The sequence below is a fragment of the Phyllobates terribilis genome, unplaced genomic scaffold (assembly GCF_046119375.1).
Source record: "Phyllobates terribilis strain yellow unplaced genomic scaffold, ASM4611937v1 Scaffold_4__5_contigs__length_816908805, whole genome shotgun sequence".
NCBI lineage: Eukaryota > Metazoa > Chordata > Amphibia > Anura > Dendrobatidae > Phyllobates > Phyllobates terribilis.
The window spans coordinates 816,088,922-816,227,017 of record NW_027362764.1 but is presented as its reverse complement, the minus strand read 5'-3'; the positions used below and the strand labels follow the sequence as shown (position 1 = coordinate 816,227,017).

General features: G+C 53.3%; 3 protein-coding genes across 4 annotated transcripts in view; all 3 read right to left on the bottom strand.

Moving 5' to 3' along the window:
• Positions 1 to 18,032: 18,032 nt before the first annotated feature.
• On the bottom strand, positions 18,033 to 106,163 carry LOC141264748 (nuclear receptor-binding protein 2-like). Its single transcript, XM_073677010.1, has 8 exons — positions 105,848 to 106,163; positions 96,132 to 96,227; positions 27,127 to 27,249; positions 22,504 to 22,605; positions 21,238 to 21,327; positions 21,123 to 21,163; positions 19,332 to 19,426; positions 18,033 to 18,079 (listed from the first exon to the last, which is right to left on the bottom strand). The coding sequence occupies exons 1-8, from the start codon at positions 105,878 to 105,880 to the stop codon at positions 18,033 to 18,035; spliced, it is 627 nt and encodes a 208-aa protein (XP_073533111.1). The 5' UTR covers positions 105,881 to 106,163.
• On the bottom strand, positions 18,089 to 19,312 carry LOC141264131 (uncharacterized). The gene is made up of 2 exons (XM_073676441.1): positions 19,272 to 19,312; positions 18,089 to 19,197 (listed from the first exon to the last, which is right to left on the bottom strand). The coding sequence occupies exons 1-2, from the start codon at positions 19,310 to 19,312 to the stop codon at positions 18,096 to 18,098; spliced, it is 1,143 nt and encodes a 380-aa protein (XP_073532542.1). The 3' UTR covers positions 18,089 to 18,095.
• A 20,079-nt stretch (positions 106,164 to 126,242) lies between the features above and the next one.
• The window catches only part of EPPK1 (epiplakin 1), a 61,404-nt gene continuing 49,550 nt past the window's right edge, over positions 126,243 to 138,096 (bottom strand). For both annotated transcript variants that reach the window (XM_073680141.1, XM_073680142.1), the window contains exon 3: positions 126,243 to 138,096. This exon is cut by the window's right edge and continues 5,195 nt beyond it. In XM_073680141.1, the coding sequence (XP_073536242.1) occupies positions 126,900 to 138,096 (11,197 nt within the window). In that variant the 3' untranslated portion in view covers positions 126,243 to 126,899.

Genomic DNA, 138,096 nt, shown 5'->3' with positions numbered 1-138,096 from the left:
CCAATTTTGTTTGGGGTAATCCCCCTGGCCAAATTCGATGCCAAGAACTTTTGCAGAGACTTTGGGTTCTGGAAGGGTGTACGGGAGATCAAAACCAGGATCTCCTCCTCCCAGCCAGAGACTCTCACACTTATCCCGGTTGATCTTAGACCCGGATGCCTCCGAGTAGCGATTTACCTCTGACATCAGCCATTCTGCCTCCCCATCAGAGGAAACAAAAACGGTGACGTCATCGGCATACGCCACCACTCTCAGAGTGGCTTCCGGTGCTGCCCGGTCCATCCCGATCCCAGCTAACGGTCCACGCTCCACCCTCCTAAGAAGTGGGTCAATCGAAAACGCGTACAGTAGCGGGCTCAAGGGACAACCCTGGCGAACACCACACCCAACCTCAAAAGAGCTGCCAATCCAACCGTTCACAAGCGGGAAACTCTCTGCCCCAGAGTACAAGGTCTTAAGCCAATCAACAAACCCCCCCGGCAGGCCATACCTCAGAAGGACAGACCAGAGGTACTCATGATTAACCCGATCAAACGCTTTTGCCTGGTCCAATGACAGCATGTACCCCTTCCAGTGGCCAGCCCTACCCTGCTCCACCGCCTCTCGGACACAGAGTACAGCACTAATTGTACTGCGGCCCGGAACAGAGCAATGCTGGGCCCCCGAAAGGAGCTGGGGTGCAAATTTCACCAGCCGATTAAACAGCACCTTTGCCAAAACCTTCCTGCCTGCATTGAGAAGCGCTATGGGACGCCAATTCTCAATGCAAGATCGGTCCTTACCCTTTGACAAGATGATCAGGGCAGACCTCCTCATTGACTTTGGCAGAGTGCCCGAGGAAAGACACTCATTGAATACCTCAGTCAAGAGGGGAACCAAGGCGTCCTTAAAGGTCTTATAGAATTCAGATGTTAAGCCATCCGGACCGGGAGATTTCTTCAGAGCAAGCCCTTCAATCGCCAACTTAACTTCCTCTTCCCTGATCATCTCTGTCAAAACGCCAAGAGAGGGGTCTACCCCTGGTTCGGGGACGGCTTCAGACAGAAAAGCCGACATCTCATCCCAATCCAGATCCCTCTTCCCCAAGAGGTGCGAGTAGAAGGATCTGACGACCTCCAGGATCCCCGATCTGGATCTTTTCAGGGACCCCGCAGTGTCAAACAGTCCTGTAACAACTTTACTATTCACTGACATCTTGCAGTTTCTGTAAGGGTCGGGCGAGCGGTACTTCCCGTAATCCCTCTCAAAAACCAAAGATGCGTGTCTATCATACTGACACCTCATTAGCAAAGATTTCACTCTGAAGATCTCCTCGCGGCTACCTCCAGTTGAGACAAGATGCTCGAGTTTCCTCCTCAGGCCCTGATACAGGCGATACCTGTCCAGGCTCCTGAGGCTCGAGAGCTGGCGGAAGAATCTCGCCACCCTTTTCTTGAACATCTCCCACCACTCTGACTTACTACTACAAAGATCCAGTAAGGGTACCTGGCTCTGAAGAAAATCCTCAAAGGACTGTCTTATCTCCGCTTCTTCCAAGAGAGACGAATTGAGCCTCCAAAAGCCTCTTCCCATCCGGGGGGTCTCTGTAACATTCAGGGAAAACAAAATCAAACAGTGATCGGAGAACTCCACCTCAACAACAGACACTGCTGAAGAGACGGCTTCCTCCTTTAAATAAAACCTGTCTATCCTGGACCTACAGTTACCTCTATGATAGGTGAACCCCTCGTGGCCTGGGGTGTGCCGGATGTGGACATCCACCAGGCGAGCCTCACTAGCTATACTATTAAGGGCGACGCTATCATAAGTCAGCTTGTCTCTGGAACCTCCTCTATCCCGGGGCCTCGTGACAGTGTTGAAGTCCCCTCCAAAGACGACCTGCCGACTCGTAAAAAGGTAGGGCTTGATCCTCATAAAGAGACACTTCCGGTCCCATTTAGATTGGGGACCATAAATGTTAATGAGCCGAAGCTCCTGTCCCTTCATGAGGACATCTAATATCAGGCACCTCCCCATTTCTAACTCAATAACCCGTCGGCATTCTACTGGGGCGGTAAAAAGGACCGGCACTCCGCTATACGGCTCGGCCGCAAGAGACCAATAGGAGGGCCCGAGTCTCCACTCCCTCTTAGCTATAAACACCTCTGCCATATTTGGCAGCCTGGTCTCTTGCAAAAAGAAAATGTCAGCTTCAACCCGGCTGAGAAAATCAAAGGCCGCAAATCTAGCCATATTTGACTTAATGCTGGCGACATTAATGGAAGCCAGCGTCAACGGAGTGGGTACCGCCATCATTGGTGATTGAGTTAGATGGCTTTCTTCTTCCCACTCCCCTTACCCTCTGCCTCAGAGGAGGAATCCTTCCCCCTCTTTAATGACACAGAGGTGTCCATTCCCACATTTTTCCTTCTTTTTTCGTCCTCGTCTCCGGACTCTGGGCCAGTCCCTCCCCCCAAGGACCCTGCATCCCCAGGAGAAGGAGACTCGGCGCCCCCTGTAAGCTCCGCTGAAGCCGGAACCTCACCCTCGGCCTCCTCCTCAGAGGAAGAGATGTTATCAAGGGCTTGGAACCGGTTAGAAAGACCAACTAGAGGGGAGTCGGTTTTACCTTCCTTAGGTACCTTGGTCAGAGCGGGAGAAGATGTTTTATCTCCCTTCTTTTTCTTCTTTTTGGTGCCGAGCTTACGCTTGTTCTCTAGCCACCGCTTATTATCCTCATCCATACTTTCATAATGGGAGGATTCTGAGGCAGAGGCGGTTTCCTCCCTGTGGATCCTCCTGACCTCCTCATCCAACTTATCATCCCTCGGGGCCTCAGCAGCAAGACTGGCATCCAGGACAGGGGCTGCCCCGGTAGTCTGGGGCTCGCCCCGCTCCCTCTCCTGTCTGCGCTTGTCTAGACGCCTCAGCTGGGCAGGCGTCTTTTTATTGCTTTTCTTCCCTGGCCCCTCGGCTCCCCCACCCCTGCTAGTCCCCTCCCCAGCAGAATCGGCCTCACGGCTTACTCCCACCGGGGTCTCGACTGCATTAGCGAAGGAGCGAGGACAACGGCTGAATGGGTGACCTAACTCACCACACAGGTGGCACCTAATCTCCACACAAGAGGCAGCAAGATGGCCGACACCCCCACACAACGCACATTTCTGCACGGTGCAGTTTGCACTGAAGTGTGTGGGGTCGCCGCACCTGTGACAGAGCTTCGGTTGCCCCTGGTAGAAGACCAGGATACGATCCCTACCCAGGAAGGCAGACGATGGAATGTGGGCAACCGTACCACCTGAACGCTTAAGTTTTACCATAAACGTCCAGGCCCCTGACCAGATACCAAACTCGTCGCGGTTTTTCTTTGGCATCTCCACCACCTCTCCATACCGACCAAGCCACGTCATGATGTCATAGCAAGAAAGCGACTCGTTACGAGTCATCACGGTCACTTTCTTGATCTGGTTTTGGCGAGACACTGCCTGAACGGCAAAGTCTCGCCAGCCGGGCTCATTTTTTGCCAACTCATAATTCGCCCAGAAGAGCTCAAGCCCCTCCGACCGAACAAAGCTGACATCAAACTCAGGCGTGGAATAGGGATGTATCAAGGCGTAGATGTCAATCGCCTTGAAGCCCATCCTCAGCAGGAGCTCCACAACTTTAGACCTTGGAGGACATGCATCACTGCCCCTCCACCGAAGACGGACCACATTCCTATGCACACTGCCTGGCCCGGCTGTTGGGAAGGACCACACTGTATCCCCCCCTTTTTGCTCTCGGAAGGCCCCGAGGCCATGCCTCTCTATCCAGAAGGATAGATCAACCTCTCGACCCTCTACCATTAGTGATCTCTCCCCCTTCTTTAGAGCCTCCAGAAGGCGCCGTTGCAACATGCCGTCCCCAAAGCCCGGAGACAAGGAGGATGCCCTATTTGCCCCGGAGGTGACACTGGCATAACTCTGGACAGGTGTTGCCACCCCCGGGGGGGCAACCGGACCAGTGACCACATCAGCCCGAACAGCAACACCATTACCCACCTCCATCTCACCCTCCACCAAACCAGCAACCACACCACTAGACAATGAATTAGCCTCATTCACCCCCACCACCACATTCATTCCTGCTGGACCAGTAACAATGGTGGATGACCTTTTGACCTCTGCATCAGGCACAAGGGGCTCAGTCACCTCCATAGAACTGGAGGCGACCTCACCCCCGGTCTTATGTGTGCCCTCCACATCATCGGTCGGTAATTTCTGCTGTTTGGCATTCGGTATAATGTGCCGCTGATCTCTAGCTGCTGTTAGGCGCCGCTGATCATTAGCATCAGGATCTTACGGACCAGCGACGCCAACACAAAATAGCACTTTCGTGGGAGGACCGGAACGCTCAGCCCCGACAGCCCCCTCACACTGCCGCCGCTTCTCAACTAAGTGATCAGCGGCAACAGCATTCAGAGGCGCCGAGGCTACCGGAGCTGCCCCCGACACCGGGCTGCTCCCCCCTCCCACTGAGGAGCGCACCACAGCATCGTGGCCTGATGGAACGCCCGCCGCCGGGCCGCCCTCACTGTCCAGCCTCTCGGCTGATGCACCTCCTGCTGCGTCCCCACTACTACAAGCAGAGACGGAGCTCTGCGCCTCACTACCGCGCTCTGTAATCTCCCCGCGCCTTTGCACCGGATCCACAGCAGAACCCGGGCTGGGCTGGGCAACGGGGCTTATACAGCGAGCTGAGCCTGCCGCCGACTCAGGGGGTACAGGGAGGGGGGCATATACGTATCTTACCGCCTCCTGCAGCTTTGGCTTGGTCTTCTTTGCCTTTTTGTGGCCCCCAGGTGCCTCTTCTGGTAGATCGTCACCAAGATGGAAGTTTTGGAGGCACACTGGGGACTCCAGGAGCTTAATCTCCGCCATTAGCGCCCCTCCCTGGCCGCTGCTGTCACTGTCCTCCCCGGAGCCGGCAGAACTGCGACCGGATGTCACTGTCGCCTGTCCTGCAGGGAGCTCGCTGCACGTGGCCTGCGGGTGACTTTGCAGGCTGCCAGGTGGGGCTTCCTGCTGGTCATCATCACTCTCATCATCCACCTGGCTCTCAGGCTGCAGCCCCATCTGCCTTTGCTCTCTGGTATCAGCCATTTCTCTAAAGCGGTCTTCATTTATTAGTTTTTCTTTGAAATGACCACTCTGCTCCCTGATGTCAGCTTTCCTCAGTTCCAGCAGGTGAATCTCGCTGGTCAGTCTTTTTACCTCGGCTTGGAGCTTGGCCTTCCTTGGTTTGGAGGCCCCCGCAGCTTTGGCGCTTGTGCAGCGCAGCTCCTCCCGGAGCCTCCTGATGAGTTTACTGGCATCTTCATACTCACGGAGGCGGATCATGACCCGGGAGGCATAGGTGGACACAGACTCCCGGGGTCCCTGCAGCACCCACCCCCCCTCAGGGAGGTCGGCCTCACCTCCGTGAGCACTCAGCTTTCCTCCGGAAGGAGCGCCATCTTGCACGCCGCTGTCAGGCTTCACCTCCATGCTGGAAGCCTTGCGGCTTCTAGGGGTCTCCACAATCCCGGGAGGAGTAGGAGCCACATTGCTGCGACTCCTGGTGCAGCATCTCACCCCCGAGTCCTCTGATGTTCAGGCCGGTTGCTGGTTTCTTCTGCCCCCCGCCGGCCTGGTTCGGGAAGCAGAAGCCTGGGACTTGGCTCCTTCACTCATCCCAGAAACCAGCTCTCCCTCCGGGAAAGAGAGAGAGCAGGTCCCCAGGTGGAGAGGAGTTGGTTCTCAGAGATCAGGAGCTCACAGCAGGATCTGCAGCCACCACACCCGCAATCAGCACACTGAGCAGCAGCTGATCCAGAGCTGCACTCACTATTCTGCTGGTGCAGTCACTGTGTACATACATTACATTACTGATCCTGGGTTACATCCTGTATTATACTCTAGAGCTGCACTCACTATTCTGCTGGTGCAGTCACTGTGTACATACATTACATTACTGATCCGGAGTTACATCCTGTATTATACTCCAGAGCTGCACTCACTATTCTGCTGGTGCAGTCACTGTGTACATACATTACATTACTGATCCTGAGTTACCTCCTGTATTATACTCCAGAGCTGCACTCACTATTCTGCTGGTGCAGTCACTGTGCACATACATTACATTAGTGATCCCGAGTTACCTCCTGTATTATACTTCAGAGCTGCACTCACTATTCTGCTGGTGCAGTCACTGTGTACATACATTACATTAGTGATCCTGAGTTACATCCTGTATTATACTCCAGAGCTGCACTCACTATGCTGCTGGTGCGGTCACTGTGTACATACATTACATTAGTGATCCTGAGTTACATCCTGTATTATACTCCAGAGCTGCACTCACTATGCTGCTGGTGCAGTCACTGTGTACACACATTACATTACTGATCCTGAGTTACATCCTGTATTATACTCCAGAGCTGCACTCACTATTCTGCTGGTGGAGTCACTGTGTACATACATTACATTACTGATCCTGAGTTACATCCTGTATTATACTCCAGAGCTGCACTCACTATTCTGCTGGTGCAGTCACTGTGTACATACATTACTGATCCTGTACTGATCCTGAGTTACCTCCTGCATTATACTCCAGAGCTGCACTCACTATTCTGCTGGTGCAGTCACTGTGTACATACATTACATTACTGATCCTGAGTTACCTCCTGTATTATACTCCAGAGCTGCACTCTCTATTCTGCTGGTGCAGTCACTGTGTACATACATTACATTACTGATCCTGAGTTACCTCCTGTATTATACTCCAGAGCTGCACTCACTATTCTGCTGGTGTAGTCACTGTGTACATACATTACATTACTGATCCTGAGTTACCTCCTGTATTATACTCCAGAGCCACACTCACTATTCTGCTGGTGCAGTCACTGTGTACATACATTACATTACTGATCCTGAGTTACATCCTGTATTATATTCCAGAGCTGCACTCACTATTCTGCTCGTGCAGTCACTGTGCACATACATTACATTACTGATCCTGAGTTACATCCTGTATTATGCTCCAGAGCTGAACTCACTATTCTGCTGGTGCAGTCACTGTGTACATACATTACATTACTGATCCTGAGTTACATCCTGTATTATGCTCCAGAGCTGCACTCACTATTCTGCTGGTGCAGTCACTGTGTACATACATTACATTACTGATCCTGAGTTACATCCTGTATTATACTCCAGAGCTGCACTCACTATTCTGCTGGTGCAGTCACTGTGTACATACATTACATTACTGATCCTGAGTTACATCCTGTATTATACTCCAGAGCTGCACTCACTATTCTGCTGGTGCAGTCACTGTGTACATACATTACATTACTGATCCTGAGTTACATCCTGTATTATACTCCAGAGCTGCACTCACTATGCTGCTGGTGCGGTCACTGTGTACATACATTACATTAGTGATCCTGAGTTACATCCTGTATTATACTCCAGAGCTGCACTCACTATGCTGCTGGTGCAGTCACTGTGTACATACATTACATTACTGATCCTGAGTTACATCCTGTATTATACTCCAGAGCTGCACTCACTATTCTGCTGGTGGAGTCACTGTGTACATACATTACATTACTGATCCTGAGTTACATCCTGTATTATACTCCAGAGCTGCACTCACTATTCTGCTGGTGCAGTCACTGTGTACATACATTACTGATCCTGAGTTACATCCTGTATTATACTCCAGAGCTGCACTCACTATTCTGCTGGTGCAGTCACTGTGTACATACATTACATTACTGATCCTGAGTTACCTCCTGTATTATACTCCAGAGCCGCACTCACTATTCTGCTGGTGCAGTCATTGTGTACATACATTACATTACTGATCCTGAGTTACCTCCTGTATTATACTCCAGAGCTGCACTCACTATTCTGCTGGTGCAGTCACTGTGTACATACATTACATTACTGATCCTGAGTTACCTCCTGTATTATACTCCAGAGCTGCACTCACTATTCTGCTGGTGCAGTCACTGTGTACATACATTACATTACTGAACCTGAGTTACATCCTGTATTATGCTCCAGAGCTGCACTCACTATTCTGCTGGTGCAGTCACTGTGTACATACATTACATTACTGATCCTGAGTTACCTCCTGTATTATACTCCAGAGCTGCACTCACTATTCTGCTGGTGCAGTCACTGTGTACATACATTACATTACTGATCCTGAGTTACATCCTGTATTATATTCCAGAGCTGCACTCACTATTCTGCTGGTGCAGTCACTGTGCGCATACATTACATTACTCATCCTGAGTTACATCCTGTATTATACTCCAGAGCTGCACTCACTATTCTGCTGGTGCAGTCACTGTGTACATACATTACATTACTGATCCTGAGTTACATCCTGTATTATACTCCAGAGCTGCACTCACTATTCTGCTGGTGCAGTCACTGTGAACATACATTACATTACTGATCCTGAGTTACCTCCTGTATTATACACCAGAGCTGCACTCACTATTCTGCTCGTGCAGTCACTGTGCACATACATTACATTACTGATCCTGAGTTACCTCCTGTATTATACTCCAGAGCTGCACTCACTATTCTGCTGGTGCAGTCACTGTGTACATACATTACATTACTGAACCTGAGTTACATCCTGTATTATACTCCAGAGCTGCACTCACTATTCTGCTGGTGCAGTCACTGTATATATACATTACATTACTGATCCTGAGTTACATCCTGTATTATACTCCAGAGCCGCACTCACTATTCTGCTGGTGCAGTCACGGTGTACATACATTACATTACTGATCCTGAGTTACATCCTGTATTATGCTCCAGAGCTGCACTCACTATTCTGCTGGTGCAGTCACTGTGTACATACATTACATTACTGATCCTGAGTTACATCCTGTATTATGCTCCAGAGCTGCACTCACTATTCTGCTGGTGCAGTCACTGTGTACATACATTACATTACTGATCCTGAGTTACATCCTGTATTATACTCCAGAGCTGCACTCACTATTCTGCTGGTGCAGTCACTGTGTACATACATTACATTACTGATCCTGAGTTACCTCCTGTATTATACTCCAGAGCTGCGCTCACTATTCTGCTGGTGCAGTCACTGTGTACATACATTATATAACACCAAGCTGTTATTCTCTCTGAATGAAGACTAGAGGGGTCCGGCTGCCGTACATTACGTCCCCCTCAGACCATAATCCTGGGAGTAGGACCGGTGTGGACATGTGGTCTACAAAATGATCTGCGGCTGTTATTATATCCAGTACAAAAGCAGAAGTCGCCACTGCAGAGGACAGACCTCCACTCCAGCCTCCAGTCCAGCCTCCACTACTGAGGTCAGTGGACACTGGTATCCGGACGTCTGACTCAGCCCAGTGTGGAGCAGATGCCCCTCCTCCCCCGCTGGAGGTCCAGAAGCCCCCCCCATTCCACCGCTGGAGGTCCAGACGCCCCCCCCTCCCCTGCTGGAGGTCCAGACGCCCCCCCCCTCCCCTGCTGGAGGTGCAGACGCCCCCCCCTCCCCTGCTGGAGGTGCAGACGCCCCCCTTCCCCCGCTGGAGGTGCAGACGCCCTCCCCCCCTTGAGGTGCAGACGCCCCCCCATTCCCCCCCTTGAGGTGCAGACGCCCCCCTCACAAGCTGGAGGTGCAGACGCCCCCCCCCCCCCCTGGAGGTGCAGACGCCCCCCCCCCTTCCTGGAGGTGCAGACGCCCCCCCTCCCCTGCTGGAGGTGCAGACGCCCCCCCTCCCCTGCTGGAGGTGCAGACGCCCCCCCCCCCCCGCTGGAGGTGCAGACACCCCCTTGTACGACAGCCAGACCCCTCTACTCCTCATTGTAGATGCACTAACAGCTCGGCGTTACATTGATTTAGTGGTGGAGCCAGAGGTGCGGCCATTTCTCCAACACAGGACGCATGTTCCTCGCACTACTGTGAGCGCCTGCGTGGCCTAAACCTGCACCCCTGGCTGCAGCCTCTCCGGACTTGTCTCCATCCAGCTCATCAGGGACGTGATTGGTCGGTGATTACACAACAATGGAGGAGCAGAGCGATCACCGCAGAACAATGGAGGAGCAGAGCGATCACCGCAGAACAATGGAGGAGCAGAGCGATCACCGCAGAACAATGGAGGAGCAGAGAGATCAGCGCAGAACAATGGAGGAGCAGAGCGATCACCGCAGAACAATGGAGGAGCAGAGCGATCACCGCAGAACAATGGAGGAGCAGAGCGATCACCGCAGAACAATGGAGGAGCAGAGCGATCACCGCAGAACAATGGAGGAGCAGAGCGATCACCGCAGAACAATGGAGGAGCAGAGCGATCACCGCAGAACAATGGAGGAGCAGAGCGATCACCGCAGAACAAGGGAGGAGCAGAGCGATCACCGCAGAACAAGGGAGGAGCAGAGCGATCACCGCAGAACAATGGAGGAGCAGAGCGATCACCGCAGAACAATGGAGGAGCAGAGCGATCACCGCAGAACAATGGAGGAGCAGAGAGATCACCGCAGAACAATGGAGGAGCAGAGCGATCACCGCAGAACAATGGAGGAGCAGAGCGATCACCGCAGAACAATGGAGGAGCAGAGCGATCACCGCAGAACAAGGGAGGAGCAGAGAGATCACCGCAGAACAATGGAGGAGCAGAGCGATCACCGCAGAACAATGGAGGAGCAGAGCGATCACCGCAGAACAATGGAGGAGCAGAGCGATCACCGCAGAACAATGGAGGAGCAGAGGGATCACCGCAGAACAATGGAGGAGCAGAGGGATCAGAACAGAACAATGGAGGAGCAGAGGGATCACCGCAGAACAATGGAGGAGCAGAGGGATCACCGCAGAACAATGGAGGAGCAGAGCGATCACCGCAGAACAATGGAGGAGCAGAGCGATCACCGCAGAACAATGAAGGAGCAGAGCGATCACCGCAGAACAATGGAGGAGCAGAGCGATCACCGCAGAACAATGGAGGAGCAGAGGGATCACCGCAGAACAATGGAGGAGCAGAGCGATCACCGCAGAACAATGGAGGAGCAGAGGGATCACCGCAGAACAATGGAGGAGCAGAGCGATCAGCGCAGAACAATGGAGGAGCAGAGCGATCACCGCAGAACAATGGAGGAGCAGAGCGATCACCGCAGAACAATGGAGGAGCAGAGCGATCACCGCAGAACAATGGAGGAGCAGAGCGATCACCGCAGAACAATGGAGGAGCAGAGCGATCACCGCAGAACAATGGAGGAGCAGAGAGATCACCGCAGAACAATGGAGGAGCAGAGGGATCACCGCAGAACAATGGAGGAGCAGAGGGATCACCGCAGAACAATGGAGGAGCAGAGGGATCAGAACAGAACAATGGAGGAGCAGAGGGATCACCGCAGAACAATGGAGGAGCAGAGCGATCACCGCAGAACAATGGAGGAGCAGAGAGATCAGCGCAGAACAATGGAGGAGCAGAGCGATCACCGCAGAACAATGGAGGAGCAGAGCGATCACCGCAGAACAATGGAGGAGCAGAGCGATCACCGCAGAACAATGGAGGAGCAGAGCGATCACCGCAGAACAATGGAGGAGCAGAGCGATCACCGCAGAACAATGGAGGAGCAGAGCGATCACCGCAGAACAATGGAGGAGCAGAGCGATCACCGCAGAACAAGGGAGGAGCAGAGCGATCACCGCAGAACAAGGGAGGAGCAGAGCGATCACCGCAGAACAATGGAGGAGCAGAGCGATCACCGCAGAACAATGGAGGAGCAGAGCGATCACCGCAGAACAATGGAGGAGCAGAGCGATCACCGCAGAACAATGGAGGAGCAGAGAGATCACCGCAGAACAATGGAGGAGCAGAGCGATCACCGCAGAACAATGGAGGAGCAGAGCGATCACCGCAGAACAATGGAGGAGCAGAGCGATCACCGCAGAACAAGGGAGGAGCAGAGAGATCACCGCAGAACAATGGAGGAGCAGAGCGATCACCGCAGAACAATGGAGGAGCAGAGCGATCACCGCAGAACAATGGAGGAGCAGAGCGATCACCGCAGAACAATGGAGGAGCAGAGGGATCACCGCAGAACAATGGAGGAGCAGAGGGATCAGAACAGAACAATGGAGGAGCAGAGGGATCACCGCAGAACAATGGAGGAGCAGAGGGATCACCGCAGAACAATGGAGGAGCAGAGCGATCACCGCAGAACAATGGAGGAGCAGAGCGATCACCGCAGAACAATGAAGGAGCAGAGCGATCACCGCAGAACAATGGAGGAGCAGAGCGATCACCGCAGAACAATGGAGGAGCAGAGGGATCACCGCAGAACAATGGAGGAGCAGAGCGATCACCGCAGAACAATGGAGGAGCAGAGGGATCACCGCAGAACAATGGAGGAGCAGAGCGATCAGCGCAGAACAATGGAGGAGCAGAGCGATCACCGCAGAACAATGGAGGAGCAGAGCGATCACCGCAGAACAATGGAGGAGCAGAGCGATCACCGCAGAACAATGGAGGAGCAGAGCGATCACCGCAGAACAATGGAGGAGCAGAGCGATCACCGCAGAACAATGGAGGAGCAGAGAGATCACCGCAGAACAATGGAGGAGCAGAGGGATCACCGCAGAACAATGGAGGAGCAGAGGGATCACCGCAGAACAATGGAGGAGCAGAGGGATCAGAACAGAACAATGGAGGAGCAGAGGGATCACCGCAGAACAATGGAGGAGCAGAGCGATCACCGCAGAACAATGGAGGAGCAGAGAGATCACCGCAGAACAATGGAGGAGCAGAGCGATCACCGCAGAACAATGGAGGAGCAGAGCGATCACCGCAGAACAATGGAGGAGCAGAGCGATCACCGCAGAACAATGAAGGAGCAGAGCGATCACCGCAGAACAATGGAGGAGCAGAGCGATCACCGCAGAACAATGGAGGAGCAGAGGGATCACCGCAGAACAATGGAGGAGCAGAGCGATCACCGCAGAACAATGGAGGAGCAGAGGGATCACCGCAGAACAATGGAGGAGCAGAGCGATCAGCGCAGAACAATGGAGGAGCAGAGCGATCACCGCAGAACAATGGAGGAGCAGAGCGATCACCGCAGAACAATGGAGGAGCAGAGCGATCACCGCAGAACAATGGAGGAGCAGAGCGATCACCGCAGAACAATGGAGGAGCAGAGCGATCACCGCAGAACAATGGAGGAGCAGAGAGATCACCGCAGAACAATGGAGGAGCAGAGCGATCACCGCAGAACAATGGAGGAGCAGAGCGATCACCGCAGAACAATGGAGGAGCAGAGAGATCACCGCAGAACAAGGGAGGAGCAGAGCGATCACCGCAGAACAATGGAGGAGCAGAGCGATCACCGCAGAACAATGGAGGAGCAGAGCGATCACCGCAGAACAATGGAGGAGCAGAGAGATCACCGCAGAACAAGGGAGGAGCAGAGCGATCACCGCAGAACAATGGAGGAGCAGAGCGATCACCGCAGAACAATGGAGGAGCAGAGCGATCACCGCAGAACAATGGAGGAGCAGAGCGATCACCGCAGAACAATGGAGGAGCAGAGCGATCACCGCAGAACAATGGAGGAGCAGAGGGATCACCGCAGAACAATGGAGGAGCAGAGGGATCACCGCAGAACAATGGAGGAGCAGAGCGATCAGCGCAGAACAATGGAGGAGCAGAGCGATCACCGCAGAACAATGGAGGAGCAGAGCGATCACCGCAGAACAATGGAGGAGCAGAGCGATCACCGCAGAACAATGGAGGAGCAGAGCGATCACCGCAGAACAATGGAGGAGCAGAGGGATTACCGCAGAACAATGGAGGAGCAGAGCGATCACCGCAGAACAATGGAGGAGCAGAGCGATCACCGCAGAACAATGGAGGAGCAGAGCGATCACCGCAGAACAATGGAGGAGCAGAGCGATCACCGCAGAACAATGGAGGAGCAGAGCGATCACCGCAGAACAATGGAGGAGCAGAGCGATCACCGCAGAACAATGGAGGAGCAGAGCGATCACCGCAGAACAATGGAGGAGCAGAGCGATCGCCGCAGAACAATGGAGGAGCAGAGAGATCGCCGCAGAACAATGGAGGAGCAGAGAGATCGCCGCAGAACAATGGAGGAGCAGAGGGATCGCCACAGAACAATGGAGGAGCAGAGCGATCACCGCAGAACAATGGAGGAGCAGAGGGATCACCGCAGAACAATGGAGGAGCAGAGGGATCACCGCAGAACAATGGAGGAGCAGAGGGATCAGAACAGAACAATGGAGGAGCAGAGGGATCACCGCAGAACAATGGAGGAGCAGAGCGATCACCGCAGAACAATGGAGGAGCAGAGCGATCAGCGCAGAACAATGGAGGAGCAGAGCGATCACCGCAGAACAATGGAGGAGCAGAGCGATCACCGCAGAACAATGGAGGAGCAGAGCGATCACCGCAGAACAATGGAGGAGCAGAGCGATCAGCGCAGAACAATGGAGGAGCAGAGCGATCAGCGCAGAACAATGGAGGAGCAGAGCGATCACCGCAGAACAATGGAGGAGCAGAGCGATCAGCGCAGAACAATGGAGGAGCAGAGCGATCAGCGCAGAACAATGGAGGAGCAGAGCGATCACCGCAGAACAATGGAGGAGCAGAGCGATCACCGCAGAACAATGGAGGAGCAGAGAGATCACCGCAGAACAATGGAGGAGCAGAGCGATCACCGCAGAACAATGGAGGAGCAGAGCGATCAGCGCAGAACAATGGAGGAGCAGAGAGATCACCGCAGAACAATGGAGGAGCAGAGACATCACCGCAGAACAATGGAGGAGCAGAGCGATCACCGCAGAACAATGGAGGAGCAGAGCGATCACCGCAGAACAATGGAGGAGCAGAGCGATCACCGCAGAACAATGGAGGAGCAGAGAGAGCACCGCAGAACAATGGAGGAGCAGAGAGATCACCGCAGAACAATGGAGGAGCAGAGAGATCACCGCAGAACAATGGAGGAGCAGAGAGATCACCGCAGAACAATGGAGGAGCAGAGCGATCACCGCAGAACAATGGAGGAGCAGAGCGATCAGCGCAGAACAATGGAGGAGCAGAGCGATCAGCGCAGAACAATGGAGGAGCAGAGCGATCAGCGCAGAACAATGGAGGAGCAGAGCGATCAGCGCAGAACAATGGAGGAGCAGAGCGATCAGCGCAGAACAATGGAGGAGCAGAGCGATCAGCGCAGAACAATGGAGGAGCAGAGCGATCAGCGCAGAACAATGGAGGAGCAGAGCGATCACCGCAGAACAACGGAGGAGCAGAGCGATCACCGCAGAACAACGGAGGAGCAGAGCGAACACCGCAGAACAACGGAGGAGCAGAGCGATCAGCGCAGAACAACGGAGGAGCAGAGCGATCAGCGCAGAACAACGGAGGAGCCGAGGGATCACCGCAGAGCAATGAAGGACCAGAGCGATCACCGCAGAACAATGGAGGAGCAGAGCGATCACCGCAGAACAATGGAGGAGCAGAGCGATCACCGCAGAACAATGGAGGAGCAGAGCGATCACCGCAGAACAATGGAGGAGCAGAGCGATCACCGCAGAACAATGGAGGAGCAGAGCGATCACCGCAGAACAATGGAGGAGCAGAGCGATCACCGCAGAACAATGGAGGAGCAGAGAGATCACCGCAGAACAATGGAGGAGCAGAGCGATCACCGCAGAGCAATGGAGGAGCAGAGCGATCACCGCAGAGCAATGGAGGAGCAGAGCGATCACCGCAGAGCAATGGAGGAGCAGAGCGATCACCGCAGAACAATGGAGGAGCAGAGCGATCACCGCAGAACAATGGAGGAGCAGAGAGATCACCGCAGAACAATGGAGGAGCAGAGCGATCACCGCAGAACAATGGAGGAGCAGAGAGATCACCGCAGAACAATGGAGGAGCAGAGCGATCACCGCAGAGCAATGGAGGAGCAGAGCGATCACCGCAGAACAATGGAGGAGCAGAGCGATCAACGCAGAGCAATGGAGGAGCAGAGCGATCACCGCAGAACAATGGAGGAGCAGAGCGATCACCGCAGAACAATGGAGGAGCAGAGCGATCACCGCAGAGCAATGGAGGAGCAGAGCGATCACCGCAGAACAATGGAGGAGCAGAGCGATCACCGCAGAGCAATGGAGGAGCAGAGCGATCACCGCAGAACAATGGAGGAGCAGAGAGATCACCGCAGAACAATGGAGGAGCAGAGCGATCACCGCAGAACAATGGAGGAGCAGAGCGATCACCGCAGAACAATGGAGGAGCAGAGGGATCACCGCAGAACAATGGAGGAGCAGAGCGATCACCGCAGAACAATGGAGGAGCAGAGGGATCACCGCAGAGCAATGAAGGAGCAGAGCGATCACCGCAGAACAATGGAGGAGCAGAGGGATCACCGTAGAACAATGGAGGAGCAGAGGGATCACCGCAGAACAATGGAGGAGCAGAGCGATCACCGCAGAACAATGGAGGAGCAGAGCGATCACCGCAGAACAATGGAGGAGCAGAGGGATCACCGCAGAGCAATGAAGGAGCAGAGCGATCACCGCAGAACAATGGAGGAGCAGAGGGATCACCGTAGAACAATGGAGGAGCAGAGGGATCACCGCAGAACAATGGAGGAGCAGAGGGATCAGCGCAGAACAATGGAGGAGCAGAGCGATCACCGCAGAACAATGGAGGAGCAGAGCGATCACCGCAGAACAATGGAGGAGCAGAGCGATCACCGCAGAGCAATGGAGGAGCAGAGCGATCACCGCAGAACAATGGAGGAGCAGAGAGATCACCGCAGAACAATGGAGGAGCAGAGCGATCACCGCAGAACAATGGAGGAGCAGAGCGATCACCGCAGAACAATGGAGGAGCAGAGGGATCACCGCAGAGCAATGAAGGAGCAGAGCGATCACCGCAGAACAATGGAGGAGCAGAGCGATCACCGCAGAACAATGGAGGAGCAGAGCGATCACCGCAGAACAATGGAGGAGCAGAGCGATCACCGCAGAACAATGGAGGAGCAGAGCGATCACCGCAGAACAATGGAGGAGCAGAGGGATCACCGCAGAACAATGGAGGAGCAGAGGGATCACCGCAGAACAATGGAGGAGCAGAGGGATCAGCGCAGAACAATGGAGGAGCAGAGCGATCACCGCAGAACAATGGAGGAGCAGAGGGATCACCGCAGAACAATGGAGGAGCAGAGCGATCACCGCAGAACAATGGAGGAGCAGAGCGATCACCGCAGAGCAATGAAGGAGCAGAGCGATCACCGCAGAACAATGGAGGAGCAGAGGGATCACCGTAGAACAATGGAGGAGCAGAGGGATCACCGCAGAACAATGGAGGAGCAGAGGGATCAGCGCAGAACAATGGAGGAGCAGAGCGATCACCGCAGAACAATGGAGGAGCAGAGCGATCACCGCAGAACAATGGAGGAGCAGAGCGATCACCGCAGAGCAATGGAGGAGCAGAGCGATCACCGCAGAACAATGGAGGAGCAGAGCGATCACCGCAGAACAATGGAGGAGCAGAGAGATCACCGCAGAACAATGGAGGAGCAGAGCGATCACCGCAGAACAATGGAGGAGCAGAGCGATCACCGCAGAACAATGGAGGAGCAGAGGGATCACCGCAGAGCAATGAAGGAGCAGAGCGATCACCGCAGAACAATGGAGGAGCAGAGCGATCACCGCAGAACAATGGAGGAGCAGAGCGATCACCGCAGAACAATGGAGGAGCAGAGCGATCACCGCAGAACAATGGAGGAGCAGAGCGATCACCGCAGAACAATGGAGGAGCAGAGGGATCACCGCAGAACAATGGAGGAGCAGAGGGATCACCGCAGAACAATGGAGGAGCAGAGGGATCAGCGCAGAACAATGGAGGAGCAGAGCGATCACCGCAGAACAATGGAGGAGCAGAGGGATCACCGCAGAACAATGGAGGAGCAGAGCGATCACCGCAGAACAATGGAGGAGCAGAGCGATCACCGCAGAACAATGAACTTACCGTTGACAAATACCCGATGCCAAACTAAGGAATGCAGTGGTCACCATCCACGGGGGAAACATGGAAGAGAAAGGAGAATGGAGGATGACACACACTGTGGATTCTCTACTGTAAGAGGCTCACTCTCTATCCCCCTCTCCAACTCGCTCTCTAGCCCCCTCTCCAGCTCGCTCTCTCGCCCCCTCTCCAGCTCGCTCTCTCGCCCCCTCTCCAGCTCGCTCTCCAGCCCCCTCTCCAGCTCGCTCTCCAGCCCCCTCTCCAGCCCGCTCTCCAGCTCGCTCTCTAGCCCGCTCTCCAGCTCGCTCTCTAGCCCGCTCTCCAGCTCGCTCTCTAGCCCGTTCTCTAGCTCACTCTCCAGCTCACTCTCCAGCTCGCTCTCTAGCCCGTTCTCTAGCTCGCTCTCTAGCCCGCTCTCCAGCTCGCTCTCTAGCCCGTTCTCTAGCTCACTCTCCAGCTCACTCTCCAGCTCGCTCTCTAGCCCGTTCTCTAGCTCACTCTCCAGCTCGCTCTCCAGCTCACTCTCCAGCTTGCTCTCTTGCCCCCTCTCCAGCTCACTCTCCAGCCCGCTCTCCAGCCCGCTCTCCAGCTCACTCTGTATCCCGCTCTCCAGCTCCCTCTCCAGCTCGCTCTCTAGCCCGCTCTCCAGCTCGCTCTCTAGCTTGCTCTCCAGCTCGCTCTCTAGCTCGCTCTCCAGCCCGCTCTCCAGCTCGCTCTCTAGCCCGCTCTCCAGCTCGCTCTCTAGCCCGCTCTCCAGCTCGCTCTCTAGCCTGCTCTCCAGCTCGCTCTCTAGCTCGCTCTCCAGCTCGCTCTCTAGCCCGCTCTCTAGCCTGCTCTCTAGCTCGCTCTCCAGCTCGCTCTCTAGCCCGCTCTCCAGCTCGCTCTCTAGCCCGCTCTCCAGCTCGCTCTCTAGCCCGCTCTCCAGCTCGCTCTCTAGCCCGCTCTCCAGCTCCCTCTCCAGCTCGCTCTCTAGCCCGCTCTCCAGCTCCCTCTCCAGCTCGCTCTCTAGCCCGCTCTCCAGCTCCCTCTCCAGCTCCCTCTCCAGCTCCCTCTCCAGCTCGCTCTCCAGCTCGCTCTCTAGCCCGCTCTCCAGCTCGCTCTCCAGCTCGCTCTCTAGCCCGCTCTCTAGCCAGCTCTCCAGCACACTCAGCAGACACCGTGTTCAGGCTGGTAACATATGCCGGAGCGCACTGCCATACACGGTCTGCACATACGATACATATTATTACTTGTTAAGAGATGGGCGAGCGGCTGATACATTGTAACAAAGAGGATTCACCGGATCCAATCTTGATGAGGCCATTGTGCTGGATGAAGATCGTGTCGTTAGTCAGGTTCCCATGTATAATGACCGGGTCACAAGAGTGGAGGTAACTGAGGAAAGATGGAGGAAGTCTGTGAAGGACAACCCCCCACATGTGCAGCTCCGGCCCCCTCCACAGAAAGCGCACAGTCCCCGGCCCCCTCCACAGAAAGCGCACAGTCCCCGGCCCCCTCCACAGAAAGCGCACAGTCCCCGGCCCCCTCCACACAAAGCGCACAGTCCCCGGCCCCCTCCACACAAAGCGCACAGTCCACGGCCCCCTCCACAGAAAGCGCACAGTCCCCGGCCCCCTCCACACAAAGCGCACAGTCCCCGGCCCCCTCCACACAAAGCGCACAGTCCCCGGCCCCCTCCACACAAAGCGCACAGTCCCCGGCCCCCTCCACACAAAGCGCACAGTCCCCGGCCCCCTCCACACAAAGCGCACAGTCCCCGGCCCCCTCCACACAAAGCGCACAGTCCCCGGCCCCCTCCACACAAAGCGCACAGTCCCCGGCCCCCTCCACACAAAGCGCACAGTCCCCGGCCCCCTCCACACAAAGCGCACAGTCCCCGGCCCCCTCCACACAAAGCGCACAGTCCCCGGCCCCCTCCACACAAAGCGCACAGTCCCCGGCCCCCTCCACACAAAGCGCACAGTCCCCGGCCCCCTCCACACAAAGTGCACAGTCCCCGGCCCCCTCCACACAAAGCGCACAGTCCCCGGCCCCCTCCACACAAAGCGCACAGTCCCCGGCCCCCTCCACACAAAGCGCACAGTCCCCGGCCCCCTCCACACAAAGCGCACAGTCCCCGGCCCCCTCCACACAAAGCGCACAGTCCCCGGCCCCCTCCACACAAAGCGCACAGTCCCCGGCCCCCTCCACACAAAGCGCACAGTCCCCGGCCCCCTCCACACAAAGCGCACAGTCCCCGGCCCTCTCCACACAAAGCGCACAGTCCCCGGCCCTCTCCACACAAAGCGCACAGTCCCCAGCCCCCTCCATACATACCGTACAGTCCCCGGCCCCCTCCATACATACCGTACAGTCCCCGGCCCCCTCCATACATACTGTACAGTCCTTGGTCCCCTCCATACATACTGTACAGTCCCCGGCCCCCTCCATACATACTGTACAGTCCCCGGCCCCCTCCATACATACTGTACAGTCCCTGGCCCCCTCCATACATACTGTACAGTCCCTGGCCCCCTCCATACATACTGTACAGTCCCTGGCCCCCTCCATACATACTGTACAGTCCCCGGCCCCCTCCATACATACTGTACAGTCCCCGGCCCCCTCCATACATACTGTACAGTCCCTGGCCCCCTCCATACATACCGTACAGTCCCTGGCCCCCTCCATACATACTGTACAGTCCCTGGCCCCCTCCATACATACTGTACAGTCCCTGGCCCCCTCCATACATACTGTACAGTCCCCGGCCCCCTCCATACATACTGTACAGTCCCTGGCCCCCTCCATACATACTGTACAGTCCCTGGCCCCCTCCATACATACTGTACAGTCCTTGGTCCCCTCCATACATACTGTACAGTCCCTGGCCCCCTCCATACATACTGTACAGTCCCCGGCCCCCTCCATACATACTGTACAGTCCCTGGCCCCCTCCATACATACTGTACAGTCCCCGGCCCCCTCCATACATACTGTACAGTCCCTGGCCCCCTCCATACATACTGTACAGTCCCCGGCCCCCTCCATACATACGGCCCGGGTCTCCTCCATACTGCGGATCTCTCACCTCAGCGCTGACAGGATCTGTGTGCTCCACCTTTTCCAGGCCTGTGACACAACGTAGAGAGTTAGGGGGGTGTAAGGGACACAACATGATGGCGTGGGGGGCATCGGCTTCTTACCCTGGCATTCATCGTCTTACGATTCTTCTTCGTCTTCTTCAGGAACTGCCTGAGGCTTCCCGAGGAGACATATTCTGTTATAAAGACCACCTGCCCCGCAACAAGAACAAGGGGGTCACAGGGGAAAAGAGAAGCCGGAGGAGACCCTGGGCCGACACATGGGACCCCGCGCCAGTCCACCCGGTCACACGGGACCCCGCGTCAGTCCTCCGGTCACACGGTATCCCGCGCCAGTCCTCCGGTCACACGGGACCCCGCGCCAGTCCCACAGTCACACGGGATTCTGCACCACCAGTCCCCCGGTCACACGGGACCCCGCGTCAGTCCCCCGGAACCCCGCACCAGTCCCCCGGTCACACGGGACCCCGCACCAGTCCCCCGGTCACACGGGACCCCGAGCTAGTACCCCAGTCACACAGGAGCCCGCACCAGTCCCCCAGTCACATGGGACCCTGCGCCAGTCCCCTGGTCACACAGGACCCCGCGCCAGTCCCTGGGCCGACACCAGTCCCATCACATGCAACCCCATACCAGTCCCCAGATGAGTCACACAGGGACGAGCAGCAGACCACTGGCCGACATACAGGACCCTGCATCAGGCCTCAGACCAGTCCTTGAGGTCACCCCACACTTTATATACACTGTGCTGTGAGAGTGTTCGCCCCCCTCCTGATTTCTTATTCTTTTGCTTGTTTGTCACTTAAATGTTTCAGATCACAAAACAAATGTAAATATTACACAAAGATAAGACAAGATAAGACAATGAGGCTGAATTACAACAATTCTGCGAAGACGAGCGGCCAATATCCCCCCAGAGCGAGTGGCCAATATCCCCCCAGAGCGAGTGGCCAATATCCCCCCAGAGCGAGTGGCCAATATCCCCCCAGAGCGAGTGGCCAATATCCCCCCAGAGCGTTGTAAAGACTCATTGCCAGGTATCACGTTAAACGCTTGATTGCAGTTGTGGCTGCTCAGGGCCCGACCAGTTATTAGGTTTAGGGGGAAATCACTATCACACAGGACCCAGTAGGTTTGGATTTCTTTTTCCCTTAATAATAAAGACCTTCATGTAAAAACTGCACTTCTATGTCACTTCTGTTATCTTTGTGTAATATTGACATTTGTTTTGTGATCTGGAACATTGAAGTGACAAACAAGCAAAAGAATAAGAAATCAGGAGGGGGGAAAACACTCTCACACCACTGTAAATCAGTTGGTCCTCTCCCACACACATGAAGGGCGCCCCCTGCAGTCAGTGCTCCTCACCCGTGCTGACGTCTCCTTCACATCCAACCAGTATTTGTGGAACTTCACCACGTTGGGATGATCAACAACCATCAGATTTTGGAAGGTGGTGCGGATCTTATCCTGAAAGAGACATCGGTCAATGGACAGAAACTGGAAGCAGCCGACCCCTCGACATAAGCCCATGATGTCATAGTGAACATTTAAGGAAGGCTAGCACTCTGTGACACTCCATGTGACCCCAGTGCAGCTGGGACCCCACCCTGCTGCAAAAAGGTAATTAAAGTAGGTATTCTGATGGATCGCAAACACAAATTCTAGGCAGAGCTTCTAGAAGAATGACGATGCAACAGATTTGTAGCCCTTTCCATCACAAAACTGCAAACAGACTATTGTGAGTCCCCTTTCCAAATTATGAATATTGAAGTTTTTATGAGGGTCCTATAGCTATGGTAGGCATATTTCCGGCTTTGTGACGAACGTAATGCATTGACTTACATCACTGAGAGTTTGTCGCATCACCCAAATTAAAATCTGACAGATGGATGACAATAAATATGCCATGTTTATTATCTATGGAAAGCTAAAATCATAATAGTAAATATGGCATTAATATCTCCCGCCTGGGACCTCCAGAGGCAAAGATATCCTGAAAATTGGAAATCTCTCAATTTTTGGGACCCTAGCCACATCCCATGACTAGCCCTCATATAAGGTAACCGAGAAGAGGTATGTGGGTGTAGTTTTTATACAAAAAATAGCAGTTTTTGAGGTTTTTTTATTGCCATTCCTGGAAGACACAGTTTGCTGTGGTTCTGTACCCTTTCCCTAAAAGGAACAACTTGCTTCCACTACGATCTGCGCCATTTCCGTGACACAGGTTTAGTACATTCCTTCTGTTAGCCTTTATATTTTATGTAATTGTATATATAGTATTGTTTTGTCCATTTTGTATCATCTTTTGCATATTTTTTATAAAAACTAACTATCGTTCTGGATTATATATATAAATTTAATAGCTCTGTTCCTCTCGCTCTGTGAACCACACCCTGAAGCCATACGCTACTCACTGCCACCACCAATCGTTTATACAGGCCGATTGGACACCCGTTACAGGCAGGGCTGTGGAGTCGGTCAGCCAAACCTCCGACTCCCTCATACACGGCTCATGTGTAAGTGATGAATTTACTGTAGCAGATTCATCTCAGTAAAGTCCAGACCCTGAGATCAGGAATAGGACGGACATTTATAGGACATTTCAGAACTTTCCCAAATTCTTATGAAAAAATATTCCCCACAAACTGCATTGAACTACTGTACCCAATGTATTATAGATTTTAGGAGTTGGAGTCGGTCCAGTTTATAGCGACTTCAACTCCACCGTCCTGAAAGGAACTATTACATTTTATACATTAAATCCAGAACGATACACAGTGTTTATAAAATTATACAAAGATGTTACAAGAAGGGCAAAACAATATGATATATACAATCATATAAAATAAAAGGAATAATGAAATAGAAGTACTAAACCTGATGTTGCAGGAAAGGTTCTTATCTTTATTGAGGGAAGTGCTCTGATTAGGAAAATGAACACACACAGCGAACTATGACTTCCAGAATGACAAAGTCAGAGACCCAAACTCGACTTTTTCTTAGCTCAGGGTTAGAACAACATACCTCCCCTTGCTGAGCTCATATGGGGGCGGTTTGTGGGATGTGCTAGGTCTGTTAGAAATTTATTAGATCCCCAACTTACAGGATATCTTCGCTCCTGGAGATCCCAGGCGGTAGAAATTGTCGTCATGTTTCTTATTGTGATTTTACCTGTCTATAGAGATGAAACATGACCTGGATAGCATCATCTATCGGACCATTATTAAGTTGGAGGGGTTAGAATAGCCTTACGGTGATGTGAGTCAATGCGTTATGTTCGTTCCTGCGCTACAACGCCTGCTGTATATACGGGGGGGCAGTGATAGCCTGCTGTATATACGGGGGGGGGGGCAGTGATATCCTCCTGCTGTATATACGGGGGGGGCAGTGATAGCCTGCTGTATATACAGGGGGCAGTGATAGCCTGCTGTATATAAGGGGGGGGCAGTGATAGCCTGCTGTATATAAGGGGGGGGCAGTGATAGCCTGCTGTATATACAGGGGGCAGTGATAGCCTGCTGTATATAAGGGGGGGGGGGCAGTGATAGCCTCCTCCTGTATATACGGGGGGGCCAGTGATAGCCTCCTCCTGTATATATGGGGGGGGGCAGTGATAGCCTCCTCCTGTATATATGGGGGGGGGCAGTGATAGCCTCCTCCTGTATATATGGGGGGGGCAGTGATAGCCTTCTCCTGCATATAAGGGGGGGCCAGTGATAGCCTCCTCCTATATAAACAGGGGGGCAGTGATAGCCTCCTCCTGTATATACAGGGGGCAGTGATAGCCTTCTACTGTATATACGGGGGGCAGTGATAGCCTCCTCCTGTATATACAGGGGGCAGTGATAGCCTTCTACTGTATATACGGGGGGCAGTGATAGCCTCCTCCTGTATATATGGGGGGGGGGGCAGTGATAACCTCCTCCTGTATATACAGGGGGCCAGTGATAGCCTTCTCCTGTATATACGGGGGGCAGTGATAGCCTCCTCCTGTATATATGGAGGGGGGGGGGCAGTGATAGCCTCCTCCTGTATATACAGGGAGCCAGTGATAGCCTTCTCCTGTATATACGGGGGGCAGTGATAGCCTCCTCCTGTATATATGGAGGGGGGGGCAGTGATAGCCTTCTCCTGTATATACGGGGGGCAGTGATAGCCTCCTCCTGTATATATGGGGGGGGGGGGGGCAGTGATAGCCTCCTCCTGTATATACAGGGAGCCAGTGATAGCCTTCTCCTGTATATACGGGGGGCAGTGATAGCCTCCTCCTGTATATATGGAGGGGGGGGCAGTGATAGCCTTCTCCTGTATATACAGGGGGCAGTGATAGCCTTCTCCTGTATATATGGAGGGGGGGGCAGTGATAGCCTTCTCCTGTATATACAGGGGGCAGTGATAGCCTTCTCCTGTATATACAGGGGGCAGTGATAGCCTTCTCCTGTATATAAGGGGGGGGCAGTGATAGCCTCCTCCTGTATATACAGGGGGCAGTGATAGCCTTCTCCTGTATATACAGGGGGCAGTGATAGCCTCCTCCTATATAAACAGGGGGGCAGTGATAGCCTCCTCCTGTATATACAGGGGGCAGTGATAGCCTTCTCCTGTATATACAGGGGGCAGTGATAGCCTCCTCCTGTATATACAGGGGGCAGTGATAGCCTTCTCCTGTATATACAGGGGGCAGTGATAGCCTCCTCCTGTATATACAGGGGGCAGTGATAGCCTCCTCCTGTATATACAGGGGGCAGTGATAGCCTCCTCCTATATAAACAGGGGGCAGTGATAGCCTCCTCCTGTATATACAGGGGGCAGTGATAGCCTTCTCCTGTATATACGGGGGCCAGTGATAGCCTCCTCCTGTATATACAGGGGGCAGTGATAGCCTTCTCCTGTATATACAGGGGGCAGTGATAGCCTCCTCCTGTATATACAGGGGGCAGTGATAGCCTTCTCCTGTATATACGGGGGGCAGTGATAGCCTCCTCCTGTATATACAGGGGGCAGTGATAGCCTTCTCCTGTATATACAGGGGGCAGTGATAGCCTTCTCCTGTATATACAGGGGGCAGTGATAGCCTTCTCCTGTATATAAGGGGGGGCCAGTGATAGCCTCCTCCTGTATATACAGGGGGCAGTGATAGCCTTCTCCTGTATATACAGGGGGCAGTGATAGCCTCCTCCTATATAAACAGGGGGGCAGTGATAGCCTCCTCCTGTATATACAGGGGGCAGTGATAGCCTTCTCCTGTATATACAGGGGGCAGTGATAGCCTCCTCCTGTATATACAGGGGGCAGTGATAGCCTTCTCCTGTATATACAGGGGGCAGTGATAGCCTTCTCCTGTATATACAGGGGGCAGTGATAGCCTTCTCCTGTATATACAGGGGGCAGTGATAGCCTTCTCCTGTATATACAGGGGGCAGTGATAGCCTTCTCCTGTATATACAGGGGGCAGTGATAGCCTTCTCCTGTATATACAGGGGGCAGTGATAGCCTCCTCCTGTATATACAGGGGGCAGTGATAGCCTCCTCCTGTATATACAGGGGGCAGTGATAGCCTTCTCCTGTATATACAGGGGGCAGTGATAGCCTCCTCCTGTATATATGGAGGGGGGGGCAGTGATAGCCTCCTCCTGTATATACAGGGGGCAGTGATAGCCTTCTCCTGTATATACAGGGGGCAGTGATAGCCTTCTCCTGTATATACAGGGGGCAGTGATAGCCTTCTCCTGTATATACAGGGGGCAGTGATAGCCTCCTCCTGTATATACAGGGGGCAGTGATAGCCTTCTCCTGTATATACAGGGGGCAGTGATAGCCTTCTCCTGTATATACAGGGGGCAGTGATAGCCTCCTCCTGTATATATGGAGGGGGGGCAGTGATAGCCTCCTCCTATATAAACAGGGGGCAGTGATAGCCTCCTCCTGTATATACGGGGGGCAGTGATAGCCTCCTGATTTGGGGGGCCACCGATTCGCGGCTCACACCTCGTGAGACTTGAAGATCCTTTTGTCTGTGAAGTGCAGCTCGTTCCACACGACTTCCACTCCTTCCTCTGTGTCCATGGCCAGGAACGTGCTCTCTATGCCGGGCATGTTGCCCTGATTCACCTGCACACAGAGAAATACAGGGTTAAAGGGGAGACCAAAGTGCGCAGCACGCGAGAGCTGTGGGTGGCCCGCGAGAGACGGGGAGAGCTGTGGGCGGCCCGCGAGAGACGGGGAGAGCTGTGGGCGGCCCGCGAGAGACGGGGAGAGCTGTGGGCGGCCCGCGAGAGACGGGGAGAGCTGTGGGCGGCCCGCGAGAGACGGGGAGAGCTGTGGGCGGCCCGCGAGAGACGGGGAGAGCTGTGGGCGGCCCGCGAGAGACGGGGAGAGCTGTGGGCGGCCCGCGAGAGACGGGGAGAGCTGTGGGTGGCCCGCGAGAGCCGGGGAGAGCCGAGGGCGGCCCGCGAGAGACGGGGAGAGCCGAGGGCGGCCCGCGAGAGACGGGGAGAGCTGAGGGTGGCCCGCGAGAGACGGGGAGAGCTGAGGGTGGCCCGCGAGAGATGGGGAGAGCTGTGGGCGGCCCGCGAGAGACGGGGAGAGCTGTGGGCGGCCCGCGAGAGACGGGGAGAGCTGTGGGCGGCCCGCGAGAGACGGGGAGAGCTGTGGGCGGCCCGCGAGAGACGGGGAGAGCTGTGGGCGGCCCGCGAGAGACGGGGAGAGCTGTGGGCGGCCCGCGAGAGACGGGGAGAGCTGTGGGCGGCCCGCGAGAGACGGGGAGAGCCGAGGGCGGCCCGCGAGAGACGGGGAGAGCTGAGGGTGGCCCGCGAGAGACGGGGAGAGCTGAGGGTGGCCCGCGAGAGATGGGGAGAGCTGTGGGCGGCCCGCGAGAGACGGGGAGAGCTGTGGGCGGCCCGCGAGAGACGGGGAGAGCTGTGGGCGGCCGGGGAGAGCTGTGGGCAGCCTGCGAGAGTCGGGGAGAGCCGAGGGCGGCCGGGGAGAGCCGGGGGCGGCCCGTGAGAGCCGAAAGAGGCCCGCGAGAGCCGGGGAGATCCGAGGGCGGCCGGAGAGAGCCGGGGAGAGCTGTGGGCGGCCCGCGAGAGCCGGGGAGAGCCGAGGGCGGCCCGCGAGAGACGGGGAGAGCCGAGGGCGGCCCGCGAGAGACGGGGAGAGCTGAGGGTGGCCCGCGAGAGACGGGGAGAGCTGAGGGTGGCCCGCGAGAGATGGGGAGAGCTGTGGGCGGCCCGCGAGAGACGGGGAGAGCTGTGGGCGGCCCGCGAGAGACGGGGAGAGCTGTGGGCGGCCCGCGAGAGACGGGGAGAGCTGTGGGCGGCCCGCGAGAGACGGGGAGAGCTGTGGGCGGCCCGCGAGAGACGGGGAGAGCTGTGGGCGGCCCGCGAGAGACGGGGAGAGCTGTGGGCGGCCCGCGAGAGACGGGGAGAGCCGAGGGCGGCCCGCGAGAGACGGGGAGAGCTGAGGGTGGCCCGCGAGAGACGGGGAGAGCTGAGGGTGGCCCGCGAGAGATGGGGAGAGCTGTGGGCGGCCCGCGAGAGACGGGGAGAGCTGTGGGCGGCCCGCGAGAGACGGGGAGAGCTGTGGGCGGCCGGGGAGAGCTGTGGGCAGCCTGCGAGAGTCGGGGAGAGCCGAGGGCGGCCGGGGAGAGCCGGGGGCGGCCCGTGAGAGCCGAAAGAGGCCCGCGAGAGCCGGGGAGATCCGAGGGCGGCCGGAGAGAGCCGGGGAGAGCTGTGGGCGGCCCGCGAGAGCCGGGGAGAGCCGAGGGCGGCCCGCGAGAGACGGGGAGAGCCGAGGGCGGCCCGCGAGAGACGGGGAGAGCTGTGGGCGGCCCGCGAGAGACGGGGAGAGCTGTGGGCGGCCCGCGAGAGACGGGGAGAGCTGTGGGCGGCCCGCGAGAGACGGGGAGAGCTGTGGGCGGCCCGCGAGAGCCGGGGAGAGCCGAGGGCGGCCCGCGAGAGACGGGGAGAGCCGAGGGCGGCCCGCGAGAGACGGGGAGAGCTGAGGGTGGCCCGCGAGAGACGGGGAGAGCTGAGGGTGGCCCGCGAGAGATGGGGAGAGCTGTGGGCGGCCCGCGAGAGACGGGGAGAGCTGTGGGCGGCCCGCGAGAGACGGGGAGAGCTGTGGGCGGCCCGCGAGAGACGGGGAGAGCTGTGGGCGGCCCGCGAGAGCCGGGGAGAGCCGAGGGCGGCCCGCGAGAGACGGGGAGAGCCGAGGGCGGCCCGCGAGAGACGGGGAGAGCTGAGGGTGGCCCGCGAGAGACGGGGAGAGCTGAGGGTGGCCCGCGAGAGATGGGGAGAGCTGTGGGCGGCCCGCGAGAGACGGGGAGAGCTGTGGGCGGCCCGCGAGAGACGGGGAGAGCTGTGGGCGGCCCGCGAGAGACGGGGAGAGCTGTGGGCGGCCCGCGAGAGACGGGGAGAGCTGTGGGCGGCCCGCGAGAGACGGGGAGAGCTGTGGGCGGCCCGCGAGAGACGGGGAGAGCTGTGGGCGGCCCGCGAGAGACGGGGAGAGCCGAGGGCGGCCCGCGAGAGACGGGGAGAGCTGAGGGTGGCCCGCGAGAGACGGGGAGAGCTGAGGGTGGCCCGCGAGAGATGGGGAGAGCTGTGGGCGGCCCGCGAGAGACGGGGAGAGCTGTGGGCGGCCCGCGAGAGACGGGGAGAGCTGTGGGCGGCCGGGGAGAGCTGTGGGCAGCCTGCGAGAGTCGGGGAGAGCCGAGGGCGGCCGGGGAGAGCCGGGGGCGGCCCGTGAGAGCCGAAAGAGGCCCGCGAGAGCCGGGGAGATCCGAGGGCGGCCGGAGAGAGCCGGGGAGAGCTGTGGGCGGCCCGCGAGAGCCGGGGAGAGCCGAGGGCGGCCCGCGAGAGACGGGGAGAGCCGAGGGCGGCCCGCGAGAGACGGGGAGAGCTGAGGGTGGCCCGCGAGAGACGGGGAGAGCTGAGGGTGGCCCGCGAGAGATGGGGAGAGCTGTGGGCGGCCCGCGAGAGACGGGGAGAGCTGTGGGCGGCCCGCGAGAGACGGGGAGAGCTGTGGGCGGCCCGCGAGAGACGGGGAGAGCTGTGGGCGGCCGGGGAGAGCTGTGGGCAGCCTGCGAGAGTCGGGGCGAGCCGAGGGCGGCCGGGGAGAGCCGGGGGCGGCCCGTGAGAGCCGAAAGAGGCCCGCGAGAGCCGGGGAGAGCCGAGGGCAACACATGACATGTCCTTCCCCTTATTGGCCTCATCAGGGTGCACAACAGAGCTAGATGAACACACTGCCCCAAAGCAGAACTTCACGTAACCAAATAGCGGAGCTCTGACCCCTTTATATATAATCGTACATGTATAAACGCTCTGCAGCAATAACAGGTGACCGACCTCTCCTCAGCTGCTGATAAGGACAATGTGTTCTCCCCTGTACAGCAGATAAGGCAGACAGCACTGACACAGAGCAGCACCCAGCACCCTGCCCTAGGACAACAGCCCATTGTGAGCACATACAGGAACAATCCCAGGATGCACTGCTCCGCCATCTACAGAGAAATGATAAAATACTGTCCGGAACCGAGGAGTGAAGGAACACTAAATGGAGCAGAAGTAACGCGGAGAGTGAGGGGAGAGCAGCAGCCAAATATCAGTAATGTATGTACACAGTGACTGCACCAGCAGAATAGTGAGTGCAGCTCTGGGGTATAATACAGGATGTAACTCAGGATCAGTAATGTAATGTATGTACACAGTGACTGCACCAGCAGAATAGTGAGTGCAGCTCTGGAGTATAATACAGGATGTAACTCAGGATCAGTAATGTATGTACACAGTGACTGCAGCAGCAGAATAGTGAGTGCAGCTCTGGAGTATAATACAGGATGTAACTCAGGATCAGTAATGTAATGTATGTACACAGTGATTGCACCAGCAGAATAGTGAGTGCAGCTCTGGAGTATAATACAGGATGTAAATCAGGATCAGTAATGTAATGTATGTACACAGTGACTGCACCAGCAGAATAGTGAGTGCAGCTCTGGAGTATAATACAGGATGTAACTCAGGATCAGTAATGTAATGTATGTACACAGTGACTGCACCAGCAGAATAGTGAGTGCAGCTCTGGAGTATAATACAGGAGGTAACTCAGGATCAGTAATGTAATGTATGTACACAGTGACTGCATCAGCAGAATAGTGAGTGCAGCTCTGGGTTATAATACAGGATGTAACTCAGGATCAGTAATGTAATGTATGTACACAGTGACTGCACCAGCAGAATAGTGAGTGCAGCTCTGGGGTATAATACAGGAGGTAACTCAGGATCAGTAATGTAATGTATGTACACAGTGACTGCACCAGCAGAATAGTGAGTGCAGCTCTGGGGTATAATACAGGAGGTAACTCAGGATCAGTAATGTAATGTATGTACACAGTGACTGCACCAGCAGAATAGTGAGTGCAGCTCTGGGGTATAATACAGGATGTAACTCAGGATCAGTAATGTAATGTATGTACACAGTGACTGCACCAGCAGAATAGTGAGTGCAGCTCTGGAGTATAATACAGGAGGTAACTCAGGATCAGTAATGTATGTACACAGTGACTGCACCAGCAGAATATTGAGTGCAGCTCTGGAGTATAATACAGGATGTAACTCAGGATCAGTAATGTAATGTATGTACACAGTGACTGCACCAGCAGAATAGTGAGTGCAGCTCTGGAGTATAATACAGGATGTAACTCAGGATCAGTAATGTAATGTATGTACACAGTGACTGCACCAGCAGAATAGTGAGCGCAGCTCTGGGGTATAATACAGGATGTAACTCAGGATCAGTAATGTAATGTATGTACACAGTGACTGCACCAGCAGAATAGTGAGTGCAGCTCTGGAGTAAAATACAGGAGGTAACTCAGGATCAGTAATGTAATATATGTACACAGTGACTGCAGCAGCAGAATAGTGAGTGCAGCTCTGGAGTATAACACAGGATGTAACTCAGGATCAGTAATGTATGTACAGAGTGACTGCACCAGCAGAATAGTGAGTGCAGCTCTGGAGTATAATACATGATGTAACTCAGGATCAGTAATGTAATGTATGTACACAGTGACTGCACCAGCAGAATAGTGAGCGCAGCTCTGGGGTATAATACAGGATGTAACTCAGGATCAGTAATGTAATGTATGTACACAGTGACTGCACCAGCAGAATAGTGAGTGCAGCTCTGGAGTATAACACAGGAGGTAACTCAGGGTCAGTAATGTAATGTATGTACACAGTGACTGCACCAGCAGAATAGTGAGTGCAGCTCTGGAGTATAATACAGGAGGTAACTCAGGATCAGTAATGTAATATATGTACACAGTGACTGCAGCAGCAGAATAGTGAGTGCAGCTCTGGAGTATAACACAGGAGGTAACTCAGGATCAGTAATGTAATGTATGTACACAGTGACTGCAGCAGCAGAATAGTGAGTGCAGCTCTGGAGTATAACACAGGAGGTAACTCAGGGTCAGTAATGTAATGTATGTACACAGTGACTGCAGCAGCAGAATAGTGAGTGCAGCTGTGGAGTATAATACAGGGTGTAACTCAGGATCAGTAATGTAATGTATGTACACAGTGACTGCACCAGCAGAATAGTGAGTGCAGCTCTGGAGTATAACACAGGAGGTAACTCAGGGTCAGTAATGTAATGTATGTACACAGTGACTGCACCAGCAGAATAGTGAGTGCAGCTCTGGAGTATAATACATGATGTAACTCAGGATCAGTAATGTATGTACACAGTGACTGCACCAGCAGAATAGTGAGTACAGCTCTGGAGTATAATACAGGAGGTAACTCAGGATCAGTAATGTAATGTATGTACACAGTGACTGCACCAGCAGAATAGTGAGTGCAGCTCTGGAGTATAATACAGGATGTAACTCAGGATCAGTAATGTAATGTATGTACACAGTGACTGCACCAGCAGAATAGTGAGTGCAGCTCTGGAGTATAATACATGATGTAACTCAGGATCAGTAATGTAATGTATGTACACAGTGACTGCACCAGCAGAATAGTGAGTGCAGCTCTGGAGTATAATACAGGAGGTAACTCAGGGTCAGTAATGTAATGTATGTACACAGTGACTGCACCAGCAGAATAGTGAGTGCAGCTCTGGAGTATAATACAGGATGTAACTCAGGATCAGTAATGTAATGTATGTACACAGTGACTGCACCAGCAGAATAGTGAGTGCAGCTCTGGAGTATAATACAGGAGGTAACTCAGGATCAGTAATGTAATATATGTACACAGAGACTGCACCAGCAGAATAGTGAGTGCAGCTCTGGAGTATAATACAGGATGTAACTCAGGATCAGTAATGTAATGTATGTACACAGTGACTGCACCAGCAGAATAGTGAGTGCAGCTCTGGAGTATAACACAGGAGGTAACTCAGGGTCAGTAATGTAATGTATGTACACAGTGACTGCACCAGCAGAATAGTGAGTGCAGCTCTGTAGTATAATACAGGATGTAACTCAGGATCAGTAATGTAATGTATGTACACAGTGACTGCACCAGCAGAATAGTGAGTGCAGCTCTGGAGTATAATACAGGAGGTAACTCAGGATCAGTAATGTAATATATGTACACAGTGACTGCACCAGCTGAATAGTGAGTGCAGCTCTGGAGTATAATACAGGAGGTAACTCAGGATCAGTAATGTAATGTATGTACACAGTGACTGCACCAGCTGAATAGTGAGTGCAGCTCTGGAGTATAATACAGGAGGTAACTCAGGATCAGTAATGTAATGTATGTACACAGTGACTGCACCAGCAGAATAGTGAGTGCAGCTCTGGAGTATAATACAGGATGTAACTCAGGATCAGTAATGTAATGTATGTGCACAGTGTCTGCACCAGCAGAATAGTGAGTGCAGCTCTGGAGTATAATACAGGATGTAACTCAGGATCAGTAATGTAATGTATGTACACAGTGACTGCACCAGCAGAATAGTGAGTGCAGCTCTGGAGTATAATACAGGATGTAACTCAGGATCAGTAATGTAATGTATGTACACAGTGACTGCACCAGCAGAATAGTGAGTGCAGCTCTGGAGTATAATACAGGATGTAACTCAGGATCAGTAATGTAATGTATGTACACAGTGACTGCACCAGCAGAATAGTGAGTGCAGCTCTGGAGTATAATACAGGAGGTAACTCAGGATCAGTAATGTAATGTATGTACACAGTGACTGCACCAGCAGAATAGTGAGTGCAGCTCTGGAGTATAATACAGGAGGTAACTCAGGATCAGTAATGTAATGTATGTACACAGTGACTGCACCAGCAGAATAGTGAGTGCAGCTCTGGAGTATAATACAGGATGTACCTCAGGATCAGTAATGTAATGTATGTACACAGTGACTGCACCAGCAGAATAGTGAGTGCAGCTCTGGAGTATAATACAGGAGGTAACTCAGGATCAGTAATGTAATGTATGTACACAGTGACTGCACCAGCAGAATAGTGAGTGCAGCTCTGGAGTATAATACAGGATGTAACTCAGGATCAGTAATGTAATGTATGTACACAGTGACTGCACCAGCAGAATAGTGAGTGCAGCTCTGGAGTATAATACAGGATGTAACTGAGGATCAGTAATGTAATGTATGTACACAGTGACTGCACCAGCAGAATAGTGAGTGCAGCTCTGGAGTATAATACAGGAGGTAACTCAGGATCAGTAATGTAATGTATGTACACAGTGACTGCACCAGCAGAATAGTGAGTGCAGCTCTGGAGTATAATACAGGATGTAACTCAGGATCAGTAATGTAATGTATGTACACAGTGACTGCACCAGCAGAATAGTGAGTGCAGCTCTGGAGTATAATACAGGATGTAACTCAGGATCAGTAATGTAATGTATGTACACAGTGACTGCACCAGCAGAATAGTGAGTGCAGCTCTGGAGTATAATACAGGATGTAACTCAGGATCAGTAATGTAATGTATGTACACAGTGACTCCACCAGCAGAATAGTGAGTGCAGCTCTGGAGTATAATACAGGATGTAACTCAGGATCAGTAATGTAATGTATGTACACAGTGACTACACCAGCAGAATAGTGAGTGCAGCTCTGGAGTATAATACAGGAGGTAACTCAGGATCAGTAATGTAATGTATGTACACAGTGACTGCACCAGCAGAATAGTGAGTGCAGCTCTGGAGTATAATACAGAATGTAACTCAGGATCAGTAATGTAATGTATGTACACAGTGACTGCACCAGCAGAATAGTGAGTGCAGCTCTGGAGTATAATACAGGATGTAACTCAGGATCAGTAATGTAATGTATGTGCACAGTGACTGCACCAGCAGAATAGTGAGTGCAGCTCTGGAGTATAATACAGGATGTAACTCAGGATCAGTAATGTAATGTATGTACACAGTGACTGCACCAGCAGAATAGTGAGTGCAGCTCTGGGGTATAATACAGGATGTAACTCAGGATAATGTAATGTATGTACACAGTGACTGCACCAGCAGAATAGTGAGTGCAGCTCTGGAGTAGAATACAGGAGGTAACTCAGGATCAGTAATGTAATGTATGTACACAGTGACTGCACCAGCAGAATAGTGAGTGCAGCTCTGGAGTATAATACAGGATGTAACTCAGGATCAGTAATGTAATGTATGTACACAGTGACTGCACCAGCAGAATAGTGAGTGCAGCTCTGTAGTATAATACATGATGTAGCTCAGGATCAGTAATGTAATGTATGTACACAGTGATTGCACCAGCAGAATAGTGAGTGCAGCTCTGGAGTATAATACAGGATGTAACTCAGGATCAGTAATGTAATGTATGTACACAGTGACTCCACCAGCAGAATAGTGAGTGCAGCTCTGGAGTATAATACAGGATGTAACTCAGGATCAGTAATGTAATGTATGTACATAGTGACTGCACCAGCAGAATAGTGAGTGCAGCTCTGGAGTATAATACAGGATGTAACTCAGGATCAGTAATGTAATGTATGTACACAGTGACTGTACCAGCAGAATAGTGAGTGCAGCTCTGGAGTATAATACAGGAGGTAACTCAGGATCAGTAATGTAATGTATGTACACAGTGACTGCACCAGCAGAATAGTGAGTGCAGCTCTGGAGTATAATACAGGATGTAACTCAGGATCAGTAATGTAATGTATGTACACAGTGACTGCACCAGCAGAATAGCGAGTGCAGCTCTGGAATATAATACAGGATGTAACTCAGGATCAGTAAAGTAATGTATGTACACAGTGACTGCACCAGCAGAATAGTGAGTGCAGCTCTGGAGTATAATACAGGAGGTAACTCAGGATCAGTAATGTAATGTATGTACACAGTGACTGCACCAGCAGAACAGTGAGTGCAGCTCTGGAGTAGAATTCAGGATGTAACTCAGGATCAGTAATGTAATGTATGTACACAGTGACTGCACCAGCAGAATAGTGAGTGCAGCTCTGGAGTATAATACAGGATGTAACTCAGGATCAGTAATGTAATGTATGTACACAGTGACTGCACCAGCAGAATAGTGAGTGCAGCTCTGGTGTATAATACAGGAGGTAACTCAGGATCAGTAATGTAATGTATGTACACAGTGACTGCACCAGCAGAATAGTGAGTGCAGCTCTGGAGTATAATACAGGATGTAACTCAGGATCAGTAATGTAATGTATGTACACAGTGACTGCACCAGCAGAATAGTGAGTGCAGCTCTGGAGTATAATACAGGAGGTAACTCAGGATCAGTAATGTAATATATGTACACAGAGACTGCACCAGCAGAATAGTGAGTGCAGCTCTGGAGTATAATACAGGAGGTAACTCAGGATCAGTAATGTAATGTATGTACACAGTGACTGCAGCAGCAGAATAGTGAGTGCAGCTCTGGAGTATAACACAGGAGGTAACTCAGGGTCAGTAATGTAATATATGTACACAGTGACTGCAGCAGCAGAATAGTGAGTGCAGCTCTGGAGTATAACACAGGATGTAACTCAAGGTCAGTAATGTAATGTATGTACACAGTGACTGCAGCAGCAGAATAGTGAGTGCAGCTCTGGAGTATAATACAGGATGTAACTCAGGATCAGTAATGTATGTGCACAGTGACTGCACCAGCAGAATAGTGAGTGCAGCTCTGGAGTATAACACAGGAGGTAACTCAGGGTCAGTAATGTAATGTATGTACACAGTGACTGCACCAGCAGAATAGTGAGTGCAGCTCTGGAGTATAACACAGGAGGTAACTCAGGGTCAGTAATGTAATGTATGTACACAGTGACTGCACCAGCAGAATAGTGAGTGCAGCTCTGGAGTATAATACAGGATGTAACTCGGGATCAGTAATGTAATGTATGTACACAGTGACTGCACCAGCAGAATAGTGAGTGCAGCTCTGGAGTATAATACAGGAGGTAACTCAGGATCAGTAATGTAATATATGTACACAGTGACTGCACCAGCAGAATAGTGAGTGCAGCTCTGGAGTATAATACAGGAGGTAACTCAGGATCAGTAATGTAATGTATGTACACAGTAACTGCACCAGCAGAATAGTGAGTGCAGCTCTGGAGTATAATACAGAAGGTAACTCAGGATCAGTAATGTAATATATGTACACAGTGACTGCACCAGCAGAATAGTGAGTGCAGCTCTGGAGTATAATACAGGAGGTAACTCAGGATCAGTAATGTAATGTATGTACACAGTGACTGCACCAGCAGAATAGTGAGTGCAGCTCTGGAGTATAATACAGGATGTAACTCAGGATCAGTAATGTAATGTATGTACACAGTGACTGCACCAGCAGAATAGTGAGTGCAGCTCTGGAGTATAATACAGGATGTAACTCAGGATCAGTAATGTAATGTATGTACACAGTGACTGCACCAGCAGAATAGTGAGTGCAGCTCTGGAGTATAATACAGGAGGTAACTCAGGATCAGTAATGTAATGTATGTACACAGTGACTGCACCAGCAGAATAGTGAGTGCAGCTCTGGAGTATAATACAGGAGGTAACTCAGGATCAGTAATGTAATGTATGTACACAGTGACTGCACCAGCAGAATAGTGAGTGCAGCTCTGGAGTATAATACAGGATGTAACTCAGGATCAGTAATGTAATGTATGTACACAGTGACTGCACCAGCAGAATAGTGAGTGCAGCTCTGGAGTATAATACAGGAGGTAACTCAGGATCAGTAATGTAATGTATGTACACAGTGACTGCACCAGCAGAATAGTGAGTGCAGCTCTGGAGTATAATACAGGATGTAACTCAGGATCAGTAATGTAATGTATGTACACAGTGACTGCACCAGCAGAATAGTGAGTGCAGCTCTGGAGTATAATACAGGATGTATCTCAGGATCAGTAATGTAATGTATGTACACAGTGACTGCACCAGCAGAATAGTGAGTGCAGCTCTGGAGTATAATACAGGATGTATCTCAGGATCAGTAATGTAATGTATGTACACAGTGACTGCACCAGCAGAATAGTGAGTGCAGCTCTGGAGTATAATACAGGATGTAACTCAGGATCAGTAATGTAATGTATGTACACAGTGACTGCACCAGCAGAATAGTGAGTGCAGCTCTGGAGTATAATACAGGAGGTAACTCAGGATCAGTAATGTAATGTATGTACACAGTGACTGCACCAGCAGAATAGTGAGTGCAGCTCTGGAGTATAATACAGGATGTAACTCAGGATCAGTAATGTAATGTATGTACACAGTGACTGCACCAGCAGAATAGTGAGTGCAGCTCTGGAGTATAATACAGGATGTAACTCAGGATCAGTAATGCAATGTATGTACACAGTGACTGCACCAGCAGAATAGTGAGTGCAGCTCTGGAGTATAATACAGGATGTAACTCAGGATCAGTAATGTAATGTATGTACACAGTGACTGCACCAGCAGAATAGTGAGTGCAGCTCTGGAGTATAATACAGGATGTAACTCAGGATCAGTAATGTAATGTATGTGCTCAGTGACTGCACCAGCAGAATAGTGAGTGCAGCTCTGGAGTATAATACAGGATGTAACTCAGGATCAGTAATGTAATGTATGTGCTCAGTGACTGCACCAGCAGAATAGTGAGTGCAGCTCTGGAGTATAATACAGGATGTAACTCAGGATCAGTAATGTAATGTATGTACACAGTGATTGCACCAGCAGAATAGTGAGTGCAGCTCTGGGGTATAATACAGGATGTAACTCAGGATCAGTAATGTAATGTATGTACACAGTGACTGCACCAGCAGAATAGTGAGTGCAGCTCTGGAGAATAATACAAGAGGTAACTCAGGATCAGTAATGTAATGTATGTACACAGTGACTGCACCAGCAGAATAGTGAGTGCAGCTCTGGGGTATAATACAGGATGTAACTCAGGATCAGTAATGTAATGTATGTACACAGTGACTGCACCAGCAGAATAGTGAGTGCAGCTCTGGGGTATAATACAGGATGTAACTCAGGATCAGTAATGTAATGTATGTACACAGTGACTGCACCAGCAGAATAGTGAGTGCAGCTCTGGAGTATAATACAGGATGTAACTCAGGATCAGTAATGTAATGTATGTACACAGTGACTGCACCAGCAGAATAGTGAGTGCAGCTCTGGAGTATAATACAGGAGGTAACTCAGGATCAGTAATGTAATGTATGTACACAGTGACTCCACCAGCAGATTAGTGAGTGCAGCTCTGGAGTATAATACAGGATGTAACTCAGGATCAGTAATGTAATGTATGTACACAGTGACTACACCAGCAGAATAGTGAGTGCAGCTCTGGAGTATAATACAGGAGGTAACTCAGGATCAGTAATGTAATGTATGTACACAGTGACTGCACCAGCAGAATAGTGAGTGCAGCTCTGGAGTATAATACAGAATGTAACTCAGGATCAGTAATGTAATGTATGTACACAGTGACTGCACCAGCAGAATAGTGAGTGCAGCTCTGGAGTATAATACAGGATGTAACTCAGGATCAGTAATGTAATGTATGTGCACAGTGACTGCACCAGCAGAATAGTGAGTGCAGCTCTGGAGTATAATACAGGATGTAACTCAGGATCAGTAATGTAATGTAGGTACACAGTGACTGCACCAGCAGAATAGTGAGTGCAGCTCTGGGGTATAATACAGGATGTAACTCAGGATCAGTAATGTAATGTATGTACACAGTGACTGCACCAGCAGAATAGTGAGTGCAGCTCTGGAGTAGAATACAGGAGGTAACTCAGGATCAGTAATGTAATGTATATACACAGTGACTGCACCAGCAGAATAGTGAGTGCAGCTCTGGGGTATAATACAGGAGGTAACTCAGGATCAGTAATGTAATGTATGTACACAGTGACTGCACCAGCAGAATAGTGAGTGCAGCTCTGGAGTATAATACAGGATGTAACTCAGGATCAGTAATGTAATGTATGTACACAGTGACTGCACCAGCAGAATAGTGAGTGCAGCTCTGGAGTATAATACATGATGTAGCTCAGGATCAGTAATGTAATGTATGTACACAGTGATTGCACCAGCAGAATAGTGAGTGCAGCTCTGGAGTATAATACAGGATGTAACTCAGGATCAGTAATGTAATGTATGTACACAGTGACTGCACCAGCAGAATAGTGAGTGCAGCTCTGGAGTATAATACAGGAGGTAACTCAGGATCAGTAATGTAATGTATGTACACAGTGACTGCACCAGCAGAATAGTGAGTGCAGCTCTGGAGTATAATACAGGATGTAACTCAGGATCAGTAATGTAATGTATGTACACAGTGACTGCACCAGCAGAATAGCGAGTGCAGCTCTGGAATATAATACAGGATGTAACTCAGGATCAGTAATGTAATGTATGTACACAGTGACTGCACCAGCAGAATAGTGAGTGCAGCTCTGGAGGATAATACAGGATGTAGCTCAGGATCAGTAATGTAATGTATGTACACAGTGACTGCACCAGCAGAATAGTGAGTGCAGCTCTGGAGTATAATACAGGAGGTAACTCAGGATCAGTAATGTATGTACACAGTGACTCCACCAGCAGAATAGTGAGTGCAGCTCTGGAGTATAATACAGGATGTAACTCAGGATCAGTAATGTAATGTATGTACATAGTGACTGCACCAGCAGAATAGTGAGTGCAGCTCTGGAGTATAATACAGGAGGTAACTCAGGATCAGTAATGTAATGTATGTACACAGTGAATGCACCAGCAGAATAGTGAGTGCAGCTCTGGAGTATAATACAGGAGGTAACTCAGGATCAGTAATGTAATGTATGTACACAGTGATTGCACCAGCAGAATAGCGAGTGCAGCTCTGGAGTATAATACAGGATGTAACTCAGGATCAGTAATGTAATGTATGTACACAGTGACTGCACCAGCAGAATAGTGAGTGCAGCTCTGGAGTATAATACAGGATGTAACTCAGGATCAGTAATGTAATGTATGTACACAGTGACTGCACCAGCAGAATAGTGAGTGCAGCTCTGGAGTATAATACAGGATGTAAATCAGGATCAGTAATGTAATGTATGTACACAGTGACTGCACCAGCAGAATAGTGAGTGCAGCTCTGGAGTATAATACAGGATGTAACTCAGGATCAGTAATGTAATGTATGTACACAGTGACTGCACCAGCAGAATAGTGAGTGCAGCTCTGGAGTATAATACAGGAGGTAACTCAGGATCAGTAATGTAATGTATGTACACAGTGACTGCACCAGCAGAATAGTGAGTGCAGCTCTGGAGTATAATACAGGAGGTAACTCAGGATCAGTAATGTAATGTATGTACACAGTGACTCCACCAGCAGATTAGTGAGTGCAGCTCTGGAGTATAATACAGGATGTAACTCAGGATCAGTAATGTAATGTATGTACACAGTGACTACACCAGCAGAATAGTGAGTGCAGCTCTGGAGTATAATACAGGAGGTAACTCAGGATCAGTAATGTAATGTATGTATACAGTGACTGCACCAGCAGAATAGTGAGTGCAGCTCTGGAGTATAATACAGAATGTAACTCAGGATCAGTAATGTAATGTATGTACACAGTGACTGCACCAGCAGAATAGTGAGTGCAGCTCTGGAGTATAATACAGGATGTAACTCAGGATCAGTAATGTAATGTATGTGCACAGTGACTGCACCAGCAGAATAGTGAGTGCAGCTCTGGAGTATAATACAGGATGTAACTCAGGATCAGTAATGTAATGTAGGTACACAGTGACTGCACCAGCAGAATAGTGAGTGCAGCTCTGGGGTATAATACAGGATGTAACTCAGGATCAGTAATGTAATGTATGTACACAGTGACTGCACCAGCAGAATAGTGAGTGCAGCTCTGGAGTAGAATACAGGAGGTAACTCAGGATCAGTAATGTAATGTATATACACAGTGACTGCACCAGCAGAATAGTGAGTGCAGCTCTGGGGTATAATACAGGAGGTAACTCAGGATCAGTAATGTAATGTATGTACACAGTGACTGCACCAGCAGAATAGTGAGTGCAGCTCTGGAGTATAATACAGGATGTAACTCAGGATCAGTAATGTAATGTATGTACACAGTGACTGCACCAGCAGAATAGTGAGTGCAGCTCTGGAGTATAATACAGGAGGTAACTCAGGATCAGTAATGTAATGTATGTACACAGTGACTGCACCAGCAGAATAGTGAGTGCAGCTCTGGAGTATAATACAGGAGGTAACTCAGGATCAGTAATGTAATGTATGTACACAGTGACTCCACCAGCAGATTAGTGAGTGCAGCTCTGGAGTATAATACAGGATGTAACTCAGGATCAGTAATGTAATGTATGTACACAGTGACTACACCAGCAGAATAGTGAGTGCAGCTCTGGAGTATAATACAGGAGGTAACTCAGGATCAGTAATGTAATGTATGTATACAGTGACTGCACCAGCAGAATAGTGAGTGCAGCTCTGGAGTATAATACAGAATGTAACTCAGGATCAGTAATGTAATGTATGTACACAGTGACTGCACCAGCAGAATAGTGAGTGCAGCTCTGGAGTATAATACAGGATGTAACTCAGGATCAGTAATGTAATGTATGTGCACAGTGACTGCACCAGCAGAATAGTGAGTGCAGCTCTGGAGTATAATACAGGATGTAACTCAGGATCAGTAATGTAATGTAGGTACACAGTGACTGCACCAGCAGAATAGTGAGTGCAGCTCTGGGGTATAATACAGGATGTAACTCAGGATCAGTAATGTAATGTATGTACACAGTGACTGCACCAGCAGAATAGTGAGTGCAGCTCTGGAGTAGAATACAGGAGGTAACTCAGGATCAGTAATGTAATGTATATACACAGTGACTGCACCAGCAGAATAGTGAGTGCAGCTCTGGGGTATAATACAGGAGGTAACTCAGGATCAGTAATGTAATGTATGTACACAGTGACTGCACCAGCAGAATAGTGAGTGCAGCTCTGGAGTATAATACAGGATGTAACTCAGGATCAGTAATGTAATGTATGTACACAGTGACTGCACCAGCAGAATAGTGAGTGCAGCTCTGGAGTATAATACATGATGTAGCTCAGGATCAGTAATGTAATGTATGTACACAGTGATTGCACCAGCAGAATAGTGAGTGCAGCTCTGGAGTATAATACAGGATGTAACTCAGGATCAGTAATGTAATGTATGTACACAGTGACTCCACCAGCAGAATAGTGAGTGCAGCTCTGGAGTATAATACAGGATGTAACTCAGGATCAGTAATGTAATGTATGTACATAGTGACTGCACCAGCAGAATAGTGAGTGCAGCTCTGGAGTATAATACAGGATGTAACTCAGGATCAGTAATGTAATGTATGTACACAGTGACTGCACCAGCAGAATAGTGAGTGCAGCTCTGGAGTATAATACAGGAGGTAACTCAGGATCAGTAATGTAATGTATGTACACAGTGACTGCACCAGCAGAATAGTGAGTGCAGCTCTGGAGTATAATACAGGATGTAACTCAGGATCAGTAATGTAATGTATGTACACAGTGACTGCACCAGCAGAATAGCGAGTGCAGCTCTGGAATATAATACAGGATGTAACTCAGGATCAGTAATGTAATGTATGTACACAGTGACTGCACCAGCAGAATAGTGAGTGCAGCTCTGGAGGATAATACAGGATGTAACTCAGGATCAGTAATGTAATGTATGTACACAGTGACTGCACCAGCAGAATAGTGAATGCAGCTCTGGAGTATAATACATGATGTAGCTCAGGATCAGTAATGTAATGTATGTACACAGTGACTGCACCAGCAGAATAGTGAGTGCAGCTCTGGAGTATAATACAGGAGGTAACTCAGGATCAGTAATGTATGTACACAGTGACTCCACCAGCAGAATAGTGAGTGCAGCTCTGGAGTATAATACAGGATGTAACTCAGGATCAGTAATGTAATGTATGTACATAGTGACTGCACCAGCAGAATAGTGAGTGCAGCTCTGGAGTATAATACAGGAGGTAACTCAGGATCAGTAATGTAATGTATGTACACAGTGAATGCACCAGCAGAATAGTGAGTGCAGCTCTGGAGTATAATACAGGATGTAACTCAGGATCAGTAATGTAATGTATGTACACAGTGATTGCACCAGCAGAATAGTGAGTGCAGCTCTGGAGTATAATACAGGATGTAAATCAGGATCAGTAATGTAATGTATGTACACAGTGACTGCACCAGCAGAATAGTGAGTGCAGCTCTGGAGGATAATACAGGATGTAGCTCAGGATCAGTAATGTAATGTATGTACACAGTGACTGCACCAGCAGAATAGTGAGTGCAGCTCTGGAGTATAATACAGGAGGTAACTCAGGATCAGTAATGTATGTACACAGTGACTCCACCAGCAGAATAGTGAGTGCAGCTCTGGAGTATAATACAGGATGTAACTCAGGATCAGTAATGTAATGTATGTACATAGTGACTGCACCAGCAGAATAGTGAGTGCAGCTCTGGAGTATAATACAGGAGGTAACTCAGGATCAGTAATGTAATGTATGTACACAGTGAATGCACCAGCAGAATAGTGAGTGCAGCTCTGGAGTATAATACAGGAGGTAACTCAGGATCAGTAATGTAATGTATGTACACAGTGATTGCACCAGCAGAATAGTGAGTGCAGCTCTGGAGTATAATACAGGATGTAAATCAGGATCAGTAATGTAATGTATGTACACAGTGACTGCACCAGCAGAATAGTGAGTGCAGCTCTGGAGTATAATACAGGATGTAACTCAGGATCAGTAATGTAATGTATGTACACAGTGACTGCACCAGCAGAATAGTGAGTGCAGCTCTGGAGTATAATACAGGAGGTAACTCAGGATCAGTAATGTAATGTATGTACACAGTGACTGCACCAGCAGAATAGTGAGTGCAGCTCTGGAGTATAATACAGGAGGTAACTCAGGATCAGTAATGTAATGTATGTACACAGTGACTCCACCAGCAGATTAGTGAGTGCAGCTCTGGAGTATAATACAGGATGTAACTCAGGATCAGTAATGTAATGTATGTACACAGTGACTACACCAGCAGAATAGTGAGTGCAGCTCTGGAGTATAATACAGGAGGTAACTCAGGATCAGTAATGTAATGTATGTATACAGTGACTGCACCAGCAGAATAGTGAGTGCAGCTCTGGAGTATAATACAGAATGTAACTCAGGATCAGTAATGTAATGTATGTACACAGTGACTGCACCAGCAGAATAGTGAGTGCAGCTCTGGAGTATAATACAGGATGTAACTCAGGATCAGTAATGTAATGTATGTGCACAGTGACTGCACCAGCAGAATAGTGAGTGCAGCTCTGGAGTATAATACAGGATGTAACTCAGGATCAGTAATGTAATGTAGGTACACAGTGACTGCACCAGCAGAATAGTGAGTGCAGCTCTGGGGTATAATACAGGATGTAACTCAGGATCAGTAATGTAATGTATGTACACAGTGACTGCACCAGCAGAATAGTGAGTGCAGCTCTGGAGTAGAATACAGGAGGTAACTCAGGATCAGTAATGTAATGTATATACACAGTGACTGCACCAGCAGAATAGTGAGTGCAGCTCTGGGGTATAATACAGGAGGTAACTCAGGATCAGTAATGTAATGTATGTACACAGTGACTGCACCAGCAGAATAGTGAGTGCAGCTCTGGAGTATAATACAGGATGTAACTCAGGATCAGTAATGTAATGTATGTACACAGTGACTGCACCAGCAGAATAGTGAGTGCAGCTCTGGAGTATAATACATGATGTAGCTCAGGATCAGTAATGTAATGTATGTACACAGTGATTGCACCAGCAGAATAGTGAGTGCAGCTCTGGAGTATAATACAGGATGTAACTCAGGATCAGTAATGTAATGTATGTACACAGTGACTCCACCAGCAGAATAGTGAGTGCAGCTCTGGAGTATAATACAGGATGTAACTCAGGATCAGTAATGTAATGTATGTACATAGTGACTGCACCAGCAGAATAGTGAGTGCAGCTCTGGAGTATAAAACAGGATGTAACTCAGGATCAGTAATGTAATGTATGTACACAGTGACTGCACCAGCAGAATAGTGAGTGCAGCTCTGGAGTATAATACAGGAGGTAACTCAGGATCAGTAATGTAATGTATGTACACAGTGACTGCACCAGCAGAATAGTGAGTGCAGCTCTGGAGTATAATACAGGATGTAACTCAGGATCAGTAATGTAATGTATGTACACAGTGACTGCACCAGCAGAATAGCGAGTGCAGCTCTGGAATATAATACAGGATGTAAATCAGGATCAGTAATGTAATGTATGTACACAGTGACTGCACCAGCAGAATAGTGAGTGCAGCTCTGGAGGATAATACAGGATGTAACTCAGGATCAGTAATGTAATGTATGTACACAGTGACTGCACCAGCAGAATAGTGAATGCAGCTCTGGAGTATAATACATGATGTAGCTCAGGATCAGTAATGTAATGTATGTACACAGTGACTGCACCAGCAGAATAGTGAGTGCAGCTCTGGAGTATAATACAGGAGGTAACTCAGGATCAGTAATGTATGTACACAGTGACTCCACCAGCAGAATAGTGAGTGCAGCTCTGGAGTATAATACAGGATGTAACTCAGGATCAGTAATGTAATGTATGTACATAGTGACTGCACCAGCAGAATAGTGAGTGCAGCTCTGGAGTATAATACAGGAGGTAACTCAGGATCAGTAATGTAATGTATGTACACAGTGAATGCACCAGCAGAATAGTGAGTGCAGCTCTGGAGTATAATACAGGATGTAACTCAGGATCAGTAATGTAATGTATGTACACAGTGATTGCACCAGCAGAATAGTGAGTGCAGCTCTGGAGTATAATACAGGATGTAAATCAGGATCAGTAATGTAATGTATGTACACAGTGACTGCACCAGCAGAATAGTGAGTGCAGCTCTGGAGTATAATACAGGATGTAACTCAGGATCAGTAATGTAATGTATGTACACAGTGACTGCACCAGCAGAATAGTGAGTGCAGCTCTGGAGTATAATACAGGAGGTAACTCAGGATCAGTAATGTAATGTATGTACACAGTGACTGCACCAGCAGAATAGTGAGTGCAGCTCTGGAGTATAATACAGGATGTTACTCAGGATCAGTAATGTAATGTATGTACACAGTGACTGCACCAGCAGAATAGTGAGTGCAGCTCTGGAGTATAATACAGGAGGTAACTCAGGATCAGTAATGTAATGTATGTACACAGTGACTGCACCAGCAGAATAGTGAGTGCAGCTCTGGAGTATAATACAGGATGTAACTCAGGATCAGTAATGTAATGTATGTACACAGTGACTCCACCAGCAGAATAGTGAGTGCAGCTCTGGAGTATAATACAGGAGGTAACTCAGGATCAGTAATGTAATGTATGTACACAGTGACTGAACCAGCAGAATAGTGAGTGCAGCTCTGGAGTATAATACAGGAGGTAACTCAGGATCAGTAATGTATGTACACAGTGACTGCACCAGCAGAATAGTGAGCGCAGCTCTGGAGTATAATACAGGAGGTAACTCAGGATCAGTAATGTAATGTATGTACACAGTGACTGCACCAGCAGAATAGTGAGCGCAGATCTGGAGTATAATACAGGATGTAACTCAGGATCAGTAATGTAATGTATGTACACAGTGACTGCACCAGCAGAATAGTGAGCGCAGCTCTGGAGTATAATACAGGATGTAACTCAGGATCAGTAATGTAATGTATGTACACAGTGACTACACCAGCAGAATAGTGAGTGCAGCTCTGGAGTATAATACAGGATGTAACTCAGGATCAGTAATGTAATGTATGTACACAGTGACTGCACCAGCAGAATAGTGAGTGCAGCTCTGGAGTATAATACAGGAGGTAACTCAGGATCAGTAATGTAATGTATGTACACAGTGACTGCACCAGCAGAATAGTGAGTGCAGCTCTGGGGTATAGTACAGGATGTAACTCAGGATCAGTAATGTAATGTATGTACACAGTGACTGCACCAGCAGAATAGTGAGTGCAGCTCTGGAGTATAATACAGGATGTAACTCAGGATCAGTAATGTAATGTATGTACACAGTGACTGCACCAGCAGAATAGTGAGTGCAGCTCTGGGTTATAATACAGGATGTAACTCAGGATCAGTAATGTAATGTATGTACGCAGTGACTGAACCAGCAGAATAGTGAGTGCAGCTCTGGAGTATAATACAGGATGTAACTCAGGATCAGTAATGTAATGTATGTACACAGTGACTCCACCAGCAGAATAGTGAGTGCAGCTCTGGAGTATAATACATGATGTAGCTCAGGATCAGTAATGTAATGTATGTACACAGTGACTGCACCAGCAGAATAGTGAGTGCAGCTCTGGAGTATAATACAGGATGTAACTCAGGATCAGTAATGTAATGTATGTACACAGTGACTGCACCAGCAGAATAGTGAGTGCAGCTCTGGAGTATAATTCAGGAGGTAACTCAGGATCAGTAATGTATGTACACAGTGACTGCACCAGCAGAATAGTGAGTGCAGCTCTGGAGTATAATACAGGATGTAACTCAGGATCAGTAATGTAATGTATGTACACAGTGACTGCACCAGCAGAATAGTGAGTGCAGCTCTGGAGTATAATACAGGAGGTAACTAAGGATCAGTAATGTAATGTATGTACACGGTGACTGCACCAGCAGAATAGTGAGTGCAGCTCTGGGGTATAGTACAGGATGTAACTCAGGATCAGTAATGTAATGTATGTACACAGTGACTGCACCAGCAGAATAGTGAGTGCAGCTCTGGAGTATAATACAGGATGTAACTCAGGATCAGTAATGTAATGTATGTACACAGTGACTGCACCAGCAGAATAGTGAGTGCAGCTCTGGGTTATAATACAGGATGTAACTCAGGATCAGTAATGCAATGTATGTACACAGTGACTGCACCAGCAGAATAGTGAGTGCAGCTCTGGAGTATAATACAGGATGTGACTCAGGATCAGTAATGTAATGTATGTACACAGTGACTGCACCAGCAGAATAGTGAGTGCAGCTCTGGAGTATAATACAGGATGTAACTCAGGATCAGTAATGTAATGTATGTACACAGTGACTGCACCAGCAGAATAGTGAGTGCAGCTCTGGAGTATAATACAGGATGTTACTCAGGATCAGTAATGTAATGTATGTACACAGTGACTGCACCAGCAGAATAGTGAGTGCAGCTCTGGAGTATAATACATGATGTAGCTCAGGATCAGTAATGTAATGTATGTACACAGTGACTGCACCAGCAGAATAGTGAGTGCAGCTCTGGAGTATAATACAGGAGGTAACTCAGGATCAGTAATGTATGTACACAGTGACTGCACCAGCAGAATAGTGAGTGCAGCTCTGGGGTATAGTACAGGATGTAACTCAGGATCAGTAATGTAATGTATGTACACAGTGACTGCACCAGCAGAATAGTGAGTGCAGCTCTGGAGTATAATACAGGATGTAACTCAGGATCAGTATTGTAATGTATGTACACAGTGACTGCACCAGCAGAATAGTGAGTGCAGCTCTGGAGTATAATACAGGAGGTAACTCAGGATCAGTAATGTAATGTATGTACACAGTGACTACACCAGCAGAATAGTGAGTGCAGCTCTGGAGTATAATACAGGATGTAACTCAGGATCAGTAATGTAATGTATGTACACAGTGACTGCACCAGCAGAATAGTGAGTTCAGCTCTGGAGTATAATACAGGAGGTAACTCAGGATCAGTAATGTAATGTATGTACACAGTGACTGCACCAGCAGAATAGTGAGTGCAGCTCTGGGGTATAGTACAGGATGTAACTCAGGATCAGTAATGTAATGTATGTACACAGTGACTGCACCAGCAGAATAGTGAATGCAGCTCTGGAGTATAATACATGATGTAGCTCAGGATCAGTAATGTAATGTATGTACACAGTGACTGCACCAGCAGAATAGTGAGTGCAGCTCTGGAGTATAATACAGGAGGTAACTCAGGATCAGTAATGTATGTACACAGTGACTCCACCAGCAGAATAGTGAGTGCAGCTCTGGAGTATAATACAGGATGTAACTCAGGATCAGTAATGTAATGTATGTACATAGTGACTGCACCAGCAGAATAGTGAGTGCAGCTCTGGAGTATAATACAGGAGGTAACTCAGGATCAGTAATGTAATGTATGTACACAGTGAATGCACCAGCAGAATAGTGAGTGCAGCTCTGGAGTATAATACAGGATGTAACTCAGGATCAGTAATGTAATGTATGTACACAGTGATTGCACCAGCAGAATAGTGAGTGCAGCTCTGGAGTATAATACAGGATGTAAATCAGGATCAGTAATGTAATGTATGTACACAGTGACTGCACCAGCAGAATAGTGAGTGCAGCTCTGGAGTATAATACAGGATGTAACTCAGGATCAGTAATGTAATGTATGTACACAGTGACTGCACCAGCAGAATAGTGAGTGCAGCTCTGGAGTATAATACAGGAGGTAACTCAGGATCAGTAATGTAATGTATGTACACAGTGACTGCACCAGCAGAATAGTGAGTGCAGCTCTGGAGTATAATACAGGATGTTACTCAGGATCAGTAATGTAATGTATGTACACAGTGACTGCACCAGCAGAATAGTGAGTGCAGCTCTGGAGTATAATACAGGAGGTAACTCAGGATCAGTAATGTAATGTATGTACACAGTGACTGCACCAGCAGAATAGTGAGTGCAGCTCTGGAGTATAATACAGGATGTAACTCAGGATCAGTAATGTAATGTATGTACACAGTGACTCCACCAGCAGAATAGTGAGTGCAGCTCTGGAGTATAATACAGGAGGTAACTCAGGATCAGTAATGTAATGTATGTACACAGTGACTGAACCAGCAGAATAGTGAGTGCAGCTCTGGAGTATAATACAGGAGGTAACTCAGGATCAGTAATGTATGTACACAGTGACTGCACCAGCAGAATAGTGAGCGCAGCTCTGGAGTATAATACAGGAGGTAACTCAGGATCAGTAATGTAATGTATGTACACAGTGACTGCACCAGCAGAATAGTGAGCGCAGATCTGGAGTATAATACAGGATGTAACTCAGGATCAGTAATGTAATGTATGTACACAGTGACTGCACCAGCAGAATAGTGAGCGCAGCTCTGGAGTATAATACAGGATGTAACTCAGGATCAGTAATGTAATGTATGTACACAGTGACTACACCAGCAGAATAGTGAGTGCAGCTCTGGAGTATAATACAGGATGTAACTCAGGATCAGTAATGTAATGTATGTACACAGTGACTGCACCAGCAGAATAGTGAGTGCAGCTCTGGAGTATAATACAGGAGGTAACTCAGGATCAGTAATGTAATGTATGTACACAGTGACTGCACCAGCAGAATAGTGAGTGCAGCTCTGGGGTATAGTACAGGATGTAACTCAGGATCAGTAATGTAATGTATGTACACAGTGACTGCACCAGCAGAATAGTGAGTGCAGCTCTGGAGTATAATACAGGATGTAACTCAGGATCAGTAATGTAATGTATGTACACAGTGACTGCACCAGCAGAATAGTGAGTGCAGCTCTGGGTTATAATACAGGATGTAACTCAGGATCAGTAATGTAATGTATGTACGCAGTGACTGAACCAGCAGAATAGTGAGTGCAGCTCTGGAGTATAATACAGGATGTAACTCAGGATCAGTAATGTAATGTATGTACACAGTGACTCCACCAGCAGAATAGTGAGTGCAGCTCTGGAGTATAATACATGATGTAGCTCAGGATCAGTAATGTAATGTATGTACACAGTGACTGCACCAGCAGAATAGTGAGTGCAGCTCTGGAGTATAATACAGGATGTAACTCAGGATCAGTAATGTAATGTATGTACACAGTGACTGCACCAGCAGAATAGTGAGTGCAGCTCTGGAGTATAATTCAGGAGGTAACTCAGGATCAGTAATGTATGTACACAGTGACTGCACCAGCAGAATAGTGAGTGCAGCTCTGGAGTATAATACAGGATGTAACTCAGGATCAGTAATGTAATGTATGTACACAGTGACTGCACCAGCAGAATAGTGAGTGCAGCTCTGGAGTATAATACAGGAGGTAACTAAGGATCAGTAATGTAATGTATGTACACGGTGACTGCACCAGCAGAATAGTGAGTGCAGCTCTGGGGTATAGTACAGGATGTAACTCAGGATCAGTAATGTAATGTATGTACACAGTGACTGCACCAGCAGAATAGTGAGTGCAGCTCTGGAGTATAATACAGGATGTAACTCAGGATCAGTAATGCAATGTATGTACACAGTGACTGCACCAGCAGAATAGTGAGTGCAGCTCTGGAGTATAATACAGGATGTGACTCAGGATCAGTAATGTAATGTATGTACACAGTGACTGCACCAGCAGAATAGTGAGTGCAGCTCTGGAGTATAATACAGGATGTAACTCAGGATCAGTAATGTAATGTATGTACACAGTGACTGCACCAGCAGAATAGTGAGTGCAGCTCTGGAGTATAATACAGGATGTTACTCAGGATCAGTAATGTAATGTATGTACACAGTGACTGCACCAGCAGAATAGTGAGTGCAGCTCTGGAGTATAATACATGATGTAGCTCAGGATCAGTAATGTAATGTATGTACACAGTGACTGCACCAGCAGAATAGTGAGTGCAGCTCTGGAGTATAATACAGGAGGTAACTCAGGATCAGTAATGTATGTACACAGTGACTGCACCAGCAGAATAGTGAGTGCAGCTCTGGGGTATAGTACAGGATGTAACTCAGGATCAGTAATGTAATGTATGTACACAGTGACTGCACCAGCAGAATAGTGAGTGCAGCTCTGGAGTATAATACAGGATGTAACTCAGGATCAGTATTGTAATGTATGTACACAGTGACTGCACCAGCAGAATAGTGAGTGCAGCTCTGGAGTATAATACAGGAGGTAACTCAGGATCAGTAATGTAATATATGTACACAGTGACTACACCAGCAGAATAGTGAGTGCAGCTCTGGAGTATAATACAGGATGTAACTCAGGATCAGTAATGTAATGTATGTACACAGTGACTGCACCAGCAGAATAGTGAGTTCAGCTCTGGAGTATAATACAGGAGGTAACTCAGGATCAGTAATGTAATGTATGTACACAGTGACTGCACCAGCAGAATAGTGAGTGCAGCTCTGGGGTATAGTACAGGATGTAACTCAGGATCAGTAATGTAATGTATGTACACAGTGACTGCACCAGCAGAATAGTGAGTGCAGCTCTGGAGCATAATACAGGATGTAACTCAGGATCAGTAATGTAATGTATGTACACAGTGACTGCACCAGCAGAATAGTGAATGCAGCTCTGGAGTATAATACAGGAGGTAACTCAGGATCAGTAATGTAATGTATGTACACAGTGACTGCACCAGCAGAATAGTGAGTGCAGCTCTGGGTTATAATACAGGATGTAACTCAGGATCAGTAATGTAATGTATGTACGCAGTGAATGAACCAGCAGAATAGTGAGTGCAGCTCTGGAGTATAATACAAGATGTAACTCAGGATCAGTAATGTAATGTATGTACACAGTGACTCCACCAGCAGAATAGTGAGTGCAGCTCTGGAGTATAATACAGGATGTAACTCAGGATCAGTAATGTAATGTATGTACACAGTGACTGCACCAGCAGAATAGTGAGTGCAGCTCTGGAGTATAATACAGGGGGTAACTCAGGATCAGTAATGTAATGTATGTACATAGTGACTGCAACAGCAGAATAGTGAGTGCAGCTCTGGAGTATAATACAAGATGTAACTCAGGATCAGTAATGTAATGTATGTACACAGTGACTCCACCAGCAGAATAGTGAGTGCAGCTCTGGAGTATAATACAGGATGTAACTCAGGATCAGTAATGTAATGTATGTACACAGTGACTGCACCAGCAGAATAGTGAGTGCAGCTCTGGAGTATAATACAGGATGTAACTCAGGATCAGTAATGTAATGTATGTACATAGTGACTGCAACAGCAGAATAGTGAGTGCAGCTCTGGAGTATAATACAGGATGTAACTCAGGATCAGTAATGTAATGTATGTACACAGTGACTGCACCAGCAGAATAGTGAGTGCAGCTCTGGAGTATAATACAGGAGGTAACTCAGGATCAGTAATGTAATGTATGTACACAGTGACTGCACCAGCAGAATAGTGAGTGCAGCTCTGGAGTATAATACAGGAGGTAACTCAGGATCAGTAATGTAATGTATGTATACAGTGACTCCACCAGCAGAATAGTGAGTGCAGCTCTGGAGTATAATACAGGATGTAACTCAGGGTCAGTAATGTAATGTATGTACATAGTGACTGCACCAGCAGAATAGTGAGTGCAGCTCTGGAGTATAATACAGGATGTAACTCAGGATCAGTAATGTAATGTATGTACACAGTGACTGCACCAGCAGAATAGTGAGTGCAGCTCTGGAGTATAATACAGGATGTAACTCAGGATCAGTAATGTAATGTATGTACACAGTGACTGCACCAGCAGAATAGTGAGTGCAGCTCTGGAGTATAATACAGGAGGTAACTCAGGATCAGTAATGTAATGTATGTACACAGTGACTGCACCAGCAGAATAGTGAGTGCAGCTCTGGAGTATAATACAGGATGTAACTCAGGATCAGTAATGTAATGTATGTACACAGTGACTGCACCAGCAGAATAGTGAGGGCAGCTCTGGAGTATAATACAGGAGGTAACTCAGGATCAGTAATGTATGTACACAGTGACTGCACCAGCAGAATAGTGAGTGCAGCTCTGGAGTATAATACAGGATGTAACTCAGGATCAGTAATGTATGTACACAGTGACTGCACCAGCAGAATAGTGAGTGCAGCTCTGGAGTATAATACAGGATGTAACTCAGGATCAGTAATGTATGTACACAGTGACTCCACCAGCAGAATAGTGAGTGCAGCTCTGGAGTATAATACAGGATGTAACTCAGGATCAGTAATGTAATGTATGTACATAGTGACTGCACCAGCAGAATAGTGAGTGCAGCTCTGGAGTATAATACAGGATGTAACTCAGGATCAGTAATGTAATGTATGTACACAGTGACTGCACCAGCAGAATAGTGAGTGCAGCTCTGGAGTATAATACAGGATGTAAATCAGGATCAGTAATGTAATATATGTACATAGTGACTGCACCAGCAGAATAGTGAGTGCAGCTCTGGAGTATAATACAGGATGTAACTCAGGATCAGTAATGTAATGTATGTACACAGTGACTGCACCAGCAGAATAGTGAGTGCAGCTCAGGAGTATAATACAGGATGTAACTCAGGATCAGTAATGTAATGTATGTACACAGTGACTGCACCAGCAGAATAGTGAGTGCAGCTCTGGGGTATAATACAGGATGTAACTCAGGATCAGTAATGTAATGTATGTACACACTGACTGCACCAGCAGAATAGTGAGTGCAGCTCTGGAGTATAATACAGGATGTAACTCAGGATCAGTAATGTAATGTATGTACACAGTGACTGCACTAGCAGAATAGTGAGTGCAGCTCTGGAGTATAATACAGGAGGTAACTCAGGATCAGTAATGTATGTACACAGTGACTGCACCAGCAGAATAGTGAGTACAGCTCTGGAGTATAATACAGGAGGTAACTCAGGATCAGTAATGTATGTACACAGTGACTGCACCAGCAGAACAGTGAGTGCAGCTCTGGAGTATAATACAGGATGTAACTCAGGCTCAGTAATGTAATGTATGTGCACAGTGACTGCGCCAGCAGAATAGTGAGTGCAGCTCTGGAGTATAATACAGGAGGTAACTCAGGATCAGTAATGTAATGTATGTACACAGTGACTGCACCAGCAGAATAGTGAGTGCAGCTCTGGAGTATAATACAGGATGTAACTCAGGATCAGTAATGTAATGTATGTACACAGTGACTGCACCAGCAGAATAGTGAGTGCAGCTCTGGGATATAATACAGGATATAACTCAGGATCAGTAATGTAATGTATGTACACAGTGACTGCACCAGCAGAATAGTGAGTGCAGCTCTGGAGTATAATACAGGATGTAACTCAGGATCAGTAATGTAATGTATGTACACAGTGACTGCACCAGCAGAATAGTGAGTGCAGCTCTGGAGTATAATACAGGATGTAACTCAGGATCAGTAATGTAATGTATGTACACAGTGACTGCACCAGCAGAATAGTGAGTGCAGCTCTGGAGTATAATACAGGAGGTAACTCAGGATCAGTAATGTAATGTATGTACACAGTGACTGCACCAGCAGAATAGTGAGTGCAGCTCTGGAGTATAATACAGGAGGGAACTCAGGATCAGTAATGTAATGTATGTACACAGTGACTGCACCAGCAGAAGAGTGAGTGCAGCTCTGGAGTATAATACAGGATGTAACTCAGGATCAGTAATGTAATGTATGTACACAGTGACTGCACCAGCAGAATAGTGAGTGCAGCTCTGGAGTATAATACAGGAGGTAACCCAGGATCGGTAATGTAATGTATGTGCACAGTGACTGCACCAGCAGAATAGTGAGTGCAGCTCTGGGGTATAATACAGGATGTAACTCAGGATCAGTAATGTAATGTATGTACACAGTGACTGCACCAGCAGAATAGTGAGTGCAGCTCTGGAGTATAATACAGGAGGTAACTCAGGATCAGTAATGTAATGTATGTACACAGTGACTGCAAAAGCAGAATAGTGAGTGCAGCTCTGGAGTATAATACAGGATGTAACTCAGGATCAGTAATGTAATGTATGTACACAGTGACTGCACCAGCAGAATAGTGAGTGCAGCTCTGGGGTATAATACAGGAGGTAACTCAGGATCAGTAATGTAATGTATGTACACAGTGACTGCACCAGCAGAATAGTGAGTGCAGCTCTGGAGTATAATACAGGAGGTAACTCAGGATCAGTAATGTAATGTATGTACACAGTGACTGCACCAGCAGAATAGTGAGTGCAGCTCTGGAGTATAATACAGGATGTAACTCAGGATCAGTAATGTAATGTATGTGCACAGTGAATGCACCAGCAGAATAGTGAGCGCAGCTCTGGAGTATAATACAGGATGTAACCCAGGATCAGTAATGTAATGTATGTGCACAGTGACTGCACCAGCAGAATAGTGAGTGCAGCTCTGGAGTATAATACAGGATGTAACTCAGGATCAGTATTGTAATGTATGTACACAGTGACTGCACCAGCAGAATAGTGAGTGCAGCTCTGGGGTATAATACAGGATGTAACTCAGGATCAGTAATGTAATGTATGTACACAGTGACTGCACCAGCAGAATAGTGAGTGCAGCTCTGGAGGATAATACAGGATGTAACTCAGGATCAGTAATGTATGTACACAGTGACTGCACCAGCAGAATAGTGAGTGCAGCTCTGGAGTATAATACAGGATGTAACTCAGGATCAGTAATGTAATGTATGTACACAGTGACTGCACCAGCAGAATAGTGAGTGCAGCTCTGGAGTATAATACAGGATGTAACTCAGGATCAGTAATGTAATGTATGTACACAGTGACTGCACCAGCAGAATAGTGAGTGCAGCTCTGGGGTATAATACAGGAGCTAACTCAGGATCAGTAATGTATGTACACAGTGACTGCACCAGCAGAATAGTGAGTGCAGCTCTGGGGTATAATACAGGAGGTAACTCAGGATCAGTAATGTAATGTATGTACATAGTGACTGCAGCAGCAGAATAGTGAGTGCAGCTCTGGAGTATAATACAGGATGTAACTCAGGATCAGTAATGTAATGTATGTACACAGTGACTGCACCAGCAGAATAGTGAGTGCAGCTCTGGAGTATAATACAGGATGTAACTCAGGATCAGTAATGTAATGTATGTACACAGTGACTGCACCAGCAGAATAGTGAGTGCAGCTCTGGGGTATAATACAGGAGCTAACTCAGGATCAGTAATGTATGTACACAGTGACTGCACCATCAGAATAGTGAGTGCAGCTCTGGGGTATAATACAGGATGTAACTCAGGATCAGTAATGTAATGTATGTACACAGTGACTGCACCAGCAGAATAGTGAGTGCAGCTCTGGAGTATAATACAGGATGTAACTCAGGATCAGTAATGTAATGTATGTACACAGTGACTGCACCAGCAGAATAGTGAGTGCAGCTCTGGAGTATAATACAGGATGTAACTCAGGATCAGTAATGTAATGTATGTACACAGTGACTGCACCAGCAGAATAGTGAGTGCAGCTCTGGAGTATAATACAGGATGTAACTCAGGATCAGTAATGTAATGTATGTACACAGTGACTGCACCAGCAGAATAGTGAGTGCAGCTCTGGAGTATAATACAGGATGTAACTCAGGATCAATAATGTAATGTATGTACACAGTGACTGCACCAGCAGAATAGTGAGTGCCGCTCTGGAGTATAATACAGGAGGTAACTCAGGATCAGTAATGTAATGTATGTACACAGTGACTGCAGCAGCAGAATAGTGAGTGCAGCTCTGGGGTATAATACAGGATGTAACTCAGGATCAGTAATGTAATGTATGTACACAGTGACTGCACCAGCAGAATAGTGAGTGCAGCTCTGGAGTATAATACAGGATGTAATTCAGGATCAGGATTCAGGATCAAAACCAGGGGAGGAGTCCTGAGGAGATAATTTGCATATTCCCACAGCATTTTGGGGTAAGTGAAGAGTCTCCGCGAGCTCAAAGAACACTGGATTTTGGCTGTTGGAGCTGAAAAGAGGACATCGGTAAACCGCGCGCCTACCGGCGCGCGCATTTTGAAGCTTTTTTTTTAAGCTTTTTTCACTGTTTTCAGAACATTAACAGTAAGAACATGGAAGAGTCCAGGAGCCATTTGGTGAGCTGCATATCCTGCTACATGTTCACAGACTTGCCAGTGGAAAATCCAAACTTCACATGCCAGAAATGCAGCTTGTGTCCCTGTTGGAGGAAAAGTTGCGAAATCTAGAAGAGAGGTTAACTACCTTGAAAATCATTAAGGAAGGTGAAGAGTTCTTAGACAGAGCAGAATTATCTCTTCATGATTCAGAAAGAGAAGAAATTCTCTCTGCACCTGAGGAAACAGAGGAATGGAAGCCTGTGACCCACAGAAGCCGGAGGATCGAGAGGCAGTCAGCACCCATACTGCTCAGGAACCAGTACCAGGCTCTCACGCAGGAGAACCATGAAGAAATACAGCAAGATAAGACTTTGCCAGCAATGAATAACCTTGTAAGCCCTCAGAATCCTCCTGGATGGAGAAAGAAGAATGTTGTGAAGAAACAACGGAGAGTGGTGGTCATGGGGGATTCCCTGTTAAGAGGAACAGAGGCCGCTATCTGCAGACCAGACATAACCTCAAGAGAAATGTGCTGTCTTCCAGGAGCAAAAATTAAAGATGTGTCTGACAGGATATCAAGACTCTTCAGACCTACAGATCACTACCCATTCCTGCTAATACATGTGGGGACAAATGACACCGCAAGAAAGGACCTGGAAACCATCTGCAGTGACTTTGAAGACTTAGGCAAGAAAGTGAAAGAATTGGGAGCGCAGGTGGTCTTCTCATCCCTCCTCCCAGTGGATGGCCATGGAACAATGAGGTGGAATAAGATTCTACAGGTGAACAACTGGCTACGTCGATGGTGCCGTCAACAAGGATTTGGATTTCTGGATCACGGAATGAATTACCTATACGATGGACTACTTGCTAGAGATGGGGTGCACCTTACAAAGACTGGAAAACATGTATTTGGAAGTCGCCTTGCTACACTCATCAGGAGAGCTTTATACCAGAACAATGTGGGAAGGGAAGCAAAAGGCCAGAAAAAGCCATACAGCTGACAAATACTATTGAGATCTCTGCTACTGGAAGTGGAAAGGAAGAACAAAGACAAAACAATTTAAATAATAAAAATATGGGAGGAAGAGAAACCAATCACAAACTAAAATGTTTTTATACAAATGCACAAAGCATGGGCAACAAACAAGGAGAATTGGAACTACTAACGCAGGAAAAGGAATATGATGTCATTGGAATCACTGAAACTTGGTGGGACGATACACATGATTGGAATAAAAGGCTAAAAGGATACAACTTATTTGCAAGAAACAGACTTGATAAACGAGGAGGAGGTGTTGCATTGTATGTTAGAAAAGCGTATATCTGCACAGAGATTGAAGCTTCAGAGACTGGGAGTTCTGTGGGAACTGTCTGGGTAAGAATACAAGGAGAGAACAACGGAAAGGACACCATTGTAGGCATTTACTACAGGCCACCTGGGCAAGCTGAAGATATGGATGAACTCTTTATGTATCAAATGACCAAGTTCTCCAAAAAATATGACGTAGTGGTCATGGGAGATTTCAACTATCCAGACATTTGTTGGGAATCTCTCTCAAGTAAAACTAACAGGTCAAGCAAATTCTTATCCTCTCTTGCTGACAACTTTATCTTCCAAAAGGTAGGGGAGAAAACAAGGGGATCTGCTACTTTGGATCTAATCCTTATAAACAGGGAGGAAATGGTTGAGGAGGTAAAGGTGGCTGGGACCCTAGGAGGCAGCGATCATGCTATTATAGAATTTTGGATAACTAGAGGAGGAAGACATGTGAAGACTCAAACTTCAAGGTTAGATTTTAGAAAGGCAGATTTTAAGAGACTCAGAAAGAGAATAGGAGGGATCCAATGGCTGGATGTCCTTAAGGACAAAAATGTCCAGGAAGGATGGGAAATTTTTAAAAATGAGATTCTCAAAGCACAATCGTTAACAATCCCGAAAAGTAGGAAGAATGGGAAGCATTTAAGGAAACCAGGATGGATGAACACAGAACTTAAACACATGCTAAAAAGAAAGAAAGAAATGTTTATTAAATGGAAAGAGGGAGGCATATCTAAAGAAGATTATAATGCAGTCTGCAGATCCTGCAGGGCACGTATCAGTTAAGCTAAAGCTGACAATGAATTAAGGCTTGCAAGAGATGTCAAAAGCAATAAAAAAGGATTTTGGGGGTATGTCAAAAGTAAAAGAAAAGTCAAAGATGCTATAGGATTTTTACAGGATGAAAATGGAGAAATGGTAAGAGAGGATGTTGAGAAGGCCGAACTTTTTAATTCCTATTTTGCATCTGTTTTCTCTCAGAAAGAAAATGTAACATCAACTGATCTTCACTGTCCTTTTAAAGGAATAGAGGAATCCAAGTTATCAGTAAACAGAAAGATTGTGAGGGAATATTTAGCTAACATAAATGAGTTCAAGTCTCCAGGTCCAGATGAATTACACCCCAGAGTACTGAAGGAGATCGTAGAAGAAATTTTAGAACCACTCTCCATAATCTTTGAAAATTCTTGGAGAACAGGAGAAGTCCCAGAAGACTGGAGAAGAGCAAATGTTGTTCCTATCTTCAAAAAGGGGAAGAAGGTGGACCCAGGGAACTATAGGCCGGTGAGTCTGACTTCTATACCAGGAAAGATCTTTGAACAAATTATTAAACAACATGTATGTAAGTACATGGATAAGAATGAAGTGATTAACCAGAGTCAGCATGGGTTTGTAACTAACAAGTCATGTCAGACTAACTTCATTTCCTTCTATGACAGAATCACTGACTGGGTGGATCAGGGAAATGCTGTAGATATAGTATATCTTGACTTCAGCAAAGCATTTGACAAAGTATCTCACACCATCCTTATTGAAAAAATGACCAAGTATGCAATGGACCAGGCAACTGTTAGGTGGATTCATAACTGGCTTAGTGATCGGACTCAAAGGGTGGTTGTAAATGGCTTCACATCCAGCTGGATGAATGTCTCAAGTGGGGTACCACAGGGCTCTGTCCTGGGACCTGTATTGTTCAACATCTTTATCAATGATTTAGATGAAGGAATTGAGGGTAAACTGATTAAATTTGCTGATGACACAAAGCTAGGAGGGATAGCTAATACTAGAGAAGAGAGAGAGAGGATTCAAAAAGACCTAAATAAACTGGAGCAGTGGGCAGCAACCAACAGAATGGTTTTTAACAGGGAAAAATGCAAAGTACTACATCTGGGCAATAAAAATGAAAAAAGCATATACAGAATGGGAGGAATAGAGCTAAGCAACAGTACATGTGAAAAAGACTTAGGTATACTAATAGATCATAGACTAAACATGAGTCAACAGTGTGATGCAGCAGCAAAAAAGGCAAATACAATTCTGGGATGCATTAACAGAAGCATAGAGTCTAGATCACGTGAAGTCATTATTGGTCTTTACTCCTCTTTGGTCAGACCTCATCTGGAATACTGTGTACAGTTTTGGGCACCACATTTTAAAAAAGACATAGACAAACTGGAGCAAGTTCAGAGAAGAGCGACCAGAATGGTGACTGGTCTGCAAACCATGTCCTATGAGGAACGGTTGCAGGATTTGGGAATGTTTAGCTTGCAAAAAAGAAGACTGAGAGGAGACTTAATAGCTGTCTACAAATATGTCAAGGGCTGTCACATTGTAGAAGGATCATCTTTATTCTCATTTGCACAAGGAAAGACTAGAAGCAATGGGATGAAACTAAATGGGAGGAGACACAGATTAGATATTAGAAAAAACTTTTTGACAGTTAGGGTGATTAATGAGTGGAACAGGCGGCCACGAGAGGTGGTGAGTTCCCCTTCAATGGACGTCTTCAAACAGAGGCTGGACAGACATCTGTCTGAGATGATCTAGTGAATCCTGCTTTGAGCAGGGGGTTGGACCAGATGACCCAGGAGGTCCCTTCCAACTCTACCATTCTATGATTCTCTATGATTCTATAATGTATGTACACAGTGACTGCACCAGCAGAATAGTGAGTTCAGCTCTGGAGTATAATACAGGAGGTAACTCAGGATCAGTAATGTAATGTATGTACACAGTGACTCCACCAGCAGAATAGTGAGTCCAGCTCTTGAGTATAATACAGGATGTATCTCAGGATTTGTAATGTAATGTATGTACACAGTGACTGCACCAGCAGAATAGTGAGTGCAGCTCTGGAGTATAATACAGGATGTAACTCAGGATCAGTAATGTAATGTATGTACACAGTGACTCCACCAGCAGAATAGTGAGTGCAGCTCTGGAGTATAATACAGGATGTATCTCAGGATTTGTAATGTAATGTATGTGCACAGTGACTGCACCAGCAGAATAGTGAGTGCAGCTCTGATCAGCTGCTAGTCAGTGTGCTGATTACGCGTGTGGTGGCTGCAGATCCTGCTGTGAGCTCATGATCTCTGAGAACCAACTCCTCTCCACCTGGGGACCTGCTCTCTCTCTTTCCCGGAGGGAGAGCTGGTTTCTGGGATGAGTGAAGGAGCCAAGTCCCAGGCTTCTGCTTCCCGTACCAGGCCGGCGGGGGGCAGAAGAAACCAGCAACCGGCCTGCACATCAGAGGACTCGGGGGTGAGACGCTGCACCAGGAGTCGCAGCAATGTGGCTCCTACTCCCCCCGGGATTGTGGAGACCCCCAGAAGCCGCAAGGCTTCCAGCATGGAGGAAAAGCCTGACAGCGGCATGCAAGATGGCGCTCCTTCCGGAGGAAAGCTGAGTGCTCACGGAGGTGAGGCCGACCTCCCTGAGGGGGGGTGGGCGCTGCAGGGACCCCGGGAGTCTGTGTCCACCTATGCCTCCCGGGTCATGATCCACCTCCGTGAGTATGAAGATGCCAGTAAACTCATCAGGAGGCTCCGGGAGGAGCTGCGCTGCACAAGCGCCAAAGCTGCGGGGGCCTCCAAACCAAGGAAGGCCAAGCTCCAAGCCGAGGTAAAAAGACTGAGCAGTGAAATTCAACGCCTGGAACTGAGGAAAGCTGACATCAGGGAGCAGAGTGGTCCTTTCAAAGAAAAACTTATAAATGAAGACCGCTTTAGAGAAATGGCTGATACCAGAGAGCAAAGGCAGATGGGGCTGCAGCCTGAGAGCCAGGTGGATGATGAGAGTGATGATGACCAGCAGCAAGCCCCACCTGGCAGCCTGCAAAGTCACCCGCAGGCCACATGCAGCGAGCTCCCTGCAGGACAGGCGACAATGACATCCGGTCGCAGTTCTGCCGACTCTGGTGAGGACAGTGACAGCAGCGGCCAGGGAGGGGCGCTAATGGCGGAGATTAAGCTCCTGGAGTCCCCAGTGTGCCTCCAAAACTTCCATCTTGGTGACGATCTACCAGAAGAGGCACCTGGGGGCCACAAAAAGGCAAAGAAGACCAAGCCAAAGCTGCAGGAGGCGGTAAGCTATGTCTATGCCCCCCTCCCTGTACCCCCTGAGTCGGCGGCAGGCTCAGCTCGCTGTATAAGCCCCGTTGCCCAGCCCAGCCCGGGTTCTGCTGTGGATCTGGTGCAAAGGCGCGGGGAGATTACAGAGCGCGGTAGTGAGGCGCAGAGCTCCGTCTCTGCTTGTAGTAGCGGGGACGCAGCAGGAGGTGCATCAGCCGAGAGGCTGGACAGTGAGGGCGGCCCGGCGGCGGGCGTTCCATCAGGCCACGATGCTGTGGTGCGCTCCTCAGTGGGAGGGGGGAGCAGCCCGGTGTCGGGGGCAGCTCCGGTAGCCTCGGCGCCTCTGAATGCTGTTGCCGCTGATCACTTAGTTGAGAAGCGGCGGCAGTGTGAGGGGGCTGTCGGGGCTGAGCGTTCCGGTCCTCCCACGAAAGTGATATTTTGTGTTGGCGTCGCTGGTCCGGAAGATCCTGATGCTAATGATCAGCGGCGCCTAACAGCAGCTAGAGATCAGCGGCACATTATACCAAATGCCAAACAGCGGAAATTACCGACCGATGATGTGGAGGGCACACATAAGACCGGGGGTGAGGTCGCCTCCAGTTCTATGGAGGTGACTGAGCCCCTTGTGCCTGATGCGGAGGTCAAAATGTCATCCACCATTGTTACTGGTCCAGCAGGAATGAATGTGGTGGTGGGGGTGAATGAGGCTAATTCATTGTCTAGTGGTGTGGTTGCTGGTTTGGTGGAGGGTGAGATGGAGGTGGGTAATGGTGTTGCTGTTCGGGCTGATGTGGTCACTGGTCCGGTTGCCCCCCCGTGGGTGGCAACACCTGTCCAGAGTTATGCCAGTGTCACCTCCGGGGCAAATAGGGCATCCTCCTGGTCTCCGGGCTTTGGGGACGGCATGTTGCAACGGCACCTTCTGGAGGCTCTAAAGAAGGGGTGAGATCACTAATGGTAGAGGGTCGAGAGGTTGATCTATCCTTCTGGATAGAGAGGCATGGCCTCGGGGCCTTCCGAGAGCAAAAAGGGGGAGATACAGTGTGGTCCCTCCCAACAGCCGGGCCAGGCAGTGTGCGTAGGAATGTGGTCCGTCTTCGGTGGAGGGGCAGTGATGCATGTCCTCCAAGGTCTAAAGTTGTGGAGCTCCTGCTGAGGATGGGCTTCAAGGCGATTGACATCTACGCCTTGATACATCCCTATTCCACGCCTGAGTTTGATATCAGCTTTGTTCGGCCGGAGGGGCTTGAGCTCTTCTGGGCGAATTATGAGTTGGCAAAAAATGAGCCCGGCTGGCGAGACTTTGCCGTTCAGGCAGTGTCTCGCCAAAACCAGATCAAGAAAGTGACCGTGATGACTCGTAACGAGTCGCTTTCTTGCTATGACATCATGACGTGGCTTGGTCGGTATGGAGAGGTGGTGGAGATGCCAAAGAAAAACCGCGACGAGTTTGGTATCTGGTCAGGGGCCTGGACGTTTATGGTAAAACTTAAGCGTTCAGGTGGTACGGTTGCCCACATTCCATCGTCTGCCTTCCTGGGTAGGGATCGTATCCTGGTCTTCTACCAGGGGCAACCGAAGCTCTGTCACAGGTGCGGCGACCCCACACACTTCAGTGCAAACTGCACCGTGCAGAAATGTGCGTTGTGTGGGGGTGTCGGCCATCTTGCCGCCTCTTGTGTGGATTAGGTGCCACCTGTGTGGTGAGTTAGGTCACCCATTCAGCCGTTGTCCTCGCTCCTTCGCTAATGCAGTCGAGACCCCGGTGGGAGTAAGCTGTGAGGCTGATTCTGCTGGGGAGGGGACTAGCAGGGGTGGGGGAGCCGAGGGGCCAGGGAAGAAAAGCAATAAAAAGACGCCTGCCCAGCTGAGGCGTCTAGACAAGCGCAGACAGGAGAGGGAGCGGGGCGAGCCCCAGACTACCGGGGCAGCCCCTGTCCTGGATGCCAGTGTTGCTGCTGAGGCCCCGAGGGATGATGAGTTGGATGAGGAGGTCAGGAGGATCCACAGGGAGGAAACCGCCTCTGCTTCAGAATCCTCCCATTATGAAAGTATGGATGAGGATAATAAGCGGTGGCTAGAGAACAAGCGTAAGCTCGGCACCAAAAAGAAGAGAAAGAAGGGAGATAAAACATCTTCTCCCGCTCTGACCAAGGTACCTAAGGAAGGTAAAACTGACTCCCCTCTGGTTGGTCTTTCTAACCGGTTCCAAGCCCTTGATAACATCTCTTCCTCTGAGGAGGAGGCCGAGGGTGAGGTTCCGGCTTCAGCGGAGCTTACAGGGGGCGCCGAGTCTCCTTCTCCTGGGGATGCAGGGTCCTTGGGGGGAGGGACTGGCCCAGAGTCCGGAGACGAGGACGAAAAAAGAAGGAAAAATGTGGGAATGGACACCTCTGTGTCATTAAAGAGGGGGAAGGATTCCTCCTCTGAGGCAGAGGGTAAGGGGAGTGGGAAGAAGAAAGCCATCTAACTCAATCACCAATGATGGCAGTACCCACTCCGTTGACGCTGGCGTCCATTAATGTCGCCAGCATTAAGTCAAATATGGCTAGATTTGCGGCCTTTGATTTTCTCAGCCGGGTTGAAGCTGACATTTTCTTTTTGCAAGAGACCAGGCTGCCAAATATGGCAGAGGTGTTTATAGCTAAGAGGGAGTGGAGACTCGGGCCCTCCTATTGGTCTCTTGCGGCCGAGCCGTATAGCGGAGTGGCGGTCCTTTTTACCGCACCAGTAGAATGCCGACGGGTTATTGAGTTAGAAATGGGGAGGTGCCTGATATTAGATGTCCTCATGAAGGGACAGGAGCTTCGGCTCATTAACATCTATGGTCCCCAATCTAAATGGGACCGGAAGTGTCTCTTTATGAGGATCAAGCCCTACCTTTTTACGAGTCGGCAGGTCGTCTTTGGAGGGGACTTCAACACTGTCACGAGGCCCCGGGATAGAGGAGGTTCCAGAGACAAGCTGACTTATGATAGCGTCGCCCTTAATAGTATAGCTAGTGAGGCTCGCCTGGTGGATGTCCACATCCGGCACACCCCAGGCCACGAGGGGTTCACCTATCATAGAGGTAACTGTAGGTCCAGGATAGACAGGTTTTATTTAAAGGAGGAAGCCGTCTCTTCAGCAGTATCTGTTGTTGAGGTGGAGTTCTCCGATCACTGTTTGATTTTGTTTTCCCTGAATGTTACAGAGACCCCCCGGATGGGAAGAGGCTTTTGGAGGCTCAATTCATCTGTCTTGGAAGAAGCGGAGATAAGACAGTCCTTTGAGGATTTTCTTCAGAGCCAGGTACCCTTACTGGATCTTTGTAGTAGTAAGTCAGAGTGGTGGGAGATGTTTAAGAAAAGGGTGGCGAGATTCTTCCGCCAGCTCTCGAGCCTCAGGAGCCTGGACAGGTACCGCCTGTATCAGGGCCTGAGGAGGAAACTCGAGCATCTTGTCTCAACTGGAGGTAGCCGCGAGGAGATCTTTGCTAATGAGGTGTCAGTATGATAGACACGCATCAATGGATTTTGAGAGGGATTATGGGAAGTACCGCTCGCCCGACCCTTACAAAAACTGCAAGATGTCAGTGAATAGTAAAGTTGTTACAGGACTGGTTGACTCTGTGGGTTCCCTGAAAAGATCCAGATCAGGGATCCTGGAGGTCGTCAGATCCTTCTACTCGCAACTCTTGGGGAAGAGGGATCTGGATTGGGATGAGATGTCGGCTTTTCTGTCTGAAGCCGTCCCCGAACCAGGGGTAGACCCCTCTCTTGGTGTTTTGACAGAGATGATCAGGGAAGAGGAAGTTAAGTTGGCGATTGAAGGGCTTGCCCTGAAGAAATCTCCCGGTCCAGATTTCTTAACATCTGAATTCTATAAGACCTTTAAGGACGCCTTGGTTCCCCTCTTGACTGAGGTATTCAATAAATGTCTTTCCTCGGGCACTCTTCCAAAGTCAATGAGGAGGTCTGACCTGATCATCTTGTCAAAGGGTAAGGACCCATCTTGCATTGAGAATTGGCGTCCCATAGCGCTTCTCAATGCAGACAGGAAGGTTTTGGCAAAGGTGCTGTTTAATCGGCTGGTGAAATTTGCACCCCAGCTCCTTTCGGGGGCCCAGCATTGCTCTGTTCCGGGCCGCAGTACAATTAGTGCTGTACTCTGTGTCCGAGAGGCGGTGGAGCAGGGTAGGGCTGGCCACTGGAAGGGGTACATGCTGTCATTGGACCAGGCAAAAGCGTTTGATCGGGTTAATCATGAGTACCTCTGGTCTGTCCTTCTGAGGTATGGCCTGCCGGGGGGGGTTTGTTGATTGGCTTAAGACCTTGTACGCTGGGGCAGAGAGTTTCCCGCTTGTGAACGGTTGGATTGGCAGCTCTTTTGAGGTTGGGTGTGGTGTTCGCCAGGGTTGTCCCTTGAGCCCGCTGCTGTACGTGTTTGCGATTGACCCGCTTCTTAGGAGGGTGGAGCGTGGACCGTTAGCTGGGATCGGGATGGACCGGGCAGCACCGGAAGCCACTCTGAGAGTGGTGGCGTATGCCGATGATGTTACCGTTTTTGTTTCCTCTGATGGGGAGGCAGAATGGCTGATGTCAGAGGTAAATCGCTACTCGGAGGCATCCGGGTCCAAGATCAACCGGGATAAGTGTGAGAGTCTCTGGCTGGGAGGAGGAGATCCTGGTTTTGATCGCCCGGACACCCTTCTAGGACCCAAAGTCTCTGCAAAAGTTCTTGGCATCGAATTTGGCCAGGGGTATTACCCCAAACAAAATTGGGACAGTAGGTTGGAGATCGCCACTCAGAAGGTGAACCAATGGAAGGGTTGGTCTTTGACCCTAAGGGAAAGGATAAACCTGATCAAAACTTACCTGCTCCCTTTGCTGATCTATCTGGGCAGTGTGTGCATCTTGCCGGAGCCTCTCTGGACTCGGGTCTACAGTTTGTTCTTCCAACTGTTATGGGGGAATAGACTGAACCTGGTCAAGAGGGAGGTTAGTTACCGTACGAGGAGACTAGGAGGGTTGGGTATGGTCAACCCTGTGGTATTCCTTGTGAATACCTTAATTAAGATCAATATTGCAAACCTCTGGAAAGAGAGGGCTCCTCCGTGGGTATTCTCCTGTAAGGGATGGTTTCAGCCTTTCTTCCAGGAATGGGAGACAGGAGGGCAAGTGAAGGATCTCCGCACACCGCATGGACATCTCCCGGCTTACGCTACCGTGGTTCTGAAGGTAATTCGCCGGTGGGGAATGTGGGAGGTCAGGACTCTGCCAAGGAAGCTCCTTGACAAAAGGGTTCTGTTGACCCATTTTCAGAGGCCTCTGGCGCTCAGGGATTGCCCAAGTCCAGGTTCTCCAGTATTGCGAGTCACTGGAGAACCGGCAGGGACTCGTGAGAAATGGGCGGAAGAGCCAGAGTAACCCCAGTCGGGGAAGGGCAGAGTCCTGAATAAGTACACCCTGAGCACATTGGGCCAGAGCCATTGTTGGAGAAAGTGAAAAGATGTGCTGATGGAGCCTTAGCTAATACCCGTAAAGCAAGATGGCCGGTTTTGCAGTCTTGCTATCGGGAAAGAAGTAGGCCGGATGGAATGGGAGAATGGTGGAACTCGCAGCTGCATCCGGGAGGACTAAGAGAGCGGGAAGTTACGGAGTAGACCGAGGTGGCAGTTGTGGGAATTCGATCGCGTCTATGGGGCTGAAGACTGGTGACTAGATAGAGCGACGACAAGCTGCGGTGGTGAGTTCACTCCAGCCCCCTAATCCCAAGCCCCTACCGATGATGTATGAGGAGAAGGTCCCAGCCCTGACCCCTGAAGAGGCTAGGTGTATAGTGGGGATTGTGGAACAGAAGAAGTGGTGGGAAAGACAGGTATGGGCCTAGCCGTGGCGTCCCGGGGGTACAGCAGGTGGCCAGCTGGATGACCCATGGATTAAAATAGTTCTTTAACCCCAGTCGAGGGTATGGATTCATATGAGGTGCTGGAACCGGGGACCAAGTTTACATAAACGTCGGATCCCTGCATTACCAGCGAGTCCCGCAAATAGGGGACTCCGTTGTGTTCATCAAGGAGGATGGTCACCTTGGTTTCTCCCGAGGAGGATCTCCGATCGGCAGCGGTTCAAGAAGGCAAGCATGCAGGCATCGGCCGCACCTCAGCCAAGGGCCACCGTACCTAGAGCTCACAAACCACAGAGACCAGCTCTCCCAGAACCGGTGGGGAGAAACCGAAGGGAAAGTGGAGAATCCAGCTCCGGTACTTCTTTCACGGTCAGCGGCAGAGGATCCGATCAAGTGGAAGCCACGGGCATAACCATTTATATGTGCCTACAGTCGGCCACTTACGTTGGGAAGACCAGGGCCCGGGAGACCTGGGTCTGAGAACGGTCATGGGAAAAGTTAAAAATGGTGGCCAAAGTTAAGTTATTGGCCATGTGCACGAGTGCTGGTTCCCTAAATGTGTTGGTAACCCCAGTATTGGTCAGGATGGCCAAAGTTTGTGTGTTTTTTCCCCCTCCAAGTTTGTTTTGCACACATTTGCGCACCCCCCTGCTGGATGTGAACAATTAAAAGGATCTGAAACCCTCGTGGTCCCTATGGACTGTGTGCGCTGACCCATGAACTCTGTCCAATTTACCCCATGGACCCTGCCGTATATTATCCATGAACTTTTCCCAAGGGTCTGCGAGCCTGACAAGAGGGCAGCACTTTGCAACTTAAAAGGACCATTGTTTACAAAAGGGGGAGGAAACGGACGACCCAATGATCGTGCTGGGTCAGGACTGTATGTACTGTGCACCTGGATTGCTGGAGCTGTTGTTACGTTGGCCAACGGGCCTTTAATTACAAGAACTTGGACACTCTGTGTCGGGGTCCCCAAAGCAGTGGGATCGGGGTCATGCGGACTGGTGTACAAAAAAAACGAATGACCCGATGTATCTGCCGGTTGAAGTGGAAAGGACTGTGCCCATGGACTGTTGGGTAGCTACTGTTGTGTGGGCCAAAGGGTCGGTGTTATTAAAAGAACTTGAACTCTGTTCCAGGGTCCCAACCAAGTGGGACAGGATTCAGTACTGACCGGGACCGAGTTAGTGTTGATCGGCAAAAATGACATTTCCGTGCCCCTGGAAGAAGAAAACATTAATTTTATGTGAATTTAATGTGAAAGTGTATTTTATGTGTTTGAGGTGTGCATTACTGTCTTGCAGGTTTTGTTATGGTTGAGGACGACCATGTTTAAAGAGGGGAGGTATGTAAGGGTGTGACAGAGACTGTCGTGTTCCTGCCCCTGAAGATAACAATTGTGTAGTGTGAATACAGTCATGTATTTTTACTGCGTTTTATAGTGACATGTAAAATGTATAGAGTATAATGTAACTAGTGTATAGTGTGATAGGTACTGATGCTGCTGCGTGTGTACTGCAAAGGTATTGCCTAAGGTAACTCCGGTATGCCCAGCTCAAGTGTAGGGAAAGTATAGGATATAGTTTAGTGCTTAAGATAAAGATAGACAGTTACTGTTGCACAGTAGGGCAAGACACAGTTAATATCTGGGGAATATGTCAGATTGACAGGGGGCTAGGGCAAGTAGAAAAAGGAACTATTTCCTGGTTAGAGTTAGTAAGAGTTAGAGTGAACATGAGAGACAAGGTCAAGTTCAAGGTGCAGTGGGCTGGTGGCACGTGACGTACATATTGTTCTGGTGGTATGAGGTAGTACCAAATTTCCTGCATACATTCCGGCAACGTCGGATAACTAGACACTGAGGAGAGTGCCTTAAACCCTTCCAATGAGGGGATGCCGGATGGGGAAACGCGTGAGGGAAACGTAACAGATCTCAGGAATACTGCGGTGCCGGACGGGGGATCCCTTGAGCTAATAAACTGTGGGGGAAAGTGGGGGGGTGGCCACAGGACAAGAGGTACACCAACAACCAGCAGACACGCACAAAGATTAAATCATATATTATAAACACTTACTAAACAGTTTATAAAAAAATTAAGGAAAGGATTATAGGGAAACAATGAATAAGTAACAAATACGATGACAGCGATTCCTCTCAATAACACAGACTGAGAGTATACACAGGTACAGCTAACAGAATTACCAGGTACATGCCAGCAAAAATACATGCGATTAACCCTTTCTATGCATAAAGCCATAAAACGACAGTGTTGTGCCAGTCCTGTAGTAATCGCCTACTCGGAGCAGTTTTTGAAGTGTCTCTTACAGAAGAGGCTTTATTTATATATGTGCATATATATTCGGTTGTAAATGGTAGCGGTACGTCCTCAGAGTGAGGGGGACAGCTCCTTGCTGGGCTGAGTCCCGAATAATCAGAAACACTGACGGGAATCTCTTAGAGAATGCCGATCTCTCTAATGCAGGGCTTCTCTAAGTCCTTAGAAATAAGGCCTCACGTGGCCTAGCCCAAGATGCTGTGCCCTTGGTTGTCCTCACTGAGTCGGTTCATATCAAGCCGAACAAAGCGTTCCAGAGTCACCAAAAACAGATCCAGAGTCGCACCGCTCTATCCAGACCTTTTCCAATGATGCGCGGCTTCACTGTCCTTGAATTCCCCAGTCACCAAATGCCAAACCCCTGCGCCCTCTCTGCTGCCCTCTACTGGCCAGATCATATATTACATCAGAAATCTCCAACAACACAGTAAACAGTGATTAACCCTTACACTAACAGGACCTGTTAAAGTAGGGACAGTCCGAGTTGAATGTAAGCGAATGCTTGAAATGTACTGTATTGATGGAACTGGAACCTGAGGGTGCCGTACACGACACTGAGTGTTAAAGACTGATGTACTTGAACTGTCCAGTAAAGTTCAAATTCTTACAATGAACTGGATGCCCCCAGATGTGCGTGGCTGGTCCTGGAACTGAAAACGTGAAGGCAGCTACAAGTGAGTGCAATGCGATGGACACAGCACCACACATATGAACAGGGACGTAATGTGCCAAGGCGTTAGGGAGCAGCAGCTCGTCCACGGCTGCCATCCTGGGCACCTTACACCCCCGTGCTCTGCCCCCCGCCCCTCCGTGCACTCTACCACTTTCCCATCATCTCTCTGCCCCTTGCGCACTCTGTCCCTCCTTCCCATGATTGATCTGCCCCTTGCGCGCTCTGTCCCCCGTCCCTCCGCACTTTCTGCCCCTCTTTCCCATGATTGCTCTGCCCCCAGTCCCTCCGCGCACTATGCCCCTTGCGCGCTCTGCCCCCCGTCCCTCTGCGCACTATGCCCCTTGCGCGCTCTGCCCCCCAGTCCCTCTGCGCACTCTGTCTCTTGCACCCTCTGCCCCCCATCCCTCCGCGCGCTCTGCCCCTCTTTCCCATGATTACTCTGCCCACCGTCCCTCCGCGCACTATGCCCCTTGCGCGCTCTGCCCCCCGTCCCTCTGCGCACTATGCCCCTTGCGCGCTCTGCCCCCCAGTCCCTCTGCGCACTCTGTCTCTTGCACCCTCTGCCCCCCATCCCTCCGCGCGCTCTGCCCCTCTTTCCCATGATTACTCTGCCCACCGTCCCTCCGCGCACTATGCCCCTTGCGCGCTCTGCCCCCCGTCCCTCTGCGCACTGTCTCTTGCACGCTCTGCCCCCATCCCTCCGTGTGCTCTGCCCCTCTTTCCCATGATTACTCTGCCCACTGTCCCTCCGCGCACTGTGTCCCTTGCGCGCTCTGACCCGTCCCTCCACACGCTGTGCCCCGTGCGCTCTCTGCCCCCTTCCCTCCGCGCGCTCTGCCCCTTTCCCATGATCTGCCCCGTCCCTTCGCGCCCTCTGCCCCATGCACGCTGTGCCCCTTGCACGCTCTGCCCCCGTCCCTCCGCGCGCTCTGCCCCTCTTTCCCATGATTACTCTGTCCCCCCGCGCACTCTGCCCCTTTCCCATGATCTGCCCCGTCCCTTCGCGCTCTCTGCCCCATGCACGCTGTGCCCCTTGCACGCTCTGCCCCCGTCCCTCCGCGCGCTCTGCCCCTCTTTCCCATGATTACTCTGTCCCCCCGCGCGCTCTGCCCCTTTCCCATGATCTGCCCCGTCCCTTCGCGCTCTCTGCCCCATGCACGCTGTGCCCCTTGCACGCTCTGCCCCCGTCCCTCCGCGCGCTCTGCCCCTCTTTCCCATGATTACTCTGTCCCCCCGCGCACTCTGCCCCTTGACCGCTCTGCTCCCCGTCCCTCCGCGTGCTTTACCCCTCTTTCCCATGATTACTCTGTCCCCCCCCGTCCCTCCTCGCACTCTGCCTCTTGAGCGCTCTGCTCCCCGTCCCTCCGTGCGCTCGGCCCCTCGTCCCTCCACGCTCTAACCCTCTTTCCCATGATTACTCTGTCCCCCCGCGCACTCTGCCCCTTCAGCGCTCTGCTCCCTGTCCCTCCGCGCGCTCTGCCCCTCTTTCCCATGATTACTCTGTCCCCCGTCTCTCCGCGCACTCTGCCCCTTGAGCGCTCTGCCCCCCGTCCCTCCGCGCTCAACCCCTCTTTCCCATGATTACTCTGTCCCCCCGTCCCTCTGCGTACTCTGCCTCTTTTGCGATCTGCCCCCCGTCCCTTTGCGCGCTCTGCCCCCCATCCCTCCATGCGCTCTACCCCTCTTTCCCATGATTACTTTGTCCCCCCGTCCCTCCACGCACTCTGCCCCTTGAGCGCTCTGCTCCCCGTCCCTCCGCGAGCTCTGCCCCGTCCCTCTGCGCGCTCTAACCCTCTTTCCCATGATTACTCTGTCCCCCCCCCTCCGCGCACTCTGCCCCTTGAGCGCTCTGCCCCCCGTCCCTCCGCACGCTCTGCCCCCGTCCCTCCGCGCGCTCTGCCCCCTGTCCCTCTGCGCGCTCTGCCCCCTGTCCCTCTGCGCGCTCTGCCCCCCGTCCCTCCGCGCGCTCTACCCCTCTTTCCCATGATTACTCTGTCCCCCGTCCCTCCGCGCGCTCTGCCCCCGTCCTTCCGCGCTCTACCCCTCTTTCCCATGGTTACTCTGTCCCCCCGTCCCTCCACGTACTCTGCCTCTTTCGCGATCTGCCCCCTGTCCCTCTGCGCGCTCTGCCCCCCGTCCCTCCGCGCGCTCTACCCCTCTTTCCCATGATTACTCTGTCCCCCGTCCCTCCGCGCGCTCTGCCCCCGTCCCTCCGCGCTCTACCCCTCTTTCCCATGATTACTCTGTCCCCCCGTCCCTCCGCGTACTCTGCCTCTTTCGCAATCTGCCCCTCGTCCCTCTGCGCGCTCTGCCCCCCATCCCTCCGCGCGCTCTACCCCTCTTTCCCATGATTACTGTCCCCCGTCCCTCCGCGCACTCTGTTTCTTTCCCATGATTACTCTGTCCCCCCGTCCCTCCACGCACTCTGCCTCCCAACCCTCCTCGCACTCTGCCTCTTTCCCATGATTACTCTGTCCCCCCGTGCACTCTGACTCTTTCCCATGATTACTCTGTGCCCCCGTCCCTCAGCGCACTCTGCCTCTTTCCCATGATTACTCTGTCCCCCCGTCCCTCCACGCACTCTGCCTCTTTCCCATGATTACTCTGTCCCTCCGCGCACTCTGCCTCTTTCCCATGATTACTCTGTCCCCCCTGTCCCTCCGCCTCTTTCCCATGATTACTCTGTCCCCCCGTCCCTCCGCGCACTCTGCCTCTTTCCCATGATTACTGTCCCCCCGTCCCTCCGCGCACTCTTCCTCTTTCCCATGATTACTCTGTCCCCCCGTCCCTCCACGCACTCTGCCTCTTTCCCATGATTACTCTGTCCCTCCTCGCATTCTGCCTCTTTCCCATGATTACTCTGTCCCCCCGTCCCTCCGCCTCTTTCCCATGATTACTCTGTCCCCCGTCCCTCCGCGCACTCTGCCTCTTTCCCATGATTACTGTCCCCCGTCCCTCCGCGCACTCTTCCTCTTTCCCATGATTACTCTGTCCCCCCGTCCCTCCACGCACTCTGCCTCTTTCCCATGATTACTCTGTCCCTCCTCGCACTCTGCCTCTTTCCCATGATTACTCTGTCCCCCCCGTCCCTCCGCCTCTTTCCCATGATTACTCTGTCCCCCCGTCCCTCCGCGCACTCTGCCTCTTTCCCATGATTACTGTCCCCCCCGTCCCTCCGCGCACTCTTCCTCTTTCCCATGATTACTCTGTCCCCCGTCCCTCCGCGCACTCTGCCTCTTTCCCATGATTACTGTCCCCCTGTCCCTCCGCGCACTCTGCCTCTTTCCCATGATTACTCTGTCCCCCGTCCCTCCAAGCACTCTGCCACTTTCCCATGATTACTCTGTCCCCCCGTCCCTCCGCTCACTCTGCCTCTTTCCCATGATTACTGTCCCCCTGTCCCTCCGCGCACTCTGCCTCTTTCCCATGATTACTGTCCCCCCGTCCCTCCGCGCACTCTGCCTCTTTCCCATGATTACTCTGTCCCCCCGTCCCTCCGCGCACTCTGCCTCTTTCCCATGATTACTGTCCCCCCGTCCCTCCGCGCACTCTTCCTCTTTCCCATGATTACTCTGTCCCCCGTCCCTCCGCACACTCTGCCTCTTTCCCATGATTACTGTCCCCCTGTCCCTCCGCGCACTCTGCCTCTTTCCCATGATTACTCTGTCCCCCCGTCCCTCCGCGCACTCTGCCTCTTTCCCATGATTACTGTCCCCCCGTCCCTCCGCGCACTCTGCCTCTTTCCCATGATTACTCTGTCCCCCCGTCCCTCCGCGCACTCTGCCTCTTTCCCATGATTACTGTCCCCCCGTCCCTCCGCGCACTCTTCCTCTTTCCCATGATTACTCTGTGCCCCCGTCCCTCAGCGCACTCTGCCTCTTTCCCATGATTACTCTGTCCCCCCGTCCCTCCACGCACTCTGCCTCTTTCCCATGATTACTCTGTCCCTCCGCGCACTCTGCCTCTTTCCCATGATTACTCTGTCCCCCCCGTCCCTCCGCCTCTTTCCCATGATTACTCTGTCCCCCCGTCCCTCCGCGCACTCTGCCTCTTTCCCATGATTACTGTCCCCCCGTCCCTCCGCGCACTCTTCCTCTTTCCCATGATTACTCTGTCCCCCCGTCCCTCCACGCACTCTGCCTCTTTCCCATGATTACTCTGTCCCTCCTCGCATTCTGCCTCTTTCCCATGATTACTCTGTCCCCCCGTCCCTTCGCCTCTTTCCCATGATTACTCTGTCCCCCGTCCCTCCGCGCACTCTGCCTCTTTCCCATGATTACTGTCCCCCCGTCCCTCCGCGCACTCTTCCTCTTTCCCATGATTACTCTGTCCCCCCGTCCCTCCACGCACTCTGCCTCTTTCCCATGATTACTCTGTCCCTCCTCGCACTCTGCCTCTTTCCCATGATTACTCTGTCCCCCCGTCCCTCCGCCTCTTTCCCATGATTACTCTGTCCCCCCGTCCCTCCGCGCACTCTGCCTCTTTCCCATGATTACTGTCCCCCCCGTCCCTCCGCGCACTCTTCCTCTTTCCCATGATTACTCTGTCCCCCGTCCCTCCGCGCACTCTGCCTCTTTCCCATGATTACTGTCCCCCTGTCCCTCCGCGCACTCTGCCTCTTTCCCATGATTACTCTGTCCCCCGTCCCTCCAAGCACTCTGCCACTTTCCCATGATTACTCTGTCCCCCCGTCCCTCCGCTCACTCTGCCTCTTTCCCATGATTACTGTCCCCCTGTCCCTCCGCGCACTCTGCCTCTTTCCCATGATTACTGTCCCCCCGTCCCTCCGCGCACTCTGCCTCTTTCCCATGATTACTCTGTCCCCCCGTCCCTCCGCGCACTCTGCCTCTTTCCCATGATTACTGTCCCCCCGTCCCTCCGCGCACTCTTCCTCTTTCCCATGATTACTCTGTCCCCCGTCCCTCCGCGCACTCTGCCTCTTTCCCATGATTACTGTCCCCCTGTCCCTCCGCGCACTCTGCCTCTTTCCCATGATTACTCTGTCCCCCCGTCCCTCCGCGCACTCTGCCTCTTTCCCATGATTACTGTCCCCCCGTCCCTCCGCGCACTCTGCCTCTTTCCCATGATTACTCTGTCCCCCCGTCCCTCCGCGCACTCTGCCTCTTTCCCATGATTACTGTCCCCCCGTCCCTCCGCGCACTCTTCCTCTTTCCCATGATTACTCTGTCCCCCGTCCCTCCGCGCACTCTGCCTCTTTCCCATGATTACTGTCCCCCTGTCCCTCCGCGCACTCTGCCTCTTTCCCATGATTACTCTGTCCCCCCGTCCCTCCGCGCACTCTGCCTCTTTCCCATGATTACTGTCCCCCCGTCCCTCCACGCACTCTTCCTCTTTCCCATGATTACTCTGTCCCCCCGTCCCTCCGCGCACTCTGCCTCTTTCCCATGATTACTGTCCCCCTGTCCCTCCGCGCACTCTGCCTCTTTCCCATGATTACTGTCCCACTGTCCCTCCGCGCACTCTGCCTCTTTCCCATGATTACTCTGTCCCCCCGTCCCTCCGCGCACTCTGCCTCTTTCCCATGATTACTCTGTCCCCCGTCCCTCCGCGCACTCTGCCTCTTTCCCATGATTACTCTGTCCCCCCGTCCCTCCGCGCACTCTGCCTCTTTCCCATGATTACTCTGTCCCCCCGTCCCTCCGCGCACTCTTCCTCTTTCCCATGATTACTCTGTCCCCCGTCCCTCCGCGCACTCTGCCTCTTTCCCATGATTACTGTCCCCCCGTCCCTCTGCGCACGCTGCCTCTTTCCCATGATTACTCTGTCCCCCCGTCCCTCCGCGCACTCTGCCTCTTTCCCATGATTACTCTGTCCCTCCGCGCACTCTGCCTCTTTCCCATGATTACTCTGTCCCCCCGTCCCTCCGCGCACTCTTCCTCTTTCCCATGATTACTCTGTCCCCCCGTCCCTCCGCGCACTCTGCCTCTTTCCCATGATTACTCTGTCCCCCCGTCCCTCCGCGCACTCTGCCTCTTTCCCATGATTACTCTGTCCCCCCGTCCCTCCGCGCACTCTTCCTCTTTCCCATGATTACTCTGTCCCCCCGTCCCTCCGCGCACTCTGCCTCTTTCCCATGATTACTCTGTCCCCCCGTCCCTCCGCGCACTCTGCCTCTTTCCCATGATTACTCTGTCCCCCCGTCCCTCCGCGCACTCTGCCTCTTTCCCATGATTACTCTGTCCCCCCGTCCCTCCGCGCACTCTTCCTCTTTCCCATGATTACTCTGTCCCCCCGTCCCTCCGCGCACTCTGCCTCTTTCCCATGATTACTCTGTCCCCCCCGTCCTTCCGCGCGCTCTGCCCCCCGCTGGCCGGTACACAGCAGTATGTAGCCATGTGCAGGAGGTCGGTGTCTGCAGGAGCCTGAACTGCAGGTAATCAGCTTAAAAATGAAGGTCAGAGATGAGGAACGCTCGGCGCTCTCCCGCTGCAGGACGTCCGCCGGTCACACGGAGCGCAGCACAATGTCCTATTGTTGTGCAGTGACCGCAGCACTAGCCGCTATGTGACCGGAGCAGGGAGTGCGCCGGCCGCATGCAGTGTGATCATGTGCCAAGAAGGATTTATGACAATGGCACTAATCTGCTACAGTGTGTCAGCGCAGGTACAATGCATCAGTGTAGTTACAGCCCCGGTGGTCCGGCCGTTATCATCTCCCATCTGCTCTATGGGCTGATCATTATATAAGTGCTGCTGTCCAGTCCTCCCCTCCCCCACAATGAGGCTGCACGGATCCATCTGTATGACCTGGATCATATCGATAAACCTGAGGGAGACTGCCAGGAGTAATAACCGCAGTCACACAGCTCACCGCCAGGAGTAATAACCGCAGTCACACAGCTCACCGCCAGGAGTAATAACCGCAGTCACACAGCTCACCGCCAGGAGTAATAACCGCAGTCACACAGCTCACCGCCAGGAGTAATAACCGCAGTCACACCGCTCACCGCCAGGAGTAATAACCGCAGTCACACAGCTCACCGCCAGGAGTAATAACCGCAGTCGCACGGCTCATAGCCAGGAGTAATAACCGCAGTCGCACGGCTCACCGCCAGGAGTAATAACCGCAGTCGCACAGCTCACCGCCAGGAGTAATAACCGCAGTCACACCGCTCACCGCCAGGAGTAATAACCGCAGTCGCACGGCTCACCGCCAGGAGTAATAACCGCAGTCGCACGGCTCACCGCCAGGAGTAATAACCGCAGTCGCACGGCTCACCGCCAGGAGTAATAACCGCAGTCGCACGGCTCACCGCCAGAAGTAATAACCGCAGTCGCACGGCTCACCGCCAGAAGTAATAACCAAAGTCGCACGGCTCACCGCCAGGAGTAATAACCGCAGTCGCACGGCTCACCGCCAGGAGTAATAACCGCAGTCGCACGGCTCACCGCCAGGAGTAATAACCGCAGTCGCACGGCTCACCGCCAGGAGTAATAACCGCAGTCGCACGGCTCACCGCCAGGAGTAATAACCGCAGTCCCACGGCTCACCGCCAGGAGTAATAACCGCAGTCCCACGGCTCACCGCCAGGAGTAATAACCGCAGTCCCACGGCTCACCGCCAGGAGTAATAACCGCAGTCCCACGGCTCACCGCCAGGAGTAATAACCGCAGTCCCACAGCTCACCGCCAGGAGTAATAACCGCAGTCCCACAGCTCACCGCCAGGAGTAATAACCGCAGTCCCACAGCTCACCGCCAGGAGTAATAACCGCAGTCCCACGGCTCACCGCCAGGAGTAATAACCGCAGTCCCACGGCTCACCGCCAGGAGTAATAACCGCAGTCCCACGGCTCACCGCCAGGAGTAATAACCGCAGTCCCACGGCTCACCGCCAGGAGTAATAACCGCAGTCCCACGGCTCACCGCCAGGAGTAATAACCGCAGTCCCACGGCTCACCGCCAGGAGTAATAACCGCAGTCCCACGGCTCACCGCCAGGAGTAATAACCGCAGTCCCACGGCTCACCGCCAGGAGTAATAACCGCAGTCCCACGGCTCACCGCCAGGAGTAATAACCGCAGTCCCACGGCTCACCGCCAGGAGTAATAACCGCAGTCACACGGCTCACCGCCAGGAGTAATAACCGCAGTCGCACGGCTCACCGCCAGGAGTAATAACCGCAGTCGCACGGCTCACCGCCAGGAGTAATAACCGCAGTCGCACCGCTCACCGCCAGGAGTAATAACCGCAGTCGCACGGCTCACCGCCAGGAGTAATAACCGCAGTCGCACGGCTCACCGCCAGGAGTAATAACCGCAGTCGCACGGCTCACCGCCAGGAGTAATAACCGCAGTCGCACGGCTCACCGCCAGGAGTAATAACCGCAGTCGCACGGCTCACCGCCAGGAGTAATAACCGCAGTCGCACGGCTCACCGCCAGGAGTAATAACCGCAGTCGCACGGCTCACCGCCAGGAGTAATAACCGCAGTCGCACGGCTCACCGCCAGGAGTAATAACCGCAGTCGCACGGCTCACCGCCAGAAGTAATAACCAAAGTCGCACGGCTCACCGCCAGGAGTAATAACCGCAGTCGCACGGCTCACCGCCAGGAGTAATAACCGCAGTCGCACGGCTCACCGCCAGGAGTAATAACCGCAGTCCCACGGCTCACCGCCAGGAGTAATAACCGCAGTCCCACGGCTCACCGCCAGGAGTAATAACCGCAGTCCCACGGCTCACCGCCAGGAGTAATAACCGCAGTCCCACAGCTCACCGCCAGGAGTAATATCCGCAGTCCCACAGCTCACCGCCAGGAGTAATAACCGCAGTCCCACAGCTCACCGCCAGGAGTAATAACCGCAGTCCCACAGCTCACCGCCAGGAGTAATAACCGCAGTCCCACAGCTCACCGCCAGGAGTAATAACCGCAGTCCCACAGCTCACCGCCAGGAGTAATAACCGCAGTCCCACAGCTCACCGCCAGGAGTAATAACCGCAGTCCCACAGCTCACCGCCAGGAGTAATAACCGCAGTCCCACAGCTCACCGCCAGGAGTAATAACCGCAGTCCCACAGCTCACCGCCAGGAGTAATAACCGCAGTCCCACAGCTCACCGCCAGGAGTAATAACCGCAGTCCCACAGCTCACCGCCAGGAGTAATAACCGCAGTCCCACAGCTCACCGCCAGGAGTAATAACCGCAGTCCCACGGCTCACCGCCAGGAGTAATAACCGCAGTCCCACGGCTCACCGCCAGGAGTAATAACCGCAGTCCCACGGCTCACCGCCAGGAGTAATAACCGCAGTCCCACGGCTCACCGCCAGGAGTAATAACCGCAGTCCCACGGCTCACCGCCAGGAGTAATAACCGCAGTCCCACGGCTCACCGCCAGGAGTAATAACCGCAGTCCCACGGCTCACCGCCAGGAGTAATAACCGCAGTCCCACGGCTCACCGCCAGGAGTAATAACCGCAGTCCCACGGCTCACCGCCAGGAGTAACAACCGCAGTCGCACGGCTCACCGCCAGGAGTAACAACCGCAGTCGCACGGCTCACCGCCAGGAGTAACAACCGCAGTCGCACGGCTCACCGCCAGGAGTAACAACCGCAGTCGCACGGCTCACCGCCAGGAGTAACAACCGCAGTCGCACGGCTCACCGCCAGGAGTAACAACCGCAGTCGCACGGCTCACCGCCAGGAGTAACAACCGCAGTCACACGGCTCACCGCCAGGAGTAACAACCGCAGTCACACGGCTCACCGCCAGGAGTAACAACCGCAGTCACACGGCTCACCGCCAGGAGTAACAACCGCAGTCACACGGCTCACCGCCAGGAGTAACAACCGCAGTCACACGGCTCACCGCCAGGAGTAACAACCGCAGTCACACGGCTCACCGCCAGGAGTAACAACCGCAGTCACACGGCTCACCGCCAGGAGTAACAACCGCAGTCACACGGCTCACCGCCAGGAGTAACAACCGCAGTCACACGGCTCACCGCCAGGAGTAATAACCGCAGTCACACGGCTCACCGCCAGGAGTAATAACCGCAGTCACACGGCTCACCGCCAGGAGTAATAACCGCAGTCACACGGCTCACCGCCAGGAGTAATAACCGCAGTCACACGGCTCACCGCCAGGAGTAATAACCGCAGTCACACGGCTCACCGCCAGGAGTAATAACCGCAGTCACACGGCTCACCGCCAGGAGTAATAACCGCAGTCACACGGCTCACCGCCAGGAGTAACAACCGCAGTCACACGGCTCACCGCCAGGAGTAACAACCGCAGTCACACGGCTCACCGCCAGGAGTAACAACCGCAGTCACACGGCTCACCGCCAGGAGTAACAACCGCAGTCACACGGCTCACCGCCAGGAGTAACAACCGCACTCACACGGCTCACCGCCAGGAGTAATAACCGCACTCACAAGGCTCACCGCCAGGAGTAATAACCGCAGTCACACGGCTCACCGCCAGGAGTAATAACCGCAGTCACACGGCTCACCGCCAGGAGTAATAACCGCAGTCACACGGCTCACCGCCAGGGGTAATAACCGCAGTCACACGGCTCACCGCCAGGAGTAATAACCGCAGTCACACGGCTCACCGCCAGGAGTAATAACCGCAGTCACACGGCTCACCGCCAGGAGTAATAACCGCAGTCACACGGCTCACCGCCAGGAGTAATAACCGCAGTCACACGGCTCACCGCCAGGAGTAATAACCGCAGTCACACGGCTCACCGCCAGGAGTAATAACCGCAGTCACACGGCTCACCGCCAGGAGTAATAACCGCAGTCACACGGCTCACCGCCAGGAGTAATAACCGCAGTCACACGGCTCACCGCCAGGAGTAATAACCGCAGTCACACGGCTCACCGCCAGGAGTAATAAAAGCAGTCACACGGCTCACCGCCAGGAGTAATAACCGCAGTCACACGGCTCACCGCCAGGAGTAATAACCGCAGTCACACGGCTCACCGCCAGGAGTAATAACCGCAGTCACACGGCTCACCGCCAGGAGTAATAACCGCAGTCGCACGGCTCACCGCCAGGAGTAATAACCGCAGTCGCACGGCTCACCGCCAGGAGTAATAACCGCAGTCGCACGGCTCACCGCCAGGAGTAATAACCGCAGTCGCACGGCTCACCGCCAGGAGTAATAACCGCAGTCGCACGGCTCACCGCCAGGAGTAATAACCGCAGTCGCACGGCTCACCGCCAGGAGTAATAACCGCAGTCGCACGGCTCACCGCCAGGAGTAATAACCGCAGTCGCACGGCTCACCGCCAGGAGTAATAACCGCAGTCGCACGGCTCACCGCCAGGAGTAATAACCGCAGTCGCACGGCTCACCGCCAGGAGTAATAACCGCAGTCGCACGGCTCACCGCCAGGAGTAATAACCGCAGTCGCACGGCTCACCGCCAGGAGTAATAACCGCAGTCACACGGCTCACCGCCAGGAGTAACAACCGCAGTCACACGGCTCACCGCCAGGAGTAACAACCGCAGTCACACGGCTCACCGCCAGGAGTAACAACCGCAGTCACACGGCTCACCGCCAGGAGTAACAACCGCAGTCACACGGCTCACCGCCAGGAGTAACAACCGCACTCACACGGCTCACCGCCAGGAGTAATAACCGCAGTCACACGGCTCACCGCCAGGAGTAATAACCGCAGTCACACGGCTCACCGCCAGGAGTAATAACCGCACTCACACAGCTCACCGCCAGGAGTAATAACCGCAGTCACACGGCTCACCGCCAGGAGTAATAACCGCAGTCACACGGCTCACCGCCAGGAGTAATAACCGCAGTCACACGGCTCACCGCCAGGAGTAATAACCGCAGTCACACGGCTCACCGCCAGGAGTAACAACCGCAGTCACACGGCTCACCGCCAGGAGTAACAACCACAGTCACACGGCTCACCGCCAGGAGTAACAACCGCAGTCACACGGCTCACCGCCAGGAGTAATAACCGCAGTCACACGGCTCACCGCCAGGAGTAATAACCGCACTCACACGGCTCACCGCCAGGAGTAATAACCGCACTCACACGGCTCACCGCCAGGAGTAATAACCGCAGTCACACGGCTCACCGCCAGGAGTAATAACCGCAGTCACACGGCTCACCGCCAGGAGTAATAACCGCAGTCACACGGCTCACCGCCAGGAGTAATAACCGCAGTCACACGGCTCACCGCCAGGAGTAATAACCGCACTCACACGGCTCACCGCCAGGAGTAATAACCGCACTCACACGGCTCACCGCCAGGAGTAATAACCGCAGTCACACGGCTCACCGCCAGGAGTAACAACCGCAGTCACACGGCTCACCGCCAGGAGTAACAACCGCAGTCACACGGCTCACCGCCAGGAGTAACAACCGCAGTCACACGGCTCACCGCCAGGAGTAACAACCGCACTCACACGGCTCACCGCCAGGAGTAACAACCGCACTCACACGGCTCACCGCCAGGAGTAACAACCGCACTCACACGGCTCACCGCCAGGAGTAATAACCGCACTCACACGGCTCACCGCCAGGAGTAATAACCGCACTCACACGGCTCACCGCCAGGAGTAATAACCGCAGTCACACGGCTCACCGCCAGGAGTAATAACCGCAGTCACACAGCTCACCGCCAGGAGTAATAACCGCAGTCACACAGCTCACCGCCAGGAGTAATAACCGCAGTCACACGGCTCACCGCCAGGAGTAACAACCGCAGTCACACGGCTCACCGCCAGGAGTAACAACCGCAGTCACACGGCTCACCGCCAGGAGTAACAACCGCAGTCACACGGCTCACCGCCAGGAGTAACAACCGCAGTCACACGGCTCACCGCCAGGAGTAACAACCGCAGTCACACGGCTCACCGCCAGGAGTAATAACCGCAGTCACACGGCTCACCGCCAGGAGTAATAACCGCACTCACACGGCTCACCGCCAGGAGTAATAACCGCACTCACACGGCTCACCGCCAGGAGTAATAACCGCAGTCACACGGCTCACCGCCAGGAGTAATAACCGCAGTCACACGGCTCACCGCCAGGAGTAATAACCGCACTCACACAGCTCACCGCCAGGAGTAATAACCGCAGTCACACGGCTCACCGCCAGGAGTAATAACCGCAGTCACACAGCTCACCGCCAGGAGTAATAACCGCAGTCACACGGCTCACCGCCAGGAGTAATAACCGCAGTCACACGGCTCACCGCCAGGAGTAATAACCGCAGTCACACAGCTCACCGCCAGGAGTAATAACCGCAGTCACACGGCTCACCGCCAGGAGTAATAACCGCAGTCACACGGCTCACCGCCAGGAGTAATAACCGCAGTCACACAGCTCACCGCCAGGAGTAATAACCGCAGTCACACGGCTCACCGCCAGGAGTAATAACCGCAGTCACACGGCTCACCGCCAGGAGTAATAACCGCAGTCACACGGCTCACCGCCAGGAGTAATAACCGCAGTCACACAGCTCACCGCCAGGAGTAATAACCGCAGTCACACAGCTCACCGCCAGGAGTAATAACCGCAGTCACACAGCTCACCGCCAGGAGTAATAACCGGACACATGGAGTCTGAGCTGTTGTAATCTGCCGCAGTATTATATATTATCACATTATACACCGCACATCAGGTGCAGACAGAGAAGTGCGATCCGTCACTGCACAGCACACGTCTCCTCCAGAGTCCAGTGGTGGCGGCTTTACACTACTCCATCCGACGCTCGGCATTGTGCTTGGTGATGTACGGCTGCAGTAGCTGCTAGGCCATGCAGCTCCTGGAGGGGGCGCCGTGTTTGTGCTGATGTCTGCACTTATTCCCCCGGTGGCTCCCAGTACAGGACCGCGCTGGTAGTAATGCCTGACGGTATGGGGGGCTGTACACCGGGGGGCCGGATAATAATTTTATTTCTATAGCGCTATCATATTCCGCAGCGCTTTACAATTAGCGGTGACAAATACAGAGAATGAATTCAATACCAGGTGAGAGAGTGATCAGTGACATCTACCAGGACGTGATGACGGAGGAGTATATATATATACTGTCCACATACACACTCCGCTGCGCTGTGATATTATGGGCTGTTACGTCCCACCCCCCGCCGGGGGGCGCAGGAGGTGTCAGCGGTTTCTCTTATCAGGTAATCACCAGAGCACAGACGGGATCTGCTGATGAGAGATCTGCTTTTGATCTACAACACCAGCCTGCCTGCCGGAGCCTGTACAGAACACAGGGGCTTTCACACTCCACATTGCAGGGGGTCCCCCCAGTGTGCCCCGGCCCTCAGCCCCCTCCCAGTGTGCCCCGGTCCTCAGCCTCCCCCCAGGTGCCCCGGCCCTCAGCCCCCCTCCAGTGTGCCCCGGCCCTCAGCCTCCCCCCCGTGTGCCCCAGTCCTCAGCCTCCCCCCCAGTGTGCCCCGGTCCTCAGCCCCCTCCCAGTGTGCCCCGGTCCTCAGCCTCCCCCCAGGTGCCCCGGCCCTCAGCCCCCCTCCAGTGTGCCCCGGCCCTCAGCCTCCCCCCCCCAGTGTGCCCCAGTCCTCAGCCTCCCCCCCAGTGTGCCCCGGTCCTCAGCCTCCCCCCAGGTGCCCCAGCCCTCAGCCGCCTCCCCCCAGTGTGCCCCGGTCCTCAGCCTCCCCCCCAGTGTGCCCCGGCCCTCAGCCTCCCCCCAGTGTGCCCCGGCCCTCAGCCCCCCCCCCCCCCAGTGTGTGCCCTCCCCCCCCAGTGTGCCCCGGCCCGCGCCCCCCCCACAGCGTGTCACGGCCCGCGTCCCCCCAGTGTGCCCCGGTCCTCAGCCCCCCCCAGTGTGTCCCGGCCCGCGCCCCCCACAGCGTGTCACGGCCCGCGTCCCCCCATTGTGGCCCGGCCCACGTCCCCCCAGTGTGCCCCGGCCCTCAGCCCCCTCCCAGTGTGCCCCGGTCCTCAGCCTCCCCCCAGGTGCCCCGGCCCTCAGCCCCCCTCCAGTGTGCCCCGGCCCTCAGCCTCCCCCCCCCAGTGTGCCCCAGTCCTCAGCCTCCCCCCCAGTGTGCCCCGGTCCTCAGCCTCCCCCCAGGTGCCCCAGCCCTCAGCCGCCTCCCCCCAGTGTGCCCCGGTCCTCAGCCTCCCCCCCAGTGTGCCCCGGCCCTCAGCCTCCCCCCAGTGTGCCCCGGCCCTCAGCCCCCCCCCCCCCAGTGTGTGCCCTCCCCCCCCAGTGTGCCCCGGCCCGCGCCCCCCCCACAGCGTGTCACGGCCCGCGTCCCCCCAGTGTGCCCCGGTCCTCAGCCCCCCCCAGTGTGTCCCGGCCCGCGCCCCCCACAGCGTGTCACGGCCCGCGTCCCCCCATTGTGGCCCGGCCCACGTCCCCCCATTGTGGCCCGGCCCACGTCCCCCCATTGTGGCCCAGCCCACGTCCCCCCATTGTGACCGGCCCGCGCCCCCCCATTGTGCAGCGTTCCCTCTCCTTATCCCAGTCTATAACTGTCGGGGCGGACAGGAGACGATCGCTGGAGTTCTGGGAGAGGAGCGTTGTCCCCTTCTTGCTTGATGTCGGATTCTCGCTGCTCCACACTTCGGGGTCTTTGTCAGATTTTTTTTCCACAAAACGTTTCCTATTTTGGGGTGGTCCGGACTTCTTGCGGCCGGTTCATCCCCCGGACTCTTCTTCTGTGGAGCCGTGCGGCTGTGATGGAGGCAGGATGGGGATTGTCATTGTCCTCTGGAATAGACGATGTCCGGATGGAGCAGAGGTCTGAGCCCAGTTCCAGGTGGGCACACGGACCCCGGGCGTTGATGCAGTAGCAATAAGGCAGGTGTGGAGTGAGGACTGAAGGCCGCAGGACAGAATGAAGGCAGATGCAGATGGAGGAGCAGACCGAGGAGCAGATCCAGGAGCAGACCGAGGAGCAGATCCAGGAGCAGATCCAGGAGCAGATCCAGGAGCAGATCCAGGAGCAGACCCAGGAGCAGACCCAGGAGCAGACCCAGGAGCAGACCCAGGAGCAGACCCAGGAGCAGATCCAGGAGCAGATCCAGGAGCAGACCCAGGAGCAGACCCAGGAGCAGACCCAGGAGCAGACCCAGGAGCAGACCCAGGAGCAGACCCAGGAGCAGACCCAGGAGCAGACCCAGGAGAAGACCCAGGAGAAGACCCAGGAGAAGACCCAGGAGAAGACCCAGGAGAAGACCCAGGAGCAGACCCAGGAGCAGACCCAGGAGCAGACCCAGGAGCAGACCCAGGAGCAGATCCAGGAGCAGACCCAGGAGCAGACCCAGGAGCAGACCCAGGAGCAGACCCAGGAGCAGACCCAGGAGCAGATCCAGGAGCAGACCCAGGAGCAGACCCAGGAGCAGACCCAGGAGCAGACCCAGGAGCAGACCCAGGAGCAGACCCAGGAGCAGATCCAGGAGCAGACCGAGGAGCAGACCGAGGGGCAGGCCGTGGGGCAGGCCGAGGGGCAGGCCGAGGGGCAGGCCGAGGAGCAGACCGAGGAGCAGATCCAGGAGCAGACCGAGGGGCAGATCCAGGAGCAGATCCAGGAGCAGACCAAGGGGCAGATCCAGGAGCAGATCGAAGAGCAGATCGAGGAGCAGATCGAGGAGCAGACTGAGGGGCAGACCGAGGGGCAGACCGAGGGGCAGATCCAGGGGCAGATCCAGGAGCAGATCCAGGAGCAGATCGAGGGGCAGACCGAGGGGCAGACCGAGGGGCAGACCGAGGGGCAGATCGAGGGGCAGACCGAGGGGCAGATCGAGGGGCAGATCGAGGGGCAGATCGAGGGGCAGATCGAGGTCCAGACCGAGGGGCAGACCGAGGGGCAGACCGAGGGGCAGATCCAGGAGCAGATCGAGGAGCAGATCGAGGAGCAGACCGAGGAGCAGATCCAGGAGCAGATTCAGGAGCAGATCCAGGAGCAGATCCAGGAGCAGATCCAGGAGCAGATCCAGGGGCAGACCGAGGGGCAGACCGAGGGGCAGACCGAGGGGCAGACCGAGGGGCAGATTGAGGGGCAGATCCAAGAGCAGATCCAGGAGCAGAGCAAAACACACAGGACTAAGAGTCCTAACAACAAGACACAGGAGTGTGTCCTGGTGGGCCTCATGTCGGCCTCGGCAGATGATACCACGGGAGCGCGACAATAGAGGGGGGTGGCCATAGGGGAGAGTGGAGAAGCTCTGTAGAGCCGCGGCCCCTGCCCTCGACGACCCGCCGGACGGTCCCTGCCCTCGACGACGCGCCGGACGGTCCCTGCCCTCGACGACGCGCCGGACGGTCCCTGCCCTCGACGACGTGCCGGACGGTCCCTGCCCTCGATGACGCGCCGGACGGTCCCTGCCCTCGATGACGCGCCCGACGGCCCCTGCCCTCGACGACGCGCCGGACGGTCCCTGCCCTCGACGACGCGACAGAAGGTCCCTGCCCTCGATGACGCGCCGGACGGTCCCTGCCCTCGATGACGCGCCCGACGGCCCCTGCCCTCGACGACGCGCCAGACAGTCCCTGCCCTCGACGACCCGCCGGACGGTCCCTGCCCTCGACGACCCGCCGGACGGTCCATCTCTCCTGAGTGAGCAGGACGCAGTGTCCAGGGCTTCCATAATTTCACATTCTGATTCCTCCAACCATAGAAGAGTTTTCCATTTTGCCTCCGTCCATTATAAGTGATCTCTGGCCCAGAGAAGACGCCATTGTCTGGGTTGTGCTGATATACGTCCTCTTCTGTACATGATGGCGCTGTCACTTACATTTGTGGATTGTACGGTGACAGTGATCGCAGATTATGATTTCTGGATTATTCCTCAGCCTATCAGAGGTTCATGCCTGTATACTATGCAGTGCGGCCCTTGGGCCCGGAGATGACGAGCCCCCAGTAGTGTGCGTCGGCCTTGTCCCCCAGTACAGCACGCCGGCCTTGTCCCCCAGTACTGCGCGTCGGCCTTGTCCCCCAGTACTGCGCGTCGGCCTTGTCCCCCAGTACTGCGCGTCGGCCTTGTCCCCCAGTACTGTGCGTCGGCCTTGCCCCCCAGTACTGTGCGTCGGCCTTGCCCCCCAGTACTGCGCGTCGGCCTTGCCCCCCAGTACTGCGTGTCGGCCTTGCCCCCCAGTACTGCGCGTCGGCCGTGTCCCCCAAGTACTGCGCGTCGGCCTTGCCCCCCAGTACTGCGCGTCGGCCTTGCCCCCCAGTACTGCGCGTCGGCCTTGCCCCCCAGTACTGCGCGTCGGCCCTGTCCCTCAGTACTGCGCGTCGGCCTTGCCCCCCAGTACTGCGCGTCGGCCTTGTCCCCCAGTACTGCGCGTCGGCCTTGTCCCTCAGTATTGCGCGTCGGCCTGGCCCCCCAGTACTGCGTGTTGGCCTTGTCCCCCAGTACTGCGCGCCGGCCCTGTCCCTCAGTACTGCGCGTCGGCCTTGTCCCTCAGTACTGCGCGTCGGCCCTGTCCCTCAGTACTGCGCGTCGGCCCTGTCCCCCAGTACTGCGCGTCGGCCTTGTCCCTCAGTACTGCGTGTCGGCCTTGTCCCTCAGTACTGCGTGTCGGCCTTGTCCCTCAGTACTGCGCGTCGGCCTTGTCCCTCAGTACTGCGTGTCGGCCTTGTCCCTCAGTACTGCGCGTCGGCCCTGTCCCTCAGTACTGCGCGCCGGCCTTGTCCCTCAGTACTGCGCGTCGGCCTTGTCCCTCAGTACTGCGCGTCGGCCCTGTCCCCCAGTACCGCGCGTCGGCCTTGTCCCTCAGTACTGCGTGTCGGCCTTGTCCCTCAGTACTGCGTGTCGGCCTTGTCCCTCAGTACTGCGCGTCGGCCTTGTCCCTCAGTACTGCGTGTCGGCCTTGTCCCTCAGTACTGCGCGTCGGCCCTGTCCCTCAGTACTGCGCGCCGGCCTTGTCCCTCAGTACTGCGCGCCGGCCTTGTCCCTCAGTACTGCGCGTCGGCCTGGCCCCTTGTGCACATGGGTTTCTCCAGAATCTCTGAGGGTGTCTTGGGGCTTGGATGTAGATGGAGGATACTCGCAGCCTTTGCAGTTTTATGTGGAGGAACATTTTCTGGAATTGTTCCACAGTTTTCAGCTGCAGCTGTCACAGATCGGTGACCTCCGACCATCTTTGCTTCAGGGAGGCTCTGCCTCTCTCACACGCTCCTTATACTGGTTTCCACCACTTCTCCGGCCTTTTCTTATCCGGCCTGTGATTTTTCGCTGCCGTCAGTTTATACAGTGGTGGCCAAAAGTATTGGCACCCCTGCCATTCTGTCAGATAATACTCAGTTTCTTCCTGAAAATGATTGCAATCACAAATTCTTTGGTCTTATTCTCTTCATTTAATTTGCTTACAAGGAAAAAACACAAAAGAGAATGAAGCAAAAATCAAATCATTGATCATTTCACACAAAACTCCAAAAAAGGGCCGGACAAAAGTATTGGCACCCTCAGCCTAATACTTGGTTGCACAACCTTTAGCCAAAATAACTGTGAACAACCGCTTCCGGTAACCATCAATGAGTTTCTTACAATGCTCTGCTGGAATTGTAGACCATTCTTCTTTGGCAAACTGCTCCAGGTCCCTGATATTTGAAGGGTGCCTTCTCCAAACTGCCATTTTGAGATCTCTCCACAGGTGTTCTATGGGATTCAGGTCTGGACTCATTGCTGGCCACCTTAGAAGTCTCCAGTGCTTTCTCTCAAACCATTTTATAGTGCTTTTGGAAGTGTGTTTTGGGTCATTGTCCTGCTGGAAGACCCATGACCTCTGAGGGAGACCCAGCTTTCTCACACTGGGCCCTACATTATGCTGCAAAATTTGTTGGTAGTCTTCAGACTTCATAATGCCATGCATACGGTCAAGCAGTCCAGTGCCAGAGGCAGCAAAGCAACCCCAAAACATCAGGGAACCTCCGCCATGTTTGACTGTAGGGAGCGTGTTCTTTTCTTTGAATGCCTCTTTTTTTTCCTGTACACTCTATGTTGATGCTTTTTCCCATCTACTTTTGTCTCATCTGACCAGAGAACATTCTTCCAAAACGTTTTAGGCTCTTAGGTAAGTTTTGGCAAACTCCAGCCTGGCTTTTTTATGTCTCGGGGTAAGAAGTGGGGTCTTCCTGGGTATCCTACCATACAGTCCCTTTTCATTCAGACGCCGACGGATAGTACGGGTTGACACTGTTGTACCCTTGGACTGCAGGGCAGCTTGAACTTGTTTGGATGTTAGTCGAGGTTCTTTATCCACCATCCGCACAATCTTGCGTTGAAATCTCTCGTCAGGTTTTCTTTTCCGTCCACATCTAGGGAGGTTAGCCACAGTGCCATGGGCTTTACACTTCTTGATGACACTGCGCACGGAAGACACAGGAACATTCAGGTCTTTGGAGATGGACTTGTAGCCTTGAGATTGCTCATGCTTCCTCACAATTTGGTTTCTCAAGTCCTCAGACAGTTCTTTGGTCTTCTTTCTTTTCTCCATGCTCAATGTGGTCACACAAGGACACAGGACAGAGGTTGAGTCAACTTTAATCCATGTTAACTGGCTGCAAGTGTGATTTAGTTATTGCCAACACCTGTTAGGTGCCACAGGTAAGTTACAGGTGCTGTTAATTACACCAATTACAGAAGCATCACAGGATTTTTCAAAGGGTGCCAATACTTTTGTCCACCCCCTTTTTTAGGTTTGGTGTGGAATTATATCCAATTTGGCTTTAGGACAATTATTTTTGTGTTTTTTTTCATTGAAGACAAATTAAATGAAGAGAATAAGACCAAAGAATTTGTGATTGCAATCATTTTCAGGAAGAAACCGAGTATTATCTGACAGAATCGCAGGGGTGCCAATACTTTTGGCCAGCACTGTAAATGTGATAGTTTGTTATATAAGATGGAGAATGTCGGCCGCTCGCCGTCCGCTCTGTTCTGGGTGATAAAGTACAGAGACGGGAGATTTCCGGATCATTGTGTTCAGTTATGGAGTTGGGGAGGTAGAATATACACCCAGATGTTTACACAGGCGCCATTATACACACACAGTATGTCGGTATATACAGACCCCAAAGCATAATATACTGGAAAAGAGGCTGCAGTAAGACCACCACGTGCTCCTGACATCCCAGAATGTGACCGGTGCATGGCCCCAGGTGCATGCGCGCTCCTGCTGCGGACGAGGTGGCGGTTGTCTTCTTGGGCGGCACTACGTGGCGGTGTCAGGTGCACTAATAGCCTCTGACACTGGCGTCAGCGCCAGGATGGTACCGGCCCACCTGGAGGCTCCTGGGTGAGGTCCGACCAAGGCTCTGAGGACGTGATCCCAGCACCCAGGGGCGGTCAGAACCGCGGCATCACGTGAAGGTTTGGTCACGCTGGATGACGGTGCGGGCAGCGGGGCGTTCACCGCGGCATCCCCAGACGCCATCATATCAGTCACATGTGCACAGAACGGGTCGCTGCCGTGGACCTGCCGGTTCTGGCCAATGGTGCCGGATAGTGAGTGCAACTCCCACTACAGGGGGCCGGACCCTCAGCAGGGTCCAGTAATGACAGGGCGCACAGTAACGGGGCCGAGCGTGCAGTGACGGGGCCGAGCGTGCAGTGACGGCGGAGCCGAGCGTGCAGTGACAACGGAGCCGAGCGCGCAGTGACAGCGGAGCCAAGCGTGCAGTGATGGGGCCGAGCGCGCAGTGACAGCAGAGCCGAGTGAGCAGTGCCGGGGCCGAGCGTGCAGTGACAGAGCCGCCACCCCGGCATCAGCCTGAGGTTATAACGCCACGGACTGATATAATGCGTGGAACCATCATCACAGCAAGTTTCTGGAGGGCAGGATAAGACGAGGGTGCCCCCGTACACTGCGCTATAAGGGGGACCTCCAGCTTTATGGTGCAGAACTTCTCACAGCTGGGGGTTTGCTACAATTGCATCTCTTCTGTGAGTAAAGAGTCCTGATACAATGCACCTGCACCATCAGGACGTAAGAGACGCTGCTATGTAGGGTGGTCCAGACTGGAAACGACTGTAACAAAGCCCCAGCTGTGTGAGGACAGGAACAAGCCTCTGCAATAAACCAGAACATTTCCGTTCACTGACTGCAAGCAGCGATGGAAATCACAGAGCGACAAACAGTGTCCGAACGACTGAGGAGCAGCCGGCGCTGCCGCCAATCACACACCTGCTCCTTCCTCTTGTGCCAGCGGCCGCAGGGGCTCTCCTCCAGGACTTCACTCTCATCCTCGCTCTCCTCCTCCTTCTCCTTCTCCGGCTTCTTCTGTGAGAGAAGAAAAATGTCAGAGCCGTGACGTTATACACCCAGTGTGTGCGGAGCTGAGCTACGCCCAGTGTGCGCGGAGATGAGCTACGCCCAGTGTGCGCGGAGATGAGCTACGCCCAGTGTGCGCGGAGATGAGCTACGCCCAGTGTGCGCGGAGATGAGCTACGCCCAGTGTGCGCGGAGATGAGCTACGCCCAGTGTGCGCGGAGATGAGCTACGCCCAGTGTGCGCGGAGATGAGCTACGCCCAGTGTGCGCGGAGATGAGCTACGCCCAGTGTGCGCGGAGATGAGCTACGCCCAGTGTGCGCGGAGATGAGCTACGCCCAGTGTGCGCGGAGATGAGCTACGCCCAGTGTGCGCGGAGATGCGCTACGCCCAGTGTGCGCGGAGATGCGCTACGCCCAGTGTGCGCGGAGATGCGCTACGCCCAGTGTGCGCGGAGATGAGCTACGCCCAGTGTGCGCGGAGATGAGCTACGCCCAGTGTGCGCGGAGATGAGCTACGCCCAGTGTGCGCGGAGATGAGCTACGCCCAGTGTGCGCGGAGATGAGCTACGCCCAGTGTGCGCGGAGATGAGCTACGCCCAGTGTGCGCGGAGATGAGCTACGCCCAGTGTGCGCGGAGATGAGCTACGCCCAGTGTGCGCGGAGATGAGCTACGCCCAGTGTGCGCGGAGATGCGCTACGCCCAGTGTGCGCGGAGATGCGCTACGCCCAGTGTGCGCGGAGATGAGCTACGCCCAGTGTGCGCGGAGATGAGCTACGCCCAGTGTGCGCGGAGATGAGCTACGCCCAGTGTGCGCGGAGATGAGCTACGCCCAGTGTGCGCGGAGATGCGCTACGCCCAGTGTGCGCGGAGATGCGCTACTCCCAGTGTGCGCGGAGATGAGCTACTCCCAGTGTGCGCGGAGATGCGCTACGCCCAGTGTGCGCGGAGATGCGCTACTCCCAGTGTGCGCGGAGATGAGCTACGCCCAGTGTGCGCGGAGATGAGCTACGCCCAGTGTGCGCGGAGATGAGCTACGCCCAGTTTGCGCGGAGATGAGCTACCCCCAGTGTGCGCGGAGATGAGCTACGCCCAGTGTGCGCGGAGATGAGCTACGCCCAGTGTGCGCGGAGATGAGCTACGCCCAGTGTGCGCGGAGATGAGCTACGCCCAGTGTGCGCGGAGATGAGCTACGCCCAGTGTGCGCGGAGATGAGCTACGCCCAGTGTGCGCGGAGATGAGCTACGCCCAGTGTGCGCGGAGATGAGCTACGCCCAGTGTGCGCGGAGATGAGCTACGCCCAGTGTGCGCGGAGATGAGCTACTCCCAGTGTGCGCGGAGATGAGCTACTCCCAGTGTGCGCGGAGATGCGCTACGCCCAGTGTGCGCGGAGATGCGCTACTCCCAGTGTGCGCGGAGATGAGCTACGCCCAGTGTGCGCGGAGATGACCTACCCCCAGTGTGCGCGGAGATGACCTACCCCCAGTGTGCGCGGAGATGACCTACCCCCAGTGTGCGCGGAGATGACCTACCCCCAGTGTGCGCGGAGATGAGCTACGCCCAGTGTGCGCGGAGATGAGCTACGCCCAGTGTGCGCGGAGATGAGCTACGCCCAGTGTGCGCGGAGATGAGCTACGCCCAGTGTGCGCGGAGATGAGCTACGCCCAGTGTGCGCGGAGATGAGCTACGCCCAGTGTGCGCGGAGATGAGCTACGCCCAGTGTGCGCGGAGATGAGCTACGCCCAGTGTGCGCGGAGATGAGCTACGCCCAGTGTGCGCGGAGATGAGCTACGCCCAGTGTGCGCGGAGATGAGCTACGCCCAGTGTGCGCGGAGATGAGCTACGCCCAGTGTGCGCGGAGATGAGCTACGCCAAGTGTGCGCGGAGATGAGCTACGCCCAGTGTGCGCGGAGATGCGCTACGCCCAGTGTGCGCGGAGATGCGCTACGCCCAGTGTGCGCGGAGATGAGCTACGCCCAGTGTGCGCGGAGATGAGCTACGCCCAGTGTGCGCGGAGATGAGCTACGCCCAGTGTGCGCGGAGATGAGCTACGCCCAGTGTGCGCGGAGATGAGCTACGCCCAGTGTGCGCGGAGATGAGCTACGCCCAGTGTGCGCGGAGATGAGCTACGCCCAGTGTGCGCGGAGATGAGCTACGCCCAGTGTGCGCGGAGATGAGCTACGCCCAGTGTGCGCGGAGATGCGCTACGCCCAGTGTGCGCGGAGATGCGCTACGCCCAGTGTGCGCGGAGATGAGCTACTCCCAGTGTGCGCGGAGATGAGCTACGCCCAGTGTGCGCGGAGATGAGCTACTCCCAGTGTGCGCGGAGATGAGCTACGCCCAGTGTGCGCGGAGATGCGCTACGCCCAGTGTGCGCGGAGATGAGCTACTCCCAGTGTGCGCGGAGATGAGCTACGCCCAGTGTGCGCGGAGATGCGCTACGCCCAGTGTGCGCGGAGATGCGCTACGCCCAGTGTGCGCGCAGATGAGCTACGCCCAGTGTGCGCGGAGATGAGCTACGCCCAGTGTGCGCGGAGATGAGCTACGCCCAGTGTGCGCGGAGATGAGCTACGCCCAGTGTGCGCGGAGATGAGCTACGCCCAGTGTGCGCGGAGATGAGCTACGCCCAGTGTGCGCGGAGATGAGCTACGCCCAGTGTGCGCGGAGATGAGCTACGCCCAGTGTGCGCGGAGATGAGCTACGCCCAGTGTGCGCGGAGATGAGCTACGCCCAGTGTGCGCGGAGATGAGCTACGCCCAGTGTGCGCGGAGATGAGCTACGCCCAGTGTGCGCGGAGATGAGCTACGCCCAGTGTGCGCGGAGATGAGCTACGCCCAGTGTGCGCGGAGATGAGCTACGCCCAGTGTGCGCGGAGATGAGCTACGCCCAGTGTGCGCGGAGATGAGCTACGCCCAGTGTGCGCGGAGATGAGCTACGCCCAGTGTGCGCGGAGATGAGCTACGCCCAGTGTGCGCGGAGATGAGCTACGCCCAGTGTGCGCGGAGATGAGCTACGCCCAGTGTGCGCGGAGATGAGCTACGCCCAGTGTGCGCGGAGATGAGCTACGCCCAGTGTGCGCGGAGATGAGCTACCCCCAGTGTGCGCGGAGATGAGCTACCCCCAGTGTGCGCGGAGATGAGCTACCCCCAGTGTGCGCGGAGATGAGCTACGCCCAGTGTGCGCGGAGATGAGCTACGCCCAGTGTGCGCGGAGATGAGCTACGCCCAGTGTGCGCGGAGATGAGCTACGCCCAGTGTGCGCGGAGATGAGCTACGCCCAGTGTGCGCGGAGATGAGCTACGCCCAGTGTGCGCGGAGATGAGCTACGCCCAGTGTGCGCGGAGATGAGCTACGCCCAGTGTGCGCGGAGATGAGCTACGCCCAGTGTGCGCGGAGATGAGCTACGCCCAGTGTGCGCGGAGATGCGCTACGCCCAGTGTGCGCGGAGATGAGCTACGCCCAGTGTGCGCGGAGATGAGCTACGCCCAGTGTGCGCGGAGATGAGCTACGCCCAGTGTGCGCGGAGCTGAGCTACGCCCAGTGTGCGCGGAGATGAGCTACGCCCAGTGTGCGCGGAGATGAGCTACGCCCAGTGTGCGCGGAGATGAGCTACGCCCAGTGTGCGCGGAGATGCGCTACGCCCAGTGTGCGCGGAGATGCGCTACGCCCAGTGTGCGCGGAGATGAGCTACGCCCAGTGTGCGCGGAGCTGAGCTACGCCCAGTGTGCGCGGAGATGAGCTACGCCCAGTGTGCGCGGAGATGAGCTACGCCCAGTGTGCGCGGAGATGAGCTACGCCCAGTGTGCGCGGAGATGAGCTACTCCCAGTGTGCGCGGAGATGCGCTACGCCCAGTGTGCGCGGAGATGAGCTACGCCCAGTGTGCGCGGAGATGAGCTACGCCCAGTGTGCGCGGAGATGAGCTACGCCCAGTGTGCGCGGAGATGAGCTACGCCCAGTGTGCGCGGAGATGCGCTACGCCCAGTGTGCGCGGAGATGCGCTACGCCCAGTGTGCGCGGAGATGAGCTACGCCCAGTGTGCGCGGAGATGACCTACCCCCAGTGTGCGCGGAGATGACCTACCCCCAGTGTGCGCGGAGATGAGCTACGCCCAGTGTGCGCGGAGATGAGCTACGCCCAGTGTGCGCGGAGATGAGCTACGCCCAGTGTGCGCGGAGATGAGCTACGCCCAGTGTGCGCGGAGATGCGCTACGCCCAGTGTGCGCGGAGATGAGCTACGCCCAGTGTGCGCGGAGATGAGCTACGCCCAGTGTGCGCGGAGATGAGCTACGCCCAGTGTGCGCGGAGATGAGCTACTCCCAGTGTGCGCGGAGATGCGCTACGCCCAGTGTGCGCGGAGATGCGCTACTCCCAGTGTGCGCGGAGATGCGCTACGCCCAGTGTGCGCGGAGATGACCTACCCCCAGTGTGCGCGGAGATGAGCTACCCCCAGTGTGCGCGGAGATGAGCTACCCCCAGTGTGCGCGGAGATGAGCTACCCCCAGTGTGCGCGGAGATGAGCTACCCCCAGTGTGCGCGGAGATGAGCTACGCCCAGTGTGCGCGGAGATGAGCTACGCCCAGTGTGCGCGGAGATGAGCTACGCCCAGTGTGCGCGGAGATGAGCTACGCCCAGTGTGCGCGGAGATGAGCTACGCCCAGTGTGCGCGGAGATGAGCTACGCCCAGTGTGCGCGGAGATGAGCTACGCCCAGTGTGCGCGGAGATGAGCTACGCCCAGTGTGCGCGGAGATGAGCTACGCCCAGTGTGCGCGGAGATGAGCTACGCCCAGTGTGCGCGGAGATGAGCTACGCCCAGTGTGCGCGGAGATGAGCTACGCCCAGTGTGCGCGGAGATGCGCTACGCCCAGTGTGCGCGGAGATGCGCTACGCCCAGTGTGCGCGGAGATGCGCTACGCCCAGTGTGCGCGGAGATGCGCTACGCCCAGTGTGCGCGGAGATGCGCTACGCCCAGTGTGCGCGGAGATGCGCTACGCCCAGTGTGCGCGGAGATGCGCTACGCCCAGTGTGCGCGGAGATGAGCTACGCCCAGTGTGCGCGGAGATGAGCTACGCCCAGTGTGCGCGGAGATGAGCTACGCCCAGTGTGCGCGGAGATGAGCTACGCCCAGTGTGCGCGGAGATGAGCTACGCCCAGTGTGCGCGGAGATGAGCTACGCCCAGTGTGCGCGGAGATGAGCTACGCCCAGTGTGCGCGGAGATGAGCTACGCCCAGTGTGCGCGGAGATGAGCTACGCCCAGTGTGCGCGGAGATGAGCTACGCCCAGTGTGCGCGGAGATGAGCTACGCCCAGTGTGCGCGGAGATGAGCTACGCCCAGTGTGCGCGGAGATGAGCTACGCCCAGTGTGCGCGGAGATGAGCTACGCCCAGTGTGCGCGGAGATGCGCTACGCCCAGTGTGCGCGGAGATGCGCTACGCCCAGTGTGCGCGGAGATGAGCTACTCCCAGTGTGCGCGGAGATGAGCTACGCCCAGTGTGCGCGGAGATGAGCTACTCCCAGTGTGCGCGGAGATGAGCTACGCCCAGTGTGCGCGGAGATGCGCTACGCCCAGTGTGCGCGGAGATGAGCTACTCCCAGTGTGCGCGGAGATGAGCTTCTCCCAGTGTGCGCGGAGATGCGCTACGCCCAGTGTGCGCGGAGATGCGCTACGCCCAGTGTGCGCGGAGATGAGCTACGCCCAGTGTGCGCGGAGATGAGCTACGCCCAGTGTGCGCGGAGATGAGCTACGCCCAGTGTGCGCGGAGATGAGCTACGCCCAGTGTGCGCGGAGATGAGCTACGCCCAGTTTGCGCGGAGATGAGCTACCCCCAGTGTGCGCGGAGATGAGCTACGCCCAGTGTGCGCGGAGATGAGCTACGCCCAGTGTGCGCGGAGATGAGCTACTCCCAGTGTGCGCGGAGATGAGCTACTCCCAGTGTGCGCGGAGATGAGCTACGCCCAGTTTGCGCGGAGATGAGCTACGCCCAGTGTGCGCGGAGATGAGCTACGCCCAGTGTGCGCGGAGATGAGCTACGCCCAGTGTGCGCGGAGATGAGCTACGCCCAGTGTGCGCGGAGATGAGCTACGCCCAGTGTGCGCGGAGATGAGCTACGCCCAGTGTGCGCGGAGATGAGCTACGCCCAGTGTGCGCGGAGATGAGCTACGCCCAGTGTGCGCGGAGATGAGCTACGCCCAGTGTGCGCGGAGATGAGCTACGCCCAGTGTGCGCGGAGATGAGCTACGCCCAGTGTGCGCGGAGATGAGCTACGCCCAGTGTGCGCGGAGATGAGCTACGCCCAGTGTGCGCGGAGATGAGCTACGCCCAGTGTGCGCGGAGATGAGCTACGCCCAGTGTGCGCGGAGATGAGCTACGCCCAGTGTGCGCGGAGATGAGCTACGCCCAGTGTGCGCGGAGATGAGCTACTCCCAGTGTGCGCGGAGCTGCGCTACGCCCAGTGTGCGCGAAGATGCGCTACGCCCAGTGTGTGCGGAGATGAGCTACGCCCAGTGTGTGCGGAGCAGCGCTACGCCCAGTGTGCGCGGAGATGCGCTACGCCCAGTGTGCGCGATGAGCTACGCCCAGTGTGTGCGGAGATGAGCTACACCCAGTGTGTGCGGAGCAGCGCTACACCCAGTGTGTGCGAAGATGCGCTACGCCCAGTGTGCGCGGAGATGAGCTACGCCCAGTGTGTGCGGAGATGAGCTACGCCCAGTGTGCGCGGAGATGAGCTACGCCCAGTGTGCGCGGAGATGAGCTACACCCAGTGCGTGCGGAGCTGTGCTACACCCAGTGTGCGCGGAGATGTGTTAGGAGCGGTGTAGCTGCACTGAGTGTGTGCGGAGCTGTGCTAGGAGCGGTGTAGTTGCACTGAGTGTGTGCAGAGCTGGGCTAGGAGCGGTGTAGTTGCACTGAGTGTGTGCGGAGCTGGGCTAGGAGCGGTGTAGTTGCACTGAGTGTGTGCGGAGCTGTGCTAGGAGCGGTGTAGTTGCACTGAGTGTGTGTGGAGCTGTGCTAGGAGCGGTGTAGTTGCACTGAGTGTGTGCGGAGCTGTGTTAGGAGCGGTGTAGTTGCACTGAGTGTGTGCAGAGCTGTGCTAGGAGCGGTGTAGCTGCACTGAGTGTGTGCGGAGCTGTGCTAGAAGTGGTGTAAATGCACTGAGTGTGTGCAGAGCTGTGCTAGGAGCGGTGTAGTTGCACTGAGTGTGTGCGGAGCTGTGCTAAGAGCGGTGTAGTTGCACTGAGTGTGTGCGGAGCTGTGCTAGGAGCGGTGTAGTTGCACTGAGTGTGTGCGGAGCTGTGCTAGGAGCGGTGTAGTTGCACTGAGTGTGTGCAGAGCTGTGCTAGGAGCGGTGTAGTTGCACTGAGTGTGTGCGGAGCTGTGCTAGGAGCGGTGTAGTTGCACTGAGTGTGTGCGGATCTGGGCTAGGAGCGGTGTAGTTGCACTGAGTGTGTGCGGATCTGGGCTAGGAGCGGTGTAGTTGCACTGAGTGTGTGCGGAGCTGTGCTAGGAGCGGTGTAGTTGCACTGAGTGTGTGCGGAGCTGTGCTAGGAGCGGTGTAGTTGCACTGAGTGTGTGCGGATCTGGGCTAGGAGCGGTGTAGCTGCACTGAGTGTGTGCAGAGCTGTGCTAGGAGCGGTGTAGTTGCACTGAGTGTGTGCGGAGCTGTGCTAGGAGCGGTGTAGTTGCACTGAGTGTGTGCGGATCTGGGCTAGGAGCGGTGTAGTTGCACTGAGTGTGTGCAGAGCATGCTGACTCATGATGACAAGCTACAGGCTCAGGGTCCCAGCTCCTCCTCGTGTCGCCCCTCAGTGACACCAATGAACCTGAGTTACACAACTCTGTATACAGAGGAGGCGGTGAGGTCGCTCCAGGTGAGACACTGGCAGAGCGACTGATACCTGTGCGTCCTGTCACACCACCCCGCTACACAGGACCTGGGATCCTTCAGGTGATCGGGGTGCTCCGCACGTCAGACGCTGTATGCGGGGTGCTCTGTACATCACTGTGTGCAGCACTGTATGCGGGGTGCTCTGTACATCACTGTGTGCAGCACTGTATGCGGGGTGCTCTGTACATCACTGTGTGCGGCACTGTATGCGGGGTGCTCTGTACATCACTGTGTGCGGCACTGTATGCGGAGTGCTCCGTACATCACTGTGTGCGGCACTGTATGCGGGGTGCTCTGTACATCACTGTGTGCGGGGTGCTCCGTACATCACTGTGTGCGGCAATGTATGCGGGGTGCTCTGTACATCACTGTGTGCGGCACTGTATGTGGGGTGCTCCGTACATCACTGTGTGCGGCACTGTATGCGGGGTGCTCTGTACATCACTGTGTGCGGCACTGTATGCGGGGTGCTCTGTACATCACTGTGTGCGGCACTGTATGCTGGGTGCTCTGTACATCAATGTGTGCGGCACTGTATGCGGGGTGCTCTGTGCATCACTGTGTGCGGCACTGTATGCGGGGTGCTCTGTACATCACTGTGTGCGGCACTGTATGGGGGGTGCTCAGTACATCACTGTGTGCGGCACTGTATACGGGGTGCTCCGTACATCACTGTGTGCGGCACTGTATGCGGGGTGCTCAGTACATCACTGTGTGCGGCACTGTATGCGGGGTGCTCCGTACATCACTGTGTGCGGCACTGTATACGGGGTGCTCCGTACATCACTGTGTGCGGCACTGTATGCGGGGTGCTCCGTACATCACTGTGTGCGGCACTGTATGCGGGGTGCTCTGTACATCACTGTGTGCGGCACTGTATGCGGGGTGCTCTGTACATCACTGTGTGCGGCACTGTATGCTGGGTGCGTACATCACTGTGTGCGGCACTGTATGCGGGGTGCTCTGTACATCACTGTGTGCGGCACTGTATGCGGGGTGCTCTGTACATCACTGTGTGCGGCACTGTATGCGGGGTGCTCTGTACATCACTGTGTGCGGCACTGTATGCGGGGTGCTCTGTACATCACTGTGTGCGGCACTGTATGCGGGGTGCTCTGTACATCACTGTATGCGTGGTGCTCTGTACATCACTGTATGCGCGGTGCTCTGTACATCACTGTATGCGGGGTGCTCCATACATCACTGTATGCGGGGTGCTCTGTGCGGCACTGTATGTGGGGTGCTCTGTGCGGCACTGTATGCGGGGTGCTCTGTGCGGCACTGTATGTGGGGTGCTCTGTGCGGCACTGTATGTGGGGTGCTCTGTGCGGCACTGTATGCGGGGTGCTCTGTACATCACTGTATGCGCGGTGCTCTGTACATCACTGTATGCGGGGTGCTCCATACATCACTGTATGCGGGGTGCTCTGTGCGGCACTGTATGTGGGGTGCTCTGTGCGGCACTGTATGCGGGGTGCTCTGTGCGGCACTGTATGTGGGGTGCCCCGCTGTCACTTATTTTAGCCCCTAGCACTCCCCCGGCTTTAACCCCTCACGTTCCGGGGAGCGCGCTGCACCGGGCGGCTCTGGCTGTGTCATTAACCCTTTCCTCGTGGTGTGCAGCAGCTGTCACTGCCGGTGGCGCGCTGTGTCCTGTGCCAGTCCCTGCGGGCAGTGGAGGGTTAATGAGGTCAGGTGGGGGCATCAGGGGGCGCTGTTAACCCTTCCCCGTCTCTGCGCGCTTACCTCAGCTTGTGCAGATGCCATGTGCAGCGCCATCCTGTGGCGAGGCGTCCAGATGTGGCACAGCAGGGTAATGGCCGCAGGCCTCCAGGTGACGAGCTGCAGCGTCCCGAGCCCCCCGTGTCCGCGACCACCAGTGTCCGCGACCACCCGCGCTCCCTGCGCCGCTCTCAGCCTCCAGGACCCGGGCGGCAGTGGGAGGCAGCTCTGCTTGTGGTGGAGGCTGCAGCGCCCTCTGCTGGAGCAACTCAGGTCCTGCGCCTCCCACAATGCGGGGCCAAAACAGGAGGAGAGAGAGAGGACGGAGATGGAGGCTGAGGACGGAGATGGAGGCTGAGGACGGCGACAGAGGCTGAGGACGGGGACAGAGGCTGAGGACAGCGGCTGAGGACGGGGACAGAGGCTGAGGACAGAGGCTGAGGATGGGGACAGAGGCTGAGGATGGGGACAGAGGCTGAGGATGGGGACAGAGGCTCAGGACAGAGGCTGAGGACGGCGACAGAGGCTGAGGACAGAGGCTGAGGATGGGGGCAGAGGCTGAGGACAGAGCCTGAGGACGGGGACAGAGGCTGAGGACTGGGGACGGGGACAGAGGCTGAGGACGGGGACAGAGGCTGGGGACAGAGGCTGAGGACAGGCACCGGAGGCTGAGGACAGGCACCGGAGGCTGAGGACGGAGGCTGAGGACGGGGACAGAGGCTGAGGACGGGGACAGAGGCTGGGGACAGGCACAGAGGCTGAGGACAGGCACAGAGGCTGAGGACGGAGGCTGAGGACGGGGACAGAGGCTGAGGACGGGGACAGAGTACGGGGACAGAGGCTGAGGACTGTGCCGGAGGCTGGGGACAGAGGCTGAGGGCTGGGGACAGAGGCTGGGGACGGGGACAGAGGCTGAGGACTGGGACAGAGGCTGAGGACTGGGACAGAGGCTGAGGACGGGGACAGAGGCTGAGGACGGGGACAGAGGCTGAGGACGGGGACAGAGTACGGGGACAGAGGCTGAGGACTGTGCCGGAGGCTGGGGACAGAGGCTGAGGGCTGGGGACAGAGGCTGAGGACGGGGACAGAGGCTGAGGACGGGGACAGAGACTGAGGACTGGGACAGAGGCTGAGGACGGGGACAGAGGCTGAGGACGGGGACAGAGGCTGAGTACGGGGACAGAGGCTGAGGACGGGGACAGAGGCCGGGGACAGAGGCCGAGGACAGAGGCTGAGGCCAGAGGTCGGGGACAGAGGCTGAGGCCGGGGACAGAGGCTGATGACAGAGGCTGGGGACTGTGCCGGAGGCTGAGGACAGAGGCTGAGGACGGGGACAGAGGCTGAGGACTGGGACAGAGGCTGAGGACGGGGACAGAGGCTGAGGACTGGGACAGAGGCTGGGGACAGAGACTGAGGACTGTGCCGGAGGCTGAGGATAGAGGCTGAGGACGGAGGCTGAGGACGGGGACAGAGGCTGAGGACTGTGCCGGAGGCTGAGGACGGGGACAGAGGCTGAGGCTGGGGACAGAGGCTGAGGACAGGGACAGAGGCTGAGGACGGGGACAGAGGCTGAGGATGAGGACAGAGGCTGAGGACGGAGGCTGAGTACAGAGTCTGAGGCAGGGCACGGAGGCTGAGGACAGAGGCTGGGGACGGAGGCTGAGGACAGAGGCTGAGGACGGGGACAGAGGCTGAGGACGGGGACAGAGGCTGGGGACAAAGGCTGAGGACAGAGACAGAGGCTGAGGACGGAGCCAGAGGCTGAGGACGGGGACAGTGGCTGAGGACAGAGGCTGAGGACGGGGACAGTGGCTGAGGACAGAGGCTGAGGACTGGGACAGAGGCTGGGGACAGAGGCTGAGGACTGTGCCGGACGCTGAGGACAGAGGCTGGGGACAGAGGCTGAGGACGGGGACAGAGGCTGAGGACGGGGACAGTGGCTGAGGACAGAGGCTGAGGACTGGGACAGAGGCTGAGGACGGGGACAGTGGCTGAGGACAGAGGCTGAGGACTGGGACAGAGGCTGGGGACAGAGGCTGAGGACTGTGCCGGACGCTGAGGACGGACGCTGAGGACAGAGGCTGAGGACAGGGACATAAGCTGAGGACGGGGACAGAGGCTAAGGACGGAGGCTGGGGACAGAGGCTGAGGATGGGGACAGAGGCTGAGGATGGGGACAGATGCTGAGGACAGGGACAGAGGCTGAGGACAGGGACAGAGGCTGAGGACGGGGACAGAGGCTAAGGACGGGGACAGAGGCTGAGGACAGAGGCTGAGGATGGGGACAGAGGCTGAGGCTGAGGACAGAGCCTGAGGACGGGGACAGAGCCTGAGGACGGGGACAGAGCCTGAGGACGGGGACAGAGGCTGAGGACAGTGGCTGAGCACGAGGACAGAGGCTGAGGACAGAGGCTGAGGAGAGGCTGAGGACGGGGACAGAGGCTGAGGACGGGGACAGAGGCTGAGGACCGGCACAGAGGCTGAGGACTGTGCCGGAGGCTGAGGACAGAGGCTGAGGACGGGGACAGAGGCTGAGGACAGAGGCTGGGGACGGGGACAGAGGCTGAGGACGGGGACAGAGGCTGAGGACGGGGACAGAGGCTGAGGACGGAGGCTGAGGCTGAGGACGGGGACAGAGGCTGAGGACGAGGACAGAGGCTGGGGACAGAGGCTGAGGCCGGGGACAGAGGCTGAGGCCGGGGACAGAGGCTGAGGACAGAGGCTGAGGACAGGGACAGAGGCTGAGGACTGTGCCGGAGGCTGAGGACAGAGGCTGGGTATGGTGACAGGCTGGGGACGGAGGCTGAGGACGGGGACAGAGGCTGAAGACAGAGGCTGAGGACGGAGTCTGAGGACTGGGACAGAGGCTGGGGACAGAGGCTGAGGACTGTGCCGGAGGCTGAGGACTGTGCCAGAGGCTGGGGACGGGGACAGAGGCTGGGGACGGGGACAGAGGCTGGGGACGGGGACAGAGGCTGAGGACGGGGACAGAGGCTGAGGACTGGGACAGAGGCTGAGGCCGGGGACAGAGGCCGGGGACAGAGGCCGAGGACAGAGGTCGGGGACAGAGGCTAAGGCCGGGGACAGAGGCTGATGACAGAGGCTGGGGACTGTGCCGGAGGCTGAGGACAGAGGCTGAGGACGGGGACAGAGGCTGAGGACGGGGACAGAGGCTGAGGACGGGGACAGAGGCTGAGGACTGGGACAGAGGCTGGGGACAGAGGCTGAGGACTGTGCCGGAGGCTGAGGATAGAGGCTGAGGACGGAGGCTGAGGACGGGGACAGAGGCTGAGGACTGTGCCGGAGGCTGAGGACTGTGCCGGAGGCTGAGGACGGGGACAGAGGCTGAGGACAGGGACAGGGACAGAGGCTGAGGACAGGGACAGAGGCTGAGGACGGGGACAGAGGCTGAGGATGAGGACAGAGGCTGAGTACAGAGTCTGAGGCAGGGCACGGAGGCTGAGGACAGAGGCTGATGACAGAGGCTGGGGACGGAGGCTGGGGACGGAGGCTGAGGACAGAGGCTGAGGACAGAGGCTGAGGACGGGGACAGAGGCTGAGGACGGGGACAGAGGCTGAGGACGGGGACAGAGGCTGGGGACAAAGGCTGAGGACGGGGACAGTGGCTGAGGACAGAGGCTGAGGACTGGGACAGAGGCTGGGGACAGAGGCTGAGGACTGTGCCGGACGCTGAGGACGGACGCTGAGGACAGAGACAGAGGCTGAGGGCTGAGGACGGAGCAAGAGGCTGAGGACAGAGGCTGAGGACGGGGACAGTGGCTGAGGACAGAGGCTGAGGACTGGGACAGAGGCTGAGGACAGAGGCTGAGGACTGTGCCGGACGCTGAGGACGGACGCTGAGGACAGAGGCTGGGGACAGAGGCTGAGGACGGGGACAGAGGCTGAGGACGGGGACAGAGGCTGAGGACGGGGACAGAGGCTGAGGACAGAGGCTGAGGACTGGGACAGAGGCTGAGGACGGGGAAAGTGGCTGAGGACAGAGGCTGAGGACTGGGACAGAGGCTGGGGACAGAGGCTGAGGACTGTGCCGGACGCTGAGGACGGACGCTGAGGACAGAGGCTGAGGACAGGGACATAAGCTGAGGACGGGGACATAGACTGAGGACGGGGACAGAGGCTAAGGACGGAGGCTGGGGACAGAGGCTGAGGATGGGGACAGAGGCTGAGGATGGGGACAGAGGCTGAGGATGGGGACAGAGGCTGAGGATGGGGACAGAGGCTAAGGACGGGGACAGAGGCTGAGGACCGGCACAGAGGCCGAGGACTGTGCCGGAGGCCGAGGACTGTGCCGGAGGCCGAGGACTGTGCCGGAGGCTGAGGACTGTGCCGGAGGCTGAGGACAGAGGCTGAGGACAGAGGCTGAGGACGGGGACAGAGGCTGAGGACGGGGACAGAGGCTGAGGACCGGCACAGATGCCGAGGACTGTGCCGGAGGCTGAGGACAGAGGCTGAGGACGGGGACAGAGGCTGAGTACAGAGGCTGAGGACGGGGACAGAGGCTGAGGACGGGGACAGAGTACGAGGACAGAGGCTGAGGACTGTGCCGGAGGCTGAGGACAGAGGCTGAGGGCTGGGGACGGGGACAGAGGCTGAGGACGGGGACAGAGGCTGAGGACGGAGGCTGAGGACGGGGACAGAGGCTGAGGACGAGGACAGAGGCTGAGGACAGGGACATAAGCTGAGGACGGGGACAGAGGCTGAGGACGGGGACAGAGGCTGAGGACAGGGACATAAGCTGAGGACGGGGACAGAGGCTGAGGACGGGGACAGAGGCTGAGGACGGGGACAGAGGCTGAGGACGAGGACAGAGGCCGGGGACAGAGGCTGAGGCCGGGGACAGAAGCTGAGGCCGGGGACAGAGGCTGAGGACAGAGGCTGAGGACGGGGACAGGGACAGAGGCTGAGGACTGTGCCGGAGGCTGAGGACAGAGGCTGGGTATGGTGACAGGCTGGGGACGGAGGCTGAGGACAGAGGCTGAGGACGGGGACAGAGGCTGAAGACGGAGGCTGAGGACGGAGGCTGAGGACTGGGACAGAGGCTGGGGACAGAGGCTGAGGACTGTGCCGGAGGCTGAGGACTGTGCCTGAGGCTGAGGACTGTGCCTGAGGCTGAGGACGGGGACAGAGGCTGGGGACGGGGACAGAGGCTGAGGACAGAGGCTGAGGCTGAGGACAGAGGCTGGGGACAGAGGCTGAGGATGGGGACAGAGGCTGAGGATGAGGACAGAGGCTGAGGACGGAGGCTGATGACAGAGGCTGATGACAGAGGCTGAGGACGGGGACAGAGGCTGAGGACGGGGACAGAGGCTGAGGACGGGGACAGAGGCTGAGGTCGGGGACACAGGCTGGGGACAAAGGCTGAGGACAGAGGCTGAGGACGGAGGCTGAGCACAGAGGCTGAGGACGGGGACAGGCTGAGGACAGAGGCTGAGGACGGGGACAGAGGCTGGGGACAGAGGCTGAGGACGGATGCTGAGGACAGAGGCTGAGGACGGGGACAGAGGCTGAGGACAGGGACATAAGCTGAGGACGGGGACAGAGGCTGAGGACGGGGACAGAGGCTAAGGACGGAGGCTGGGGACAGAGGCAGAGGCTGAGGACAGAGGCTGAGGACAGGGACAGAGGCTAAGGACGGAGGCTGTGGACAGAGGCTAACGACGGGGACAGAGGCTGAGGGCAGAGGCTGAGGACAGAGGCTGAGGACGGGGACAGAAGCTGAGGATGGGGACAGAGGCTGAGGACTGTGACGGAGGCTGAGGACGGAGGCTGAGGACAGAGGCTGAGGACGGGGACAGAGGCTGGGGACAGAGGCTGAGGACGGGCACAGAGGCTGAGGATTGTGCCGGAGGCTGGGGACAGAAGCTGAGGATGGAGGCTGAGGACGGGGACAGAGGCTGAGGACGGGGACAGAGGCTGAGGATGGCGACAGAGGCTGAGGACGGCGACAGAGGCTGAGGACGGGGACAGAGGCTGAGGACTGTGCCGGAGGCTGAGGACTGTGCCGGAGGCTGAGGACGGTGACAGGCTGGGGACGAGGACGGAGGCTGAGGACAGAGGCTGAGGACGGGGACAGAGGCTGAGGACTGGGACAGAGCCTGCGGACAGAGGCTGAGGACTGTGCCGGAGGCTGAGGACGGCGACAGAGGCTGGGGACAGAGGCTGAGGCTGGGGACAGAGGCTGAGGCTGGGGACAGAGGACGGGGACAGAGGCTGAGGACTGAGCACGAGGACAGAGGCTGAGGACGGGGACAGAGGCTGAGGCTGAGGACAGAGGCTGAGGATGGGGACAGAGGCTGAGGATGGGGACAGAGGCTGAGGATGGGGACAGAGGCTGAGCACGAGGACAGAGGCTGAGGACATGCTGAGGACGGGGACAGAGGCTGAGGACGGGGACAGAGGCTGGGGACGGGGACAGAGGCTGAGGACAGAGGCTGAGGACTGTGCCGGAGGCTGAGGATGGGGACAGAGGCTGAGGATGGGGACAGAGGCTGAGGACGGGGACAGAGGCTGAGGACGGGGACAGAGGCTGAGGACGGGGACAGAGGCTGAAGACAGGCTGAGGACAGGCACAGAGGCTGGGGACAGGCACAGAGGCTGGGGACAGGCAACGGAGGCTGAGGACAGGCAACGGAGGCTGAGGACTGTGCCGGAGGCTGAGGACGGAGGCTGAGGAGGTGGGGACAGAGGCTGAGGACGGGGACAGAGGCTGAAGACAGAGGCTGAGGACAGGCACTGAGGCTGAGGATGGAGGCTGAGGACGGGGACAGAGGCTGGGGACGGAGGCTGAGGACTGTGCCGGAGGCTGAGGACAGAGGCTGAGGACGGGGACAGAGGCTGAGGACGGGGACAGAGGCTGAGGACGGGGACAGAGGCTGAAGACAGAGGCTGAGGATTGGGACAGAGGCTGAGGACAGGCACAGAGGCTGAGGACGCAGGCTGAGGACGGGGACAGAGGCTGAGGACGGGGACAGAGGCTGAGGACGGGGACAGAGGCTGAGGCCGGGGACAGAGGCCGGGGACAGAGGCTGAGGACTGTGCCGGAGGCTGAGGACTGTGCCGGAGGCTGGGGACGGTGACAGGCTGGGGACGGGGACAGAGGCTGAGGACAGAGGCCGGGGACAGAGGCTGAGGCCGGGGACAGAGGCTAATGACAGAGGCTGGGGACAGGGACAGAGGCTGAGGACTGTTCCGGAGGCTGAGGACAGAGGCTGGGAACGGTGACAGGCTGGGGACGGGGACAGAGGCTGAGGACGGAGGCTGAGGACTGGGACAGAGGCTGAGGACTGTGCCGGAGGCTGAGGATAGAGGCTGAGGACAGAGGCTGAGGACTGTGCCGGATGCTGAGGACTGTGCCGGAGGCTGAGGACGGGGACAGAGGCTGAGGACAGAGGCTGGGAACGGGGACAGAGGCTGAGGACGGGGACAGAGGATGAGGACAGAGGCTGAGGACGGAGGCTGAGTACAGAGTCTGAGGCAGGGGAGAGAGGCTGAGGACGGGCACGGAGGCTGAGGACGGAGGCTGATGACAGAGGCTGAGGACGGGGACAGGCTGGGGACGGGGACAGAGGCTGAGGACAGAGGCTGAGGACGGGGACAGTGGCTGAGGACAGAGGCTGAGGACTGGGACAGAGGCTGGGGACAGAGGCTGAGGACTGTGCCGGACGCTGAGGACAGAGGCTGAGGACGGGGACAGAGGCTGAGGACAGAGGCTGAGGACGGAGGCTGGGGACAGAGGCTGAGGCTGGGGACAGAGGCTGAGGATGGGGACAGACGCTGAGGATGGGGACAGACGCTGAGGGCAGAGGCTGAGGACAGAGGCTGAGGACAGGGACAGAGGCTAAGGACGGAGGATGGGGACAGAGGCTAAGGACGGGGACAGAGGCTGAGGGCAGAGGCTGGGGACGGGGACAGAGGACGAGGGCTGAGGCTGGGGACAGAGGCTGAGGCTGAGGACAGAGGCTGAGGATGGGGACAGAGGCTGAGGACGGGGACAGAGGCTGAGGACTGGAGACGGGGACAGAGGCTGAGGACAGAGGCTGAGGACAGGGACAGAGGCTGAGGACAGGGACAGAGGCTGAGGACGGGCACAGAGGCTGAGGACTGTGCCGGAGGCTGAGGACAGAGGCTGAAGACAGAGGCTGAGGGCTGTGACGGAGGCTGAGGACGGAGGCTGAGGACTGGGACAGAGGCTGGGGACAGAGGCTGAGGACGGTGCCGGAGGCTGAGGATAGAGGCTGAGGACAGAGGCTGAGGACGGGGACAGAGGCTGGGGGCAGAGGCTGAGGATGGGGACAGAGGCTGAGGACGGGGACGGAGGATGAGGACGGAGGCTGAGGACGGGAACAGAGGCTGAGGACTGTGCCGGAGGCTGAGGACGGGGACAGAGGCTGAGGACAGGGACGGAGGATGAGGACGGAGGCTGAGGACGGGCACAGAGACTGAGGCTGAGGACAGAGGCTGAGGACTGTGCCGGAGGCTGAGGACTGTGCCGGAGGCTGAGGACTGTGCCGGAGGCTGAGGACGGGGACAGAGGCTGAGTACAGAGGCTGAGGACGGGGACAGAGGCTGAGTACAGAGGCTGAGGACGGGGACAGAGGCTGAGTACAGAGGCTGAGGACGGGAACAGAGGCTGAGGACAGAGGCTGAGGACGGGGGCAGAGGTGAGTACAGAGGCTGAGGACGGCGACAGAGGCAGAGGACTGTGCCGTAGGCTGAGGACAGACGCTGAGGGCTGAGGACAGAGGCTGAGCACGAGGACAGAGGCTGAGCACGAGGACAGAGGCTGAGCACGGGGACAGAGGCTGAGGACAGAGGCTGAGGACGGGCACAGAGGCTGAGTACAGAGGCTGAGGACGGGCACAGAGGCTGAGTACAGAGGCTGAGGACGGGGACAGAGTACGGGGACAGAGGCTGAGGACTGTGCCGGAGGCTGAGGACAGAGGCTGAGGGCTGGGGACAGAGGCTGAGGACGGGGACAGAGGCTGAGGACGGGGACAGAGGCTGAGGACGGAGGCTGAGGACGGGGACAGAGGCTGAGGACGGGGACAGAGGCTGAGGCCGGGGACAGAGGCTGAGGACAGAGGCTGAGGACGGGGACAGGGACAGAGGCTGAGGACTGTGCCGGAGGCTGAGGACAGAGGCTGGGTATGGTGACAGGCTGGGGACGGAGGCTGAGGACGGGGACAGAGGCTGAAGACAGAGGCTGAGGACGGAGGCTGAGGACTGGGACAGAGGCTGGGGACAGAGGCTGAGGACTGTGCTGGAGGCTGAGGACGGGGACAGAGGCTGAGGACGGAGGCAGGGGACAGAGGCTGAGGACGGGCACGGAGGCTGAGGACAGAGGCTGAGGACGGGGGCAGAGGTGAGTACAGAGGCTGAGGACTGTGCCGTAGGCTGAGGACAGAGGCTGAGGGCTGGGGACAGAGGCTGAGCACGAGGACAGAGGCTGAGCACGAGGACAGAGGCTGAGGACAGAGGCTGAGGACTGGCGCAGAGGCTGAGTACAGAGGCTGAGGACGGGCACAGAGGCTGAGGACGGGCACAGAGGCTGAGTACTGTGCCGGAGGCTGAGGACAGAGGCTGAGGGCTGGGGACGGGGACAGAGGCTGAGGACAGAGGCTGAGGACGGAGACAGAGGCTGAGGGCGGGGACAGAGGCTGAGGACGGGGACAGAGGCTGAGGACGGGGACAGAGGCTGAGGACGGGGACAGAGGCCAGGGACAGAGGCTGAGGCTGAGGACAGAGGCTGAGGACGGGGACAGAGGCTGAGGACGGGGACAGAGGCTGAGGACAGGGACAGAGGCTGAGGACTGTGACGGAGGCTGAGGACTGGGACAGAGGCTGAGGACTGTGCCGGAGGCTGAGGACAGAGGCTGAGGACTGTGCCGGAGGCTGGGGACGGGGACAGAGGCTGAGGATGGAGGCTGAGTACAGAGGCTGAGGACTGTGACAGAGGCTGGGGACAGAAGCTGAGGACGGGCACAGAGGCTGAGGACGGAGGCTGAGGACAGGCTGAGGACGGGGACAGAGGCTGAGGACGGGGACAGAGGCTGAGGACTGCGACGGAGGCTGAGGATGGAGGCTGAGGACGGGGACAGAGGCTGAGGACGGGGACAGAGGCTGAGGACTGTGACGGAGGCTGAGGACGGAGGCTGAGTACTGGGACAGAGGCTGGGGACGGAGGCTGAGGATGGAGACAGAGGCTGAGGACAGAGGCTGAGGACAGGGACAGAGGCTGAGGACGGGGACAGAGGCTGGGGACAGTGGCTGAGGACAGAGGCTGAGCACAGGCACAGAGGCTGAGCACAGGCACAGAGGCTGAGGACTGTGCCGGAGGCTGAGGACTGTGCCGGAGGCTGAGGACGGACGCTGAGGACTTAGGCTGAGGACAGGGACTTAGGCTGAGGACAGGGACTTAGGCTGAGGACGGGGACAGAGGCTGAGGACAGGGACATAAGCTGAGGACAGAGGCTGAGGACAGAGGCTGAGGACTGTGACGGAGGCTGAGGACGGGGACAGAGGCTGAGGACAGAGGCTGAGGACTGTGACGGAGGCTGAGGACTGGGACAGAGGCTGGCGACAATGGCTGAGGACTGTGCCGGAGGCTGAGGACAGAGGACGGAGGCTGAGGACGGAGGCTGAGGGCGGAGGCTGAGGACGGGGGCTGAGGACGGGGACAGAGGCTGAGGACGGAGGCTGAGGACGGAGGCTGAGGACGGAGGCTGATGACGGAGGGTGAGGACGGAGCCAGAGCCCCTCCCGGTTTTTCCCCTCCCTTTTTTTTCCCCATTTCCCCCTCTCCCCACACTCCTTTATGTCATAGTTTCTCACTTGGAATATTTGGATTTGTTACTTCTTTTATTGCTTGATTTGGATATTTTGATATCTGGTCTCTTTTTGCAATAGAGACTCAATGAATGAGGCCGGAACCTCTCCTGTCGCCTTTACTGTCGCCTTTACTGTCGCCTTTACTGTCGCCTTTACTGTCGCCTTTACTGTCTGACTTTCTTTTTGCCTGTTAATAAATATACACTGCAATGAAAACCTACGAGTGTGCGATGAATTAGATCTGGACATTGTCTGGCACTACAGGCCCATCCCATCCGCACCTCTCTACTGACAGAGTGCACACCAATTATCCCTCTACCAGCCCCACTGCCTGCACAACAGCTCTACTGGCACCACTCCATCCTGACAAGGCTCCACCGACAGCCGCTTCAACCTGACGGAGCTCCACCGACAGCCGCTCCATCCTGACAGCAGCTCCACCGACAGCCGCTTCAACCTGACAGCAGCTCCACCGACAGCCTCTTCAACCTGACAGCAGCTCCACCGACAGCCGCTTCAACCTGACAGCAGCTCCATCCGACAGCCGCTTCAACCTGACAGCAGCTCCACTGACAGCAGCTCCACCGACAGCCGCTTCAACCTGACAGCAGCTCCACCGACAGCCGCTTCAACCTGACGGGAGCTCCACCGACAGCCGCTTCGACCTGACGGGAGCTCCACCGACAGCCGCTCCGACCTGACGGGAGCTCCACCGACAGCCGCTCCGACCTGACGGGAGCTCCACCGACAGCCGCTCCGACCTGACGGGAGCTCCACCGACAGCCGCTCCGACCTGACGGGAGCTCCACCGACAGCCGCTCCGACCTGACGGGAGCTCCACCGACAGCCGCTCCGACCTGACGGGAGCTCCACCGACAGCCGCTCCGACCTGACGAGAGCTCCACCGACAGCCGCTCCGACCTGACGGGAACTCCACCGACAGCCGCTCCGACCTGACGGGAGCTCGACCGACAGCCGCTCCAAGCTGACGGGAGCTCCACCGACAGCCGCTCCAAGCTGACGGGAGCTCCACCGACAGCCGCTCCGAGCTGACGGGAGCTCCACAGACAGCCGCTCCGTGCTGACGGGAGCTACACCTACAGCCACTCCGACCTGTCGGCCGTTTCATGACAGCTGCTCTGACTTGATAGCAGTTCCACCGATAGCCACTCCACTAACAGCCACTCTGACCTGAAGGCACCTCCACCGACAGCTGGTCTACCCTGATGACAGCTCCACTGACACCCACTCCACTGATGTCACGCAAGGTGTGTTAAAGATTAAGTGTAACACAAAAGGGAAGGGGGGGAAGGAGCCCAGACTCTAGTAAAAGGAGGGAGTGGAGACCTCCTAAGCTGATCTGATATCACCCTGTCTCCACTAACGTCCGTATATTGATTCCTCACCAATCGCAGCACGCGAACCTAAACCCTGTATTTCCCTAGCGCTTGGCCCTGGATAGGGAAGGGGGATGAACACTAGTCAATCCCCACTAACGACTAAAGACAACAAGGGAGATAAACACAGGGGAACATAGCTTAGCTTTAGCCAACTTCAGAGGGATAACTCCAAGCATCCTCCTAGTACCACAGAGGAAGATAGCAGTCTGAGAGCTCCAACCATTCACATGGAAACATGTGAGTATCACCGGCACCTTCCTGCTGCAAAGTGAAACTATTTAAACACCCAGGCCAGGGTGTCAATTAGCAAGAAGGAGGTAGCCGCTGGGTCCTAGTGTGAAACAGCTAAGAAGGTGTCTGTAATGCCAGACAAAGAGATCTTCTGCAACCAACTGCAGGGCGACTGTCTGTCACAGCTGACACACCCTTGACAACTGACTGCCGCTCTGCCCCGACAGCCGCTCCGACCTGACGGCAGCTTCACTGACAGCCACTTCAACTTGACGGCAGCTCCACCGACAGCTGCTCCAACCTAATGGCAGTTCCACTGCCAGCTGTTCCTCCCTGAAGGGCATCTCTATTGACAGCTACTCCACCACCCTAATGGCAGCTCCGCCAACAGCTACTCCATCCTGATGGCAGTTCCACCGACTGCCGCTCCGTCCTGAAGGCAGATCTACCAACTGCCACTGTGCCCTGATGGTAGTTCCACTGACAGCAGCTTCGCTTTGGCGGCAGCTTCACTATCAGCTGCTGCAAACTGACAGCAGCTTCACTGACAGCTGCTCCACCCTGATGCCAGCTCCACAAACCGCTGCTCCGCCCTGATAGTCGCTCCGGCTTGATAACAGCTCCATCGACAACTGCTCTGCCCTAATGGCAGCTCCACGGATAGCTGCTCCGACCTGGCAGCAGCTCCACTGACAGCCACTCCGCCCTCATAGCAGCTCCTCTGACAGCCGCTCCACCGACAGCAGCTCCGACCTGACAACAGCTCTACAGACTGTCACTCCAACCTGACAGTAGATTTACCAACAGCTGCTTCGCTCCGACAGTCGCTCCACTCTGACAGCAACTCCACTAAAAGTTGCTCCACCGGTAGCCACTCCACCATGATGACAGCCCAGACAGCAGCTCTACTGACAACTCCATCTTGACAGCAGCTCCACAGACAACTGCTCCACCCTGACGGCAGCTCCACCGACAGCTGCTCCATCCTAATGGCAGTTCCACTGCCAGCTGTTCCGCCCTGAAGGGCATCTCTATTGACAGCTACTCCGCCACCTTAATGGCAGCTCCACCAACAGCTGCTCCATCCTGACAGCAGTTCCACCGACTGCCGCTCCGTCCTGAAGGCAGATCTACCAACTGCCACTGTGCGCTGATGGCTGCTCCATTGACAGCCACTCCGCCCTGATGGCTGCTCCATTGACAGTCGCTCTGTTTTAACAGGCCCCCATGATGGTTACTCCACCCTCACAAGCCCTCAATATTGTTGCTCTGCCCTGACAGGCCTCCATGATGGTCTCTCCACCTTTACAGGTGCCCATGGTGGCAGTCCTCCATTACAGCCTTTCTGTCTTGACCGGCCTCTATGATGTCTTCTCTGCCAGGCCACCATGGCAGCGGGTCCACCCAGATGAGTCCCCATGACGAATGCTCTGCCTGCCCCCATGCAGGCTGTTCTGCCTTGACGGAATCTAACTGATGACTATGCTTTCACGAGCCCCCATAATGGTCGCTTTGCCATGACTGATTCCAACTGATGGCCTCTCGGCTTATTTATTTATTTTACTCACTTATATAGCGCCATTAATTCCACAGCACTTTACCGACATTATGGGCACTGTTCCCATCGGGGTTCACAATCTAGATTTCTTATCAGTATGTCTTTGGAATGTGGGAGGAAACCCACGCAAACACGGGGAGAACATGCAAACTCCTTGCAGATCTTGTCCTTGCTCTGGTTTGAATCCAGGACCCCAGCGTTGCAAGGCTGCAGTGCTAACCACTGAGCCACCGTGCCGCCCACTCTATTTTCTTGGGCCCCAACTTATGGCCTCTCTGCTTTGGTGGGCCCCAACTTATGGCCTCTCTGCTTTGGTGGGCCCCATACGATGGCCTCTCTGCTTTGGTGGACCCCATACGATGGCCTCTCTGCTTTGGTGGGCCCCATACGATGGCCTCTCTGCTTTGGTGGGCCCCAACTTATGGCCTCTCTGCTTTGATGGGCCCCATACGATGGCCTCTCTGCTTTGGTGGGCCCCATACGATGGCCTCTCTGCTTTGGTGGGCCCCATACGATGGCCTCTCTGCTTTGGTGGGCCCCATACGATGGCCTCTCGGCTTTGGTGGGCCCCAACTTATGACCTCTCTGCTTTGATGGGCCCCATACGATGGCCTCTCTGCTTTGGTGGGCCCCATACGATGGCCTCTCTGCTTTGGTGGGCCCCATACGATGGCCTCTCTGCTTTGGTGGGCCCCATACGATGGCCTCTCTGCTTTGGTGGGCCCCATACGATGGCCTCTCTGCTTTGGTGGGCCCCATACGATGGCCTCTCGGCTTTGGTGGGCCCCATACGATGGCCTCTCGGCTTTGGTGGGCCCCATACGATGGCCTCTCTGCTTTGGTGGGCCCCATAAGATGGCCTCTCTGCTTTGGTGGGCCCCATACGATGGCCTCTCGGCTTTGGTGGGCCCCATACGATGGCCTCTCGGCTTTGGTGGGCCCCATACGATGGCCTCTCGGCTTTGGTGGGCCCCATACGATGGCCTCTCGGCCTTGGTGGGCCCCATACGATGGCCTCTCTGCTTTGGTGGGCCCCATACGATGGCCTCTCTGCTTTGGTGGGCCCCATACGATGGCCTCTCTGCTTTGGTGGGCCCCATAAGATGGCCTCTCTGCTTTGGTGGGCCCCATACGATGGCCTCTCGGCTTTGGTGGGCCCCATACGATGGCCTCTCGGCTTTGGTGGGCCCCATACGATGGCCTCTCGGCTTTGGTGGGCCCCACACGATGGCCTCTCGGCTTTGGTGGGCCCCACACGATGGCCTCTCTGCTTTGGTGGGCTCCACACGATGGCCTCTCTGCTTTGGTGGGCCCCATACGATGGCCTCTCTGCTTTGGTGGGTCCCCATGATTGCCGCACTGCCCTGATTAATGTACTGAATGCAGGGTTAGGTCAGAATGGGCTTGTACACGGCTGCTCTGGCCCATAGTGCGGCTCAGAGGATTGCGTTTATCAGGGACACTGGACAATATTTTTCACCACAGAGACACCAGGGCCCTGGAGGCATAGTCATCATACCCCTAAAGTAGGAGGACCCCCTCACAATGCTGCGACACCCACTGATCCTGAGGATGAAGATGTACAGAGTAGGACATGACGAGTTGGGGTCCTCCTGTGGCTGATAGAGGGGGTCGCCTTTACCAGGTCTTGTACTAATAGTGCTGAGAGGACAGACCCCCGGTGGCCTCCACTCCCATGATTGTCTCCGTAGCCCCTGTACGCAGGATGTGACCGGGGACAGCGCAGTTTGGGTAGTTATTTGGCTGCCGCCTTTTAGTTTGGTCATAATTAGGGGACGTGTGGGGCTGCGGTGGACACGTTCCTGTACCGACCTCAGATGGTCCCTGTAGGACCGGCCTAGTGGACATCTCATTTAACCTGCTGACATCCCACAGAGGTGGAACAGGATCAGTCCTGGGAAAGTCCTGCTGGGAACATATCTGTGACAGGTCACTGCGCCGTGCACACTTTCCGTACATCATGGATTGCACGAGGGGGCGAATGTTCTGTGGTTTCTGAGTTCGAGTCCTCTTTTTCTCTGAAGAGGCAATTTGCATATTACATTTCCCAGAGGAGCATTGCACGGCGAATCAGGCTCCTTACCTTGACGTGCCAGAGCCGGTGTGTCACTCTCCATAAGGAGAAACGTTCCCCCTTAGACCTCAGTGCAGAGCCTCTCATGCAGCCAAATCTGTTCTCATACTTTGCACTGACGAGGGGCAACAGCCCGAAACACCGTGTCTGCAAATTGAGATTCTGATTTGGCTTTTATCCTAAGCCCTATTGCACGACTCGTTAAAGGGTTGATTGTGACTTGTAGGATTGCCTCTTCCAATAGGTGGCGCTATAGAGTTCCAGTCCTCTTTTTCTCTGAAGAGGCAATTTGCGCATGAAGAATATTCTGAAGATATTTTAACTTTCATCATCACCGGCTGGGATGCAGCGCCATCTACTGGTGAAGATAATGTGCAACGTACTGAGGCCACAGCTGAATGAGGATAACCTCCAGATCCTACATATCCCCATCTAGACCTTGTCTCCTTCCATGCTGGTGTGGATAACGGAGTGCGCCTGACAGACGCCGGCCCCCCCATCCATCATTGGGGGTCCACTGCTCTCCATATATTAAGGTTTGTTCTGTTCTGGTCGGGGAGCGGCTGTCCTGCACTAGGTCTCATCCCTGCCTCTCGGCACTGATTGTGGAGACAAAGGCGAGCAGGCCCTGGATCATGTGCTGAAGCTCTCGTATAACGGAGAAGGCAAGATTACAAAAGACGCCATATATCCTCACCGCTGCCCATGGCACCTGCGCCCTATATCCTCACCGCTGCCCATGGCACCTGCGCCCTATATCCTCACCGCTGCCCATGGCACCCGCGCCCTATATCCTCACCGCTGCCCATGGCACCTGCGCCCTATATCCTCACCGCTGCCCATGGCACCTGCGTCCTATATCCTCACCGCTGCCCATGGCACCAGCGCCCTATATCCTCACCGCTGCCCATGGCACCTGCGCCCTATATCCTCACCGCTGCCCATGGCACCCGCGCCCTATATCCTCACCGCTGCCCATGGCACCCGCGCCCTATATCCTCACCGCTGCCCATGGCACCCGCGCCCTATATCCTCACCGCTGCCCATGGCACCCGCGCCCTATATCCTCACCGCTGCCCATGGCACCCGCGCCCTATATCCTCACCGCTGCCCATGGCACCCGCGCCCTATATCCTCACCGCTGCCCATGGCACCTGCGCCCTATATCCTCACCGCTGCCCATGGCACCAGCGCCCTATATCCTCACCGCTGCCCATGGCACCTGCGCCCTATATCCTCACCGCTGCCCATGGCACCTGCGTCCTATATCCTCACCGCTGCCCATGGCATCTGCGCCCTATATCCTCACCGCTGCCCATGGCACCTGCGCCCTATATCCTCACCGCTGCCCATGGCACCTGCGTCCTATATCCTCACCGCTGCCCATGGCACCTGCGCCCTATATCCTCACCGCTGCCCATGGCACCTGCGCCCTATATCCTCACCGCTGCCATGGCACCTGCTGGTGTTCGCCGGCTCCGGCAGACATTGCACTGCACAATCATTGCTTTCACCCGCCCGGCTCTGCATCTGTTCCCAGAGTAAGCCTTGGTTTCAACCACCATTGAAGACTTGGTTGTGTGACTACACGTTTGACTTCGCTCCGGTGACTATTACTTGAACTCCATTTATCTTCAGTACGGTCGTATTACCATTTCTTAATCTATGGCATATGCCAAAAAAAGGATAGTAGAATAAAGTCCCACCTGTCACACTCGGCCTTCAGTGGAGAAGTGATCAGAATTATCATAATAACAAAAAGGGAATTCCAAGCACATATCCACCGACAGCGGCGCACCGCACAGCCCCAGTCCCAAGACAGATGCGCGGCCCCAGTCCCGGGACAGATGCGCGGCCCCAGTCCCAAGGCAGATGCGCGGCCCCAGTCCCGGGACAGATGCGCGGCCCCAGTCCCGGGACAGATGCGCGGCCCCAGTCCCGGGACAGATGCACTGCCCCATTCTTGGGACAGATGCACTGCCCCAGTCCCGGGACGGATGCGCGGCCCCAGTCCCGGGACGGATGCGCGGCCCCAGTCCCGGGACGGATGCGCGGCCCCAGTCCCGGGACGGATGCGCGGCCCCAGTCCCGGGACGGATGCGCGGCCCCAGTCCCGGGACGGATGCGCGGCCCCAGTCCCGGGACGGATGCGCGGCCCCAGTCCCGGGACGTAATTGACATCCGGAGGATGTGTGGTAGCAGCAGCAGCTCTCATTTCCTCAGGAAGTCTTGATCTGTCCGGAGGCAGTGAGACTGAAGCCACCGCTGATGGGCCGCAGGGATCACGTGACATAATGTCATATGAGCACCGGGAGAGCCATTGCCGACACCCGCTGGAATGGCACTGGAGGGGAGTGTGGTGAGGCCAGGGACTGGAAATTCATATTCCCAGTTATGAAGGTCTCAGCAGGAATGCTAGTCTGTCTGACTTCAAAGGACCCCAGGGGAAATGGTGTATTCCCCACAGTCAGGATATGACTTAATTACCGTTACGTTACTATGCCGGCTCCAAAAGGCAATTACCAAAAGGATGCTATTGCCCAGGATGGCGTTCACAGGTTAGCTAGGATTTATACTGTTAGGTGTCGGTTTGGTGCTGGATTTGAAATGGGTCCATGACCTTCTGTGGTCTCCCATTTCAGTCCAGCCAGGGCTGATGCTGCTCAGCAACACTGTCAGCCTCAATGCCTAGCTGGTCCGCGAGCACTGTTTATCTCCCAGGTAGTTGTGCCTAGCAATGTTAAGCCTGGGTTGCAGAGGGAGACAGGGCTTGTGGAATCTAAGTCCAGGATTTGCTGCACTGAGCATGTCCGTGACCTGGCGGATCATGATTGGTGGGTTGGCACCCACCTGACCCGGTGACCTGGCACCGCCTGATTGGTCCACGGGTAGCGTCACCAATGGCGCGTCGGTGGGCAGGGCTTAGTCTTTAAAAGGCCCGCCCACAAACATGGCGACGCGCTCAGATCATTTGAGCTTATGATGCTGTTGTGTGGACGTCTGTGCTCCACGTGTAGTTTCCGCTAGGCAGGTTAGCTCCATAGAGGCAGGCTAGTGAAAGTAGGCAGGTAGCTTCGCCTTGCAGACTGGCTCTGTCAGAGGGGGTCGCCTTACACCCCGAGCAGCCTGCTGGACTACGTAGAGAAACACTCCTCTGTCCGGTAGCACGCCGGCAGAGGGCACTTGCCCGTCGGCGTGAGTCACACGCATCTTAGCGCCAATCCCTTCAGCGTAGCGCCTGTATTGAAGACAGGGCTACTGCTTTCCCTCCGGTCACACGTCTCCCTGCGGTTCTTGGAGATTGTGTGAACCGCTGAAGCCCGCTCCATGTGCATTAACACGGAGTGGTTCTTCAGTTAAGTAGGTGCTATCCCGGTCACTCTTCTCCCGTGCAGTTAACGGAGATAAAGCGAACCGCTATACCCGTTCCTGTGTGCTGAAACACGGAAGGGTTTAACATTTAAGTTGGTTACTTTACTTCCCACCCGGAAAGTGTTCGGCAGCAGCCCTCCAGGCTGCATCGCGGACCCCGGGGTCGGTTGCGTTCCATTTTAATAAAGTTGTCTGCAACCGCCCTCCTAACATATACCTTTGTAGTGCAAACGCCTATGCCTGACAAGAGTATGGAAGAATAGCTAATTGAATTACCTCTGAAGTCAGGGGAAAGCTCATGTGTTAGATCAATTACCATGCGCACCTTACAATGAGGATATTGCTGGGAAATGGATTATGAAATGTCTGCTAGAAGGGAAGAGGAGATTACATGTAAATCGCCTATTTTCTGCCCTGCCCAAGTTACGTATAAATGTGTCCCTCTGTGAGAGAGGAGGGGTCTTCTGTTGAGGGTCACCTGTCACTACAGATGGGCAGAAAGATACTAGGAACCGCCCTGGACCCATGACAGCAACCCTCCTGTCGTGTCCAGAGACCTTTGATGAAAGTGTGGTATATTCACTTTTATTCCTTTTAATTTTACTGTATCGTATTACTGCTTCCTTACTGTATTTGTCTGACTACCGTATATATATATATATCTTGTAACCGCTTGTATATATTGTACCTAGCATCGCTCTTTTGAGTAAATAAATATATAAAATTTATAAGCTCGCTTCACATTATCCTAAACCCGGAACTCACGGAAGTTGTGAGGAAGGATCAGGGACACGTGGCTCCGATCGGTTTGTGACAGGAGGAAACAGGGATTCAGAAGGGGTTGTCTGAGTTGTGGACTAAGCCTTCAACCGCAAAAAATAAAACATTTTAATCAAAGTGTGAGATGTCACAGGATAAAATGAAGTTACAAGTTTATTCAAAATTTTAAGAACAAGAAATTTAAAGCACAGGGGACATTTTTCATCTTTCTTTCAATTTAGGAACATAGTTAAGAATAAAACAAACCAAATCATCTTTGATTTAAAATCGTCCAATTCTTTGACACCGGAACCTAGAACCTCGCTTGGAGGAAAGTCCAGCACAATTACAAAGACAATCAACCAGAAGCTCGAATGTTGTGTCTTCATAAAGTGCTTAAAATTGTTCCTTCTTGGCGCAGCCAACCCCGATTATACTTTTTCTTTTAACTTTTTGAACCAAGTCTGTTGCTTTAAAGGCAGATGTGTTATGACAAATAACAGTGGACACCAAACTTCAGGTCATACATTCATTTCTTTAGGAATTGTTAAGAGTCTCACATCAAGGTATAAAAGGAAATGGTAATAAAGCACAATTCAGTAAGTTCTGCTGAGATACAGCTATAAACCACAGTTAAAAAAGAGCAAAAAAAAAAAAGCCCGAAACACCAGTTTTCCCTTCAAAGAAAGTTCTAGATGTCACAGAAAACACAAGAAATGTAGAATGGTTTTCCTTTGTTAGTAAAACCCTGAAGGACATAAACTTTATGGCCTTAATCTTAAGCTTTCATAAGGAGAACTTGTTAAGGTGAATTTATTTGTTGGCCACCTCCAACATGAGCAGTCCTGTATCGGCGTCTTGGACAGCCCTCTGGATCAGCTGCAGGTAGGTGAGGTTTTCATGAGTGTTTGGGTCAAAGAAACCTTTGGTGTCATCGGAGGGATCGGAAAGAATCTGGTTCATCACTGCATCAAAGTAACCTCGCTTATAGGCCACATCCACGGGGACACGGTGACTGTGCACTGGGTCAATAATACCACCGGTCGCAATCTGAGCTTCCAGCAGGCGAATACCATGATCCTTGACAATGAGGTCTTTCTGCATTGCCTGGAACAAAGAGATTTTCTGGTTTGTAGATGGGTCGTTGTAGCCAGTCACGGCCCTCTCAGCAGACAGGAGTTTTGAGTGAAGCTCTTGGCCAAATACACGACTCGCTACGGCTTCATCTACGGTGAGTTTGGCATTTTTTATTGGGTCAACGATGAATCCAGTGGCTGCTTGAGCCTCGAGTAAAACCAGCGCTGTCCCTGGTCTTAATATGCGCTTCAGCATGGCCTCATAGATGCTCATTTTCTCCTTGATGGTTGGGTCAACTTTAGAAGGAACAAGAACACCAGCAATGCATTTGCTTCCCTCCAGATATCTCTTCACAGTATTCATCTGAGTCACTTCTTGTAAGGATTTGGTTCCATGAGCCAACTGAAGAAGCGTGTCTTGGTCGATAATTTCAGATTTCAGCAGTTCAGAGGCCGACACTTGCTTCCGTAAACCAGTAAACTTGATATTTCGGCTCTTCTCCTCGGTTTCTTTTATGACCGTAGTAATGTTTTTGAACATTTCTTCCCATTTTATAGATTTGGATTCGTATTTCTCGATAAGCTCTCTTCTTTTGTCTTCCGTGAGATACTTTGAGTGAAGAAGATCCCAAAGAGAATGAGTTTTGCCTTCTAACTTGAATTCGCCAATGCTGACCTGTACTTTGACTGATTTGAGGAATGTCTCGGTGTCCGGCTTGATCGAGAAGGTTTTCTTTTGGACTACATTGATCAGTATGGTAAGAATGGTTTTGACCGTGGTATAGTACTTTGCGAGCAGTTGACGGCGTAGGCTTTGGGTAATGGCTACAGAGTGTAGTAAATCCCACAGGGAAGTGCTCTGTCCAGAAAATTCATCGCTATAATTATCAAGAGAAAATGCTTGCAGCGATTTCTGGATTGCCACTGGATACTCGGTATCAGTCTTCTCAGACGATACCGTGACTGTATGACGACTTGACCCTTCTAAGGTGGCTTCCTCAGCTTTCATAAAGATTTCCATTATACATTTCATAAGCTCTGCAAGAGAAAGCCTGCCACTTTCATACCCTTCAATGAGTTCATTTTTCTTTTCAGGTGTAACATATGAAGAATGCAGCAATTCCCATACAGAACTTTTGTGATCCTTGAGTTGACCTACAGTCATTGTGAGGTCCACAGTCTTAAGAAAGTCCTGTGTCTGAGACCCCTTTACTTCAACAGCTTCACATCCGAGAACTGAAGAGCTGGTAGTGATAGTCTGACCTACGGAAACTAGAGATGTGGAGGACCGGAATGTTTTTTGCTGTTCTCCGTCTATAGTGATAAGTTCAGAAGTTTTGATTGAAGGGTCTTTAAGGACGCTTATAATTTCTCTGACAGAAGATGTAAATGTTCGTAGAAGCTCATTCTTCTTATCCTTTGGCAACTGTTCGCTGTTCAGAAGGTCCCAGGCTGAAACGCTCTCCTGCCGAGATTGATTTTCTGACAAGTCACTGGGAATTACTAGCAGAGCATTTTGGAGTTGCTGCTCTGATGGCCAATGATCAACTTGGATGGGCGCTGATGTTACTCTGACCTCCTCCTTTACAATCACTTCAGTTTTCTCGGTTTTTTGAATCATAGACGAGACGATGTTAATGATTTCTTGAATTGTCAATGTTCCAGAGTTGTACTTCTCGATCAATTCTTCCCTCTTGTCCTCTGGGATATATTCAGAATGTAGAAGGTCCCAGAGGGACATGGATTCTTCTTCTTTAAGATTTCCTGTAGATATTTTTACTGCAACAGACTGAAAAGACTGTTTAATTGAGCTTCTTTCAAGGGTGGACACAGATCTACGACAAGTTTCAGTGATAATCGTTCTAAGGATTGTTATCAGTTCTTCAATGGTTAGTGTGCCGGCACGATATTTCTTCAGTAATTCTTCTCGTTTTTCCACTGAAATGTACTGAGAATATAGAAGATCCCACACGGAAGTTTCTTTCCCTTTAAATGCGTCCACATCGACTTGTACGCTTCTAGACTGGAGAACGGATTTTACTTTTTGTTCTTCCTGTGTAGCCAGCTTCTTGCTGTCACTTACATCTAACAAATACAGACCGGTGTCGGGGTCAGTCACACACCTCTGGAGGAGCTGAAGGTAGGTGAGGTTCTCATGAGTGGTCGGATCAAAGAATCCCTTTGTATCATCGCTAGGATCGGAAAGGATCTGGTTCATCTCTTCATCAAAGTAACCTCGTTTGTAAGCGACCTCCACAGGGACACGGTGACTGTGTATTGGGTCGATGATGCCTCCTGTGGCTATCTGGGCTTCCAGAAGGCGGATTCCGTGATCTTTCACAATAAGATCTTTTTTCATGGCTTGGAATAATGAAATTTTCTCATCCGTGTAGGGATCTTTGTAGCCAGTGACTCCTCTTTCGGCTGACAAGAGTTTATCATAAATCTCCCGTCCAATCAGTCCTGCATCTAAAGCTTCATCTACAGAAAGCTTCTTGTTCTCAATAGGATCAATCACAAATCCAGTAGCTGCTTGAGCTTCGAGAAGAATCAAAGCCGTTCCAGGTCTTAGTATCCCATTCAGCATGGCTTTATAAATGGTCACCTTTTCTTTTCGAGAGGGATCTTGCTTGGAGGTCACAAATATGCCAGCGATGGAGCTACTTCCTTCCAGATATCTCTTTACATTGTCCATCTTAGTGACCTCCTCGACGGTCTTACTGCCTTCGGTCAACTCATTCAGAGTATTCTGATCGATGATTTCAGACTGCAGAAGTTCGGTGGCGGTCACCTGTCTCCGGAAGCCCTTAAATTTCAAGCTGCGAATTCTTTCCGTCTCTTCAATAATTATTATGATAGCTTTCAAAAGTTCCTCCAAGGTTAATGCCCCCGATCTGTACTTCTGAATTAATTCTTGCCTCTTTTCTTCTGTAATATACTTGGAATAGAGAAGGAACCATACCGAGACATTCTGTCCCTTAAATTCTCCGGTACTTACTTCAGTGAATTTAAGCTCCAGTTCATTTTGGATTTCTTGGTCATTACGAAGTTCAGACTCATCAATTAATTGTAAAATAGTTTGCTTCACTTTCTCTATAGTGACCTGGTGTTTGCTCAGCTGCTCCTTCCTCGCGCCTTCTGAGAGATACTTGGAGTGGAGAACTTTCCACAGGGACGGCCTTTGTTTTTCAAATTCGTGAGTTGTGATGTCTACAGAGATGACGTTCAGAGCTTTGTGGAGTTCACCGTTAGTACGTCTTATATTCTCATTAGAGGCTTTATTCTCAATTGTAGTTGTGATAATTCTTATGATCTCCTCCAGATTCCACATCCCGGAAGAATAATTCTGTAAGATCTCATTCTTTTTACTCTCTGTAATGAATTCAGAGTGCAGAAGTTCCCAGACTGAGACCTTTTGTCCATGGAATATGCCTTCGGAGGCCTCCACCAACTCCGACTTCAGGAGATCTTCCTGCTTTTCTTCTAGCGCTAATTGTGTTGCGATGGCTCCACTTGTTTCGGCCTTTGGATTGCTTTCTGCTTCAAAGGTTGACTTGATGTTTTTTTGCTCAAACTCTTCAACAGACTGTATAACTATCTGCAATATGTCTTCTACAGTTAACTTGTAGTTGCCTAGAAGTTCTTGCCTTTTAGTCTCCGATATGTATTTGGAGTGTATGAGATCCCACACAGACATTTGCTGTGCAGCGTACTGTCCTTTTGTGACTTCGATGTGAATGCTTTGTAGAGCCTTTTGGATTCCTTCCTCCTGTATAGTGGGATCAGCCTTTATTAGCGGCTCGGCTGCCGTATCTTGCTGAGCCGTCAGAGTATTCAAGTCCTTAGTCTCAGTGATGATGGCTGCCATATCTTGCTGAGCCGTCAGAGTATTCAGGTCCTTAGTCTCAGTGCTGATTGTAAGGTCTGTGGATGAGGTTATCTCAGTTTCTTGAATGATTTTTAGGAGAACAGCGATGAGTTCTTCAATGGATAAAGTCCCAGATTTGTACTTTCTTATCAGTTCTTCTCTTTTCTCTACTGAAATGTGTTCAGAATTCAGAATTTCCCAGATGGCAATATCTTTTCCTTTAAAGCGACCTTGTGTGACTGTAATTGTTCTTGACTTCAATATACTTTCTATGCCTGTCTGAGTGGAAGGAAACTTGTTCCCATTGATATCCAACAAGCTTAGGCCGGTGTCGGGGTCAGTCACACACCTCTGGAGGAGCTGAAGGTAGGTGAGATTTTCTTGAGTGTTTGGATCAAAGAATCCCTTTGTATCATCACTGGGATCGGAAAGGATCTGGTTCATCTCTTCATCAAAGTAACCTCGTTTGTATGCGACCTCCACAGGGACACGGTGACTGTGTATTGGGTCGATGATGCCTCCTGTGGCTATCTGGGCTTCCAGAAGGCGGATTCCGTGATCTTTCACAATAAGATCTTTTTTCATGGCTTGGAATAATGAAATTTTCTCATCCGTGTAGGGATCTTTGTAGCCGGTGACTCCTCTTTCGGCTGACAAGAGTTTATCATAAATCTCATACCCAATCAGTCCTGCAGCTAAAGCTTCATCTACAGAAAGCTTCTTGTTCTCAATAGGATCAATCACAAACCCAGTAGCTGCTTGAGCTTCGAGAAGAATCAAAGCCGTTCCAGGTCTTAGTATCCCATTCAGCATGGCTTTATAAATGGTCACCTTTTCTTTTTGTGACGGATCTTGCTTGGAGGGCACAAATATGCCAGCGATGGAGCTACTTCCTTCCAGATATCTCTTTACATTGTCCATCTTAGTGACCTCCTCGACGGTCTTACTGCCTTCGGTCAACTCATTCAGAGTATTCTGATCGATGATTTCAGACTGCAGAAGTTCGGTGGCGGTCACCTGTCTTCTGAAGCCCTTAAATTTTAAATTGCGACTTCTTTCCGTCTCTTCAATAATTACTGTAATGGTTTTCAAAAGTTCCTCCAAGGTTAATGCCCCCGATCTGTACTTTTCTAGCAGTTCTTTTCTCTTCTCCTCACTGAAGTATTTCGACTGAAGTAGAAACCAGACGGAAAGGTTTTGCTCTTTGAATTTTCCGACAGTGACCACCGTAAATCGACTTTCTAATTCCTGTTGTATGTCTCTGACACCTTTTCTTTCTGAACCTTCAACTAATTTTAGAATGGTTTGTTTCACTTTTTCTAAAGAGATCTGGTATTTGTTTAGCTGGGTATTTCTCTGTTCGTCTGAGATGTATTTGGAGTGGAGGATATCCCAAAGAGACAATCTTTTGTTTTGGAATTCTTCTTTTTTGACATGGACAGTAAATATATTTAAAGTTTTATGAAGGTCTCCGTGGATAGCGGGTTTTACTGCTTTTTCTGACGAGGTGTCATAAATCTTTTGAGAAGTAACTATCTTCTCTTCGGTTACTGAGACCCTTTTCTCCTGGACCTTGCCTTCGGTAACCTTCTGTATTTCAGACTTGACCACTTTATCTGGAAAAGACAAGACACCATCAACCTCTTCAGAAGAAATTACTTTCTCTTCAGCCGCTGAGACCTTTTCCTGGAACTTTCCCTTTGTGACTTGCTCTAAGTCAGACTTTAATTGTCCTTCGCACTTTTCTTCCTTCTCTTCTTCTGTTGTGCTGGATCTATTCACAATCTGCCTGGTCGTTTTCTCTTCTCTTTCCTCAATAGTCTTTAAAACAGTTGTAGTAAGTTCTTCTACTGTTATAGTCCTGGATTTGTAATTTTTCAGGAGCTCTTGTTTCTTTTCTTCTGTAAAATATTCAGACTGAAGGAGTTCCCGAATGGATTTAGTCTGGCCTATAAATTGACCACTTTTAACGTCGACATTTTTTGTCGTCAAGACGGCTTCCAAGGTCTTTTCGGTGGCCAGGGTGGCTTTGTCTTTCATTTCCAGCATGTAGAGTCCAGTATCTGGATCTTGGACACATCGACTAAGCAGCTGAAGATAGGTAAGATTTTCGTTAGTATTTGGGTCAAAGAAGCCTTTAGTATCGTCTGTAGGATCTGAAAGGATCTGATTCATTTCTTCATCGAAGTAGCCACGTTTAGAAGCAACTTCCACAGGGACACGATGACTGTGCACTGGGTCAATGATACCTCCTGTGGCAATCTGGGCCTCGAGGAGGCGGATGCCGTGCTCTTTTACAATCAATTCCTTTTGCATTGCTTGGAATAGGGAAATTTTATCTCCGGTGAATGGGTCATTGTACCCAACTACAGCTTTTTCTGCTGACAACAGCTTTTTGTGAAGTTCTGGACCAATTACACCAGTAGCAGCAGCTTCATCCACAGAAAGCTTTTTATTATTCACTGGGTCAATAACAAATCCAGTAGCCGCCTGAGCTTCTAGCAAAACGAGTGCGGTCCCCGGTCTAAGAACGTTCTTTAACATGGCATTATATATAGTCATCTTCTCTTTTGTTGAAGGATCTTTTAGAGATGGTACCAGCACTCCTGCAATACAGCTTGTTCCCTCCAAGTATCTCTTTACGCTCTCCATTTGGGTCACCTCTTCTAATGTCTTCCTTCCTTGGGCCAGCTCCGTCAGCACATCCTGGTCGATGATTTCTGATGTTACCAGTTCAGTTGCTGTGATTTGTCTTCGGAGGCCCTTAAATTTCAATTTTCGGCTACGTTCTTCTGTCTCAGAAATAACTGTGATGATTATTTTGATCAGTTTGTCTACAGTAATCCCCCCAGAATTGAATTGGCCGAGAAGCTCCCGCTTCTTCTCCTCGGAAAAGTACTTGCTCGTCAATAGATCCCACAGGATATGGGTCTGCCCCTTAAACTCGCCTTCTATTACTTCAATCTTGACAGTCTGCAAAGTCTTATATACTTCCTCCGTCAAATGATATTGGAGCCGCAATGCCTCGTCGGCCTCCTTAATTAACTGCACGACCATCTCCATGATGTCTTTGACTGTTGCCTTATAATCTTCTAATAGTTCATGTTGTGTCTCATCGGGGATGTGTCTGGAGTGAAGAAGGTCCCATACAGAGACCTCCTGTCCCGCGTACGGCCCTTTCTCAATGTGCATGCTTATGCTTTGCAGAGCTTTCTGAATTTCATCATCTTGTCTAGAGGTCTCCGCTTCTTTCGATGCTTCTACAGTCATTGCTACCTTTTGTTGGGATGAATCGGTCTCGGTCTTGATCGTCTCGGCCTCCATAATGACTTTAATGACATATGTAATAATTTCCTGAATGTTTAGTGTCCCATATTTCAGCCTCTGAAGGATTTCTATTCTTTTATGTTCTGAGAAATAACGTGAATTTAGAAGATCCCACAATGATATACTCTGTCCTTGGAAGTCACCCACAGATACGTCCACTACTTCCGCCTTGAGGTTCTCCTGAAGTTGGACTTCTTGATTAGATGAGTCTGTTGTGTCGACTTGGGACACATTTACCGTCTCTTCTGTATTGATTTTGATCACTATAGTTATAATGTCTTGAACAGTCAATATTCCAGACTCATATTTCTTCAGAAGCTCCTCTCTTTTCTCTTTCGTAATGTGTTCAGAGTTCAGGAACTCCCAAATTGAAATGCTCTTTCCTTTGAATTCTCCGGTGGTGACTTGAATCATCCTGGTGTTTAATGTCGTTTGGATCTGGGATATGGAGAAGCGGCTGGGTTTTAACTCCAGCATGTATAGTCCCGTGTCTGGGTCTTGAGTGCATCTCTGGAGGAGCTGAAGGTAGGTGAGGTTCTCATGAGTGTTCGGATCAAAGAATCCCTTTGTGTCATCAGTAGGGTCAGATAAGATTTGATTCATTTCTTCATTAAAGTAACCTCGTTTGTATGCTACCTCCACTGGGACACGATGACTATGAACCGGGTCAATAATGCCACCGGTAGCAATCTGGGCTTCTAGTAAGCGAATGCCATGTTCTTTTACAATTAAATCTTTCAGCATGGCTTGGAACAAGGAGATTTTGTCACCGGTGTAGGGGTCTGTGTAGCCAGTTACTCCTTTTTCTGCAGTTAGAAGCTTTTCATAGATCTCATGACCGATTACTCCGGAAGGTAAAGCTTCATCGACCGAAAGTTTCCTGTTTCGTACGCAGTCGATGACAAAGCCAGTCGCCGCCTGAGCCTCCAGTAAGACCAGAGCTGTTCCAGGTCTTAGTAAGCGTCTCAGCATGGCATCATAGATGTTCAACTTTTCAGTTTTGGTGGGATCATGTGTTGATGGAATAAGTACACCAGCAATGCAGCTACTCCCCTCAAGATATCTTTTAATTGAATCTATCTTTGCTACTTCAACCACCGTCTTTGGCTCCTGCTGTAATCCATCAAGAGTCTCTTGGCTGATGATACCTGCGTCAAATAGTTCTGCCGCGGTGACTTGTTTCCTCAATCCCTGGAACCAGATGTCGTTCTGACCTTTCTCCTTGTCTTCGATAATTGAAAGAATTCTATTTGTTATCTCATTAATTGTAGCGGAGGTCTTTAACTTGTATTTTTTTATTAGGTCTTTTCGATTTTCTTCCGAAATGTAAGTTGAGCTTAAAAGGTCCCATAGTGAAATATCCTGGCCCTTGAACTTGCCCTCATTCATCTTCACAGCAGTTGATACGAGAAGGTTTTTAGTTGGTTCATCAATGTAGAAGTAGTCATCGCGTTTTTCCGCTACTTGTAATAGGTACATTCCTGTATTCGCATCTTTGACACATCGCTCCAATAAGTCTCTATATGCAATTCTTTCGTGGGTATTGGGGTCCACAAACCTTCCCTTTCCTTTAACAGAATTGAAACTCATAATGTAAAAGTCTTCATCCAAATAACCCTTTCTGTAGGCCACGTGTAAAGGAAGTCTGTAATGGTTAATGGGATCGACGATGCCCCCAGTAGCCAGCTGGGACTCTAGAAGTAGGATTCCTTGATCTTTTGGTAGGATTCCTTTCTTGATTGCTTGGAAAAGCGAGATTTTTCCTCCAGATTCTGGATCAGTAAATCCACAAAATGATTTTTCAGCAATGTCAAGATGTTGCTGATCTTCCTCGCTAATGAGACCTGCAGACAACGCCTCGGAGATAGTGAGGGTCTGATTATGTGAGGGATCGACTAGAAATCCTGTTGAGATTTGAGCCTCCAGAAGTTTCAAGCCAATGTCTCTCGATAAAATACCTCTCTTCATGGCCTCAAAAATGCTTATGGTTTCATTGTTGGGTAAGGTTAGAATACCAGCTATATAGCCAGTTCCTCGGAGGTACTTCTTAACATTTTCTTCTTGAGAAACAGCTTGTATAGTTTTTCTGCCTTCTTTCAGGTCATCTATGGTCTTTTCGTCAATGATGTCAGCGTTATACAGCTCCGTAGCGCTCACTTCACCCTTGATTCCCTGGAATTTCAGGATGCTACTTTTGGTTTCATACTCTTCAATGATGGTGGTGAGGCTGGAGATCAGGGATTCTATGTTAAGGACACCCAATGTGTACAGTTTTACCAACTCTCTCCTTTTTAGCTCTGTAAAATAATGGGAGGAGAGGATTTCCCAGACGGTCACTGTTCGATTGGCAAATTTTCCAACCTGCAGCCTGATGTGTCTCGAGGTTAGATCTGATTTCATTCGGTCAGTGATGTAGAAGTAGTTTTCTCCTTTCTTTACTACCTGTAGCAGATACAATCCAGTTTCAGGGTCTGGGATGCATCGCTCTACTAGCTGAAGATAGGTAAGGTTCTCGTGAGTGTTTGGGTCAAAGAAACCTTTGGTATCATCACTGGGATCTGAAAGGATTCGATTCATCTCCTCATTGAAGTAACCACGTTGATAGGCAACCTCTACAGGAACTCTGTGGCTATGCACTGGATCAATGATACCTCCTGTGGCAATCTGAGCTTCCAGAAGACGGATTCCATGACATTCAACTATTAGTTTTTTTTGCATGGCTTGAAATAGGGACATCTTGTCTCCAGTATATGGATCATTATAGCCGGTTACTGCTTGTTCAGCAGAGAGCAACTTAGCATGCACATCAAGCCCTATCAACCCTTCGGTCAAAGCCTCGTCCACTGATAGCTTCCTATTCTTAACTGGATCTACAATAAACCCAGTGGCCGCCTGAGCTTCTAAGAGGACCAGAGCCGTTCCAGGCCTTAGGATACGTTTCAGCATTGCCTCATAAATACTCATCTTGGTGTTGGTGGACTGTAGGAGAATTCCCGCAATACAGTTTGTACCTTGTAGATAGCGTTTCACGTTGTCCATTTCGGTCACTTCGACAATGGTTTTCTTGCCCAGATTAAGGTCATCCAGAGTTTGCTTGTCTATGACATTTGACTGGAAGAGGTCGCTTGCAGACACCTGTTTGCGAAAGCCTTTAAATTTTATTTTGGTGCTGCTTGCATCCGTTTCCTCGATGATGGCGGTGACTTTTTTGATGATCTCTCGTAGAGCTTCGGAGCTGCTGTTTTTGTATAGCAGAAGTAATTCTTTCAGTTGATCAACACTCACATACTCGGAATTCAGAAGTTCCCACAGAGACACACTTTGGCCATTGAATCTTCCACCGCTGACAGTAACTGTAACTGATTTTAATACATCAGCGACATGTTGTTCGGCATACGATGCCGCACTTTCCGAAAGAGACAGAAGCAAAGAACCGCTTTCCGAGTCAGCGTAACATCTTTCTTTCAGTTGCTGGTAACTCAGTTTCTCTTTCGTGTTAGGATCAAAGTAAATTTTCAGATCGTCTGTTTGTTTGGCCAGTTCTTCATCCAGAAAGCCCATCTTGTAAGCAACTTGCATCGGAACATAATGACAATGAATAGGATCTAAAATGCCTCCGCTGGCTAGCTGAGCTTGTAGGAGTGGTAGTCCTTCCTTTCTTGGAATAAGTTTTTTGTTTATAGCTTCACCCAGCGATATCTTGTTGCCTGTATAAGGATCAATGAATCCAGTCACCGCA

Excerpts from the sequence above, each read along its gene's own strand:
- LOC141264131 (XM_073676441.1), bottom strand. The coding sequence starts at position 19,312 with ATGTATCAGCCGCTCGCCCATCTCTTAACAAGTAATAATAT. Across the intron at positions 19,198-19,271 it reads CTCTTAACAAGTAATAATAT|TGTGCTGGAGAGCTGGCTAG; the intron begins GTATCGTATGTG and ends GTGTCTGCTGAG.
- LOC141264748 (XM_073677010.1), bottom strand. The coding sequence starts at position 105,880 with ATGGCGCTGCACATGGCATCTGCACAAGCTGAG. Across the intron at positions 27,250-96,131 it reads GGCACAAGAGGAAGGAGCAG|GTGAATCAGGGCAACATGCC; the intron begins GTGTGTGATTGG and ends CTCTGTGTGCAG. Across the intron at positions 21,328-22,503 it reads TGAAGGAGACGTCAGCACGG|GTGGTCTTTATAACAGAATA; the intron begins GTGAGGAGCACT and ends GTTGCGGGGCAG.